General features: G+C 45.8%; 1 pseudogene; it reads left to right on the forward strand.

The window, feature by feature from the left end:
* The first annotated feature begins 14,635 nt into the window (after positions 1-14,635).
* On the forward strand, positions 14,636-109,688 carry LOC146188404 (luciferin 4-monooxygenase-like; annotated as a pseudogene).
* The last annotated feature ends 34,491 nt before the right edge of the window (positions 109,689-144,179 follow it).

Raw genomic sequence — 144,179 nt, forward strand, 5'->3', positions numbered from 1 at the left:
CATAGTTTTGCTAATTTTTCGCTTAAGAACCGCTCACTGCCTTACACTTGCCCCGAGCACTGTCGTAAAGGTTTAGAGGGCACAAAATTAAACTCCCCTACTATAAGATTAGGCCTTTCAGAATTCAATGCTAGATTTATAATTTTGCAAGAACGAATTTACTTAAGAAATGGCTACGCTGCCAGGGCGGTGATTCGCGTACTGGATGAACTCCGCTTTTGTCACGAATGTATATTACATTAGTGGAATGAAAAGATATGAAGACACTTCTTCCTCCCTAACACAGAGCAGATTGCATTTCTAGCTTCACAACAGCTGCATACACTATGCACAAAACCGGCATCCTCTCCCTTTATGATACTGAGAGGCTTTCAGAGACATCTATTCACAAATAGATTGTATGCTGTTTAACATTATTGCAAAGAAAAAAAGACAGCGTGTCGTTGCTGCCAACAACTGTTTCTAGGTTGCCCGCAGCTGCAGCGTTTTACATTTCATTGTTACTCCTATCAAAAAAAACGTTCTAGGCAGGTGGGTTGACGTCATTGCGATGACTTTGATGGAGCTGTCAGTTCGTTCACTCGTGAAACATGTGGCCGGCGTTAACTGTCCACGTAGCAGCTTTCGAAAATTATTTTCCTGTGAAGAGAAAAGCATTCAGGATGTCCTTTCTATGTTTCCTAAACCACACATCACTACGTACCTGCCTGCATACTCTGCGACCAACAAGAAACCTTAAAACTACTATCCAGAAAGAGAATTCTCGGTATAGCAAACTTCGTGTATTATACTGGCATCTGCCCCGAAAGAAACGCGACAGATAATAGCCGCAAATGTACTGGCTTCACCCCTTCCCCGGCATGTGAACGCATTTGGTTTTCCTGCCAAGCTCAAGATAGCCCATTCTATTTTCACTAAATTGGCTGTGCTGCACATTACGACAAGCATTAGTGGTAATTATTGACAAACATTTTAAAAATGTGTTTTTACCGCTGCTAGGCAGCTACATGGTGTGTTAGAATGGTGTGTTATATTGGGAGCTATTTAATGTGTGAAACCCTACCAACCAATTCTCGAACTTTCCACTTTCCTAGAGTTGTCTTCTGCAGATATATATTATTATATTATTAGCACAGTTTGTGCAAAGCATTACCATACTTTAAGAAATATAATAAAAGCTACACACTCCGACCATAAAAATACATATCATTCAAAGGAATACAGGAAGCAGGGCACCCAATGTGAGCATCCGATTATTCTCAGCCCCGCCGGGGTGGTGCAGTGGTGAGACGCCCGACTACTGTGCCGAAGTTCCCGGGTTCGAACCCGACCTCGGCGGCTGCGTTTCGATGGAGGCGCAACGAAGTGGCGTCCGTGTGCTGTGCGATGTCAGCGCACGTTAAAGCCCCCAGGTGGTCGAAATTACTCCGTAGCCATCCACTACGTCTCCCCTTTCTCTATTTCCCCTTTCACTCCCACCTTCCACCCTTCCCTTCAGCGCGGTTCAGGTGTCCACAGAGCAAGTGTGACAGATACTGCGCCTTTCCCTTCCTCTGAACCAACCAACCAACCAACCAACCAACCAACCAACCAACCGATTATTCTCTCTCGCGTGTTTTCCGACTACACCGGTTTGAAATACCGACGAATTGTTTTTTTCCCAGAAACAAGGTGTCTTATTTATTATGCGCTAGTAGCGACGTCGAATGAGGGAATTCCTTCCTGACGCTTCTGTAGAAAAGGGTCCCTCTCTTTTCGGCAATGGTGGAAATGATATTGCGCTCAAAGGGGCGCTCATTTGTGCCCTCGTACTAAAGCAAGATAGAAGCAGTCGCAGGGACGTACATTCAGTCAGTTACCTCGATGCCACAAACCGTGCTTTTGCTTGCGTATCTTTAATTTACACTTATATTAACAACGCAGACGCGCGCTGTAATGAGCCAAAATGGTGCCGAAAACAATGAAACCATTTAGGCGCAGTCTTACCTCTAAATAAACAAACTTATTGACTTGGCACTAAGTTCTATAGTGCAACAGAAGTGCACAATAAAAATGTTTCATTTTGGTTAGCACGGCTTTCATACAATCATCGAAAAAAATGTGAACAGAGATTTGGCGGAGCAAAAGTGGTCAACTTAGAAATGAAACCACGCAAAAGACGGTACGCAGGCAAGTGGACAGGACGAGCGCGGACTTGCAACTGTTTATTGGGACACATCCTCCTTCCGTCAACGACATTGCACAGACGCGACGAGCATACGCTATCTAATCGAGTTCAGGAACTGCAGTTTCTTCTTATACAGATGGACGGAAGCCTCGCTGGCACATTTTTCGGGCCCATATCTATCAATCTGCCAGGCTTCGGAGATCTCACGCGCTTTCTGATCTTTTGCCCCTCCAATTAGCTTTGTACGCTCAGAGTGGCGTGCATTTCTTGTCACACGAAAGACAGTCTTTTCGCAAATGCATGCCGCTGTGAGACCACAACGAATTAATACGTGCTTGTAGACGCCTTTTAATGCAGAGTCCCGTTTGTCCCGCATAATATAAGCTAGTGCTGTCCACTTCCCTGTGTATCGTACTTTGTGCGTTCTGTTATAAGTTCATGCATCACAACAAGCGCCCCCCCCCCCCCCATTCGCACAATATTAGAGGTGGCCGAAGAGCTAAATACCGTACGCGGCAAAGTTCACAAATGCGCTGCTTATACAGTCTTGTGGCTTTTGATTACACAATTATTAGCGGTGGCAAGCTATTAGAGATTATTACTAAGGAATATTTGAATAACTTTAGCCAATAATGTTCATAATTGCTAAATGAATAAATCGCATGCGGAAAAAGGGGACGTTTTGTTGCTCCAAAGAGAGTAAAGTGCTGAATTTATTCATTACTTCGCTCAATTTTATACTTGTGTCTTGCGTCTCTATAGAATGATATATGTACCAAAAAGAACAGAAATGAATATGCTTTGCACAACAGTTCCATGAGTTTTCTATACAGATGAAAGCAGCATGGTTGGCTTAAATTTTAAAATGTTCCCAGTGCACGCTTGACAGAACAGTAAAGGAATTAAACGACAGAATGCAAAAGAAAAAGCGGCTTGAAAGGCTTAACAGTAATTAGCATTACACCTATGCTGACTGCACTGATGTCACAGTGTACATGACTAATTATAGGACAATACTTATATTATTCTCATTTTGATGTTTTCCACAAACACATTCAAAGCGTCGTTTAAACATGCTTGACACTGAATCGGATCGAGAGAGTTCTGTACAGCGCTATTCAAAAATTTCAAACCCATTTCAGCAAATCTGGAGAATTGCAACAGCTCTAAATTCAAAAAGGGTGCTCAAAAATGACGTTGAGCACCCTTTGAGCAACCTCGCCTGAATTCAATGCAAGAATTGAATGTAAAGCGTTTCTGGTAAGGAGTATTGTTTTCCCCAATGCATTGACTCGTTTTCTGTATAGAATACGGCAAAATGCTTAAAATATGTCTTACCATTTAGTGATTGAATCCATGGTCACACAGATAACTCGCGTACAGATAATTAGAAGTAGGAACCAAACAGACTAATACGTCGAAGTCTTCGCCCTCAGAACTTCTGCTTATGCCGATCTTCTTCGCCGCAGCGTGTCAGGTACAGGTGCGGACAGAAGTAAACGGAGCGCCCAGCCTAAGAAAAAACTGAAGTCACTGGAACTTTGAAAGTACCGCAATCAGCGGGCGGCGTCTGGGCAACATTGGGTTGTTGCCAGGAATGGTCCAGCGTGACGAACATGTCGTCTGCTAGACGAGCAAAACTCCGCTATAGCGCGCGGTGTATCCCCTGCAAAGGCGTCGTTGATTGATTTTGCGCGGAAAATTACAAATGGTGGTATTAAAGAATGAAATCTTACTGGGACGAGGGTTTATGAAAGCATTTAAAGCTTCGCACGACTGCTGCGCAGCCACGATCATGTACTACTTTACTCCTCGGGCGTGCGCCCACAGCAGGTTGCAAGCTTAAGCTTGTTCTATAGCGCTTCGTTTGTTGCAGCGCAGGTTATTCTGCTTTATATAGCCGAAAGGAGTAATTCTAAAAGGCTCGCAAACGCTTGTTTTTGAGACCAGGCAAACTGTTTATAGCAGTCAAATATGCCGCGTTCACGTGAGAGCTCGCCTGAAGTGTGATGTGTACAGAAAGGTGTCCTCTTAGCGATTCTGTTTCATTCCCGTCGCACTTCCCTTCGTCTTGTCGCGCACTAGTCGGAGTGGCATGTTATACGGCTCCAACCACACTGGGGCGTGAGGTCAACGCTCTGAATTCGCGGCTAAATGGCCGCCCAATGAAACCTTTTCGCGACTGCTTACAAGCGGTGGAGGAAATGAGGAAAGACGCCGCTAAGTAGACAAGAATTAAATCGCCAAATCAAGGAGATTATTTGGGTAAGCCTTGCCGTGCAGACAAGGTGTGCGAATGAAAGGGGAAAGCTAACGGAAGACTTCAGTAACCGCGAGGATATGATGCGCTCACGAAGTGACTGAAGAGACCAGTGCGGACCCATGCTCGCCAACATGCGTGCAAGGCATTAGTCGCACAGCGAGCTATCCGCGAAACCCAACGCTGATTGGTACCGCTCAAGCCATCGTACTCGAAAAGTAGTGTGATGCCCCCATCTCATGACCTTTCCTTGCTGTTGGCTCCTAATGTTAGCGCACGTTAATAAATTCAAGATTATTTAATTTAACACGGAACCCTCACGATTCGGCACCCTTCATGGTCCGTATAGATTTGGTGATTGTTTTGTACTTAAGAGAAAACAATTCAAATGGGCAACATATATTAGCAAAGCACAGATATAGTTGCGGGATTAATTACTCATTAGCCAATATGAATGACCTCCAGAAGAAGAAAGCGCGCGAAACGTCTTCGAAAACCTAACTATCATGGACAAAAAATCTACAGCGAAACATGCAATGGAGACTCGCTAGAGACGTCAGATTAGCTAGTAAATCTCAGGACAAACGTTTAGTGACTCCGGTAACAGCTGATGAGTTCACAAAATACTTAGCTCGCAAAGCCTGGACACCCTTTGTTGGGAAACATTTGTAATGCAAATGCGATGCAGTCTAACGGTTATGTTGTATTTGTCAGGGCCGGATCTTCAAAGACCCGGCTCATGCATACCTCCACCTCTTTTGAATCATAAAACGTTTTTCACCGCTGTTCTTTGATTATCAAACTTTCCGCTGGGGACCGTAAACAGCGCTTTGCCTCATTTTCGTTACCACATTCGAAGGCGCAACACCCCGGCATCCTCGGCGGCCCAGAGCGACCATGTTATGCGTGTTTTATGCACACAGAGCAAGATCGTACGAATTTAGTCATAAAATACGCTACCCGCGTACCGCCGAAGCCCTGCGATGTCTGCGTGTCTTCTGCTCGAGCGGACCATTTATGGCGAGGCTTGAGCACGTGATCGCAGCTGGCCAATGGACGGCGCCGCGGCAAAGAGAAAACAGCTGCGGTACTTTCAAAGCTTGAGTGACTTGAGAAAAAACTAAGGGTTAGCGCCGCCTAGACCAGCCAGCCGAAAGCAAACATCGTCACGGGCGTCTGCCTGCCGCCTGCCGGCCCCACCCTAACTTTGCACCGCATGCCTTGTCACTTAACCGGCCTCACGGTTGCGGTAATGATGATCATGATCGGATTGTCGCTCTCTTCAAGGCGAGCGGGCATTCTTGAAGCTTCTCTGGGTGCTCCGTTTACTTCTGTCCGCACCTTTACAAAACGCTCATCATCATCATCATCATCATCATCATCATCATCATCATCATCATCATCAGCCTGATTATACCCACTGCAGGGCGAAGGCCTCTCCTATATTTCTCCACTTAACCCGGTTCTCTGCTAGCTGCATCCACTTGACCCCTGCAAACTTCTTAATCTCATCCGCCCACCTAACTTTCTGCCGCCCCCTGCTACGCTTTCCTTCCCTTGGAATCCAGTTTGTTACCCTCAGAGACCATCGGTTATCCTCTCTTCACACTACATGTCCTGTCCATGTCCATTTCTTCTTCTTAATTTCCACTAGAATGTCGGTAACTTGAGTTATTTCTCTGACCCACTCTGCACGCATTCTATCTCTTAATGTTACCCCTACCATTTTTCGTTCCATAGCCCTCTGGGTTGTCCTCAACTTAAGTAGAACTCTCTTGGTTAGCCTCCACGTTTCAGCCCCATAGGTGAGTACAGGCAAGATGCAACTGTTGTATACTTTCCTCTTGAGCGATACCGGTAAGCTGCTAGTCATAATCTGTGAGTGCTTGCCAAATGCGCTCCATCCCAATCGTATTCTTCTTGTTATTTCCTTTTCATTGGTCCGGATCTGCGGTTACTACCTGTCCTAAGTAGACATATTCGCCTACTACTTCCAGTATTTCGCTACCTAATGTAAACTGCTGTTCCTTCCCGAGGCTGTTGAACATTACCTGAGTCTTCTGCATATTGATTGTCAAGCCTACCTTTCGACTTTTCCTGTCTAGGTCATCAATCATTATTTGCAGTTCATCCTCCGAGTTGCTTAGCAAGGCAATGTCATCAGCAAATCGCAGATTACTGAGGTATTCTCCATCTACCCTTATCCCTAACTGCTCCCATTCCAAGTCTCTGAATACTTCCTCTAAACAAGCTGTGAATAGTACTGGGGAGCTTGTGTCTCCTTGCCTAACACCTTTCTTTATGGGAATTTTGGTACTTTCTTTATGCAGAAATATGGTTGCTGTGCAGCCACTATAGATATATATATATATATATATATATATATCATCATCATCATCATCATCAGCCTGATTATACCCACTGCAGGGCGAAGGCCTCTCCCATATTTCTCCACTTAACCCGGTTCTGTGCTAGCTGCATCCACTTGACTCCTGCGAACTTCTTAATCTCATCCGCCCACCTAACTTTCTGCCGCCCCCTGCTGCGCTTTCCTTCCCTTGGAATCCAGTTTGTTACCCTCAGCGACCATCGGTTATCCTCTCTTCGCACTACATGTCCTGCCCATGTCCATTTCTTCTTCTTAATTTCCACTAGAATGTCGGTAACTTGAGTTATTTCTCTGACCCACTCTGCACGCTTTCTATCTCTTAATGTTACCCCTACCATTTTTCGTTCCATAGCCCTCTGGGTTGTCCTCAACTTAAGTAGAACTATATATATATATATATATATATATATATATATATATATCTTCCAGCACTTTCACGTACGGCTCGTCTACCCCCTGATTTCGCAATGCCTGCATCACCGCCGAGGTTTCAACTGAGTCAAATGCTTTTTCGTAATCAATGAATGCTATGTATAAGGGCTGGTTATATTCCGAGCATTTTTCTATCACCTGATTGATGGTATGGATATGATCGATAGTAGAGTACCGTTTCCGAAACCTTGCTTGATCCTTTGCTTGATTGCATTCTAAGGTTGTCCTGATTCTATTAGCGATTACCTTAGTAAATACCTTATACGTAACAGACAGTAAGCTAATTGGTCTGTAATTTTTAAGGTTCTTAGAGTCCCCTTTCTTGTGAAGGAGGATAATGTTTGCATTCTTCCATGGTTCCGGTATCGTTGGTGACACCAGGCACTGCGTATACAGGGTGGCCAGTTTTTCTAGCACGATATCCCCCCCGTCCTTCAGCAAATCTGTAGTTATCTGATCCTCTCCAGCTGATTTCCCCCTTTTCATAGTTTCTAGTGCTTTCTTTACCTCGTCCTTCGTCACTGGCGGAACGTCTGACTGTTTTCCCCTACCGCCAATCTCATTATGGTCCTGACTACTTTGGCTACTGTAGAGATCTGTATAGAACTCCTCGGCAACTTCAATATCTTTTCCATATTAGTGATGACGTTGCCCGCCTTGTCCTTTATCGCTTACATCTGGTTTTTTCCTATGCCCAATTTCTTCTTTACCACTTTAAGGCTTCCCCCGTTCTTTACAGCATGCTCAATTTTCTCCATGTTATACTTCCTTATATCGGCCACCTTGCGCTTATTGATTATCTTTGATATCTCGGCCAATTCGATCTGGTCTGTTGGATTAGAAGCTTTCATACTCTGGCGTTTCTTAATTAAATATTTCGTCTCCTTAGACAGCTTGCCGATATCCTCTCTAACTATCCTACCGCCTACTTCTACCGCGCACTCAGTAATGATATCTCTGAAATTATTGTTCCTTGCCTCTAGGGTAATGTCGCCATCCTCAGTTAGAGCTGAAAACCTATTCTGTAGCGAGATCCTGAACTCTTCTGCCCTCCCCCTCACCGCTAATTCGTTGATGGGTTTCTTTCTTACTAATCTGTTGCGTTTCTTCTTCAGATTTAGGCTAATTCGGGACCTCACCATCCTGTGGTCACTGCATCGCACTTTCCCGATTACCTCTACATCTTGCATAATGGCGGGGGTTGAACACATTATGAAGTCAATTTCATTTTTAGTCTCTCCGTTAGGACTTTTTCATGTCCATTTCCGGTTCTTCCGTTTGCTGAAGAAGGTATTCATGATTCGTAAGTTATAGCGCTCTGCAAACTCAACTAGTAACTCCCCCCTGCTATTCCTGGAACCAATGCCATAGTCACCTACTGCCTTGTCTCCTGCCTGTTTTTTCCCTACCTTGCCATTGAAATCGCCCATTAGTACAGTATACTGCGTCTTTACTTTTCGCATTGCCGATTCTACATCTTCATAGAAGCTTTCAACTGCCTGGTCATCATAACTACATGTAGGTGCATAAGGCTGTACAACCGTCAGTTTATACCGCTTATTAAGCCTAATTACGATGCCTGCAACCCTCTCATTAATACTATAGAATTCATCTATATTACCCGCTATATACTTATTGAGAAGGAAACCTACTCCTTGTTGTCGCCTCTCTGGTAAGCCTCGATAACACAGTACATGCCCATCCTTCAGTACAGTATATGCCTCATTCGGCCTCCTAACCTCACTAAGCCCTATGAAATCCCATTTCATGCCATCTAGTTCCTCTAACAGCGCTGCTAAGCTAGCTTCACTTGCTAGGGTTCTAGCATTAAACGTTGCCAGGGTCAGTTTCCAATGGCGGCCTGTCCAGCGGAGCCAGGCTCTCGATGCACCCCCTGCTGCGTCACAGGTCTGACCGCCGCCGTGGTCAGTTGTTCCGCAGCCGCTGGTGACTGAGGGCCGGGGTTTTATGGAGCTTATCATAGGAGGTTGCGGCCAATTACTGCACCAGGTTGGCCAACTCCTGTTCTGGTGAGGGAGTGCGTTGCCGGAGGTGTTCACAGGCATCAGGTTACAAAACACTGTCTGAGGATAAACTGTCTCCGCGGACAAACCCTACACTTTAAAGAAGGCTGCATATTCTTCTGTATCCACCTTCTTCATTGCTTTGGCCAAATTGATAGCAAGCGTTCGCCTAAGTGAATTATTTTATATAATGTTTCTCAAATTCTTTTACTCAATCATTGCATAAGTAAACGCTGCTTTTCCCTTAGCTGGCTGCGTGCCTCACTGGAGTTGCACTACATTAATGGCACGGCAAACAGTGTACCAGCTCCGCTGAAGCAAATCTATAGTAGCACAAGCCGCGCTTTGCGCAAAAAATTCAAATAGTTGATTTCGGCAACACTTGAATTTGTGGAAGACAACTCACGCCAGATTTCTCTCACACCGTATTCATTAGGGAAACTATCTATTCTAGATTCTCTGACGATACAGTTGTTCCAAATATAAACGTTAGAGGTAAATAATGCCTTCTTAAGGAATACGTGTTGCAAAAAATGCTTTTAGCACTCGTGCCGACTTAAGCAAGATAAACGGGTTGTGTATGTATGTCAGTCAGGAGGCTTATAGGGACCGGATAGCTGAACAGGGGGCGCCGCCTCTCGGCGCAGCGCTCATTGCAGGCATGCGCCGGTGCATTGCCAGTGCATTGGAGTGCGCTGTTTGTCGTTGGTTTCGGTGAAAACTGGAAATCCTAATGTTTTATGATGTTGTGAGTGAATATATCCTCAGGAGAGCAGAATCTTTGGTTAGTTGTGTGAATATTGCTGCCAGTGTGAAAAAGACAAGGAAGAGAAGCAGACGACGACGATGTTCTCGTTTCGCGCTCGGACCCTTCGTCCCTGGTCTTCGCCAACACCGGGCTCTCTGTGCTATCGGCTGTGCGGCCTCTCCACGCCTTTTGCCAACATGCCATCTTGAGAAGTGCTGGGCAGATCTTCCATGCACCGGACGCCCCTTTCAAGCTGCCATTGCAGCCAAGGACGCACTCTCAGGGTAGAAACGCCTGTTCACCAGCTTAGCCGCCGTCTACGTGGCCTATCTGCCGAATTCGGTCCGCTTCCTGATGTATGGTCTACGAGTACACAGACTATCACTATGAGCACACAAGCGATTTTTAATGTCCTGCTTCACCAGCGAGATCCCCCTTGCTTTCATGGTCTTCCCCAGGAAGACGCCGAGGCTAGCTGGACCAGTTCGACTGGGTGGCCATGTTTAACGCCTATTACGCGAACGCGAAAATTCGCCATGTGTACGTGGCCCTGGAGGACTCGGCGAGGACCTGGTACGTCTATCATGAATCTCGGGTGCAAACATGGGGCACGTTCAAAGCAGAATTTCTTCAGGCATTTATTAGCACAATCCTTAAATAAAAGGGAGATCTACTTCAGAATCGCATCCAGCTTCCGAACGAAAGTGTGATAGTATACGCGGAGGAGATGAATCTCTTGTTCCGCCGCGCAGATCCAAACATATCGAGAGAGCGCAAAGTGTGAATATTGATGAGAGGTGTGAAAGAGCAGCTCTTCGCCGGCGTCGTTCGCAGTCCGCAGTGACCGTTGATGCTTTTGTCACGGAAGCTACTTGACTCGAGAGAGCGCTTGACATGTGGGCACGGCACTACGAGCGCACGACTGTGTCAATGCTGTTCACGTGGGCTGAGAGATCCACTGTGTCATCAGGAGACTCACTGCGTGAGACCATTCCAGCCATTGTGCGCGAAGAGCTGGCTAAACGCATGCCTACGCAGGCGTAGCCGCAAATTGCATCGGTCACCGATGTTGTTCGCGAAGAAGTGCAACAAGCTTTGGGTGCCGCGTCGTTTCTTGGAAGCCTTTCACAGCCATCTATAATGAGTTACGCTGCCATCGCAAGCTGTTTTCTGCCGCCTTCAACACCACGTTACGAAGCGCCTGCGCTGGCCGCCCCCCAAATGCCACTGCCACTTCCCAGCTGACGTTCCTCCAGCGACCCAGGCGCCGCCGGACTGACAGCTGGCGAACCACGGACTACCGGCCGCTGTGCTACTATTGTGGCGAAGTTGGAGATGTCTGGCGTCGCTGCCCGCACAAAGAGATGTGTCTTCGTGGATTCCCCTTCGGTGCTCGCTGTCCGCAACCGAGAGAGCGCCCACGGTAGATTGCCGACTATCTTTCTAACCCAGACTCAGCCCAGCACCACCGATCACCTTTGCTCCGCCACTACAATTCCTCCGAGCAGCGGGAACAGTGTAGAAATCCCCGTAGGGGAAACTAGACGCAGCAGCCTCTGGAGGTGTGGCTGCTCGAAGACGAAATGTACTCCAACGACGCAGACCACTTCGCCGACGCCGAGCAACCCGGAGACAACGACGACGATTACCGAGCCGCCCAAGTTAATGACAAGCCGACAACCCGACCAACTGCGCAGCCGACTCCTTCTCTACGACACAGCACCTCTTCGAGGCACTGAAGCCTAGACCTGACACCTCGACATTACCGCAGCGAGACGTCACCGCCAGCCGACTTAGACCTTTCAGTTGACGGCATCGTTGTAACATCTTGGGTGGATACGGGGGCCGATTATTCCATTCTAAGTGGATCATTCACCGCGGCACTCAACAAGGTTATTACAGCTTGGGACGGCCCACAGATACGTACAGCTGGAGGACATTTGATTAAACCTAAAGGAACGGGCAGAGCGCGAGTCACAAGTTAAGCGCGAACCTTCCTGGCAACGTTTGTTGTGCTAGCAGATTTCTGCAGAGACGCTATACTCGGTATGAACTTCCTGAGCAAAAACGGCGCCATAATCGACCTGCAGTCTCAGTCGGTTCAGTTTTTGATACAGAATGCCCTAGACGTAAACTGTGTATAGCCGGCGCTGCTTCACATTCTGGACGAGCACGTGGCTTTTCCTCCCCGCTCCAGTGTAGTGGTGACCATCGGAGCGCACACCATCCGGGGAGGGGAAGTTGTAGTAGAGAGTAAACTACCTTCGCTTCTCGACCGCGGCATTTCTGTTCCTCGGGCTGTTGTCATCCTCGAAGATGGCAAAGTCGACTTCTCACCAATTTCACCAACGAACAGCGGCATCTCAATAAGGGAATAATGGTCGCTTATATTCATGCGATCGCTGAAACTAGGTGCGTGCATAGTTTAACTTGTGATTCTCGACCGGGACAAGAGGAAGTGGCCGACCTAAAGTACATCACCCTGGCACTACTGCAGACGGAGCAAAATAGCCTGGGGAATCTTCTCAATCGCTACAAAACTGTGTTCGCATCGATGCCGCGCGTCGTTCGCAAACACTTTGTAAAACATCGTATTATTGCGGACGACACAGTACAATCACTCCGACAGTCACCCTATCGTGTCTCATCTAAAAAATGTGCCGCAGTTACCACTCCAGTTAAGGAAATCCTTGATCACGATGTTATTTGACCATCTCAGAGCTCCTGGGCGGCACGTGCCGTCCTTGTCAAGAAAAAAGACGGCTCATTACGGTTCTGTGTAGAATACTGACGCTTGAACAATGTAACCAAAATGGTTGTTTGCTCCCTGTCCAGAATCGATGATGCTTTAGATTGTCTATGCAACATTCAGAATTGATCTTCCACTCACCTCAAATTATGGGTACTGGCAAATGGAGGTAGACAAGAGGGACGCGAGGATACTACATTTATCACTCCAGACGGGCTGTACGAGTTTTAAGTTATGCGGGTCGGCCTTTGCTTTGCGCCAGCAACTTTTCAAAAGCTTATGAACAGCGTCCTCGCGGATCTGAAATGGCAGATTTAACTCCTATACCTGGACGAAGACAGAAAAATGTCGCTTTGCCTACGAAGAATTGAAAATTTTAGGCCACATCGTCAACAAGGAAGGGGTACTTCCTGATTCCGAGAAAACTGTTGCCATCGTGAATTTCCCGCTGCCACGAGACCAGAAGGAACTTCGGCTCCTCCTCGGTTATGTGCGTACTACCGCCGCTTTGTGCCAAGTTTCTCCAAAATCGCGGCGCCCCTTACGTATCTCACCAAGGCAGATGTACTGTTCTAGTGGGAAACACCGCAGCAGTGGGCATTTCAAGACCTTCAACGCCTCCTTCAGTCACCACCCGTTCTGGCGCACTTTGATGAAAACTCTGATAAGGAGGTATACACCATTGGGAGTATTTTTGGTTTGGGCGCTATTCTAGTTCAGGTCCAAAAGGGCCAACAACGTGTACTGGCTTACGAAAGTCGTTCGTTGTCGAAGACCGAGGGCAAATATTCTGCCACTGAAAAAGAGTACCACACCATTGTGCGGGCAATTAGGAAGTTCAGGGTATACCAGTACGGGAGACATTTTAAAGTAGTGACGGATCATCACGCGCTTTACTGGTTAGCCAGTATCAAGGCTGCATCAAGGCGTCTTGCACGATGGAGTTTCCGCCTACAAGAATGCGACATCACAGTGACCTACAAATCCGGTCGAAAACATTTAGACGCAGATCGTCTTTCCCGGGCTCCCGTCGAGCCTTCCCCAACTGACGCAGGCTAAGACGACGCCTTCGTCAGCGCAGTAAACTCTACAGACTTCAGCGTGCAACAACGCACCGATCCTGATCTTGAGGCAATGCTTACCTGCAAACTACTAGCGGCAGAGTTCTTGTAGTTTACCGGCGCGCTTTACCTTCCCTCTTACTACGCGACGACGTCCTTTTCGAGAATTTTTCCCCCAGCAGTCGACACTACTTGCTTGTCGTTCCTACAAACATACGCAACGAAATTTTGCTTGCCTGCAATGACGAACCAGCTTCCGGCCACCTTGGAATCACTATAACGCAAGCTATGATTACAGAAAAATACTACTGGCCTCGTCTGAGACATGCCGTTACGAATTATGTTCGCACATGCCGTGACTGTCAGCGCCGAAAGATGCCTGCTGTCAAGCCAGCCGGCTTCCTAAAACCCATAAAGCCTCCTTCCCAGCCGTTTCAACCAATCTGGATGGATTTGTTAGGACCATTCTCTACCTCAAGCTCCGGACAAAGGTGGATAATAGTCGCCGCAGACTACATGACATGATACGCGGAGACAGCGGCTCTTCCGAGGAGAATCGCAATAGAAGTTGCAAAATTCTTTGTACTGAAAATGGTCCTGCGCCACGGTGCTCACCGGGTTGTGATAACGGACCGAGGTGTTGCTTTTTCTGCTAAGCTTATGCACTGAAAGTCCCACAAGTAAACCCCGCCCCCCTCCCCCCCCCCCCCCCCAGGAGTTAAGTCCCACAAGTCATCCCAGTACTATTTCATACTATCCCCATACAAATGGATTAACCGAAGGTTTGAACAGAACGCTTGCCGACATGCTTTCAGTATATGGGGACGTTCAGCACAAAATGTGGGATGCACTCCTAGTCTACGTAACGTTCGCGTACAACACAGCCATCCAAGAAACGACCAATGTGACGCCGTTTACCCTTGCTTATGGTCGCCAAGTCACTACAACACTCGACGCCATGCTGCCCCATGACGACGACCACCGCAATGATGACGCTGCGTATTTGTTGCAACGTGCCGAAGAAGCCCGCCAGCTCGCTAAGCTGCGCATCCGTGAGCAGCTGGTGCAGAATGCGCGACGTTAGAGCCTGCGGCACGGCGAGGTTGAATATCAGAAGAATGATCTTGCCGGGATTTGGTCTCAAGTTCGACGACGCGGACTTCGCGAAAAGCTCTTGCTAACAACTACGAAGTTGTTCCTCACGAGGCCCCACGATCAAGACGTGCCGCATGCCCAGAGATGGCCCACGTCGTTCGCCTCAAACCTTTACACGCGAGGACGCCCTACCTGTGAGTCCGTGACTTGTCTCGAGCTTCGGGTCGATGCTTCCTCACCGGGGGAGCTAATGCTGCCACTGCGAAGAAGACAATAAAGTGAAGCAGAAGAACATGAAGTTCCCGTTTCGCGCTTGGACCGCTCGCGCCTGGACTTCGCCAACACCGGGCTCTCTGTGTTACCGGCTCTGCCACCTTCACATGCCTTTTTGCCAACGTGAGCAACGTCAGAATATGTCCGGTAAAACGAAGCCCGTTCAAATAAGGCTGACGAAACGTGGTGTACTGCCAGCTACGCGAACTCGTTGGACGTTTATAAGTCTATTCATTTCTACAGGCTTCCACACAAGCATGAGTGGCGGGTGACCTAAGCACGGTTCTTTGAAAGGTAGAGGCACGCATCTGCGTATTTGGTTACTGTGTGGTCGTGGAAAGTGCCGGATGTTTAAATCCTTCCCCAGGAATGACGCACGAGAGACGAACCAGAATGAACTCGACAGCGTAAGTTGCAATGCTAGCATTTACCCACCTGTGTACAAGAAACCCTCAGCACGGAAACAGAAAAAGCGGCCACCGTCGTCTTTCGGGCTGCGTTACAATCTTCAGTGATTGGCAAAGACAATATTGGTGCAGCAGGAAGAGCAGATAGGAGACATGAACAATTCCCATTACCACAATCCTGTGCTTTTTCCTCTCTTCGCTTGTTAACCGATGAAAATGCGTTGAGAGCTCTGCTTTTATACTCGTAAAATTTGTTAACCATTTTTTTGTGTCATGTCCGTCTCGTCTAAGAAAATCACTTATTTCAGAGTTCGTTCAATACTGCATGGTCACAAAATCTGCTATCAGTTTCATATAAAAAGCGAACAAGAAAAAATATTTTAGTTGTTTGAAACGGAGCATGAACGTAGCATTTTTTTAATTTTAAAAGCATGCAGATTACCGTTTAGAGTGTTAATAGGTTCCGCTCATATTTCTTTCCAAGCAGATTTTTTTTTCGCATTCACGTTGTACTTGACACGAGTTTACATATTTTCGCAGCAGCGCCCATTCCCTGGCCCGCCTAAATCCAGTGTTTCTCATTGGCGTTTCAGTGAACACGAGATTTCCTAATTATGGTGCAGTAAGACAAGACCGTTTTACAGATCAAAAATTTCTTGTATGGCCAATGCTGTAAACAGATATAGCGGTAGTCCGCAAGCTGCAGTAACAAGGTATGTAAAAGCAATGACTCTCAGTGATGCGGAATCCTTGACGTGCAAAACGAAAACTGCCTATATGGTCATATTCCCTCCAGCTCATCAGGTATCGCGGTCAGGTATCGGCCCAAAAAGCTTGTGGTACGCTGAGTAAGTCGAACACCTTAGCGAACGAGCCATCAGAGGGATTTCTTTAAGAATATGAGGCCCTCTTACTTGTCAGTGGCTTATCTACAACACATCACACAGTCTGAAGTTTTTTAGAATGTATTCACCAGTTTAGCAGTATTGGACTACTGCGTTCAAATGCTCAAGGCTGCTGCGGTCAATCGCATTGAACTTCCTGCGCTGAGAGAATGCCTAAATAAGCAAAGGCGAAATACTCCCAAAATTCCTCTTTCCTAGCAGGTATGGGAAAAATAGGGCAACTCATAGCAGGGAAATTGTTTTTTTTTTCGCAACCTCCGCAGCATTTCGATAGAAATGTATTTATAGCATAACATTTTCTGTCAGTTATCTGCAGTATCTCCGACGGGTTCAACCAGAGCAGTTTCGTGTATGTTACAATAATGCTGAGGTGGTATTACTGATTTCGCGTATATTAGGATTAAGTTTGATAGTCTAAGGCCGGTTTCAGGGACCTATTGTAGCAAATTTTGCAGGAAGTCCTGAAAGTATGTTTGTTTGCTTTTCCTACTATAAAGGTAATCCTACTTTTGCCTTGCTTGTTTATTTTTATTCCTTTCCAGCTCTCGTTGCAAGGTTGAAGGCGGAAAAGTCATCTGCTTTTATGCTATTCTGAAATTTTTGAGCCTGTTATCAAAATAGACAGGTGCCACATCTTTTTCATTTTACATGAACGCTGACCATTAAGACTACCCTTACTACGGCCCCATGGCTACACGGCTCGGCAGTATTTGATCTTCAGGCGGGTTTCGACAAGAACACAATTAAGATGAACGCGCAGTGCAGGCGCCGATTCCGCCTCCGAGGTCCTTTTGACAAGCACCTAACGAAGGCGTTCCTAGCGCATGGTTAATCCGATCGCGCGGCGTTTTCGAGTTATACCAGAAATACCATGCTTCGAGCGCTTTTACAAACACACACACACAAAGACACGCACGCGCTGCCGAGGACGGCCCTTTACTTTTTCACGATTTCCCGGTAGAAAAATACTCCTTGCGTTTACTCAAAGTAGCTCAAAGCCGCACTGCAAAACGACTGGTAAGGACATCCCCGAGTACGCCTCGCAGAACGGAAACGACTGCGACTCTCAACTGCCTCGTCACTCCGCAGCGGGTGTCGCCGTTCCGCCGTGGCGACGGTGGCGCCATACAACGGGCGTTCGATCTCTATAGTCGCAAGTCTACGGAATCAAGTCAGCTGCAACCCTGCAACCTGTTTTTGAGGGCCTAAACAAGAAAAAAAAATGCTATGGCAATTTTTTGTTAATAGTGCGACAGCATGAATTCTTACTTTCTTACTGTGTTTAACTACTGTTTTGGCAATATTTACATAATAAAAGCTTTCGGTTGCGCCGACGTCAAATTGTGGAATTCTAATAGTAGTATCAGCGATCAACTCATGTGCAACGGCGCGGTCTATTACGGAGGACACTGGAATAACGTTGCTTTTGAGGCCATATGTGTGACATGGTTCTTCGCGATGGATCCAATTTTACGTTCTCGATAGCCAGTTGTTTTCTCTGCAGTATCTGTCATCTGTGACGTTTTCGTCAATTTGTATCCTAAAGGGCCTGATGAGCTCATCACTGAACTCTTGTTTATGGCATGGGGAGCATACTGCTTCATTTCCGCCAATAAATGAATTTTTTTGTGTTTATGATCCCAATTTACATGCATTTGCAGAATATTTTTTTTTCTGTCTGTTTCCTCTAAAAATTGAAGGTTTACAACAGAAACAACCACAAATATTACGAGAATACTATGGCAGAAAGCTAGACAGATTTACTCCTCTATAATGGTTTTCTGGCCTGCCAGCAGTTAGTAATGCAGTGCTAGCTCTATGCGTGTAGTTTCTAATCGATTTTTTTTTTAAATTTCGTTAAACCTTGAAAAAATCGTTTTATACTCAGTGTAATAATTAACTTTAAGAGTTGTGATTTTTTTGTACTCTCTCTTGCTCAGTGGTTTGTAATCAAAATGCGAATTGTTACACGTCATGCATAAACCAGCAAGCCTGAAGCTCTGAGATGGGGATACTGTCCTGTGCCTTTTGTTCTTATTTAGAGCCCGTGTTAGGCAGACGGCTAGATTGTTTTACGCCAATCATGAACCCATTCCATTTCGAGCGGAATGATGCATTCGCCACTGGGCAACGACCACACTGCGAGAGAGAGAGTATCGGAGTCGTTCAATGGCTGACTGAGTTAGGCCTAGCTGACACCTCCCGCGACTGCCTATGCAAACTGCATGTGCGTGTTATCTGTTTGGTATACTGGCCTTGTCATTCAGATGAGGGAATCGACCGCATGGGGGCTTCCTCGCTTCCTCTCCATTATCATTTATGTATGAGGTAGACTACAGTATCGTTGTGAGAGCTTCGTAAGACGCTATTGTATAGATCCTAAATGCAGGACTCTTTTTGAATTAGCGGGCTAAAAAGCGGGTTTAAATTTGTGCATGTTTTTTAAGGCGACCGAACAAACAAGAAAAATGATTTTACTCTGTTGTTTCAGCATTCTAGGTCGGGGAAATCATTGTCTCCTGCTGAGTGCGCGAATATGGTGAGTAGATTGCATTTTTTCTTGAATCAGGAATATGATATCTTAAATGAAATAAATTCAGAACGGCTCTATGGTATGGAATGAAGAAACTTTGCTGATTATCAAGAGCATCATGCTCTTCTTGAGTTCTTGCACTAGCCAGGAGGGCGCCATCAGTACTCTATTTATTTATTCTCAAATAAAAAATAAAAGACAAAAAGGTAGAAAAAAGCGCAGAACACTGCACTGGTTCACCTATCGTTAATGTGATGTACCAGCAAGCTAAGAGCCTCTACCTTAAGACAATTATTTTCTTGTTCTTTGGGCTTGTCTGAACTCTGCCCTTCAAGACCCTTCGTGTGCATCTCTTTCGGTCAGCGTATTGTGTGCATGGATTTTTGTTCGTCAAGTACTCTACGCTAGTGTGCCTGTCTTTATTACGATGTTTATCATTTGTTCTGTGAATTTCATGTAATTTAGATTTTTTCCTTATTTGCGTTCCTCAAAACCCTTCTTCGAGCAACCCGTTTGGTCAGCCTTGTACGTCACGAACAGCATCCTCTTCAAGGTACAAGCCCGTTTTGTCACAACTCTATCACGGCCATCAGTTGTGCGCTATGGGCTTATGGGGTACTCGGATACCTACGAGATACAGTTGGTGCTTATTAATTGTCATGCCAGCTTTACATGCACCACACAAACATTGGCACAGCTTTTTGTTCGATGACCTTGGAGCTGATTATCGGATTTGTTAGTAACGGCAGCTATGTGTACAGCAGTAAATACCAAATACACGTTTCTGTCTGAGCTCAGTATGAGCCGCTAATCTTCACAATTATATCCGGCTTGAAGCAGGAAAAAGGCCGCTCAACCTTCCTTTTAATATTATTATTTAGTGGTACGCGCAACATGCATCTTTAAATTGCAGCTCCGCCTCCTCAATAGAGCGCTTGGAGCTACGTGTGGTGTCAGGCTCAACAGTTAACGAGCTGAGCTGGTTTTAGCACCTGGGTGACGTTTCATACACACCCTCCTTTTTATGATGTTCTTTTTTTTTCTGCACGATACGAAAAATAAATTTTCTGACGCACAATTATTCGTATCGGCTTCGCTAATTTGCAACAAACTCACCACTGATTATGTAGCGTTAGCCCATATACGATTACAGTGAGCCACAATGTATTACTTATTTTTTCTTATCTTATGGCTGTTATAAGGCGCTAGCAAGCTGTAAGGAAACGCTAGCCTGGTAGCATAGAGCCCCAACCAGAAACTTGACGAGGTCCCGGCAAAAACAAACTTTGTCTAGAAAGAACAACATTTTAGTCTTGCATAGTGTAAAATGAACCATACAAGCAGGTCCAAGAGGTATGATTACGTGTTAACACATCGGGTTTGTCTCAACAGCCAATTTCTTTAGGCAGGGAATCCCCGTCATCTAACTGCTCTCGCATTCGAGATGGTAAAGAGTAAGTGATCAGAAGAGGCCCGTGTCGACCCAAGCATAATGTCTGGCCTTCCACTGCTGAGAAAGACATGAAGGTGCACCTAGCACTAGTCGTGGTTGACTCTTTACTTAATGCTAGACTTCTGACATGCACATAAACGAAGATGCATGGCAACGCGAAATGTCCGAGCTGACATGGGCATGTAAGCCATAGCTGGCATCGAGTGCAGGTCTACAGAACGCTTAAAACGGCCAAATTCTCACTGTGATTGCTTCCTGCGCGTCCGTTGGCAATCGCATGCAACCGTGGCAAAACGCAACCTGGGCCACGTAGCTACAAAACATTCGAGAGAGGAATGGGTGTTCTAAACTTGTAGCTAACAGAAATGTGCAAGACGTTATTTACAATAATAGAATATCTAACACGATTAGAAATGAAAATTGTCAGCATCATTATTAAACGTTTTGAGAAATACAGAATACATAATACTGCTGAAGTTGTAAAACTCATAAATGTTTTAGGTTGCACCCATTTATGCCAGCTCGTATAATAGCTCTGGATTGAAATTCTTAACAGAAGCTGCAATATGAATCAGTGAAAAAAAATAACCATTACAATGTTCAAATGAGAGCGAAATAGGTGGTACCATTTGAACAAAGCTATTCACCTAGTGCCATATTCATAGTTTGTAAGGGTGTTAGTTTTATCTATAAACAGGCTCAGAGAGCGTCACTACACATGGGAAAAGCATGAAGGGCAGAGAAAACAGCAAAACTAGGAAAGGAATATTTGATGTATTGGTAATTTTGCCATCGTTCTGTATCTGTATATGCGACTAAAATTGTGTAGTTATTTTGGACTCCAATAACATTAGCTTTTTAAGAGGTCTGCAAGGTGCTGTCTTGCCTTTTCGTTTCTTTAATGTTGCGCATAAAGCTTCGATGCGCAACATCTGAGCATCTTTATAGCCATAAAATTAGGAGACGTCTGCTTCTGGGAAACAGAGCCATGGCTATCCTTGACCGCCTAGTAAAGAGCAGAGAGATTAGACTGCCAACCAAGATTCGTATAATTCGTGCTATGGTCTTTCCAGTTGTGATGTATCGATGCGAGACTTGAACTGTGAAGAAGACTGACCACCGAATAATTGACGAGTTTGAATTGTGGTGCTGGCAGAGACTCTTGAGAGCTTCTTGGACTGCCAGAAGTTCAAATCAGTCGATATTGTCGACCGTAAACCCTGACTGCTCTTTGGAGGGTTCAATCCTTAAGTTAAAGCTCAGCTACTTTGGTCATTTGATGAGAAGAGAGGAGTCGCTGGAGAAAGATTTCATTTTGGGAAAGGTTGAGGGTCACCGGAGAAGGCCTAGGCAGCGAACGCGGTGGTGAGATGGCATCCTCGAGCGCTGCAGATGAAGTTATGTGATGTTAGGAAGATGGTGAGAGACCGGAAAGCGTGGCGTGATATGTTCCATATAGTCACGAAGCGTCGGACACAACTCAACGACTGAACTGAATTGAACTTATCAAGCTTCGAAATCTTCATCAGTGCTGCGACGGAGGAAAATTACGAGACTCAAAACAAGCGCTACTATCCACCAATATTTATTTAGGTAATATACTCATCCGCTGCCTACCATCAACAAAACACAAAAGAACAATTCGTTCTCAAAATTCTACAGGAATGTATAGTCACTGAAGCTATGCTTACGCACATGTTGCAGTTTTATGAATGTGATCGCCTTCGCGCAATGTTCTTGTGAATTGATCTTTATGTCTGAACATACGCTTTACCCTGTTTAGCAGCGCATGCATTTTTATTTGACATCTGGATTTTGTATCTGGATGCCTAACTTTTTGTTTCCTCATTTTTGTTGGGGTTTGGGCTCCTGGTAATCATTTGCGAGTAGATTTCCTCCGTAGTTTTTAAATAAGATTCAGTTTTTGTGCCCTTGTCTTTCCTTCTCTTTCCTGTCTCCTGTCACAGCACAGGTAAAGTTTTCGAACGTGTACCAACTCGCTCAAATGTCTTTGCTACATCATGTACCAGCTAACTTATTCACCTTTCTCATTTTAATAAAAAAGCTACTGTATTTTCTTTTAGGACACTGTAACTCAACCCGCTTGCTTCTGTGACATCACTATTGAAAATGGTATCGTGAAGTCTGCTCTGCGAGGAAGGAACATACCAAATATTGACTTTTCTACATTCATGAGGGACGCATGGCTGCAGCATGGAGACAAGCTCGCCCTGGTGAGTTCACAGCTTAGCTGTCTGACGTTGTGTGACTTCATAAACGCTCCTGACAAAGCGGCGCTTCTGGCAATGCCAACATACTAATGATTTCTAAGTAACGTTTTACGTGGTTGGAGCGAACCGTTTTTTCTTAATGTTGGAAAACAAACAACCTCATGCGTAGGAGAAATTTACTGAAGATTATACCGTCTTCAGTAGTGAACATTGTATTATCAGAACTTTCCAGTGTAGAAAATCAATCAACACGAAATAAGGGAAACGAGAAATTTATTACTATGTGATTGCTGATCCTTGGAAACTTAATAGGAACACCTCAATGTCACTCTTTTCATTTCTTTGCTTCAAACCATGCTTTTCATCCTCGCATACGTATACAGGCACTATTGTCTGTGTTCTGTAAAAAACATCTGAATAGCACTTAAAACCCGTGTCTAGAGCGGTTGTCGTTCCATCTTATCGTCCCATTGTGTTGAAAAAGCGAAGGTGAAAAGAGCCTTCGTCATAAGGTTGACTACGTGCCGCAGCTAGGACCATTGTGTAATAACTTTTCCGTTAGGTGTTTTTGTGTTGAATGTTTTCATGATCGAATATACTTTTACGTGTTCAACATAACACCATGTGCCCTGCTCACAAAATATTCCTTTGCCGAAAATATACTTCATAAGAACAAGGATCCCTTCATTGGCGTAATTTTGATCCGGATATTCTGTTCTTCACCCTCCGTATACGGTTTGGTCTCTGGCTCCAAGGTGAAAGTTTGTTCATAATTGTCGTCTCAAGCAAAAATTGAATTAATTCACAATATGTAATATGCACACAGTCCGAACGTTAGAAATTTTTACTATATGTGAGGTAATAATACGATCTTCAGAATATACGAAAACCCACTTTCCACAACATTTATTGATTCCGGGACTGTAGCTGACTCAGTCAAAACGTGAGCAGTCATAATGGAAATGCGCAAAATAGTATAGATAAGCAGTGAGTGAAACAACTGGAAGATATCTGTAACAACTGTACAGCAATAATTGTCCAACCGTAGAACTAAAATCACAATAAAGAATGTTGATAGGCGCGGAGAAAAGAAACACTCCAGGGACACTCAATGCTTGCATACAAGTATCGAGAGATCGTGATCTAAAAAATCATGGGTGGGCAGAACTGAAGGATGCCTCAAATTAGCCATTTTCTGACTTCAAAACTTTGCTGGGAAACCTAAAGGGTAAATTGCAATGCACAACCAATTGAGACAGAGAGGAAAATAGAAACTTGAGCAGTGGCTCTACCAAGTAATATAGAGAACTAACTTATTGTTCACAGACAATATAGGTAACGCAAGGAAATAATGCTACTGGATGGTGAGGTTTTGCATATTGTAAAGCGTTCTTTGATTAGTCCAGATATTTACAAGACATCGGATAAACGCGAGCGAAATACCAAGGATAAAAAGACCGGAATATAAAAAGTATAATCTCTTATCCAGCAGCCATAGTCAACAAGGAAATCGCAAGTTTTTTAATGCTCTAACCGTGAAAGATTAATGAAACCATGGAGATACTTCGGTACAGTGTCTACCGCTATCTCGCGCGAAACGCAGTCATCCTACTGCTATTTTGCTTCGAGGTTGATCGGAAAGCGTATGACAAAAGAAACTATAGCATGGAGAGAATTGAGCGTAGTATAAATAACAGTGGGAATTTGAAAATGCTGAAGACGAAATAATGCATAAAAGAAACCAGATGTAGGCGCTAGAGACAAGCCGTCAATGGTTTTTACCAATATGCACAGCGCAGATAAGTAGCTGAATAATTCTGTGCATATCTGTACAGTAACCAAAGTAACCAGGACAATATATCGGAACACGAGTACGCAGAGCCATAAAACATTCAGGAGGTAGCATATTATGTAGTAAATAAAGCATTAGCAGCTATGAAAAGGAGAAAGCTGCTGGAAAGCAGTAGGGAACTACCCATTTGTTGAAAGACTGTTGAGAGATTGGGCGAGAAAAACTGGCTAACGCATACACACCATGCCTCATTGACTCAAGAGCAGCATAATTATGCAATAACACTAATATTTTCTTAACGCATCAGAAAAGGATTGTCAATGATTTAAAAAACTGCACACAAATGAAGTAACTCAAGTAAAATGACATTCTATTGGAAAATAAGAAAAATGGGCACGGGTAAGACCTGTAATACGAATTGAGGATACCTGATGGACGCGAAGGGTAACAAAATGGATTGCAAGAGGATGCAAGCTGAGCAGGAGGCGGCAGAAAATTAGTTGATCGGTCGAGGTCTAAAGATTCTCAGGGGTCCTGTGTATGAGCTAGCACAGGACCATGTTATTTCGATGGTATGGGAGAAACCTTTCTCCTGCTGTGGTTATAGTCCGGCTGATGATGGTAATGATTATATTTGGAGGAGTTCAGAAGTATTAGGCTCGTAGTAGCAGAGAAACAGCAGAGAGATCGGAAACCGAAAAAAGAAAAGCTAGATAAGATAATGCGATGCATTGCCTAGTGGTTTCACAGGGTGTTTTTGCAATTTTTGTTTTGGAAACGTAACAGGAAAAAAAACAGGACTTAAGAAGGCAGAGAAACGATATGAGCGCTTCTAACGGCTGAATGTTTTCTGGAAGGTTTAACAGAATATACACTGAAGAAAAACTATCACGGGACACATAAAATAATAGAAAACCAGATCAAGGGACAAATGGCCTTGTTTAAAGCAAGTCTGAAAAGATACGTAGAACATTAACGGCATCTTAACGCCTGATTCTAGATACGTATTGTAATTTTGCTAGTTGATGGATGCGTCATTGAGTCACTTCCTCCCTCCTTTCAAGATATAAATTTCCCCCATAATTTCAATTCTTCGCTGAGTACGTGCTTTGCCAAGTCGATCAGTCTTATCGAAAATGGGGCGGAAGAAAGTATATTTCCTGCAATGTTTTGACAAATATTGTAGTGCCGTAAAACTTAAAAAATTCTGTAGTTCAAATAGGCGGACAGTTAAAGAAAAAACGGTCTGTCCAATATAGCATTTAGCACAAGACATAGAGAATTTTTCAGTGATTCATTCACCCCAACCACGGCCGGTCTCGAGGGAGAGCGCGTTTCTCTTTTCTTACGGCCTCTCCAATGGGGTCTGTTTCCACCGCCCGCCGCGCCTCAGTGGGATCGCCACCGCCCCACTGCTGCTCCTCCGCTACAGCCGTTCACGCGCAAGGGAAACGCGCGCTCGCTCTTCGTGGTACGCAACAGTACACCATCAGCGCGTCGAAGAGTCGGCGGTGAGAAGTCCACACCGCCACACAACACGCAATCAGAGCAAGCTTGGAACGGGTCGAAATCATCACCAAAACTCACGCCACAAAGCACAACGCTGGCTGCAGCGGCATAGTGCGATGAGTGCACGCGGCGTGTGCACCAAGTCCAAGGGAGCAAAACGCGAGTCTCGAGAAAAAGCCTGCAAAGCACGGGCTGCCGATAGCTTTGCGCTCAGGCGAATGGAAGGAAATGGAAGTTAGGTTGGCGCGCTTTAGCGCACGCGTTCATGACTTTAAAGCAGCGTCCCAGATGGTTCCTGTGAGTGCTTTCTTGATGGCACCCGCGTCCATCTGTGTGCACGGGCAAGAAGCGGGGGAAAAAAAGAAAAAAAGAAACGACCCAATCTGTCTACCACGTGTGCGGTACGCTTTCTGGACGTCGCTGCCCGTGCCCTCCTCAGGTGCCCCAGGGCACGGGTGGCCGGCACGACCCTGTAACAATCGTGTAGCGGCCTACCCGGCGCCACTCAAGTGGGTGTGTTTAAAAAAAAAAGAAAAGAGACAGACATCAATATTCCGCAAGACCGTGTACATATAGGTCAGAACGGAAATTTTTATTCGTGGTTCGTTATTACGGACAACTCGTTTTAAGGACAAATTTGCTCGGTAACAAAACTGTCCATATTAATGAGGCACGACTGTAATTAATTTTTCTTTTTTCTCCTCCATTTCGGCCCAGCTATCGCTCAAATATTACAGTAGTGTTCAATTTAAGTTTTGGTCAAATGTTATTTCGGTGTTCCTAATGTTCTTTTTTTTAACGTCCGATAGAGCTATAAATAAACGTTAGCATAACCTTTCTATAAACATTTTAACAACATATATCTAATATATATGCGGCATTATACTAGCGTTCTTGAAAATGATAAAACAACCCTGCACGAGCATGTAGCCTACCATTTTTGACGGTACACAACTACGCAATACAGCGCGACATACAACTCCTGTAGTCACCTCTGAATAAATAGCACAGAGAAAAGTTTTTAAATCCATTATTGAGGAGTGTCCCTTGAGTAATATTGGCGAATGTGTGATAAGCAAACATTCTACCAAAATAATGGGGCAGCGATTGCTCTCTAAGGCAGGCATTACTGTACAGATAGTTACAAGGAACTATTAGTTGAAAAACGTACTAGAAAAAGAAAGAAAATATTGCTAGGAATTAGTGCTTGAAATAGATTTCCTGTTTTTTTTTCATGAAATAATCATGATATCATGTAAACATTTCATTAAACCAACGTTTATTTGCAAAATTAAAATAACGTTTATAATACAAAATAAAATATTTGCTGGTCTATAAATTATAGCAAAATTGATAACAAAACTTAAAAGCGTTTACTCTGACTTTATACTAATACTTTATGTCATGTAAGCATTATGCAACTTACATTACATTTTTATAAAATTATTTTCATCATCGGCGTTACCTCGATGGTTTCTCACCTAGCGCTGAAAGACTGTTTTGCTATTGTTGCTGTTATGTTTGCCTTGAAGAAGCTTCTTCGTTTACAGGCTTGGGAAAAAATTCAGATTAAAATGAACAAAAGTAGATACCATGCCGCAATACATGTCATATGCTTGTCGAACGTTTGCTGAGCGACAGTATTTTTTTTATTATAACGACTCCATTCACGTGTATAGCACGTTGACAGGATGCTGCTGCCGCATCTACCTTCTGTAATCTTTCATTTAGGGGCTGCACTCACCACGAAACCCGCGGGCGACAGCTCGAAACCAGGCAAAAGCCACCCGCCGCCACTGAAGCAGATGCGGAGCGAACAGTGAGCAGGTCGCGACCCTTGTGGCGGCGGAGAGCGTGACTCAAGGAGAAAAATTTCCATTGTTCACGCGGCGACTGAGAAGGCCGTAAGAAAGAGCGCGCGCTCTCTCCCTCGAGACCGGCCGTGGCCCAACATCACTAAAAAATGTGTCGAAACATTACAGAGAATGTAAATGCTGCCCCCTATTCGATAATTACGTTTTACTTAGCAAAGCACATAATCAGCGAACAAATTAAATTATTGAGGCAATGTATATTTTCAAACGGAAGGAGAAGTGCGTCAGGTGCGTATTCTCTAACTAGACATAGCGTTTATGTACCTTAGCAGTGCTTCACTTGCTTTGTTTTTCAGACTCGCTTTTATCCGAGAACATTTGTAACTTCTTCGTGTTAATATCCCCTCGTTTCTACAGCCGATAGTAGCTTACCCCTTCAAATTCAAAATCAGTGATAAAAAGCGCTTGGGTCGCGTCTCTGCCTTCTCTCCTCTAAAAATAAAAAATGCTCCAGCACGCACAATTTAGCACCATTGTTTCAGAGGGTAAGGGGATAGTAGTAGAATATGCAGGCTGAAGGTGGCAGTACAATAAAATTGCACAGGCAGCTTTGTCAAGCATTGCTATACTTTTCTCTTATGCCTGCGGCGAAGCGTGAAGCCCTCCTACCAGAAGACATCTGAGCCATGGCGAGAGTGAGCAACAAAGCGTCCTCTGAAGCTTGCTCTCCACTACCGCTAGAGTAACGGCTACTTCGTCTGCTGCTGTTACCATGAAGTATCGCACAGACGCGTTAGTCACTTCGCGTAAAGACGAATTGATCACCGTGGTAACAGGAGGTAAAGTGCTTTATCTCTCCCAGTCGTTATGGACACATGTGAACCACACCGTAAATGAAGGGAGGAATAAGAGAGTGAAAAGTCAAAGAGAGAAAGGGGTACCGTGGAGGGCTCCAGAGTAACTTCTACCTCTTGGATATTATACTATGCACTGACATCAAACAGAACACGGATGCCTGTTTGAGGAATCATAGATGCACACATGGTAGACCAGGTGGTGGGCTCCATGTAATGAATGGTCACCTGGAAGCTATGAAAATATTTTCGATGCTATAGATATGATCAGGTAACTTGGCCACCATCTTGAATATAACTACGAAGAAACAGAGGAGAAGCCGGCAAGGGCAAGTCTAAGTAGTAAAAGTTGCGACCTTAAAAACGCATTCCGCCACTAAGATAGGCATCTGCAACCTTCGACTTTCCCGTCAGGTGTTAGGTGAACTGAGCAACGGTGACAGTTGTTTAATATGCTCTATTGATGGGTGAATACGTTCCATGTAACATAGTTTCGATGGTTTTGAATAGCGCCACACTCCTCCATACCGGTGGTGCTCAAATGTTCTGCAATACCGTGATTGTCACTTTGAACGTTATTAAAATGGAAGAATTAGAACTATGCAATAACTCCTTTACACGGCTGGGATGTATAGGGGTCGCCTTCCGAAGATTAAGACGCATGGTTCGGCCCGACGGAGAAACATTTTTGGGCAGTCTTTATATTGAAAGGAGAGAGATGATATATTTACAAAATATATGCATGCAAAAACTGAAGTCACACTGGTGGCGTCATAAATCTGCATTCGTCCCAGTAAATGCAGTAAATGAGTACGTAACGTGCACAAAACGTATATCACACAGAGACCACTTCTTAAATCACGCACAGAAAAGCTTATGTACAGAGCACGGAGTCGCCAGTTGTGCTCGGCTGGACAGAAGAGATCAACGGGGTTTGGTAGCCATTTTTTATAGCAACGGTCACTTCACATCATCCACCCCAACATTAAGCATCCATAAGGCCCTTTCAATAAGCAGCCCCAGCCTCGGTGGTTTGTCAATAATCTCGAACCAAGATCCTTAATTGTTTGGAAATAAAAGTGCACCGTCCACGTTGCACACTGTCTCCACCCAGGGCTCTCAACCTCTCCCAACTGGCGCTCGTCCTTCTTTCTCTATCCACCGGTCTTCTAGAGAAGCCCGGCCATGCCGTTTCTCTCTGCCCTAAACAAGCGCCGCACGGGGTTTATGGGACGAGAACGCCATCCAGCTTGCCACAGGAAGCCACTGTGACATTTCAGTCAGTGGCCACTAGCAGACGGGTGTGTCCTCGTCGCTTCTGCAAGCATCGGCACAGGCGCCGAGAAAGGGGTTGGCAAGGCTGGATCGCGCTTGCCATTAAGGGAAAAGAGCATCTTTACTGCATCAGAAGCGCAGCGGGAGTACATCGAGCAAGATCTCCTGGGAATCGGTTTGCGACGTGCTTCCAATTTTTCGGGAAGGGAACGCAGTTGAGACGTCTTCCTGACCCCGTGCTTCAAACAATTCCGGTATCAGCAGCTTTCTTTCGTTAGCCGCGCCCTTGGTTGACCGCCCAAAAGCCGTACTGCAAAGCGTTTCTGACCAACGGATCCTATCGGGCAGAGGGAAGCGCAGTTATTGTCGTCTCTTCAAAACGCCGGTTAGATGAGAAAAAAATGAATATGCGCCTGCATTCCAAAGCGACTCGAGATGCAGCCAGAAACGAAGAAAAGGAGTGAAAAAATAAATCAAAACGCTGTAGTCCTGGCTCTGACGAGCAGGGTCCGACCACCCTGTCGACGCAGCGCGGGCTACGTCTGGAAGCCGAATAAACAAAACGAATGGCACCGTTGATTACGGCTGCTCACGTCCCCTTAAAAGGGTGATAAGCTTGAAGTCCGCTCATTCTAGTCTAGTATAACAAAGTTCTAACAACATCGAAGAGAACGGGAAAAGAATGACATGCCGAATATAGATGTAACGAAAACTACTCTCTCGACACAAGGTGGGACAAAAACAAATTCAACAGAACGTTGAATCCAAATTTGGACAGAATGAGCGAGCCTCGTCCATGCTAGTGGAGAGCATATAAGAGCGAGCTTAAACTGCTTAAACACAGAGTTCACGCACATTGCGAAATTCACGTCTGTTATGCAAATGTCTTCACACTATTATTTGGTGCCGCCAAAGAGTCTCGTGTACGCCACCCGCTGGATGAGCAGCAGCCTTCATGCCTGTTTAGGCCAGCTTTGGTATGGCGAACAATCTGCTCCATAATTGGATCGTCAGGCTCTCTCTGGCCCAGTACTTTTAGTAAGGTTTGTACGGTGGCTTGCCTGACGGTCCTAGCCCGTGGCGTTGTCGGCACTGAAGAAACGGGTTTGGTAGGCACTTGCCAAGGAAAGGTCCCCCCTCGAGTTCTAGCATGCTGCTCGCCGTCCGCTGTATCGTGCTCTAGTGGCCGTTAGCAGCTGCAGTACACCAAATCGACTCTCACAACCCAGGCACCAGAGGTCTTCGCACTGACTGTTGATGGAACAGGGTTTGCCAAAACTGGCATGTCGTCCCGCCTTATACCGCTCCGGCTTCGACTTTCTGGGGCTCTTTATTGCTGTCATGCCCGCGCGAATTTTGAGAGATTAGCGGACTAGCTTTCTTGACCGCAAATAATAAACATACCAGAATCCACTAGCTGGCGCCCTCCGTCTCTGATGAAACGCGCGCCTTCTCTGAAAGCTTCTCTTCGACGCCTGTCGCGCTTAGTTCGGCACACGGCGTGCCTCCGGTTTCCATCAGCTGATTTTACAGCTTATATTGTTACGTGGTGACAAGCAAACAGACGGAACAACAGGGTGACAGGATGAACGATGATTTAATTTCTGGTCTAGCGCAAGGGGTGCAGCGGTGGCTTAGCGGTAGAACATCCGCCTCGCATGCAAGAGGACCGCGGCTCAAATCCCAGTGCCACGCAATTCCCCACCGGAAAAAAAATCCACGTGTCGATGTAATTGCATAAACAGGTTTGGGGTGCTACCTGATGCCGGTGAACACCTCCGACAACACACTCCCTCACCAGAAGAGAATTTGGCCACCCTGGTGTTGTAGTTGGCCGCAATCTCTCATGATAAGCTCCATAAATCTCCGGCCCTCAGTCACCAGCGGCTGCAGACCAAGTGACAACGGCGGCGGTCAGACCTCTGACGCAGCAGGAGGTGCTAAGAATTCCTGGCTCCGCTGGACAGGCCGCCATTGGAAACTGACCCTGGCAACGTTTACCGTTAGAACCATTGCTAATGAAGCTAGTTTACCAGTGCTGTTCGAGGAACTAGAGGGTATAAAATGGGATGTCATACGGTTTATTGAGGCTAAGAGGCCGAATGAGGCATATACTGTACTGAAGGAGGGACATGTACTATTTTATCGAGGTTTACCAGAGAGGCGACAACTAGGAGTCAGATTCCTTGTCAATAAGTATATAGCGAGTAATATAGATTAATTCTATAGTATTAATGAGAGGGTGGCAGGCATCGTAATTAGGCTTAATAAGCGGTATAAACTGAAGGTTGTGCAGGCCTATGCACCTACGTGTAGTTATGATGACCAGGCAGTTAAAAGCTTCCACGAAGATGTACAATCGGCAATGCGAAAACTAATGACGCAGTATACTGTACTAATGAGCGCCTTCAATGCCAAGGTAGGGAAACAGCAGGCAGGAGATCAGGCATTAGGTGACTATGGAATTGGTTGTAGGAAATGCAGTGGGAAGTTACTGGTTGAATTTGCAGAGCGCAATAACTGAAGAATCAAGCATACCTTCTTCAGCAAACGGAATATCCGGAAATGGACATGGAAAAGCTCTAACGAAGAGACTAAAAATGCAATTGACTACATACTGTATTCAACCCCCGCCATTATGTAAGATGTAAAGGTAATCGGGAATGTGCGATGCAGTGACCACAGGATGGTGAGGTCTCAAATTACCCTGATCTGAAGAAACGCAAAAGATTAGTAAGTAGGAAACCCATTAACGAATTAGCTTAGAGGGTGAGGGCAAACGAGTTCAGGATCTCGCTACAGAATAGATATTCAGCTCTAACCGAGGATGACGACATTACCCTAGAAGCAATGAACAATAATTTCAGAGATATGATTACTGAGTTCGCGGTAGAAGTAGGCGGTAGGATAGTTCGAGAGGATACCGGTAAGCTGTCTAAGGGGACGAAAGATTTCATTAGGAAGCGCCAGAGTATAAAAGCTTCCAATCCAACAGACCAGTTAGAATTGGACGAGATATCAAAGCTAATCAATAAGTGAAGGAGGTTGATATAAGGAAGTATAACATGGAGAACATTGAGCATGCTGTAAAGAACGGGGGAAGCCTTAAAGCGGTAAAGGAAATATTGGGTATAGGCAAAAACCAGATCTATGCGACAAGGGACAAGGCGGGCAACGTTATCACGAATATGGACAAGATAGTCGAAGTAGAAGAGGTGTTCTATACAGACCTCTACATTAGCTAATGTAGTCAGGACCGTAATGAGATTGGCGGTGGAAAAACAGTCAGACGTTCCACCTGCGACGAAGGACGAGGTCAAGGAAGCATTAGGAACTATGAAAAAGGGGAAATCAGCTGGAGAGGATAACATAACTACAGATTTGCTGAAGGACGGAGGGATATTATGCTAGAAAGATTGGCCACATTGTATACGCAGTGCCTGGTGTCATCGATGGTACCGGAACCATGAAAGAATGCAAACATTATCCTCATTCAAAAGAAAGGGGACTCTGAGGACTTTAAAAGTACAGACCAATCAGCTTACTGTCTGTTACGTATAAGGTATGTACTAAGGTAAGCGCTAATAGAACCAGGACCACCTTAGACTGCAATCAAGCAAAGGATCAAACAAGATTTCGGAAACGGTATTCTACTATCGATCAATCAGGTGATAAAAAAACCATCAATCAGGTGATAAAAAAATTCTCGGAATACAACCAGCCCTTATACACAGAATTCATTATACGAAAAAGCCTTTGCCTCAGTTGAAACCTCGGCGGTGATGCAGGCATTGCGAAATCAGGGGGTAGACGAGCCGTACGTGAAAGTGGTGGAATATATATATATAGTGGATGCACAGAAACCGTAGTTCTGCATTATGAAAGTAACAAAATTCCCATAAAGAAAGGTGTTAGGCAAGGAGACACTATCTCCCCAGTACTATTCACAGCTTACTTAGAGGAAGTATTCAGAGGCATGGAATGGGAGCATTTAGGGATCAGGGTAGATGAAAAATGCCTAAGTAATCTGCGATTTGCTGATAACATTGCCTTGCTAAGCCACTCGGGGTATAAACTGCAAAAATAATAAATGATGACCTAGACATTAAAAGTAGAAAGGTAGGCTTGGAAATCGATATGCAGAATACTAAGGTAATGTTCAACAGCCTCGGGAAGGAACAGCAGTTTACATTAGGTAACGAAGTACAGGAAGTAGTAGGCGAATATGTCTACTTAGGACAGGTAGTAACCGCAGATCCGGACGATGAAGAGGAAATGAAAAGAAGAATAAGATTTGGATGGAGCGCATTTTTCAAGCACTCGCAGATTATGACTATCAGCTACCGGTATCGCTCAAGAGGAAAGTATAAAACAGTTGCATTTTACCGATGCTCACCTATGGGGCTGAAGTATGGAGGCTAACGAAGAGAGTTCTACTTAAGTTGAGGATAACCGAGAGGGCTATGGAGCGAAAAATGATAGGGGTAACATTAAGATATAGAAAGCGTGCAGAGTGGGTCAGAGAAATAACTCAAGTTAATGGCATTCTAGTGCAAATAAGAAGAAATGGGTATGGGCAGGACATGTAGTGCGAAGAGAGGATAACCGCTGGTCGCTTAGGGTAACAAACTGGATTCCAAGGGAAGAAAAGCGTAGCAGGGGGCGGCAGAAAGTTAGGTGGGCGGATGAGGTTAAGAACTTCAGTTCAGTCGTTCAGTCGTCTTCGACACTTCGTGGCCCTATGGACCATGTCACGCCACGCTTTCCGGTCTCTCACTATCTTCCTAATATCACATAACTTCATCTTCAGTGCCTCGAGGATGCCATCTAACCACCACGTTCACTGCCTACCCCTTCTCCAGTGAACTTCAACCTTTCCCAACATCAAATCTTTCTCCAGCGACTCCTCTCTTCTCATCAGATGACCAAAGTAGCTGAGCTTTAACTTTAGAATTTGACCCTCCAATGAGCAGTCAGGGTTTATGGTCGAGAATATCGACTGATTTGATCTTCTGGCAGTCCAAGGAACTCTCAAGAGTCTTCACCAGCAGCCCAATTCAAACGCGTTAATTCTTCGGCGGGCAGCCTTTTTCACAGTCCAACTCTCTCATCAATACATCATAACTGGAAAGACCACAGCACGAGTTATACGGGTCTTGGTTGGCCGACAAATGTCTCTACTCTTTACTAGGCGGTCAAGGCTAACCGTTGCTCTCTTTCCTAAAAGCAGGCGTCTTCTAATTTCATTGCTGCAGTATCCTTCCGAGGTAATCTTGTAGCACAAGAAGAGAAAATCTGTCACAGTTTCCACTTCTTGTCCCTTGATGCTCCAGTACTTGATAGGGCAAGACGCCAAGATCTTAGTCTTTTTAATGTTCAGTTTAAGCCCAAACTTCTCACTCTCTTCTTGCACGCGCATCAGAAGTCTCTTGAGTTTCACTTCACTTTCTGCCATTAATGTGGTATCATTCGCATATCTAAGGTTGTTGATACGTTTTCCAGCAATCTTCACTCCAGCTGAAGACTCGTCCAGACCGGCCTTCCTCATGATGCACTCTGCATATAGTTTAAATAGGCAGGGCGACGGTATGCAGCCTTGCCTCACTCCTTTCTCAATCGGAAACCAATCAGTAAAACCATGCCCAGTTCTTACTGTGGCTCATTGCCCTTCATACAGGTTCTTGAGGAGACCGATGAGGTGAATTGGAACTCCCATCTCTTGGAGAGCTTGCCATATTCTGCTGTGATCTACGCAGTCAAACGCTTTTGCATAATCAATAAAGCAGGAGTAGATGGGTTTCTGGTAGCCAAATTGCCAACCTTCGCTGGATGATCCAGCGAAGGTTGGCAATTTGGTCTCTAGTTTCTCTGCTCTTGCGAAACCCAGCTTGCACGTCCGGAAGCTCCCGATCCACATACTGCTGCAGCCTACTTTGGAGGATGTAAACTGACCTCCTCCAATCCTGTGCCCACTGCATGGTTGTCCAAATCATCATATATAATGTATGCAGAATGTTAACAGCGTCATGGTTTTAGTTCTGAAGTAACTCAGCTGGAATGTCATCAATTCCGCTAGCTCTGTTCTTAGCAAGGGTGGCTAAGGCCCATTCAACTTCACTCTTCAGAATGCCCGGCTCGAGATCAGTAATCATAACCGTCTTATGTTGGGTTTGCACATTCGGGTCCTTCTTGTACAGTTCTGTGTATTCCTGCCACCTCTTCTTTATCTCTGAGGCTTCAGTGAGGTCCTTGCCTCATTTGTCCTTTATCACGCCCAGCTTAGCACAGAAGCTTCCTTTGATATCTTTGACTGTCTTATACAGAGCTCTTGTGTTCCTTAATTGGCTGTTATCCTCAACTGCGTGACACTGTATGTTCAGGAAGGAATCCTTATCTCTCCTTGCTATTTTCTGAAAATCCGCATTGAGAACCTTGTATCTTTCTCTTTCTCCCATAACTTTTGCCATCCTCCTTTCCTCAGCTATTTTCAAAGCCTCTTCAGATAACAAGTTTGCTTTCTAGCATTTATTTTGCTTTGGAACTACCTTAGTAGCTAACTTCTTGTATTATATCACGAAGATCAGTCCACATCTCTTCGGGCTCTGTCTTCTGGATCTAATTCTTGAAATCGATTCCTCACTTCCACAGCATATTCCAATGGTATTTGCTCCAGATCATACCTTTAAGGCTTTCTAGTTTTCTTCGTTTTCCTCAATCGAAGCGTAATTTTGGCAACAAGGAGCTGATGATCGGTGCCACAATCGGCCCCAGGCCTTGTTCTTACGCCTTGTATAGCGCTTCTCCATCTCTGCAGCTAACACAGAACCGGGTTAATTAGAGAATATGGGAAAGGCCTCTGCCCTGCAGTGGGTATAATCAGGCTGATGATGATGATGATTGATGTCATGCCCGCGCGACTTTTGAGAGGCTTGCCTATGTACTCCTAACCTCTACTCTGATCTAGATTAGTGGACTAGCTTTCTTGACCGCGAATAATAAACATACGAGAATACATTAGCTGGCGTCATCCGTCCCTGAAGAAACGCGCGCCTTGTCTCAAAACTCATCTTCGACGCCTGTTGCTCTTAGTTCGGCACACGGGGTGCCTCCGGTTTCCATTAGCTGATTTTACAGTTTATATTGTTATGTGGTCCAAGCAAAGAGACGGCACAACATGGTGACAGGATGAACAATGATTTAATGTCTTGTCTAGTGCGAGGGGTCCTCTCGCGCCACTGCCGACCTTCTTCGCAACATTTCCCGGGGCCACCGAGCGATTTTCCCGATCGTTTCGTTGAAGTCGTTGGTGCGGGATTGTGTAGACGTTCAATAAAAGATAGAAGAGAATGATGCGCTTGCCACCACGATGACGATCCGTCACCTGAGCCCATGGGACCGACGGCTTAGGTCGCCACGAGCGGCTGGGCGGGGGTTGCCTGTACATGTCCGGTTTCTTTGGGTCCTTCAGGTCTTTCGGATCCTTTGTCTCGGATTTGGTCTGTTTGCATTGTCTTCAGAGCCGGGCTGGAGTCTGGGGCTGGGTGGTGGTAGTTGGGCGGGTCTGGGCAATACGGGCTGGGGCGAAGCTGCTCGGCTATGTCCCAGAGCTATCGGTCGATAATCCGGCTTACAGATAGCGTCGATGATCCAAGGCGAGGATGGGGATTACATACCTCGCACCTCCACCAAAATGTAACTTTGTGACAAGCAAAGAGACGGCACTAGATGGTGACAAGATGAACGGTGATTTACTGTATGGCCTAGCGCGAGGGCTCCTATCGCGCCACTGCCGATCTTCTTCGCAAAAATATACAAGCAACAACTGAGGCCACACTTGATGCGTCACACAAAGCTGCCACGGCCATAGCAAAAAATGCGCCCATGCAAAAAGCCTGTCTCAAGCAGAGAACACTACTTAATTCACACTGAGGAATACATACGCACCGAGAACGGAGTCACCAGTTGCGCTCGGCTGGACAGAACTCATCGATCGGATCTGATGGCCATTTCTTCATGTCAAAAGTAAATAAGAATATGAGGGTGGTCGCTTCACATGATCCGCCCCAACCTTAAACAGGAAATCAGACCTTTTTATTAAGAAGCCCGGCCCCGGTGCGTTGACAATAACCTCGAATTGGGTCCCTAATTGTTTACACAAAAAATGCAGCATACAAATTCAACGCTCACTCCACGCGAGGATGTCCACCTTCCCCAATCGGCGCCCGTCCTCGTCTCTCTTTCCCATGGTCTTCCTTATGAATCCGGCCCTACCATCGCCCTCTGCCCCAAAGATGCGCTGCAATGGGTTTGTGGGACGAGGACGCCATCCTGTTAGCCACAGAGGGTCACTATTCAATTCAGTCAGTGGCCACTAGCGGAGCCCCGCCGGGATGGTGCAGTGGTAAGACGCCCGACTACTGTGCTGGAGTTAAATAAGTTAAATTGGTTCACAGGAAGGGAAAGGCGCAGTAACTGTCACACTTGCTCTGTGGACACCCGAACCGCGCCGTAAGGGAAGGGAGGAAGGTGGGAATGAAAGTGGAAAGAGAGAAAGAGGAGCAGTAGTGGAGGGCTACGGAGTAATTTCGACCACCTGGGGATCTTTAACGTGCGCTGACATCGCACAGCACACGGACGCCACTTCATTTCGCCTCCATCGAAACGCATGTGCTGGAGTTCCCGGGATCGAATCCCGGCCTCGGCGGCTGCGTTTCGATGGAGGCGAAACGAAGTGGCGTCCGTGTGCTGTGCGATGTCAGCGCACGTTAAAGATCCCCAAGTGGTCGGCGGCTGCGTTTCGATGGAGGCGAAACGAAGGGCGTCCGTGTGCTGTGCGATGTCAGCGCACGTTAAAGATCCCCAAGTGGTCGAAATTACTCCGTAGCCCTCCACTATGGCTCTTCTTTCTCTCTTTACACTTTAACTCCCACTTTCATCCCTTCCTTTACGGCGCGGTTCAGGTGTCCACAGAGCAAGTGTGACAGATACTGCGGCTTTCCCTTCCTATGAACCAACCAACCAACCAACCAACTAGCGGACAGGCGCATCGCCATCGCCGCTGCCCGTATCGCGAGAGGCGCAACGTGGGGGTGGGCTGGGGAGGGGGGGAGGGGAGAGGCAAGACCGGATTGCGCTTGCCTTTAAAGGAAAAGAGCATATGGTCCCTCCGTTGGCTACGCAGCGGCAGACCATCGATCAAGATCTACAGGAAAGTGTTCATGGACGAGATACAAGTTTTTTGGGCTGACACGATGCCTTGTGTCAAACAGTTCCTTAGCAGTCGTGCTCTTTCATTAGCGGCGCGCCGCGGATGTCCGTCAAGGAAGACGTACAACTGGGTGTTTCTTAAAAAGGGGTCCTCCCGGGCCGAGGGGAACGCAGGTATTAGATACTTTTAGTATAGCGTACACAGACACACACAGAGGAATAGCGCACGCCAAAAATATCGTGACATGCGCTGCGCATGCACTATATGATACCCGAGACCAAGCTCTTTCGTACGATCGGCCAGCGTAAAGGGGAAACTTGAGTTTATCGTACTCAGCCCTCACGTACGATGGGAGATCAGCGTTGACAATATGGCGGCGTCCAGGCCGCCCACTTCAGAGTGAATTTGTCTTCGTTACTGCGTTTTTGGGCACGCTGCCGCCTATAAATGGCGCACGGGGTCTTCGCTTTGCCTCGTGTAGCATTCAGTTCAAATATTTAGTGAATAATTGTCTTTGTTTTTTATTTTGAACGCCGACAGCGCAGTCCCTAAGCCTCACAAGTAGGGTTGCTTTGTTGGCATGACAACGCCATGAAGCGGATCGCCTTAGCTTGACTGCTTACACATGTGTATCCGTAAACATATGCTTGGCAGTACGGGGATGAAAGGAGGCCGGTACTCACCATGACTACAATACTAGGTAAAAGTATTCAACATGGGAATACCAACGTTGGGAAGTACAACGAAGCTGCCGCAGCACAGAAACTGGCTAAAATCCCGATGCGACTCGGCTAGTTTTGGCTTGGGAGTAAAACAAAATCCTGAATGTGTTTTTAATTTTAAATATAGATGTCGCCACCATAGTGTGCGTTCGCGCTTTCGTACAGCCAACTAAAAGCGCCGATGCAACGCACGGAGTAGCGTCTCATAATTTGCTGGCGTTAGTTGTACGAACCGTCCGTACGCTATACTAAATGTCTCTATTGTCCCGTCATCAAAACGCCAAGGAGGTGAGAAAAAACAAATAGACGCTTGCCTTCCAAACGGACTCGGAACGCTGCCGGCAGCGGAGGAAAGGACCGTAAAAAAAGTAGTTTTCTAAACCTAATTGAATTGCGATAGCAAAGGCAGAAGTTTCTTTCGCGAGCTGCATTATTCATCTATCACGCCCTATTAGTGTAGGGCGTTTTTTATTAGCGACACTTAAGCTCATCCTTTAAGAGTATGACGCGAGTGCATAAGGTACGAACCCACATATAAACAAAAAAAGTTCGGTGCTGCTGAACGAAACATTAGATGCCGAAGCGAAAGCATTAGCTGCCGGTGACCGAACGTTCTTCGTGTACCTCTTCTTGTGGAGCGCGGCTCAAGCGGTTACTAGGCAACGGCATAGGCGGTGGCTACGGCCAGTGCTACGCGACGAGGCGAAATCTGGAGTAGTATTGCTAACGCAATAAAACAAAGTATGGCAGTCCTTGCTCTGAGGAGCAGGGTCCGACCGGCCTGGCGACGCAGCGCTAGTTAAGCGTGGAAGCGCAATAAACAAAACACTGCTGCTGTTTATCGTGGCTTTGCAACTATCTATGACAAAAAGGCTGCCAGAGTCGACGCCATTTCTGGAATAATGAGCAAAACTTAGCAAAAATGAAACTATTAAGGATATACATAAGAGGCCAGCAGCCACATAGACCAAAAATCATAAGGTAGCTTTTTGATATGCAACAATATGAAAAGTAACTTTACTAAATGTATAATTGATTAGAAGTAAGAACAAATAACGACATGACGCTTGTACGACAGTGGGATTCGAGCCCAGGAAAGCAAAGAGCGGGTCTGGCTGTTCGTTTCTGATCCTGAACAGCATTCCAGCATTATCGTTTTAAATAAAATCGTACGAAAATTGCACTTTCTCAGGACTTATGTATATAGCAGAAATGCCGAGGCAATCAAAACGGTAACGAGAAGCTCAAACGAGTAAGGTTAATAGGTCCGCAAAGGAAAAGAAGTTGCTGTAGCAAAGAAAAGACATTGGCTTGTTGGTTATAAAGAAATCGATGGTAAAAGTCCAAGCCATTAATCACTACATTTACCCTAGTTCATATTATACTACCGTCTAAAAAACCTTCCAAAAGGTATTTTCAATCTTTAAAACCTCACCATTATGTGTAATCAACATCTACTTATTGCTGCTGCGATATTCTGTATTCAGCACATCATATCCTTCACACTGAAGTCGCCGGCCAAATAAGAAAACCTGAAGAGAAAAGTCAGTTTTTGTCAATAACTTTGATGTCCAAACGCGTTGCAAGAAAACTTTTGCAGTGTTTTAAGACCGATTTGACTCTCGCTCAATCTATTTCCTGATGCCTCGTTCATACATGCGGAATTATTAATGCTGGCTTGCCACTCTGTGCAGGTGGATGACATGTCCGGTGAGAGATGCACTTTCTCCGAACTGGATCTCCAGTGCCGCAGAGTTGCGGCGAGCATGCTGCACTTGGGATTTAAGCCGGGCGATGTGGCTGCCTTCATATCTGCAAACACGCTAGACTTTGTGGTGGCGCTTTTTGGAGCAGTATTCGCTGGAGCGACGGTGGCATTCATTAAGTCAAACCTCACTGGAAGTAAGTCGCTAGCGGTTAAAATTGCAATCGATCGTACCTTCTCAAGACAACAGGGTCACATTACATTGGCCTCTGCGCAACAGGCTTTCAAAAGCATCTCATAAATACCAAAGACTACTTTTCGCCTGATTGCAAGCTGTGTTCCGGAGATTTAGTACGTCTTGAAGTTCTTAAGAATTAATGTTTCGTTTGAAAAATGTTTAAAAACATCTGGCATCCCTACTAAAAAATTCAGCATCACGTTATTACCAGATACGGTACACCTGTTTATTACAGAGGCTCACCTGCAATGAAATTGCATAGCGCTGGGATTCCGGAAGTTCCTGTTTGGTCGCTGGCATTTGCTTCTAGAAACAAAGACCACTGGCGGGAAAAGCAAACATTTAGAGTTTTAAGACAACATGACTAAATCTAAAAAAATTAACAAAAACGGCAAAAGAAACAATCGCGCCTAAAGCTGGAAATTCAACTTGGGCACTGATGCTCCATAGACATGAATTTTAAACACTGCTCCGCGTTTTTTTTCGCACGCCTTAACATACATCAATATATAAAAAAACGGGACATTGTTGACGTGGACCAAAACGTTCATAGTTGCAACAGTCATATTTTTTTATGTATAAAATTGTGCCCTTTCGCACTTTATATGTTGCCCGTGTGTAAAAGCGGTGGTCGGAATTCACCAGCTTCCTTTTCAACGCACTGAATCTTTTTCTTGGCTACCTCGAGCGGCGACCAAGGTCGCGCACTTTATATGCATTGTTTTCTTGCAGGCAAAGTCTGAAAAATGTAATTTACTAGTGATGATGCTTTTTGTCATTGTCATCAAACGCATGTAATTTTTGCTACATGCAGAGAGATCCAGTGCAATATTAGTTGTAATACTGCACGTTTTAGCTTCACGTACATCCAGTGGAGCAGCGAAGTCAATGAATGCACTTCCAACTATGTGTTTTGCATACGTAAACATTCAAAGGAGCAAGGCATGATATGCGGCTATCTGTGCATATTTGGATGGTCAGGGATGTGTTTTATTTGTTCTCGAGCATGTATTTGTCATCGGTAACGAAACGCGACGTTCGTCCACTTTCGCAATCAAGACAGCAGATCTTCAGTTGCCGCTACGAAGATGCACCGCACGATCGGACGAGCTGCAGAAAATATTGCACGCGCAAAAGCGATGATGCCTGTATTTACTTGCTAGCACACACTTCGATGGCTTCTAATATTCTATTCATTGTGAGACAACACGTACTCCACATATACAGAAATGTTGTAACGTATATGTATGGCTTAATGCTTTTTAGCGCACTACCATGCTCAGGCAGGTCATTCTATTTGAGCTTCATCGATCGGCTCAGCTTGAGTTGAGAATTAGAAAGGTTCTGTTTGTTGATCACATTCATTAATGACAGGTCCGTCCAATTTCCTGTAAACCGGATACGTTCTAACTGTATATGAGCTCAATACTGGACTGGACTCATGCCGAACCGGTGTGTCGAGCCTGAAATGCGTACCGTAAATAGTCTGTCTGTTATCAGCTCAATACCGGACAGATCCATCCTGATTGAGATTTATATTCTACTTTCAGGTATACGCCTCAGAATACCTAATTATACTGGCACTTCCATCATCATGTTACATAGACATTGACAGAACTAGTTTGGTTGCTTCATCAGGATACACCGGTATGATATTTATACGGGAAACAGGGCTGACAAAAATCAGTTCGACGCGATACGAGATTTTAACCTGCGATGGCTTTAAGAAGCCTGTGCGACGTAACTTATTCGCACTCGTTGAAATGAAGTTGACCGACCGAGCGGCACAAGGTTCCAGAAAAGGCATTGTTCACTTACCGAATGTGTCATGGGGTGGCGTAGGTATCTTCGCTCGTGTAAAAACATTGCTGCAAACCAGGCTTCAAAGTTTGCGCAAACTCTTTAGCATTAATTGAGCGAGAACTCGTAATGCAGTCGCGTTTCAGAGGATTTAAAAATCGATGTGGTTCCAATCCAGTTTTTCAAGCACGATATCCCCCCCCGTCCTTCAGCAAATCTGTAGTTATCTGATCCTCTCCAGCTGATTTCCCCCTTTTCATAGTTTCTAGTGCTTTCTTGACCTCGTCCTTCGTCATTGGTGGAGCTTCTGACTGTTTTTCCCTACCGCCAATCTCATTGCGGTCCTGACTACTTTGGCTACTGTAGAGATCTGTATAGAACTCCTCGGCTACATTGACTATCTTGTCCATATTAGTGATGAGGTTGCCCGCCTTGTCCCTTATCGCATACATCTGGTTTTTGCCTATGCCCAATTTCTTCTTTACCGCTTTAAGGCTTCCCCCGTTTTTTACAGCATGCTCAATTTTGTCGATGTTATACTTCCTTATATCGGCCACCTTGCGCTTTGATATCTCCGCCAATTCGATCTGGTCTGTTGGATTGGAAGCTTTCATACTCTGGCGTTTCTTAATCAAATCTTTCGTCTCCTTAGACAGCTTACCGGTACCCTCTCTAACTATCCAACCGCCTACCTCTACCGCGCACTCAGTAATGATATTTCTGAAATTATTGATTCTTGCCTCTAGGGTAATGTCGCCATCCTCAGTTAGAGCTGAATACCTATTCTCTAGCGAGATCCTGAACTCTTCTGCCCTCCCCCTCACCGCTAATTCGTTGATGGGTTTCTTTCTTACTACTCTATTCCTTCTTCAGATTTAGGCTAATTCGGGACCTCACCATCCTGTGGTCACTGCATCGCACTTTCCCGATTACCTCTACATCCTGCACAATGGCGGGGGTTGAACACATTATGAAGTCGATTTCATTTTTAGTCTCTCCGTTATAACTTTTCCATGTCCATTTCCGGTTCTTCCGTTTGCTGAAGAAGGTATTCATGATTCGTAAGTTATTGCTCTCTGCAAACTCAACTAGTAACTCCCCCCTGCTATTCCTAGAACCAATGCCATAGTCACCTACTGCCTTGTCTCCGGCCTGTTTTTTCCCTACCTTGGCATAGAAGTCGCCCAATAGTGCAGTATATTGCGTTTTTACTTTTCGCATTGCCGATTCTACATCCTCATAGAAGCTTTCAACTGCCTGGTCATCATAACTACATGTAGGTGCATAGGCCTGTACAACCTTCAGTTTATACCACTTATTAGGCCTAATTACGATGCCTGCAACCCTCTCATTAATACTATAGAATTCATCTATGTTACCCGCTGTATACTTATTGGCAAGGACACCTACTCCTAGTTGTCGCCTTTCCGGTAGACCTCGATAACACAGTACATGCCCATCCTGCAGTACAGTATATGCCTCATTCGGCCTCCTAACCTCACTAAGCCCTATTACATCCCATTTCATGACCTCTAGTTCCTCTAACAGCACTGCTAAACTAGCTTCACTAGCTAGGGTTCTAGCAATAAACGTTGCCAGGGTCAGTTTCCAATGGCGGCCTGTCCAGCGAAGCCAGGCTTTCTTAGCACCCCCTGCTGCGTCACAGGTCTGACCGCCGCCGTGGTCAGTTGTTCGGCAGCCGCCGGTGACTGAGGGCCGGGGTTTTATGGAGCTTATCATAGGAGGTTGTGGCCAATTACTGCACCAGGGTGGCCAACTCCTGTTCTGGTGAGGGAGTGCGTTGCCGGAGGTGTTCACCGGCATCAGGTCGCACCCCTGTATACGCAGTGCCTGGTGTCATCGACGGTACCGGAACCATGGAAGAACGCAAACATTATCCTCATTCACAAGAAAGGGGACTCTAAGGACCTTAAAAATTACAGACCAATCAGCTTACTGTCTGTTACGAATAAGGTATTTACTAAGGTAATCACTAATAGAATCAGGACAACCTTTGACTGCAATCAAGCAAAGGATCAAGCAGGGTTTCGGAAACGGTACTCTACTATCTATAATATCCATATTATCAATCAGGTTATAGAAAAATGCTCGGAATATAACCAGCCCTTGGAATGGGAGCAGTTAGGGATAAGGGTAGATGGAGAATACCTCAGTAATCTGCGATTTGCTGATGACATTGCCTTGCTAAGCAACTCGGGAGATGAACTCCAAATAATAATTGATGACCTAGACTGGAAAAGTAGAAAGGTAGGCTTGAAAATCAATATGCAGAAGACTAAGGTAATGTTCAACAGCCTCGGGAAGGAACAGGAGTTTACATTAGGTAGCGAAATACTGGAAGTAGTAGGCGAATATATCTACTTAGGACAGGTAGTAACCGCAGATCCGGACCATGAAAAGGAAATAACAAGAAGAATAATATTGGGATGGAGCGCATTTGGCAAGCACTCGCAGATTATGACTAGCAGCTTACCGGTATCGCTCAAGAGGAAAGTATAGAACAGTTGCATCTTACCTTTACTCACCTATGGGGCTGAAACGTGGAGGCTAACCAAGAGAGTTCTACTTAAGTTGAGGACAACCCAGAGAGCTATGGAACGAAAAATGGTAGGGGTAACATTAAGAGATAGAAATCGTGCAGAGTGGGTCAGAGAAATAAGTCAAGTTACCGACATTCTAGTGGAAATTAAGAAGAAGAAATGGACATGGGCAGGACATGTAGTGCGAAGAGAGGATAACCGATGGTCGCTGAGAGTAACAAACTGGATTCCAAGGGAAGGAAAGCGTAGCAGGGGGCGGCAGAAAGTTAGGTGGGCGGATGATATTAAGAAGTTCGCAGGGGTCAAGTGGATGCAGCTAGCACAGAACCGGGATAAGTGGAGAAATATGGGAGTGGCCTTCGCCCTGCAGTGGGTATAATCAGGCTGATGATGATGATGATAACCAGCCCTTATACATAGCATTCATTGATTACGAAAAAGCGTTTGAATCAGTTGAAACTTCGGCGGTGATGCAGGCATTGCGAAATCAGGGGGTAGACGAGCCGTACGTGAAGGTGCTGGAAGATATATATAGTAGCTGCACAGCAACCATAGTTCTGCATAAAGAAAGTAACAAAATTCCCATAAAGAAAGGTGTTAGGCAAGCAGACACAATCTCCCCAGTACTATTCACAGCTTGTTTAGAGGAAGTATTCAGAGACTTGGAATGGGAGCAGTTAGGAATAAGGGTGGATGGTGAATACCTGAGTAATCTGCGATTTGCTGATGACATTGCCTTTCTAAGCAACTCGGGGGCTGAACTGCAAATAATGATTGATGACCTAGACAGAAAAAGTAGAAAGGTAGACTTGAAAATCAATATGCAGAATACTAAGGTAATGTTCAACAGCCTCGGGAAGGAACAGCAGTTTACATTAGGTAGCGAAATACTGGAAGTAGTAGGCGCATATGTCTACTTAGGACAGGTAGTAACTGCAGATCCGGACCATGAAAAGGAAATAACAAGAAGAATAAGATTGAAATGGAGCGCATTTGGCAAGCACTCGCAGATTATGACTAGCAGCTTACCGGTATCGCTCAAGAGGAAAGTATACAACAGTTGCATCTTGCCTGTACTCACCTATGGGGCTGAAACGTGGAGGCTAACCAAGAGAGTTCTACTTAAGTTGAGGACAAACCAGAGGGCTATGGAACGAAAAATGGTAGGGGTAACATTAAGAGATAGAAAGCGTGCAGACTGGGTCAGAGAAATAACTCAAGTTACCGACATTCTAGAGGAAATTAAGATGAAGAAATGGACATGGGCAGGACATGTAGTGCGAAGAGAGGATAACCGATGGTCGCTGAGGGTAACAAACTGGATTCCAATGAAGGATAGCGTAGCAGGGGGCGGCAGAAAGTTAGGTGGGCGGATGAGATTAAGAAGTTCGCAGGGGTCAAGTGGATGCAGCTAGCACAGAACCGGGTTAGGTGGAGAAATATGGGAGAAGCCTTCGCCCTGCAGTGGGTATAATCAGGCTGCTGCTGCTGATGATGATGATGATGATGTGGTTCCAATCCTTCTCTGTTATCAGGCGGTTATATGTAATTTTTAATAGTAATGTACAAACGATAAGATCGAGTTCAGTTAAACTCCTTCCGCACCACTAATGAATCGCGGGTAGAGAAAGATGTGCCAATTGGCGACATAAATGGACAGGTCCTTTGGACACTTGTTTTGGTTAGAAGTTAATACATAAAAGGTAAATACTACTCAGCGATCCACAGCTGAGAAAGCGGGCCAGGGGAGAAGCCACGTATCTTCCCTGAGATGCAGCGGAAGGGATAGGATATAGGGAAGAGGAAGTAGGAATGAGGATAGGGTTACGTAAATTACGTGGAGAATGTGGACAGCGTAGGAGTTTCACTGATCGATTCGAGTCGAGCTTTTTTTCGGTTCTCCTTATAGGGCGAGTACTCGCAGTTAGCCGAATGTGCGGCCCTAGGCCTCAAGATCGTTCCACCACTACAAGGCATTTTCCGGGTTTCCGGCGTCTGAGATAGATTCCCTTCATGAAGCCACTTTTGAGGTTCCCTGTCCCCCAAGCCCGGTCCACCCACCTCGGCTCTACTTGAGGTAATATAGAGGTAGATTTCGCTCCGCGTTCATTCCTACTCCATGGTACTAACTAGGCAGGTGGCCAGATTTTGGTCTCTGACGCACACTGATAGATACTTTTCCCTGGTGTTCGCCCGACATTGCATGTAGGATGGGTAGCATGCAGAGTGGACAGTCCTGGAGTCCAATGCGTTGCTATATACTCCTGTCCGCTCAAGTGCTTTAGGGCGCATCCTACAGAGGATGCTTCCAGCGTTAGCACTTAGCAAATTGTTCATCGGGCTACTACCCGTTGCCTAAGTTGGTGCTCTGACGCCGTTTGCGCACCCATACGTGTGCAGGTCGGTTAAAGAGCATTAGTAAGTACCTTAACACCTTTGTGTATCCCTAATCCCTCGCGGCCCCCTTTTGGAGTGGTAATCGGTCTTTAGACTTTTCCGTACTAGGCATTTCCACACGTCTGTTCCAGCTGCCTGTTCCCAAGTGTCCCTTTTACTAGCTTTTAGCTATTCTCCACAGTCTTTTTCGATCTTTCAATCCAAGTGCAAGTTCCTCAGAATCTAAGCTTGGTTCGTCCGAGCCGCCAGGCTTCCGTCGAGGTACCGTTATCTTCGGCAATAGAAACTATTGCGTTTGCGAATGATTAATGCCTCTCAACACGAGAATTTTCATTCAACATACAGAATCAACCTTACTACGAAGCTACGCCACCGCTCTGTAGGCAGCGGGCAGGGCGTTCCCTTTGCCCGCCGACCGCCCCGTATGTTGGTTGTGGTTAGAGACCCGAGGTTAGTGAACTGCATTTCCTTACCGAACTCGGCTGCTACGCCACCGTTCACTTGACAGCGGGCATGACATTCTCTTGGCCTGCCGACCAACCTGAATACTGAAAAAGCACTCAGCATCAGAAATCAGCAAGCCGCGTTTCCTTAAGTACTCCGCACCAATGCGCTGTTGCCTTGGAAGCGGGCAGGGCGTTCCCTTGGACTCACTTTTTCGGGTTATACGTGCCCCGCCCAGACCTGCTCTGGACCTGTCACCGCAACCGGCAAGGGACTAACGTGTGCATGACAAACTCGCAATGCCAGAGGAGTACTCCAAAAACTCACTGGGGATTCGTAACCCCTCAGTATGGGCCCCGGCTGAACCCATACCCCATACCGACCGCTGGCTGCCACTAATTGAGGAAAGCTAGCCAGCCGAAACCTCCTTGGCCTACACATCGTGTAGGGGGACCACAAGCAGGTCGCTTCTGCTATCTCAGAAGCTCGGCTGGGCCCCTGTTGCCAGCCGCATACACAAGAGTTTGTTTTTAATCGGTGCAATTTTCGGCTGATGTGGGGCTCGGCTTTCAAGTGTCTTTGTTTTGGGAATGGCGTATAGGTGTTTATATCATGAAACTATGTGATTTCAACAATGTCACTGAGGGGAGAGGTTGATAGTAAAATCTTTACGCAAGCATTCCCCCTAAAACATCTTTAGCAGTGCAGGATGAAATGTTGTACAATCTATGAATTTCATGTTACGTGGCGGTAGCGAGGATAGACCTCGCAAATCATGAAAACTAGTCAGATGCTCTAGCCGAAGGCTGCAATGTAGTCTTGAAATGACAAAGAAGGGCCTCAATGAATTTTTCTACCAAAGGGTATTTTCGGTACGACATGGCGAGGTTTTGCATCGGGAAGAGAAACTTGGTTCGCTTGACTTGCCCAACTATACCCAAGAGGATTTGGGCATCAGGTCTTGAGAAATCATGTGCCCATTGGCAAGCCGACGTACATCGCCCAATAATAAAGATAAAATCGATCATTTTCAGAGTGCGAGAAGGATGATCAGCCACAAGATCATCGATTCCGGTTTTGAAAATGCCACAATTGGTTCTAGTTTGCAAAATTGAACTCGATCGCTGTAGGTAGATTTCGATCTGCAGAAATATTTCCTCGAGGAACCTTTTCTGAAGCAATATATTAAAACATAACCTATAGTGTCATGCTGGCGAAAATCTCTTACCTATTCGAAAATGAATGGATACCCCGCCGTACTTGGTGTCGAACCGATGACATCCCGAATGCGAAACGGAACCTCGATATAATGCCAGTGCTTCTGTGCATTTGTGGTAGAGCGGATCCGTATTGATCTACAAGAAAGGGAATGACAATAACTCATAAAATAAGAGGTAGTTGAGCTTGTTATAGATATAAATAAGAATTGTACTAGGGAAAACTTTAATAGTGTCACGAAATCGGCGCCCATTTTCATCAAGCCGGTACGGCGCGAGGCCCGCGCGGCGTCGCGTGGAAAGCATGTGGAGAAAAGCCCGCTTCCCCGCGCGGGAGAGCGCGTAGCTTTGTACGCGTTGCCGTCACCCTCTTTCCCATTGCCCGGGGAGGACGGTGATTCATCGGACTGGAATCAGCCAGAAAATTCTAGCATCTTCTATGGGACCTAGGCAATGACGACGCGCGGCTCGACGGGAGGAGAAGAGGGAGCTATAACCAGCGAAGCTACGTGTGTGTGCGCGCTAGCTTTGGCGCATGTTAACAAACAGACGCGGCGCGCCGTATTTAAAGCGACCGCGCAGCTTGTTGAGTCAGTCAGTCAGTCAGTCAGTTCGTCACTGCTTTGCGACGTGTTCGCCTGTGCTTCGGCTGGACTCCCGGGGATCACCCGCTGCTGGCAAGCCCACGGACTTTCAAGGGAGCGGCGCTCGTCTCGTATGGCGGCCACATCGTGACTCTTGAGGCGTCGGACTGCAACAGTGCCCGGTGAACAATTTGGTGTTTGTTTGTGTAACTCTCTCGTGTTTGATCTATTGTAAAGCCTCTGAGTTATTGAATCATTCTGTGGTTGCATGCTTAGCGTTTGTATTCTGTGAACCTCTCGTCTGTTGTATTTCAAGTGATCTTGTGTATTCCTTTGTATCGTCTCTTGCTGTGCATAAATTGTGTTTTGTTTGTTACTTCTGACTCCGATCCTTACTCTGGTTTGAACCGGCGACCGCTGGGCACCAAACGACCACCCCCTTCTGTCACTACAAGGTAGCTGAATCCCGGCTGAGCTTGCCACGCAGGTCGAGGGCATCTCCTTTGCGACCGGAACAGCTACCCCCACTCACTCTAAGGGTGTCTGGGAGTGTGCGGACCGTTAAGGGCGCATCGTTAATAATATCCCCCTAATTATTAACGGGTGACAAATTAATCTGGCGTCCGCGACAGGACGTTTGGTGCACTCAAACTCAGAGGACGGAGAAAGAGTTGGAAGAGTTTACGAAGAGGTCGTAAACAGAGTGGCAGCAGAGCGTAGCTAGAGGTACCGCACTGAAGCGGTTGTGTAAGGTCCATTGAGAGTGCTAGGTATTAGCATTAAGCAGTTCAGATCGAAGATGAATCTCAAGGAGATTATTGCGTTGGGCCTAGAGAAAGGTCTTAAAGGAGCTGAACTGCGAGAATGGGTGGACCGAAAAGAAAGGGAGGTTCTAGAACAGGCTAAGAAGGAAAAAGAAGAGGCTGAGAAAGAAAGAGAGAGGCAAAGGGAAGAAAGAGAGAAAGAATGGCTCAGGAAACAAGCAGAGGCAAAGAGACAAGAAGAAGAAAGAGAAAAAGAATGGCTGAGGAAGCAGGCAGAAAAAGAAAAAGAATTCTTAAAAGAGAGAGACATCCTTCTCAAAAAGCTGGCTGAAGTTCGGCGTTTGAAAGGTATTACCGAGCCTCCGGAGGTTACCTTTCCTTATATTAGAAAGTACATTGAACCAAGCGATACATTGACAGCCACAGGTACTGTAGAAACTGACTCCAGCAGCCAGAATGAGGTTGTGGATCAGCGTGTTCTTGCAACAGAAACGTCAGATGACCTAACTGGAGCTCAGAATTCTCAGAAAAATGAGATTGTGCCCTCCGAGACGACAGGTTGCAGAGAAGCTGCAACGGCAGATGTCGAGCCAGAAACCTCGGTGTTTTCAAAGCTTGAAGATGAAGAAGGGCAGGATTGTAGCGTCTTATTAAATGACATTATGGCTGAGTACATGAGTGACCGGGATAAGGAGCTTTCAAATAGCAGTGAGCACGAAAGCTTGGATGAAGGTGGCAGTACAGATAATAACCTTGAGGATTCAGATATGGAAGAAAGCGAAGACTGCACTGCAATGAAAGGATTCAAGAAACATTTGAAGGAAAATTTTAAGGAACGGGATGTAACTGAAAGTGGGGAGGATGAGTCTCCAGTTGCAACTGAGCTCTGCTTCAAGAAGGTACGACTGAAGATCGTAAAGAAAGGAAAGAACATGAAAAGGATTAAGGGAGAACAAAGTTCTCAAAAAGACGCTCCTTTCAGACAACAATGTTCTGATTATGCGGGTAAAACTGGATCAAACGTTCCTCGGCCAAAGGTGCGAATAAAAGTGGAAACGAAAAGAAACAAATTCAAACCTGCCAAGTCAGGCAAAGTCGACAGGGAAATGTCTCATAGAAAAAGAAGGAAGAAGCGACTGAACGACTGGATGCGCAAGCGCATGGAGAGCCGCCCAGACCGAGAAAGAATGAGACGGCCTGCTCGAAGCGCCGCTAGGCTAGGTAGAGTTAGTTCTGGCCAAGCTTCCGATCGGAAAGCAGAACTCAAGAGTAGAGGGAGGAGCGAGACAAAATCGCAGATGAGAAATATCATTAGAACCAGAAAAAGAGTCAGGACACGCGAAAGAAATAAAACCAGTGCTTTGTGAGAATGAAAACTGGCGTATCTGAAAGATGGAGAGGAACTGATACGTTCCAAGGAGGAAGTGCAACACGAGTTTGGAAATATAGGCGAAAGCATGCCTTACGTTGTGCGCTACATATTTGAGTAACTTTGTGGTTCTGTGTTGTTGATTCTTACGTGTATCCGACAACAGTGTGGTGCTATGTTTGTGAATTTCATAGCATGGATGTGTGAATTTTGTAATGGGTTATTACAGGTTGTGAAATTTGTGCAATCTGTGTGTTGTGGACATTTGCCCATATACTTGTGAGCGCCTGCATGTGCGCGCGATGTTCGTGGTTGTGAATATTGTGGGACAATATTCTTTAAGGGAGGGGCAGTGTCACGAAATCGGCACCCATTTTCATCAAGCCGGTACGGCGCGAGGCCCGCGCGGCGTCGCGTGGAAAGCATGTAGAGAAAAACCCCCTTCCCCGCGCGGGAGAGCGCGTAGCTTTGTACGCGTTGCCGTCACCCTCTTTCCCATTGCCCGGGGAGGACGGTGATTCATCGGACTGGAATCAGCCAGAAAATTCTAGCATCTTCTATGGGACCTAGCCAATGACGACGCGCGGCTCGACGGGAGGAGAAGAGGGAGCTATAACCAGCGAAGCTACGTGTGTGTGCGCGCTAGCTTTGGCGCATGTTAACAAACAGAAGCGGCGCGCCCTATTTAAAGCGACCGCGACGCTTGTTGAGTCAGTCATTCAGTCAGTCAGTTCGTCAGTGCTTTGCGACGTGTTCGCCTGTGCTTCGGCTGGACTCCCGGGGATCACCCGCTGCTGGCAAGCCCACGGACTTTCAAGGGAGCGGCGCTCGTCTCGTATGGCGGCCACATCGTGACTCTTGAGTCGTCGGACTGCAACAGTGCCCGGTGAACAATTTGGTGTTTGTTTGTGTAACTCTCTCGTGTTTGATCTATTGTAAAGCCTCTGAGTTATTGAATCATTCTGTGGTTGCATGCTTAGCGTTTGTATTCTGTGAACCTCTTGTCTGTTGTATTTCACTTGTGTATTCCTTTGTATCTTCTCTTGCTGTGCATAAATTGTGTTTTGTTTGTTACTTCTGACTCCGATCTTTACTCTGGTTTGAACCGGCGACCGCTGGGCACCAAACGACCACCCCCTTCTGTCACTACAAGGTAGCTGAATTCCGGCTGAGCTTGCCACGCAGGTCGAGCGCATCTCCTTTGCGACCGGAACAGCTACCCCCACTCACTCTAAGGGTGTCTGGGAGTGTGCGCACCGTTAAGGGCGCATCGTTAATAATATCCCCCTAATTATTAACGGGTGACAAATAGAACCAGGACATTACATTTCAATTGTGAGAAACGGCCAGGCAGGCTGTCGAAAGGGCTATTCTAAAAGAGGGGGTACCAACCGTATCAACACTTTAATAAAAAAACGCACTTGGGGTATAAAGAAGCTCTATAACTGCACTCATGGAATTTGAGATGTGTAAGTATATGCCAAAGAACCTTAGCAGTGCATAAAGGAAATATATTTTTCTATAATCAATGACATCAGGCAAGGCGACACAACCTTTCCTCTAGTATTCACTGCCTTCTTAAATGATGTAGTCAGAAAGCTGGATTACGAACATATTGTTACGTGGAAGATTTACAGTCCCAAAGCTGTCCGCACAACTAACTTTGATGAGGGCACCGATTTCACAACACTCAGTCTGTTCCACTTCTTTATCCTCATCACGAACAGCGAATACAGCTAAGTAACACTACACCCCCCCCCCCCCCCCACGGGAAGAGCACAGTACCGGTGCGGTCTATATTAGCGAAATAGAACTTTGATGATAGGGCTTTAGACGGGACACATGCACTATTTCGGAGGTTGGAGCTGTGGACGTGGACTTCGGAACCACAGATTCAACTTCGTAGGTGACGTCGGTCACGGGGCGCAAAACACGGTAAGGCCCATTGTAACGGGGCAAAAGTTGTTCACACAAGCCCACTCTACGGCACGGGAGCCACAGCAAAACGAGAGATCCAGGAGTGTAGTGGACGTCACGGTGGCGGCTGTCGTACCGGATCTTTTGAGAGTCTTAGGATGCAGAGAGCCTGGCATGAGCTATCCGGCGGGCATCATGAGCACGGGTGACGGCATCACTGGTATAAGTACTGGTGGCGTCTGCCGCGGGTAGAGAGGGGTCGAAGGGTAGTAACAGGTGCCGGCCAAATAATAAATAAAATGGGGAGTATCCAGAGGTAGAATGGACAGATGAATTGTAGGCGAATGTGATAAAGGGGAGATGAACGTCCCAATCTCGATGGTCGCCAGACACATACATGGCCAGCATGTCTGTGAGGGTACGGTTTATACGTTCTGTGAGGCCGTTGGTCTGGGGGTGATATGCGGTGGTGAATTTGTGGCGGACGGAGCACGAACGGAGAATTTCGTCAACCACTCGCGACAGGAAACAGCGGCCACGGTCAGTTAGTAGTTCACGAGGAGCACCATGATGAAGAATTACGTTTTCTAGAAGAAAGTCAGCGACGTCTGTGGCGCAACTGGTTGGGATGGCTCGGGTAATAGCGTACCGAGTAGCGTAATCGGTGGCGACGGCGATCCATTTGTTCCCCAAGGCGGAAACTGGAAAGGGGCCAAGGAGGTCAACGCCTGTACGGGAAAATGTGTCAGTTGGTATAGGTATTGGCTGCATATGACCTGAAGGCAAAATTGTGGGCTTCTTCCGACGCTGACACAGTTCACACGCGGCAATGTACTGCTGGACAGAGCGGTAGAGCCCCAGCCAGTAGAAACGTCGGCGCAGGCTGTCGTATGTGCGAGAGACACCCAAGCGGCCAGCCGTGGGAGCATCATGGAACTGTTCAAGAAGGGTGGAACGCAGGTGTTGTGGAACGACGAGCGAAAGGTCTGTGCCATCTGGTCGCATATTACGTCGGTATAGGGTGTTCTCGTGGAGCACAAATAAGGCGAGAGATGGGTCAGGGCAGTCGGAGGTAAGACGGAGGGTAATGTAATGCAGAGAAGGATCTAGGTGCTGTTCCTTGGCAATGTTGGCAAAGGCGGAGACAGATAAGACATATGCATCATCGTCAGAGTCTGTAAGACTAGGGGAGTTGACGGGATGACGTGACAAACAGTCGGCATCTTGGTGAAGCCGGCCGGACGTATAGACGACGGAAAAGGTGTATTCTTGCAATCGTAGCGCCCAGCGCCCCAAACGGCCAGTAGGATCTTTGAGAGAGGAAAGCCAGCCAAGGCATGATGGTCTGTTATCACAGTAAAATGGCGGCCAAACAAATAAGGGCGGAATTTCGTAATAGCCCAGACAAGAACCAGGCCCTGTCGCTCTGTAATAGAATAATTTTGTTCGGGTGTTGGGAGGAGGCGGCTGGCATACGCAATCACCCTTGTACGGCCGTGTTGTTGCTGAGCGAGAATAGCTCCTATTCAATGGCCACTTGCGTCGGTACGGAGTTCAGTATTGGCGGAAGGGTTGAAGTGGGCCAAGACTGGTGGAGTAGTAAGAGCAGCAATAAGCTCCGAGAAAGCTGCAACTTGTTCAAGCCCCCAATAGAATGAAACGTCTTTCTTGAGGAGTTGGGTGAGCGGACGAGGAAGGACTGCGAAGTTCGGGACGAATCGTCGGAAATGGGAGCATAGTCCAATAAAGCTTCAGACATCGCTGGATGAACGCGGAGTGGGAAAATCTCTGACGGCTCGTATCTTGTCAGGGTCAGGCTGAACACCGGAAGCATTAACCAAGTGACCAAGCACTTTGATTTCCCGATGGCCGAAACTGCATTTCTTTGAGTTTAGTTGAAGGCTGGCGCGGCGAAATAGCTCGAGAATGGTAGAAAGGCGAAAGAGGTGGCTGTCAAAAGTGGACGAGAAAACAATGACGTCGTCTAAGTAACAAAGACAAGTCGGCCACTTGAAGCCGCGCAGCAATGAGTCCATCATCCGTTCGAAAGTTGCAAGGGCGTTACATAGGCCAAAAGGCATGACTTTAAATTGATAGAGACCGTCAGGGGTTATGAGCGCTGTCTTTTCACGGTCTCTCTTGTCGACAGAAATCTGCCAGTAGCCGGAACGAAGGCCGATGGATGAAAAGTAGCTGGCTCCGTGCAAACTATCAAGCGCGTCGTCAATGCGCGGAAGAGGATATACATCTTTTTTGGTTATCTTATTCAAATGATGGTAGTCAACGCAGAATCTCCAACTGTTATCCTTCTTCTTGACCAGCACGACAGGGGATGCCCAGGGGCTACTGGAAGGCTCGATTATGTCGTTCGTTAACATCTTTTCGACCTCCGTTTGAATGAGGCGTCGCTCGGCAAGCGAAACACGATAGGGCCGCCTGTGGATAGGACTGGCGTCCCCGGTGTCAATCGGTGAGTTACAACTGTCGTTTGACCCAATGGCCGGGTGCCGAAGTCAAAAAGGTCACTGTAGGTAAACAAAAGCTCGTGTAAATCAGCGGCGAATTCAGGTTGCAGATCAGCTGATATCATGCTGTTAAGCGGATCAGGGCGCGATGTGGACGACGAGGGGGTGTTGGCAGGGACGGCAGTTGTATGATCTGTAGACAGAGCTGAAATGGCACAATCGGTCATTGGTGACAGCGAAGCTGATGAAATTCCCTCGGGCAGAACTTGAGTTGAAAAGCTGAAGTTAAGGACTGGGACAGTGGTGCGGTTCTGGGGGATGTGCACAATTAGATGAGGAAGGGTGACGTGCCGCTGCGGCATGACATCAGTACTGGGACAAGCGAGATAGTCGCCATCTGGGAAGGGTGGAAATGGCGACATAGGGATGTAAACGGCAGTTTCAGGAGGAAGACGGCTAAACTGTGCTGATCGAAGTTGGGGTGAGCAGGAGGGGTCTTCAGAGCAGAGCGGAAGGTTCAAGTGAAGTAGGCCGGTAGAGCAGTCAATAAGGGCAGAGTGGGCTGCTAAGAAGTCAATGCCAAGGATAACGTCGTGGGGGCATTCATGTAGGACGGTGAACAACACTGGGGCATGAAGGTCAGCAATTGTAACTCGCGCCGTGCACATGCCAACTACGGCAGCAGGGCTGCCATTGGCGACGCGAACTGTGGACGAGACAGCTGGCGTAAGGACTTTCTTGAGGCGACGGCGAAATGAGGAGCTGAGAACGGACAGTTGGGCGCCTGTATCAATTAGAGCAGAAACGGGAACTCCATCCACAAGGACGTCGATACGGTTATTTTGTAGGGCAGGGGTCAACAGAGGTTTTTCAGTCCGAGTCATAAATGCAGCGTCGCTTCCGGGAGCTGCATTGGCTAGTTTTCCGGTACGTGGCCAGAATATGACGGTGGCGAATTGCGGCGAGGAAGAGGAGAACGCGAACGGCATGCTTGCAGGGATGGTGGCAGCACGCACAGTGGAACTGGGGTCAGCAAGGGTCTGTTCGGGGCGAGGTGGGGAATAGCGAGGGGCATAGTCTCCGCCGCGGTCAACGTATGTGTACTGACGAGATGGCGTGTACCAGCGACTACGGCAGTGGCGGGAAATGTGGCCAACGCGAGAACAAGTAAAACAGATGGGGCGATTGTCGTGGGTGCGCCATTCATTTGGGTTGCGGTAACGATATCGGGGCGAGGAACCGGCGTTGGTTGAGGTGGCAGCAATTACTGGAGGGGCAGGTCCTGAATCCGTGGTGTCGGTGGTGCTGGTAGAAGGGAGGCCCATATTCGCAACCTCTTGGCGAACAACAGCCTTAATAAGTGATATGGTAGCCAGGGTGTTGTCGGGTGTATGCGACAGCGAGGCCGCGGGAGTCATTGCCTCAAGCTCTTGGCGGACAATGCGTGTCAAAGTGCTGTCGTTCGCAGGCGGTCGAGGAGTCAGGATATCGATACAGGACGAGCTAACAGCCGTGTTCGGCAGCCGGTCGAAACGGTGATATGTGCGCCTCTGTTTCGCCTGCTCGAAACGTCGGCACACCTGTAGCACAGAGTCCACGGTGGAGCAATTACTGCCCAACAGGAGGTTGACGGCATCGTCGGCAATGCCTTTTACTATATGGCAGACTTTATCCTCCTCTTTGCGGCATAGACAGGACGTCTTGGATATAAGTGAGATATGACTCCGTAGACGTTTGGGCCAGAGCCGCGAGCGCTTTTTTGGCAGCAATGTGGCGGCCAATAGGCTTTTCGAATAGGTCGTGCAGCTTCTGCTTGCAAATATCCCAAGATGTTAGCTCGTTTTCGTGGGTTTCAAGCCACGCCCGCGCGGTCCCAGCTAAGTCAAATATTACATTCGCGAGCATGAGTGTGGCATCCTACCAGTTGTGCTTGCTCACGCGCTCGTATAGGGCTTACCAGTCGTCCACGTCGACGTCGTCGGTCCCGCAGACGGTCCCGGGGTCACGGGGGTGGGCCATTACAACAGCAGGGGCGGCGGCTGTAGAGGTAGTGGCGTCGGTAGTCATCGTGGTGGTTCCGATGTGGCGGCCGCTGCGGAGATCCAGCTTGTTACAGGGGATCGAATAGATTCACCTCCACCAAGATATGTTACGTGGAAGATTTACAGTCCCAAAGCTGTCCGCACAACTAACGTTGACGAGGGCGCCGATTTCACAACACTCAGCGTCGTCGTCTTCTCGGAGTCTGTTCCACTTCTTCATCCTCATCACGAACAGCGAATACAGCTAAGTAACAATATAAAGTTAAGGGCAGGTAGGAGGAGGAGGAAAACCGTTTAATTAACTAACCCAAGGCAGACACGTCCATGAAGGCCCCGTAGTCCAGGAGACATTGAAGGGAATGTAGACAAGAGTTGAAAATTCTGCAATTCACTGATGTCATTGCCTTCATAAAAATATGAATGGCGAATTTTGAAGGATTATCAGGGGCTTTGAGAGGCAAAGAAAACGCATGCTTAAAACTTAACATGAAACGGTTAAATTATTGTTCAATAGCATCTGAAAGAACCAACAGGTAACGATAGGTGTAAATGTGTTGAAAGATGGAGGAGAATATGTCTGCTCAGGGCAGGTAGCGGCTGGGTGCTCGGAACAGAAAAAGCAAATGTCTAGAATAATCAGACTGCAACGGCGAGCATTAATTAAATCCTCTCCAATACAGCTAGATCGCTTATTTCCGTTCTTACATGCGTTGTCCGTAATTTAGTGGAAAATGTTTTCATTAGCCACAATACTGATGCGCCATTGGAAGTAGGTGCGAGACTTCGTTTGGATATATGCCCTACTATATGACACAGGAAGCATTCAAAGTTGGTGAAGGAAAAATCCAGTTAAAGAACTATTGAAATTAAGAAGAAATGGACGTAGGTAGGGTATGTATGCGAATGCAAGGTTACCGATATTCCATAAGGATGACAAGCTGTATTTCAAGGAAAAGCAATCATAGAAGTGGAAGGCAGAAAGGCGCACGGATGGATCTGTCCTGTCTGGAGCTAATATACTGAACAGACCATGTGCAGTTTAAGTGAAACTGGACGAACCCGTTATGCATGTAACTGATACGGGACAGAGTATTTCCGCTTCTGAACTCATGCCAGGCCGAACGATAATACTCAACCAGAATAACCATCCTAGAGCATGACGTCACTCTAAATAAGCATGAACGCATACATAATACACTATAAAACTTCTCTGTATATGAAGTACGCGTTGTTTCACCAATACCTCGAAGATATGAAGCCGTCGGGGTGGGAACATATGCGCATCTCGTCGCTTCTGCCCGTGCAACAGTCAATGCCGCTCGTACGATTTTGCGGTGCATCTTCATATCTGCGACTGAAGATCTGCAGCCTTCCGCGCAAACGCGCAAGGAAGAATGTAGCTTTTCTTTAGCGACGAAAAAAAGAATGTTGTCAATAAATGAAGCACGTCGCTGACCACCGAAATATGAACAGATAGTCGTATATCAGACAACGCTTCTTCAAGCGTTCACACATGCAAAACACTTAATCGGAAGTGAATTCATTTACGCCGCTACTCCGCAGGCTGCAAGTGAAGCTAAAAAATAGAAGTATTACGAGTATTAGTGCATCAGATATATCTATATGTAAAAACAATTACCTTCGTTCGAAGACGATGACTTCACGTATCAGCACTATTAATGATTGATGCTCGTTAGTCTAGTCGGTTAATCATGACTTCAATAACAGCGCAGCTGGAAAGAAGGTACGAGAAGGCACAAGAGATTAGAACGCTGACTTCCAGCTGTTTATTTCACCAAACGTGCTATGTATATATACACCAGCAAGGTTTAAATCATAGAAATGGAAAGGGAAACGATACTCGTCATGACGCTGCAGTATGGCACCAGGAGCCCAATCTCATCCATGCAAAAATCTGCGTTCGTTCTGGCTCAAAAAGGACTTATGGCATGCTCGCACGCGCAGTCTTCATCGCTTCGATAATTTCCCTAACTGCCTGATCCTGATGTTCACATTCAATCGTGCATTGATTAAAAGCTGGTACGCGTGGGTATTTCCGATGCTCAGGTTCACATTTATTGTCCCTGGTTTCCTTCTTCTACGTTGTTATTGTCCTCGCTTAATCCCTTTTCCTTTCTATGATTTTGCACTTGCTGGTGTATATACACATGGCACGCTTGGTGAAATAAACAGTTTATTTATTTATTTATTTCAAATACCCTCAGGGCTGTTGGCATTAAAGAGGGGAGTGGTTACAGGCATAAATAGAAATCAAATAAACAAAATGAACCAATTGTCGAAAGGTTACAGATGTGGTTAATCATACAATGTTAGCTAAGGCGTCCTTGAAAAGCTGATGATTGATGGTTGCTGTTGGTGCCGGAAGGTGATTCCACTCTGCTGCGGTGCGAGGTAAAAAGGACTGAAAGAAAGCGTTAGTTCTGAAAAATGGTACACCTACTTTGTAGGCGTGATCTAGTCTTTATGATACGAGATGCGGGGGAGGGATAAGTTCAGTACGTAAGTGCGGATGATGAAACATTTTATGGAACAGACAGATACGAAACATTTTACGACGTGTAGCTAAGGGTGGCAGATTAAGGCTTGATTACATTGAAGTCAGCGCTCTATTCTCTTGTGCTTTCTCATCCCTTCTTTCTACCTGCGCTGTTATTGGAGTCAGGCACTAATAAATTACGATATTCTGAGGTTTACCTGACAGAAAGCGATGCATTATAAAAATGCGGGACATTGGTGACCACTCGTGATAACCAGCAAAACAATTCAGCGTGTTCGAAGGGCTATCGGTGAATTATGACCCTTAATTCTACTCACGAGAAAAGTACAAAAGAGCGAAGTAAACCTCATAAACAGAAATATAGCTTCACTATAACAATAACCAGCCGTGGAGTCGAGAGCGTTTTAATAATTGTAATCTAAGCATAACCATGAAATCTCACCAGACGTATTACGATTAAGTGTTCTGTACTACAAGAATGCCCACTTTCCTCTATTGTTTTTGCTGTATGTCCGGACCCCTGCTGTCTGCAAGTTATTCAAAATGAAAGGATTGAAAGTCTCAGTTTACTGTGCAGTGAAGTAAAAATACTATCTTACCCAGAAGATGTCGTATTTTGGCGCAACAAAGAAAGTGTCAGAGAAGGCGTGCAAATTTGGCTACTTTATTGTAAGATGGCAGGCAGTGCCATATATTGAGATAAGTGTCCAGACTTTTGGCATGACATCTAGCCTAACGCGTCAGTTTTTTTTTAAAAACAAATCGTTGTCACTTAGACAGATATATATTACCTTGATGGTGCAGTTCATCATTACCATAACCCCGCACACTACTGGGATAAGGAGATAGAAAGAATACGTGAGAAAACATTAAAATGGGGTGGCAATATTGCTTTTGTGTTTGCTCGTGCAACTGTTTGTAACATGCTTCTCGCTGCCAAAGTGTGGTACCTACTTCATGCGTTACGCATAGCTAGAATCATCATCATCATCATTTATTATACCCTTAAAGACCCCGGGTGGGGTATTACATAAGGGGGGGGGGGGGAGGTACCACATAACGATAACAATCGTTCATGGTCTAAACATAGGTACAAAAAGTCAAAATGCTCAAATACAGCAATTCAAATGAAGGAGGCACTGCAAAAAAAAAAAAAAAAAAAAAGAGAAAAAAGGAAGAGGAAACAATCGGTTATGAAGCGAAATGACATGTCAAGCGTTCTTTAAATCTAGTAGGGTCACGTTCGGTTACAATGTGTTTGGGAAGCTGGTTCCATTCTTGAATTGCGGCTGGTAGAAAAGACTTATTAAAGGCGTTAGTAGATCCTTGTAAGCGCTGGATGCTCATGAAGTTGAACAGACGAGATGATGCGCGCAATGGTGGAACTAACAGAGAATCACGGAGATGGTGGAAGTTGTGGTACAGGTTATGAAACAGGCATAGGCGAGAAATGTTGCGTCTTAGGGCTAAAGGGCTGATACCGAGAGATATCTTAATACTGCTGATGCTGAAACGAAAGTCATAATTTGAAGATATAAAAGGGGCAGCGCGATTCTGGATGGATTCAATTTCGTTAATTAAGTACATTTGATGAGGGGACAAAATCGCAGATGCGTATTCGAGCTTCGGGCGAATGAAAGTTTCGTATGCAAGTTTGCGAATGGATGGAGGTGATAGTGAAAGTGACCTTCTAATAAAGCCTAGAGTTCTCGAAGTGTCAGCAGCTAGTTTGGTGATGTGCTCATTCCATGTTAGTTTACTGCTGATTAGGACGCCGAGATACCTGTAAGTTTCAACCTGCGATATGATAGTTGCCTTTAGTGAATATGTATAGGAAATATTAGAACGTTTACGTAACACCTGCATGAATTTGCATTTGGTTACATTCAGTTTCATCATCCAGTCTGAGCACCAGGTATCAATTTTACGTAAGTCGTTTTGAAGGGTTGCTTGGTCACCGTGAGAAGAAATGCGACGGTATAAGACGCAGTCGTCGGCGCATGGATGGTGCTATGAGAATGAATGGAAAAAAATTACACAGGGTTTTCACTGTCTTTGTGTTGGGGTCAGGATTGGAGCGAACGAGCCGCACAAAACTATTTCGGCTGATAAAGACTTGCGGTCTCGCCCTCGCCTATTTATGTTTGAGGCAGAATGTATCACATTGTTTTTCATTTAAAGACAGCAGAATGCATTCCTGCGTACAGTGTAACAGGTCAAGCACTATGAATACCTGTAATATTTTGTCGGCTCATCATACAGCATTAAAAGGACACAACTGAGGGGTTACCTCCGTGAAGTGGTCGACTCCTTTAGTATACCAAAAGTGGGCTTTTCATGCGATAGTCTGTGTACTTTTACCAGAGGGAAGCTCTACAGGGATCTTCTTGAAAGCATATTGCCAGTGCCTATCAAGTATTCAAAATACTGTTTCTACCGCACCTAATGACGTTTTGAAAGCAGTAAATGATGCCTGTCGGCCCCTCTGTCAAATAATTTTTACTTGAACTTCATAGCGACACGCTCCCCGTCAAACCGTGGCTCCAGGTTAAATAGATTTGCGTTCCTTGGACGGTAAACTGTTTCCTTTGTCGACAGGCAGAAACATGCGATCATAGATTTCTCGAATGTTGGAATGTCGTTTTGCACTAGCACATACGAAAACGTACGTTGAAGAAAAACAAAACGCCCATAACGCCATATGGTATCCGTTTCCTGCCTGTAAATTACGATAGGAGCATCCGATACGGCATGTTTATGGCCGTGAGTTTACATGCCATGTGGAAATCGCGTATGGCTGTGCATCACGCTGATGTTGATATTCGATCTGTAAGAGTTAGCTTTATTGCGAGTGTCAAATATGTTTTAGAAGTTTTCAAGGCTCAAAAAGAGTCACCACTATGGTGTTCTGTGTTAGATGCAGTCGCTAATTTCAAGCGCTTTTAGTACCTAACAACAGCCAAAGTGGGGTTGTTTTGTTTAGAAACTGTGTTTTTCCTGCAATAAAGAAAAAAAATATGCATAAAACCGTACAGTGGAGAGGGCAAGCTAAAGAGATAAAGCACAAAGACGAAAAGTGGAAAGGGACTAACCTATCTAATTTTGCTAGGGCCACTGTTTGCAACTTGTTCTTAGTGCAAGTGTTGCACTGTTCACAGTTAAATATTGATAAGCTGCACAGGCCTTCCGCCGTATTTGTCTGGGCGTCTTAATGGGAGCGCTGTAGCCGGACAAACTTGTTCCGAAGATTAAAAGACGGTGGGCTAGGATTCGGCCACCTGTATTTGCGATGGTTGGTCAGTCGTCTTTTCTTTTTTAGTGTTCTTTGAAGACACAACTGACCCTTTCTTACGCACTGTACGGCAAGTCAGGCTGAGGTGGCTGCTTCCAGGGCACGTTGTTTCAACTGAAGATTTTTTTACAGAGGTTGGGTGCTTTTACAGAGAAGTCGTAGCAAGTATGCGGTTTTTTTCAGTGCGGTTTTCAAGCGATTATTTGCCAGCAGTGAAACGAAAGAAATTGTGCTATGGCTTGTGCGACATTGTGTTCTCAGTGCCTTTGTACATTGCCTTGTACAGTGGAGGCCCAGGCGCAGATGTTTTAAAAAAGGTATAAAACATGCAGGTGACGCCAGGAGACAAAAAAACTTCTCTATTAAATTGCACACCGGAACATTGACGGTAAACATTTTTGGAGGAAGAGGAATTATTTATACCTTGGAGATCACATTGATTAAATGCAGAAAGCCAGAAACAATAAACTATGTTTTTTTACACTGTTAGAAAGATGATTATTTCTGGGATATATTACAAAGAACGATAATGAAAGATTTTCCTCTAGACCCGTACGGTATCCGCTGCCTAAGCGCATGAATTGAGGATGGGCACCATTTGATTTAATCCTGCTAATGGGAGTCCATTAGCAGGATTAAATCAAATGGTGCCCATTCTCATCATCAGACGTCGTTTTTCTCATAGGAGACTGGAATGCTAAGGTAGGGAGTGAAGAAATATCGGGAATTGCTAGGGTACAACCCTAGCAAGCTGTGCTAGGGTACAACCCCAAAAACGACCGAATGATTTCGCTTTGGGTCCAAGGTCACCCTTTCAACATAACAGTTATTCAAGTCTATGCACCGACCACTACTGCCGAAGAAGCTGACGTTGAGAGATTTTATGCGGACCTACAATGCCTTTTAGACCGCACCCCATCATCAGACGTCGTTTTTCTCATAGGAGACTGGAATGCTAAGGTCGGGAGTGAAGAAATATTCAGAATTATAGGCAAGTTCGGTCTTGGTGAGACAAATGGAGCTGGGCAGAGGCTAGTAGAGTTTTGTCAAGAAAACAACCTGACCATAGCGAATACTCATGTTCAACAGGACAAGAGGCGTCTGTACATATGGACTTCACCGGACGGTCTGTACAGGAATCGGATCGAATATATTCTTTGCTGGCAAAGATGGAGAAGCGCTATACAAGCAGTAAAAACAAGGCCTGGGGCCGATTGTGGTACCGATCATCAGCTTCTTGTTGCCAAAATTAAGCTTCGATTGAGGAAAACACAGAAAACTAGAAGGCCTTTCAGGTGTGATCAGGATCAAATTCCATTAGAATATAATGTGGAAGTCAGGAATCGATTTCAAGAATTAGATCGAGAACACAGAGAGCCCGAAGACATGTGGACTGATGTTCGTGATATAATACAAGAAGTTGCTATTAAGGTAGTTCCAAAGCAAAAGAAATTCAAGAAAGCAAACTGGTTATCTGAAGAGGCTTTGCAAATAGCTTAGGAAAGGAGTATGGCAAAAGTTATGGGGGAAAGAAAAAGATACAAGGTTCTCAATGCGGATTTTCAGAAAATAGCAAGAAGAGATAAGAATGCCTTCCTGGACATACTGTGCCAAGCAGTTCATGACAACAGCCAATTAAGGAACACAAGATCTTTGTATAAGACAATCAAAGATATAAAGGGAAACTTCTATGCTAAGCTGGGCGTGATAAAGGACAAACGAGGCAAGGACCTCATGGAAGCCTCAGAGATAAAGAAGAGGTGGCAGGAATACACAGAAGAACTGTACAAGAAGGACCCGAATGTGCAAACCCAACATAAGACGGTTGTGATTACTGATCTCGATCCGGGCATCCTGAAGATTGAAGTTGAATGGGCCTTAGCCAGCCTTGCTAAGAATAATGCTAGCGGAATTGATAGCATTCCAGCTGAGTTGCTTCAAAACCTCAACCATGACGCTGTTAACATTCTGCATACATTATGTCAGAAGATTTGGACAACCCTGCAGTGGCCACAGAATTGGAGGAGGTCAGCTTACACCCCCATTCCAAAGAAAGGCAGTGCCAAAGATTGTTCCAACTACCGCACGATCGCGCTTATTTCGCATGCTAGCAAGGTGATGTTGAAAATCCTCCAAAGAAGGCTGCAGCAGTATGTGGATCGGGAGCTTCCGAACGTGCAAGTTGGGTTTCGCAAGGGCAGAGGAACTAGAGACCAAATTGCCAACCTTCGCTGGATCATTGAAAAAGCAAGAGAGTTCCAGAAACCCATCAACTTCTGCTTTACTGATTATGCGAAAGCGTTTGACTGCGTAGATCACAGCAGATTGTGGCAAGCCCTCCAAGAGATGGGAGTTCCAATTCACCTCATCTGTCTCCTCAGGAACCTGTATGAAGGACAAGAGGCCACAGTCAGAACTGGGCATGGTCTTACTGATTGATTTCCGATTGAGAAAGGAGTCAGGCAAGGCTGCATACTGTCTCCCTGCCTATTTAACCTATATGCAGAATGCATCATGAGAAAGGCCGGTCTGGTCGAGTCTTCAGCTGGAGTGAAGATTGTTGGAAAACGTATCAACAACCTTAGATATGCGGATGATACCACTTTAATGGCAGAAAGTGAAGTGGAATTCATGAGACTTCTGATGTGCGTACAAGAAGACAGTGAGAAGTTTGGGCTTAAACTGAACATTAAAAAGACAAAGATCATGGTGTCTTGCCCTATCAAGTCCTGGAGCATCAATGGACAAGAAGTGGAAGCTGTGACAGATTTTCTCTTCTTGGGCTCCAAGATTACCTTGGAAGGAGACTGCAGCCATGAAATTAGAAGACGCCTGCTTCTGGGAAAGAGAGCAATGGTTAGCCTTGACCGCCTAGTAAAGAGCAGAGACATTAGTCTGCCAACCAAGATCCGTATAACTCGTGCTATGGTCTTTCCAGTTGTGATGCATGGATGAGAGAGTTGGACTGTGAAAAAGGCTGAACGCCGAAGAATTGACGCGTTTGAATTGTGGTGCTGGCGAAGACTCTTAAGAGTTCCTTGGACTGCCAGAAGATCACATCAGTCAATATTGTCGACCATAAACCCTGACTGCTCATTGGAGGGTCAAATTCTAAAGTTAAAGCTCAGCTACTCTGGTCATTTGATGAGAAGAGAGCAGTCTCTGGAGAAAGATTTGATGTTGGGAAAGGTTGAAGGTCGCCGGAGAAGGGATAGGCAGTGAACGCGATGGTTAGATGGCATCCTTGAGGCACTGCTGATGAAGTTATGTGATGTTAGGAAGATAGTGAGAGACCGGAAAGCGTGGCGTTACATGGTCCATAGGGTCACGAAGAGTCGGACACGACTGAACGACTGAAGAGAGAATGGGCTCCCACTGTATATGGCGCTCAATAATGGATGGTTACTTGTGATAAAGTTCCACGATGGGCCCGAGTTTGTTTTCGGAAAGCGTGGACAATTTTTGGCAATTCAAAAAGCTGCGGCAGAACCTCCCAAGTGGCTTTTGAGACTTCAGCCCTTGTTCTGTATGCCTTAATTTCAGTGTGTCATATGCAAAAACGTTTTGTGTGATTTTTGTAAATTTTCTTTTCGTGAAACGCAATATGTCAAGACCAGGCAATAAAGAAAAAATAAAAACCTTGGACCAGTAGCTGAACTACTTGTCACTGAAGCATGAGGACCAAACGTCAAGTCACGGCTTTCTGTGGAACTGCTTTTTTTTCTTTTTTTTTTACAAGTAGCTCTACATGTTTTTGCGAGCCTGGAGTCCCGCATTTTGTTTAAAAAAAAAACGAGGGCCACCGACCATACAGGAAATTCCAGAATCAGAGTTCCGCGCTATTTTATTACGATTCAACCTTAACAGTAAACCGGTATAGGAAATGTGATACAAAACTGATACATTTTTTAGTAGGGTTCGAAAGGTTTAGTTTAAACTTCTCACGTTAATGCCCCTAATACTTTAGGTACAACTAATGTTGTAGGTATTTATTTTGCTTTGATGTAGATGCTTTTTACATCGAAAGTAAATGTTCAGGAATCTCAGCCGTGAAAGCTACCACGAATGTTACAAAAGAAATACTCTTCAGTTAGGTGGATTAAAATGGAAGCCTCCTTACCGTAAAAAAAACTATTTACCGTATCTTTGCAAAATCGTTTTCTTGCAGGGGAAGTAGGCAACCTGATCGGAAAACTTGACCCAATCATGATTTTTTGCGACGGCCAAAACGCCTCGAAAAAAAAGAGACGCACGTGAGATATTCACATCAGTGAAGGTAATATGTTTCATGACAATTTTCTGGAACCGTAACACAAAAGTAAATGCGTTCAAACTATTGTTTACCCCTTTATTGAGGCTGTATTAGTTTTATTCTAGGCTAATGAGCCTACAGCTAGTTTCAGGTGTTTCGGAACACGAAGAGTTTTTTCATGCATCTTGAAAATTCAAAGCATGGTTTACTCAGAAATATCCACACACTACAAGAAGCTGCCGACTCTATAAAGAATTGCAAAGGGTGAAACTTCATATGGTCGGCCAGCACGTGGCACGCAACTATAACATTACTTTCATTACCACTATGCTTTATCTTATTATGATTGGAAGGTAAATTTTAGTCTAAAAAAAGAGGTAATACTCAATACATTTTCATGATGGCCGAGCCGAACTTTGGCTATGGACTATGACGGTAGAGGTCTATAAGTTGTCCAACCTAAGATGTACAAAGAATTTAAAAAAAATGCCCAAATTTTCTGCAAAGTTGTATGATGTTACTGTTTTTAGGAGTGATATAAAGTACCACTGTCTTTTTTTTGTTCCGCCTATTCGGATAATGAATCGCCATTAACCAATTAACTTTTTGAATAATCCTTTAAATGCTCTAGCGTGGATAGGAAAGGTGACAAGCGCCCGAAAATAGTCTGGTCCACGTGTTCCCAACGATGTAGCAACAGCGAAGCCCATTTAATTCATTGAAAATGTAAGCTGGAGAGGTTTAAAAATACCATATGACAGTGCTTTTCGTGCAACCGGATGCTCTGCAAATATAGAGCTCGCATATGCCATTGAGTAAAGTACTGCCAAATGTTTCTCTTGCGCAATACCCACAACAAAGCTTTGCTTTGCCGCTGGCTCCACTAAGAGCGCCCAGCGGTTGCAGCTGACGCGTCGGATAAGCCAGCTGTAAGCAGTCCTTGGTATTTATCTCGCGACGAGCGGCGTAACTAAGCTCTGTTTTGAGCAGCACACAATGGGCGAATATTCACTGCATTACGGTCGCGCTTGGGAGGGCTGCAGACGGAATGCATGCTACTCTGAAGTGATAATTCATCATTTTCATGGGCTCTTTGTTTTTGCAAAAACATGGGCTGCGCTACGTCTACGTCGTCGCAAACACCTTGCGGAACTATTTTTGCGGACGCGAGGACTTTCCCCAGTCAGGTCAGAGCGTTAAGAGTGACATTTAAGCTATAAAATATTATCGACCAATTGATCATATAGGCGCGGAGCGAAAAATTAGCACTGGGTACTTTGCATGCCTCTTTAAACACTCATTTTGTTATGAAGTAACCTTTAGACTTTCTTTTTATTTTCGGTAATTCTTTCTCGGACACAGTGTCTAAATCTTTCATTTGTGATTTTAATATTTTCACTCTTTTCATGATTATTCTAACTTTCTAGTGTGCACCTGGCATGATTTTTTTTAATAGTTACTTATTTAATAATACACCACTGGTGCGGATAAAGTATTCTTCTTGTACTCCACTTCAAAGTTCTCAAAATAGACAGTCGGGAAGCAAATAGAAAAAGGTAGAAGCACCCATCGGACCTCACGTTCGCCATTAGCATTTCATTCCCGCCTCAGTAATTACAACTAAAGCCTGATGATTACTCTACTAGAGCGTTGTGCACAGTCTATATCCGGTTTAGTTGAGTTTAGCACCGACAAGGCTTGTCACAAGTATCGAGCCTTTTGCAAGCTCTATTCCTTGCCTAGGTTGGTACCCTCCGCGCGATATGTATATGCATGATGGTCGTGTTTTCGAGGCAACATTCGATATGTGTTGCGCCGCTCACTACTTTTCTGCGAGGATCATATGGTAATTGGAAACTCGCAAGTTAGACTACACATATGTGCCGCAATCCTTTTCAACGTATGTGCCGGCTATGGATGTTGGGACCTTGCCTCAGACGCCCATTCATATTTCTGACCACCGGCCAGTCATGCTCAGGCTTTCCTTCCCTAGCGCTGGCACATTTCGTTCATGGTGCTTTGATGTGCGCGTACTCCCCGATTAGCGTTCGCATGAGAGCTTATCACGAGATTTACGCGTCACGCTTTCTGACAGTGGTGAAAATGAATGGGACACACTGATATCAATTTGGCGCATGCACAGTTCGGTAGAGGGTCGCGCACTACGTCATCGCCACGTCTGAGGAGTTCGTAGACACGGCTGCGAAGATCCACATCGTACACAGAGTGGCTGGGCAATCTTCCTCTGATGAGCGCTGGTGAGACGAGGTACATAGCCGGTATCTGTGCCTTATTACAGCCTCGCCCCTTGCGATGGTGGCCTGGCGTGGAATACGTAGTCCATCTGTACATCCTGAGGTGCTTCAATTTGCGCAGCAAACTTACATCCACAGCTCAGCGTTGAGCTTAGCGCCCCACTCTGCGTCCCGTCAAATTAGGGATTGTATGCGTTTCTTGACGTACTTTAAAGGCATGGCGTGTTCAGATACCTCGATTGATGTAGGAGTTATGGAGACGCATCCAATGTTAGCTGGGATGCCGCTGGTCAGCCTGGAGATGCATGATATGCTTTGTGCACTTCCCCTATGTAGAAAAGGTAAAGTCAGCTTTAGAGTCAATGAAGCGCCAGTCAGCGCCTGTGGAATTTTATTTGGATTTCTGGGACGTTCTCAGTCTAGCACTGGCCAATGTTCTTCAACAGTGCTTTGAGCATTTAGATTTTCCTGCCAGTTTTCGAAGAGGGCGAATACTTTTGATCACAAAACGTGATCCTGGGTCACCTCGTCCAGAAGAGTAGAAGTCTATCACCTTCTAAACGTAGACTACAAGGTTCTTGAGGCCATCGTGGCTCGGCGGTTGAGGGGTGTGACGGCCTCCTTTATTGGTTGTCATCAGGTGTGCTCTTTTCATGGCAGGGAAATATATAGGTTATCATATGCCACTCGATGCATTATTGATTACAAACAGGACGCCTAACTAGTGTCATCCTTGTTTCTTAGATCAAGAAAGCTTTTGACCGGCTATAACGTGGCAACATATTAGGCGTTCTGAATGAAACCTCCACGAAATTTCATACGTTTAATTAATAGCATGTATGATGGCATTCAAAGCACACTGGTAATGGATATCTGGAAAAGTAACCCTTTCCCCCAGTGACCCGTGGTGTCCGGCAAGGTTGTCCCCTCTCGCCTCTAAGCTTAAGCCTTATTTGAGGGCGATAATTACAGACCAAAGTATCCTTGGCCTCACCCTCTCAGTGCGTCAGGCGCGGCGTGTGACTGCTTACGTGGATGACATCACCTTGTATCTGCGTAATGAAGCGAGCCTGCTGCGCGGCCTTAATCTCTTTTACAGATACGGTTAGGTATCTGGGGCTGCTCTCAATTTTCAACAAAATTTAATATCTTCCTTTGGCAGGCCAGAAGCGCACCTTAAGTGTGCCCTACCAACTATACGTACAGCGACACCATCCGCATACTTGTCATTCATTATAAGGCACATGAATAACAGCCTCGGTGTGAACTTCCGTCTTAAAAGAGGTGCGCAGCAAAGTGAATACAGTTAGTGATTTGAACTACCTGCATTTTTGAAATGCTACCTTGTCCACACTGTCTGCTGCGGGTGAATATGATACCTGGCACATGTAACGCATCCAGCTCTCAGATGTTGCATTCATCTAGTCTCTTGTAAGTTCATTTTTGTGGGCAGGTCGCACGGAACTAGTAAGCTGTGCGGCACTCGGCCAGCCACGTTCGGAGGTGTGTTCGCCTTACCTTCTTTGTCTGCTGTCGACTGCTGGATCTGCGCTACCTTCTTCGTTTGGTGCAGGGTGATGAGTGCCCAGCGCGGGTGCTTGCCTTCTATTTTATAAGCACAATAATTAGGGAGCTTGTTCCTGACATACCACTCAACAGGGGACCTCTGGCTTTCCGGATGCCTGTTTTTTACTCGTGTATAGTGGCACATCGTCGCCGCGGCCGCCATGTGAATCCGGACTTAGACATCTCGGCGAAAATAGTAGTAAAGTCAATGGAAACATTACTATTTCCGCTGGTGCCTGCGGACCGTAGGCGAAGCGCGGATTCTATTTGCTGGTTACCACTCATAGCGTCGTTTCTGCAAGAGCAGTGAGTGACTTTATGTGGCGCTTAGAGGGGGGAGGTTGCCTACCCGAGATCAGCTGCAACGTTGGGGCATTGCGCAGGCAGCGAAGTGCCCCAACTCTCCACTTCAAGAATCCAATCGTCACATGGCACAGCAGTACATCTTTGCCCGTGTTTTTTGGAGTGCAGTTCATGCCGGTTTTGGAAATCTAGGCATAAACCAATTTCAGATAAATGGCAGATCTTCTCCGGTTGCTTTGCGCGACTGCTGATTGTAGCTGGTGCTTTGGCGTAATGGCGCAATCGTTGTGAGGCTGTCGCATCGAGCCGGCGCCGACGTGCGCCTTTTCCTGTCCCGGCGCGTCAACGAAAGGAGATCGTAAGCTTACTGATTGAGGAATATTTCTACCTTGGAAAGCGAGAGTTCCTACGCCAATGGTCTTGCCCTTTTGTTTTGTGTCGGATGGACTTGTTCAGTTGGTTTTTGAACCCACCTGGTGCCTGTAATGTAATGTAAATATTTATGTCAACTCACTACTGTATATATCGCAACACATGTGTTCACTCAAACATGCCTAATGAATGTGTCTTGAGTGGTTTGTAACACACCTTGCTACCTGCAATATAATGCAAACGATACTTGTAATGTATAAATATTTGGACCGCTCTCTGCCTGAGTATTCATCCGTGGTCTGAATCTCGAACATGGCGTCTGAATTTAAGAAACTTGAGGCTGTGGAGAGGCTAGAATTTCATTTCAGTCTACGACGATGTGTCGCTGAGTAAAGCGCCGTTGAGATTATTTTTAATAGTTTAGATTACAATATCAATTCTTACTATTGCTTATCGCATAATATTTACCTTATTTTCGCCCAACCATTGTCATCAAGCCCTGTCCACTAAATAGTACACCTTGCTACGCACGGAATAACTTATTTAAACCGAGTTGTTTGCCTTAAATAGCTTATTTAAACTCGCTTACTGGTTGAACAGTGCAACTCCCACTTAAAGAATTTCTCATAAATGTATTGTACGATCGTCAATTTGCGTTTTCGGTTCTAGATTCGCTTGTGCGCGTGTGTACGATATTTAAGGTTTGTGTTATTTTATATTTTTGCTGTAGTGTTGCCTTCCATATGTGTGGAATTTTGTTCATTTTGTAGTAAACCCGATCGCCATCAGCTCGCGCGCCAACCCGAAGAGGTAGACGAAGTGGAGCCGGAGCCTTGTTCGCGCTGCACTGTTGATTCGAACGCTACCCCCGTCGCTTTGGTTTGCGGACGTTGCTTACGGTCTTGGTACCCCAATAAACACCTTACACTTGGTGGAGGTATCTCGGTACTCGCACCAGTCCTCCTCGCAAATTTCACCATGGAACTTCGGAACCGCACGCTACTGCCTTCGGTCACAACCATGCAGGACGCTCCCAGCCAACCGTCGGCGCCCATCCCTACCACTCCTGCCACCATCTTCTGTCCCGGGTCACAACGCCCCCGTGACCCCCCTTTCTTCAGCAGTACCGACGACCATGACGTTGACGACTGGCTGGTCTCTTTCGAGCGCGTCAGCACTTAAACCGCTGGGACGATTCCATAAAACTGAGCAACGTCCTCTTCTACCTCACGGACGTGGCAAATCTGTGGTTTCGAAACCACGAAGCCGATCTTCCGACGTGGTCTATCTACAAGAAGAACTTCGCGGATGTCTTCGGCCGTCCTGCGGTACGTAAACTCCGCGCCGAACAACGCCTCCATGCACGGCTTCAACTTCCCGAGGAAACGTTTACCAGCTACATTGAGGTTGTGGTTGACCTCAGCAAGCGGGTCAATCCGTCTATGCCCGAGCCCGAAAGAGTCACCCATGTTCTAAAAGGTCTCAATGATGATGCGTACTATATGATGTCGGCCAGGGACCCTACTTCCGCATCCGACATTATAACCCTGTGCCAGAGGTTTGACGAGCTACGAAAGCAACGCGCTTCTACGCGGCAGGCTGCCGCACCTGCCGCCATTGCTGGCTTGGCACAGGCTACGCCGTCTGCGGAACAGTATCAATTTATGCAGAATATCCAAGACTTCATCCGCGAAGAAGTTTCACGCCAGCTGTTTCTCCTCCATCTAGTTCAGCCGACCGTCTGCACTTCGCAATTAGCGCCGGCCAACGCGCCATCAATCTCGCCGGCTATCCGCCAAGTTATCGAGGAGAACGTCGCCGAAGCGCTGCCTTCTAGTGTTCTCATCGCTCCTGTGCAAGACCCACTCACTTACGCTCAAGTAACCGCTGGAACGCGCGGTCCGCTTCCTACATCGTCTTACCAGAACGGCCCTACATTTTATGCTCGACCTCGTTTCATGGCCCCTCAGTCTCCAATCCCTCGACAGCGACGCCGCATTACGAACCCATGGCGAACCGCCGACAGTCGCCCAATTTGCTATGCTTGCGGGCTACCGGGTCACGTCGCTCGCCTTTGCCGTCAGCGCCCGCTTCATCCTGAGAACACAGTCCGTCAGTACCACTACGATCCCGAGCCGCCCTTGAGCAACGTCTCTTCTGGATCCTCTCCGCCTCGGGCTCAGTACTCAACACGCCGTTCGCCTTCGCCTCGCCGATGTTCCATTTCGCCAGTGCTCCGGCGACAGGGCCCTAAGCAAGGGGAAAACTAAATGCCGCAGTTCCGGAGGCAAGAACTGCGCGTTTGACGAACTCGTTAAGTCCTCCGCTTCCTCCCGCCAACGTCATTGAAGTGTTCGTAGAAGGTTTTCCCGTTCTTGCGCTGGTGGATACAGGTGCTGCCGTTTCCATAATTAGTGATGCCCTTCGTCGCAAAATTCGCAAGGTCACGACGCCGCCTTCTGCCTTTTCGCTTCGTACGGCCAGTTCAGAGCGCATCACCCCTATGGCAGCGTGCACGGTACGAGTTTGCATCAAAGACATTACGTATCTCGTCGAGATGGTGGTGCTTTACGCCTGCTCCCAAGACATCATCTTCGGCTACGACTTTCTGTCGACTCACAGTGCTGTGATTGATCGTGCCCGTGCTGAAGTTGAGCTTTCCCCTGTGTGTAATGTTTCCCTGTGTGACCCGCCTGTGTGCCCTGCTAAACTCCTTGTAGCTGCAGACACCGACATTCCTCCCTTTTCTTCTGTTCTCGTTCCCCTTATTTCGACATTTGCCCTCCCTAGTCCTGTTCTCTTTACGCCCAATCTCGCCTCCGCCCACCATAACCGCCTGCTTCTTTCTTTCGCCGTTCTAACGATTTCTGATGGCAGCTGTGTCATCTATGCTTCCAACGCTTTTACCTGCCCAACGGCTGTTCTTCGCGGGGAGTGCCTCGGCTACATTGAAGAGCTGGACCCCGATCTCACTTACATGCTCTCCGAACCTGAAGTTTTTCCTCACGTCGCTGCCCTGACGTCTTGTGCTGCTACGAGTGATGAACTTCCTGTCGACGCCCTTCATCGAGCTATCGCGACCTACCTTCCGTCCGCCCAACGGGGACCAAATAGTCGCCCTCCTTCAGCGCTTCAGTGCATCTTTTGACGTGTCCTAGCCTTCCTTGGGCCGCGCCTTGACCGTTTCTCATGCAATTGACACTGGTCCTCATGCTCCCCTGCGGCAGCGACCATATCGCGTGTCGCCCACTGAGCGCCGCGTCATTCGTGACAATGTCGCCGATATGCTTCAACGGGGCATCATACGACCATCTCATAGCCCTTGGGCCTCTCCCGTAGTGTTGGTGAGAAAGAAAGATGGCACGATCCGCTTCTGTGTGGACTACCGGCGTCTGAATAAGATAACCCGCAAAGATGTTTACCCACTACCACGAATTGATGACCCGCTAGGTTGTTTGCATGGGGCGGAGTTCCTTTCATCGCTAGATTTGCGCTCTGGCTATTGGCAAGTACCGATGGCTTCCGCTGACCGCCCGAAAACAGCCTTCATCACTCCCGATGGCTTGTATGAATTCAATGTGATGCCGTTTCGACTGTGCAACGCCCCCGCCACCTTCGACAGAATGATGGATAACATTCTCAGTGGGCTCAAATGGGAAACGTGGCTTTGTTATCTAGATGGCATTGTCGTTTTCTCGAAAGATTTCCCTTCCCACCCTCTCCGCCTTTAGCGTGTCCTTACGCGCCTTACTGAAGCCGGCCTACAGCTCAACTTGAAGAAATGTCACTTTGCCGCTACCAAACTCACAATACTTGGTCATGTCATATCCAAGGATGGCGTTCTACCGGATCCTACCAAACTTCGTGCAATCGCAGACTTCCCCAAGCTAACAACCTTGAAAAAACTTCGCAGTTTTATCGGTCTATGTTCGTATTTCCGCCGTTTTATCCGCAACTTCGCCAGTATCATCGCCCCTTTAACGCAACCTCTCCACTTGGTCACCAGCTTGTGATGCTGCGTTCAGTGCACTACGCCGTCTACTGGTCTCTCCCCCTATACTTCGCCATTTTGACCCTGCCTGCTCGACCGAAATACACACTGATGCAAGCGGCGTAGGTCTTGGCGCTGTTCTTGCTCAACGGAAACCTGGATATACCGAGTATGTCATCGCGTACGCTAGTCGTACACTCACGAAAGTGGAATCGAACTATTCTGTGACCGAAAAGGAGTGTCTGGCCATCATATGGGCCATTACCAAGTTTCGTCCTTATATTTACGGTCGCCCATTCTACGTTGCTACCGACCACCACGCACTCTGTTGGCTATCCTCTCTCAAAGACCCCACCGGCCGCCTCGCCCGCTGGGCGTTACGTCTTCAGGAGTACGATATCCACGTCATCTATCGATCTGGACGCAAGCACATCGACGCTGATGCCCTTTCCCGCTCACCGCTTCCTAACGACTCGACGGCTGGCTTCGTTTGTGCCTACGATATGTCGCCGCTCAACGTTACCAACATGAAATCTGAGCAGCAGAAGGATCCATGGATATCCTCCCTCTTAACATTCCTGTCTACGCCCGCAGAGCTGTCTCCGTCACGTGCACTTCGTCGTCAGGCCCACCACTTCGACGCTCGTGACGGACTTTTATACCGCTGCAATTACCATCCTACATGGCGAAAGTGGCTTCTCGTGATTCCGCGACATCTCCGTGCTGAAATCTGCTTCTCTTTTCACGCCGGGCCCCAATGCGGCCATGCAGGTGTCATGAAAACCTATTCTCGACTGCGTATGAGATATTACTGGCGCGGCATGTACCGCTTCATTCGTCAGTACATCCTATCCTGTACCGCCTGCCAGCGTCGCAAGATTCCATCCCCTCAGCCAGCCGCTCCGTTGCAGCCATTGCCTTGCCCCAGCAGCCTTTTGACCTTGTCGGTATCGATCTGTATGGCCCGCTTCCGACCACGTTGGCTAACAACCGCTGGGTCATCGTAGCCGTTGAACACCTAACCCGTTACGTGGAAACATCGGCCTTGCAGTCTGCCACCACACGGGATGTTGCTTCGTTCATTCTGCATCGCCTCTTTCTTCGTCACGGCGCACCGAAGGAATTGATCAGTGACCGCGGACGTTCGTTTCTTTCCGACAGTGTCGAAGCCCTTCTCAAACAGTGCCAGATCATTCACCGGAGCACAACAGCGTATCACCCCCAAACTAACGGCATGACTGAGCGATTTAATCGCACTCTTAGTGACATGCTAGCCATGTACATTGATAGCTCTCACTCTAATTGGGACCAAGTGCTGCCTTTCGTAACGTACGCCTACAATACGGCTACGCAGACTACGTCTGGGTTCTCCCCCTTCTTTCTTTTATATGGTCGTAAACCCACGTCCACCATGGATACTATCCTGCCCTACCACCCCGACGCTTCAAAGGCCACTCCACTGTCTGAAGCGCACACATTTGCCGAAGAATGCCGACAATTGGCACGCTCCTTCACAACGGAGAACCAGGCTCAACAAACGCATAACCGGGACTCTACAAATCCAGTGCCTTCATATCCCTCAGGTGCCCTCGTTTGGCTCTGGGTGCCTTCCTCTGCACCCGGCCTCTCATCCAAACTCTTATCGCGCTATCATGGACCTTACCGCATTCTCGAACAATCTTCTGCCGTCAATTACGTAGTAGAGCCCTTGAACCCATCTCGAGACCATCGCCGCCGCGGCCGAGAAACTGTGCATGTCGACCGCCTCAAGCCGTATTATGATCCCCCTACCCTTTCCTCACCATGAGTCGCCAGGATGGCTGCTTTTCCGCCGGGGGGTATTTCAGTAATCCCGATCGCCATCAGCTCGCGGGCCATCCCGAAGAGGGAGACGAAGTGGAGCCGGAGCCTTGTTGGCACTGCACTGTTGATTGGAACGCTACCCCTGTCGCTTTAGTTTGCGGACGTTGCTTACGGTCTTGGTACCCCAATAAACACCTTACAATTTCATAATGTCCATACTACTTCAACAGCTCAGGGAAGAAAGACCTGCAGTATGTGTCAATAAAAGAATAAGTTAACTTTACACTTTAGTAAAAGAAGCAGCTCTTATACGTAGCATTTATTGATTACGAAAAAGTATTTTACTCAGTAGAAACCTGGCCGGTAATGCAGGCATTGCGAAATCAGGCGGTAGACGAGCTGTACATGAAAATGCTGGAATATGTCTATATAGTGGCTGCACAGCAACCATGGTTCTGCGTAAAGAAATTAACAAAATTTCTACAAAGAAAGATGTTAGGCAAGGACACACGATCTCCCCGGTACAATCACAGCTTGTTTAGAAATATTAGAGACTTGGAATGGGAGCAGTTAGGGATAAGGGTAGATGGAGAAAGCCTCAGTAATCGGCAATTTGCTGACGACATTGCCCTGCTAAGCAACTCGGCGGATGAACTGCAAATAATGATTGATGACCACGACAGAAAAAGTAGAAAGGTAGGCTTGAAAATCAATATGCAGAAGACTGAGGTAATGTTCAACAGCCTCGGGAAGGTACAGCAGTTTACGTTAGGTAGCGAAGCACTGGAAGTAGTAGGCGAATATGTCTACTTAGGACAGGTAGTAACCGCAGATCGGGACCATGAAAAGTAAATTAGAAGAAGAATAAGATTGGGATGGAGCGCATATTGCAAGCACTCGCAAATTATAGCTAGCAGCTTACCGGTATCGCTCAAGAAGAAAGTATACAACAGTTGCATCTTACCTGTACTCACGTATGGGGCTGAAACGTGGAGCAAGAGGGTTCTACTTAAGTGTAGGATAACGCGGAGGGCTATGGAAAGAAAAATGGTAGGGGAAACATTAAGAGATAGGAAGCGTGCAGAGTAGGTCAGAGAAATGACTCAAATTACTGACATTCTAGAGGAAATCAAGAAGGAGAAATTGGCATTGGCAGGACATGTAGTGCGAAGAGAGAATAACTGATGATCGCTTAGGATAGCAAAGTGGATTCCAAGGGAAGGAAACCGTAGCAGGGGGCGGCAGAAAGTTAGGTTGGCGGAAGAGGTTAAGATGTTCGCAGGGGTCAGGTGGATGCAGCTAACACAGGACAGGGTTAATTGGAGAAATATGGGAGAGGCCTTCGCCCTGCAGTGGGTATAATCAGCTGATGATGACGATGAAAGGAAGCATGCCTGTCCGTACGTTTGCACTGGTTTAAGCAGAATGTGTTCCAAGGCTCAACACAAGTGTGTGCATTTTGTTTTAATATTTAGCTGCGCTTTACATAAAAAAAAACATGAATAAGAGCTAGAAGAGAGTATGACACGGCCTTTTATTTGTGTTCTTGAATATTCTTTTTTGTGTGGAAAGCGGTATGTTTATTATTGTTTTGGATGCAAGGTGATTCTAGAGACAAAAATAGCAATTGTACACTAAATGAAGAGAGAATTTCATCTTCTCGGTAATGTTTCTCTGATCACATTGATATGTCTTAAAACGCAATGTGCTTCACTTACCAAGGACACGTAACTTCATACAAGCTGTCAGTTGTTTCCAGAATGCTTTTGCGATGCGACTACATTCGGGAATCAGGTTGTTCAATTAAATGCTCGCTTTAACTACGCATGCAGAATATGTGAAATTAAAACTCCTTATACTTGTTCTCCCTAGGCTTTTGTGTCCTTTGGGGAGTGCGACGAAATGATCTCTTTTGCTACGCTGAAAAATGGTGCCGACTCAATACAGCGGCCGGAACCTAGGGACCCAGAAGATGTGCTCTATCTTCTACACAAGTGGAACTACCGGACATCCTAAGGCGGCACTCATCACCCGCCGCAACTATGTTGCCATGATGTTCGGATTTAGGTGAGTTGACTGACGGCCGAAAATGAAGCGCAATTCCCCACAAATCGCAAAGCAAGACGGATATACTGGCGTGACAGTCAATGACTGCTTGTCGCATTTCGTTATGATTTTGTTTAATTTACAAGCTAGAGAGCTTGATAAACAACGGTTAGATATTCAGGGCTTGCAGAACATAAGCATTCATGATCTAGGTAGAACGAAAGAAATAAGATGGTTTACATTGTATGAAGGAGCACTGAACAAGAGTTAAGGGGACGTCTTTTGTCTTCGTCTGGGCCCAGCCGAAGACAAGTCCACTTGTCGAAACTGGAAGCCTTCATAGTTAGAAAAAAGCTGGTATGAAGACTTATAAAGGTTGTGAATCGCCGTTTGCTGCGATGCTGCGATGTAAGGCGCGTAACCGAGCAATGTTTTAGTCATGCTGATTTCCTGCTGGACAAAATTTAACACGTGAAGAATGATTATTAGGAAACAACTGCTGGAGTTTGATAACGGTGACTTGTTGAATACTATTGCACCATATGCACAAGGCATATTATACACCAAGTAGCCCACAACATAAAAAAGTGGCAAACAGGCATGACGTCTATGTGATCGTTTTTAGCATAATCAAAGCTCGCCGGGTACTGCCCAAGAATCAGTGGGGAAGGCGTTCGACGAAGAGCATGGGGTATCGAACAGGCCGGCACATTTGTGAAATGTACCACGGAAATTTTGTACTAGATCCCGCTCAAGTGTGGACGCGTGCATGTGGGACAGAAACGACGCTGCATGAATGAACGCGCAGTGGAGAATCAGTGGTCATTTAGTAAAAGAGAAGGAGGAATTTGCCTGCTCATTGCATTGCATGCTTCGGTTGTGAACCAATGATTGAAAGAATTAGGATTTTAGGCTTGAGTAACGACAAAGTAGCCCATGAGCTTTTAGGAATGTACCATATCAAGACAAAAGGCGATAACAGTTAGTGATACTTCTGTTTCATTTTACAATGCGTAAAGACCTGTTGTAGCTGCTTTGGCTGACTGTTGCGCAGGTTATGATTTGTCCTCTCAATATTTCCGCCCCTACCTTTTGTAGGGGCGTGTGCTCACTGCTGATAAAAGAGGCGCTGTAGCGAATAAATAAACCTGTTGATAATTTGCGCTCTTTCTGTCTACCTTGTATTGTTTTCCCGTATGTGTCTTTCTGTACACAGCTGGTTCTTGCAGGGAATCATAGGCAACAATCATTCTCTTCGAATTCTCTTGTTGTCACAGCACGTGCACACAAAAAGAAAGGATATTGTATATTCACAGTAATTTTTATGGGTAAAGTGTTTCGCGTTTGTTTAGATCTCGTGCATTCTTCTGGCACGCACAAAATCCTTATGAGCGGTACTTTTGTAGGGCACATCTTGAAAATGGCAACATGTTCATACAACACTTAAAATAATTTTGAGCGGCGTTTTGTCAGTAGTTACATGGACTTCTATATTTGAACGTAATCATTGTAACAATTGCGGTTAGAAGCTGCAGGTACGTTGAACACTGAGAGGTTCATTCTTTCATTTTTTTTAATTTTATGTAAGAGATGCAGGTCCCAACAAATTTTATTTTAGAATGGCGAGAACTAGATTATCCAACAAGTTAAGGTCTTCTGAAAGATTTATTTCGACATTTAGGGGGAGAAATATGAGCAGTTTGAGACACTAATGAGGCACAAGAATGACATATATTGCCTGACAATCTTTTTGTTTTACCCCAGTGGCACCAGTGAAATTTCTCATGCTAGTTATTTTATTTTCGTATGTGAAGTAAGTTCTGCGTGAAAGGGACACAGAACGGTGAAGACATAGATGCGACACACACAGGGGCGCAATCTCTTATGTGTTTCTGTGTCTTCCTTATATTTTCGATCATGTACACTTCAGAATAAAGTGTCATTGATTTATTAAGTTTTTTCCGCTTGGTAGTTTAGACGCAATGATATTTTCTCCTCTCGCATCTGTTCATTGTAAAGACTAAACCTGCGCCGCAAATTCTCTTTTTGGTAGTAGCCAGCAATCATTAGGGCTTGGCTTTTAACATATTGCCATTTTCTTCAAGGTGACTGACATAAGAAGCAATTCAAGCTTCGTCTACAATTTACCACAGATGGGTTTCAAAAAAATAAGATAAAATCGCAAAATTGTGCCCCTTCATTTTTGTGAAAAGATAATGAGGGTTCAAAACTTTAGCTCAAATCTTTTCGTTAGGCCCATCATGATAATTAAAAATGGCGAAATACCTCACGACGTAAAGACTGATATCGCTTATTCCTCCTGCATACTTGTGATTACTATCCTTTCATTCTTGCACCTTTTAATACACAGGTTCGAAGATTCCTTGGTCAACGAGATTGCCGTATTGTTAGCTGTGTTGCCCCTGGCGCATCCCCTGGGTCTGCTTCTAAGCTGCACTGTTCTGGTATTCGGTTCAATAGGAGTTATGGTTCGGACCATGGCTGTCGACCGACTACTGGCGGTAGCACAAAAATACAAGGTTAGGACGAAGTAAACGATTTTACACGTTTCTATTAGCAGGGCCACTCTGAAACACCTCCAATGAAATTTTATCGTTTCATTAGACCTTCGTGTCTCTTACTCATATTTGAAACCATGAAATGGTAGGAGCGTGCAGAATGCCCAATGCATTACTCAAGAAGAAGCTTTCTATTCTAGACGATGTTATTGTATTCTATATAAATTTTCACACCTGGTGATGCTCTTTGATAGCGCAATCAAAAACGTTACAAAGCTGAAAACAAGAAATATATTTCAAAATAAAATCCTGCTTGGCTGTTAATGTTTCAAAGCGCTAAAATATCGGCTCAAATTCTTAGAGAAAAAGCTCTTTATTGCCTAATTAACTACTCAGCGTGAATATAAAATTATACAAAATGTGTAAGAATGACCGGCGCAGTTTCAGTTATGAAGATTGGCCATTTCTTTCTCTTACCGGTTTAAGATAAATAAACTGCTCAAGAGCAGAAAAGAGACGCATCATACGTTCGGCAAAATTACTTCCATCTTCTCGGAAATACAAACGATATATACAAATTAGATTTGCCTCGAAAACATTGGCGATCATACTAGTCACCCAAACTGTTACATTCTCTGGCTGAAGCAGAGCGGTTTGTGGTAGTTTGTCAAATCAACCTGTTCAAACGTAGAAAAATCGAAAAAAAAAATGAAAACGGTTTTGCATAGCTAAGCGGTTAATATGTTTCAATAGCACCTATGGCCCAATTATTTCACTTCTTGTGTCTAGTGAGCAATAAATGTAAGACCCGTTGACTCACACTCTCACCGTCTCCTTGACCACTGGTGTTCTGTGTGTGAATCACGGCAATACTCTTCGTCTACAATTCGAATACTCGTGGAATAGTATTCGCCGTAAAGGACGAAAGCAGCCACAAAGTGCTCTGGAACTTGTACGCTTCGCTATAATCCGGGTTTGTTCACGATAGCTATCGTTACGGCAGTAAAACTGGAACAAATGCGCGAGCGAGATGCCAGTGTAGTCCTCTCCATGTGCCACTTGGATCCTTTGTGTCACAATACAGCCAATATTTCAAATTAAAAAATACCAAAATAATGGCATGCACTAATTCGGCTGTTTAGAGCAAATTGTTCCTTAAAGCGACTGTACAGAGCGAAGACGAAGACATTCGGGGCGAGTGTCTGATTTGCTGAAAATTTCTCACCTCATTTCTCCAGTATGGAATATAAGAAAGTGTATTTACCTCCTACTCATGAACATGTACCTTGTGTCTATTCGCCATTTTTATGAAGTCAACAATAACTAGAAAGGCTGGCAGTTCAGTGTGTGAAAAAATTGGTTACCGACAGGGTTGCTGAAGCGCAAAAAATTGGCCGTTGGTGCTCATCAGCTTGGCTTGGATCATAACCCAATAAATCTTTTTCTCCCATTTGGCCATTAGATACGTTCTAGTGATGATGATGAGACCGGCGCAGATTCAAGGGGACGACTGCTCAGGGCCGGAAATTTTACACTAGAGGCATGCATTTGGAAGAATGTCAAGATTGTTTCGGTTCTGTCAAATAAAGCTTTATAGACTTGTGTCTCATTTCCCACCCTTCACCTGCGATACATGTCAATTGGCGATATAGAGAATCATTTTCTCATGTACAGTAGGGGGGACAGACTACAGAAAGAGAGTGCCGACAGAAAAACGTCAAAACTTTGGCTAGAAAGTACGGTTGTAACTTTTCAATTAATACGAATGACACAGCAAAAATAAAATGACTAATATTTCAGTTAAACGTGCATGAATAATACTTACGTAAGAAATAAGACGTTTGCAAAGGTTGCTGTTGCCAGTGACACAAATATGGATCTAACTAAGCGTGGCTTAGAAGGCAGCACATCAGTGCTGCTACGCAACTGGCTGGAAAACTTTTGGGATAAAAGCATTTTATTAGCACGGGTTAGTGAGGTAGTTAAAAAAGGCGAAAATGAAATACGAATTGTAAAAGAGAGGAGAGGAAATATCTCGCACAGTGACAAATTTAAACCCGATACCTTTCAAATAAAGCTCTCCAGGACATGACCCACAATACCCGGACGAATACCTAAGACTAATTACCTCGATTCAATCTGCTGAGGCTAGAGTAGCAGCAATTTCTCTTAAATGAAAGTTTAGTGTAGTGTACCCATGTCTCGACGTGAGTTTTAACCCGGTAGTTGCATCAGTGCTGGGGCTCTAGCAAATTGGGTAACCGAGTTTTACGCTGACGAATGTATTGGCATAGGGGCTGCAGCAAAGCTAAACCATACTAACTAGATTTCGCACGCCAATTTGTTGTTAACGACCTTGACTTCCTCTAATCAATGTTTCCACTATAGCTATAATATTACTGACTTGGGTTTTGTCTGCAAACTTGGAACGGAAACATGCGATTCATTAGGAGAAGTTTGCAGTCGATTCCTTACGTTCTGCCCGAAATGCTAAAGCTTTCGACATTAACCAGATGATAGCGGTAACTCGATTCATCCAGCCGCTGAATTTCTGCCTTCTTTATTGCTGAGCATAGTTTCTTCTACTTAGTATTAAGTTTTGAGCAGACCTTTGGGTATTCGTCTTCCTTTTCATTATGTGCAGTATATCAGGGGAGTTACAAATGGAAACTGTAGATACGTGTTGTCACTTTTCGTACTTCGACGTATTGCGGCAAGCCCATACTTCTTAAAATGACCGGAGACGCAGTCAATTGGACGTTGAAGAAACGTTAGCCGAAGGAACTATGTTTTTTTTCTTGAAGATTTCGAGGCTGCCATTACGTAAACATCAAGAAAGCCTCATGTTTAGTGTTCACAACTTGGTACCTTACTTCTACGTGGTGAAACCTCTGGAAAAAATACGTAATCGAACCTCTGACTAAATTTTAAGGTTAAAGCCTTATAAGCTAATTAGTGCGGACGTGATTTGTAAGTCAATGGAGATTTTCAAGAAAGAAAGTTATTGATGCATAACAAATGGCTATATTTGGTGTCTATGGCTAAAAAGGTGTCTGTGTGCAAAGTTTGGTTGATGTCGAGTGATTGGTTAGTTTATTAGGGGCAAACAAGTAAATTAGCATAAAAATAGCCAAGGACGTAGATGGAATGTGCAGACATCAAAACAAATATGGCTTTGAAATTGTGCAGAAAGCGTGGAACTTTGACAACAAAGGAAAGCGGGTTAAGAGAAAAAGGAAAGCTACGAAGAAGAAAGTGAGTAAAATTGCGACCAACAAGTGCAAGGATTTGCAGGAACGGCTTTAGCCTTGCCAGACTTAGGAGCTTCGAATTGCCTCCAATGAGCTTTCAGCAAATGTTTTCGTAAATGAAGTTATGTCAGTCCAACGACATTTGCCTGACAAGGCCATTCAAGCGATGTGCGGCGGTAATTAAATTTTGCCGTGTCATTGCAGAGGCCATGTGTAGCCAAGATGTATTTGCATGTCACGTACTTCTGATGAGCTCCAAATCATGATCTTCATGCTAGAATTTCAGAATGTCATGTTGCTCCTGTATCGAACGTACATCCGCTATCTCATTGAGAGTCCCGTGTCAACAAGTATGGATTTGAGTGAAGTGCGGCTGATTCTTATTGGAGGGAGCACAACTCCGACAAAGCACTTACAAGAGCTCAAGACGATGTTTCCTCTTGCTAACGTAGTGTGCGGTAAGGAAAATCAGCTTACACTGTCTCAGTATCTCGTACAAAGCAAATATGGTTATTCATAAGACAGTGGTAATTGTTCTGAGGCAGCAAGCTATTTATCACCTTTGATAAGGATATATTAAAGTAAAATTTCAGTTTTCTGTTGGTTTCACATTATATGCTGCACCAATTTTCAAAGAAATAAATTATATGGCCATTAGGCATTGGAAAGAACCTCGAAAACCTTAAACACTGGGTAAAATCCATTCAAAGAGCTTGGTATTTAAGGATAATATTTTTTAAAGGTTATTTTAGTATTCTGAGATTCGCTGTTGCTATTACCGTGGTAAGTAGCGTCTCAGAGTACCAGTTACAAAGCATGAATTTAATATAGGCAGGCGAAAACGATAGGCCTAAATTATTATGCAGTAGACTAAAATAATGTTCTAGATTTTCGGAAAACATCATTGTTTACAATATATAGTGAAGCAGTGGTTCTGGTAATTTATTATTTCTATTTAGGACAGGCAAGAGCGGTAGACCAAGACCACGAAATGAAAATAAATAGAAGAATAGGATTCGGACAGACCGCATTTGGCACGTATTTGCCGGCAGCCAATAGTAGGTTCATAGTATTCCTAAAGGGCAAGTATATAACAGCGTATCGTACTAGTAATAATATAGGGGCAGGAACGCATACGCGCAATAGATCTACTTAAATTATGGACTACGTAGTCCTACGGAAAAAAATAATCGGAGGTATAACGTTAAGAGAAACGAACTGTGAATTTCAGCCAGGTAACAAGCGCGAGTTAATGAATTTCTAATAGAAAGCAAGAAGAAGAACTCGGCATGTGCAGGATATCCAGTGTGAAGGCAAGAAATCCGGTGGCCAATGAGGGTCGCTGAGGGGATTCCAAAATAAGTTGAGCATAGCAATGGGCGGCAGAACATTAAGCTGGCGAATTAGGTTACGAAGTTTGCGGGGATCAAATAGATACAGCTGGCAAGGATCGTTTCATTTGGAGGAAAGGAGAAAGCCATTGAGGGGAGGTATTCAGGTTGAGATTAAAAAATGAAAACTGAAATTATTGGATATCCTAAATTTTTGCTGATGTTAAAATACTAAGAGTGCTCTGCTCCACATTTTGACTGCTACTTAAAACGAAGAGCCCAGTCCATGCGTGTATAGTTGGCATTTTACATTTGTTGCCTTCTTTTCCGTTCTGATTTTCTAATGCTGCGTCATGCGCCCATCATTTTCGGCTGAGAGTTATTGACGTTAAAATTTCAGTATTGTACCTTTGCATCATTTTCGGCTGCGAATTAGTAACGTTAAAATTTCGTTAAAACGTTAAAGTATTGTACCTTTGCATCACTCATCTTTAATGTGACTCAAAAATGAAAAGGTGACGGAGGAAAACGATATCGCTTGAGGTATAGGATTCTGAACCTATCAGTTTATATAAACTACCTGACAAATGAGTTCTAGCGAGTAAAAAAATAAAATCTTAGTTATAAGAGGAGCTTAAAAAGAAGAGCGCGGTGCGCATACACAAGCTGCTTCCCTGTTGCCACATTGTTTAGCACGGAATGTTTATATTTCAAAATTCTGCTTTTAAGCTCCTCGGAAAAAAAAAAAACAAAAAAAAAAAACGGACGTTTCTTGACTATTGCCTCAACAGCAAATTAATGTCTGGCGCGAAACTCCCCGCAACTCTTCACAAGGCTGTTACAAATGCTCATTTGCGGCAATTAATCACGCCATTTCTTGATGAGAGCCTCGGCTGAACTTGTCTGCCCATTGGGCTAAGCAAAAACAAATAGCTTAGCGTAATTGTAAATGAACGCAATTTAGGTAGGCTCTTGCTCAGGGCGCGAGATGGTGGACTATTAAATACCGCAATCGGTGATGGCCCGTTCACGCTCGGACCTGTGGAGCTAATTATGAGTTGGCAGTCGTTATTGACGACCTCTAGCTCTTAAATGTGAGTTTTAGAGTTTTGTGGCGGAAGCGAACATCGATGAGGTGCGTAATTACATCAGTGCACAATTCTCAAGTCCTAGCACAGGCTTTCATAGGCGCGACATAAATTTAGCGTGTACCGTGATAGCCGGCAAAAACAGGTTATGGGTGTGGTTTCTGGTTAGCTAGCTTTCATGTAAGGCTGCTTGCGATAAATTTGGCCAATAACGTGAAAGTATTTCAGCCGCACTATTCGAACAAAACTAAGTGGTTAATGTTATTTTTTATTTATCAGTTTGGTTTGGTTTGGTGGGCTTAACGTCCCACAGCAACTCAGGCTATGAGAGACGCGGTAGTGGAGGACTCCGGAAATTTTGACCACCTGGGGATCTTTAATGTGCACTGACATCGCACAGCACACGGATGCCTTGCTTTTAGCCTCCATCGAAAAGCTGCCGCCGAGGCCGAGATTCGATCCCATATCCTTGGGCACAGTAGTCGAGCGCCGTAAATACTGCGCCACCCCGGCAGGAGCTTTATCGCTTAGACTTTTAAGATGGACCCAATTAGCAATTTTGTTTTTATTCCAAAGCGAATAAAGTTTTGTATTGTGGACACCTCCTAATTGTGAAGCCACGGTGACATGAGATTCCTTCATGCTCTTATTCTTGTAAATGGCCTAAGCTTCCGCGGGGAGTATTGAAAATGGCAAAGTTTTGCTTCGAGGTGAAAAGGTTGGTTTAAAGCATTTAGTTTGGCAAAAAGTTGAAATGTCGGAATTGAGCATTCTAGCCTAAACAATAGCCTGGATTTTTAATATAATTTCAGGCAGCTATGATATAGTGTAAGATATACTTTAGAGAATTTGGAGAGCACTGCTGAACCTGCACTAGATAAATTCGAAAGCCTGAGTGACAGTGGAAATTTGCTTTTCTGATGGCGCGTTCGTAGTAATTTATATATAATTATAATTGATTTCTAGGAAAGCAAAGACGCAGTATTTGTCACACTTTATCCGGCAAGTGCGAGTTCTGATGGTACACCGTCGCTCCTGTCTCGTGGCGTTCCCTGGCGCACGTTCAAGTGTGGGATTCTAGACAGCAGGAATGCTAGACAAGAAGAACAAATCTCGCCAAATCTCGCGAACAGATCTCGAGCACGCGAAGTTTTAACTATGAGCCAAGAAAGGCTTTCGGCTTAAAATATTTTGATAAAAATGACGTAATCTTTAGATGCCTAGCGAAAATTTGTTTTTGAACGCATACCGTGCACTCAAGACAAAATATTGTCACTTTGTGACATATGTAAGTCAACATCCCACAGAAAAAAAATGTGGTGCGTTTTTGAAATTAACAGCAAAAAGCTAGTAGCCAGACGAGAGATCTGCGCACTTTACTTAGTATTATGAAGTTCAACAATATATGAATAAGTATATTCAGAATGTCATTCCCAAAAGATGTCCAAAAATTGTTTGTAATAATAAAAATTTCCCAACATGGTAGTGACCAACGACCACGTATTTCGTTTTATGTCACAAACCAGCATCGTGAGTGCTTATGCAGGTTTTCATAGTACAGGTTACGGCCTCACGGAAGTCACGGCAGCGGCCACATACTGCAGACGTCCTTGCAAAGACGGCGGTTGCGTCGGTCCTCCTGTTCCTTACTTAGAGATAAAGGTAAGAACTCCTTACTGGCTTTAAATAGGAAGGAAGGGTGTCCGACTGGGCACGCAAGGACACTGAAGGGTGGAATATTACTTCACATTTGCAGCTCAGGAATGAGCAACTGGTGTTCGCAGCTGCTCCCAACATTCTGATATTAACATCATCATCATCATCATCATCATCAGCCTGAATATACCCACTGCAGGGCGAAGGCCTCTCCCATATTTCTGCACTTAACCCGGTTCTGTGCTAGCTGCATCCACTTGACCCCTGCGAGCTTCTTAATCTCATCCGCCCACCTAACTTTCTGCCGCCCCCTGCTACGCTTTCCTTCCCTTGGAATCCAGTTTGTTACCCTCAGCGACCATCGGTTATCCTCTCTTCGCACTACATGTCCTGCCCATGTCCATTTCTTCTTCTTAATTTCCACTAGAATGTCGGTAACTTGAGTTATTTCTCTGACCCACTCTGCACGCTTTCTATCTCTTAATGTTACCCCTACCATTATTCGTTCCATAGCTCTCTGGGTTGTCCTCAACTTAAGTAGAACTTTCTTGGTTAGCCTCCACGTTTCAGCGAGTACAGGTAAGATGCAACTGTTATATACTTTCCTCTTGAGCGATACCGGTAAGCTGCTAGTCATAATCTGCGAGTGCTTGCCAAATGCGCTCCATCCCAATCTTATTCTTCTTGTTATTTCTTTTTCATGGTCCGGATCTGCGGTTACTACCTGTCCTAAGTAGATATATTCTTCTACTACTTCCAGTATTTCGGTACCAAATGTAAACTCCTGTTCCTTCCCGAGGCTGTTGAACATTACCTTAGTCTTCTGCATATTGATTTTCAAGCCTACCTTTCTACTTTTCCTGTCTAGGTCATCAATCATTATTTGCAGTTCATCCCCCGATTTGTTTAGCAAGGCAATGTCATCAGCAAATCGCAGATTACTGAGGTATTCTCCATCTACCCTTATCCCTAACTGCTCCCATTCCAAGTCTCTGAATACTTCCTCTAAACAAGCTGTGAATAGTACTGGGGAGATTGTGTCTCCTTGCTTAACACCTTTCTTTATGGGAATTTTGTTGCTTTCTTTATGTAGAACTATGGTTGCTGTGCAGCCACTATATATATCTTCCAGCACTTTCACATACGGCTCGTCTACCCCCTGATTTCGCAATGCCTGCATCACCGCCGACGTTTCAACTGAGTCAAATGCTTTTTCGTAATCAATGAATGCTATGTATAAGGGCTGGTTATATTCCGAGCATTTTTCTATCACCTGATTGATGGTATGGATACGATCGATAGTAGAGTACCGTTTCCGAAACCCTGCTTCATCCTTTGCTTGATTGCAGTCTAAGGTTGTCCTGATTCTATTAGCGATTACATTAGTAAATACCTTATACGTAACAGACAGTAAGCTGATTGGTCTGTAATTTTTAAGGTCCTTAGAGTCCCCTTTCTTGTGAATGAGGATAATGTTTGCATTCTTCCATGCTTCCGGTACCGCCGATGACACCAGGCACTGCGTATACAGGGTGGCCAGTTTTTCTAGCACAATATCCCCCCCGTCCTTCAGCAAATCTGTAGTTATCTGATCCTCCCCAGCTGATTTCCCCCTTTTCATAGTTTCTAGTGCTTTCTTGACCTCGTCCTTCGTCACTGGTGGAACGTCTGACTGTTTTTCCCTACCGCCAATCTCACTACGGTCCTGACTACTTTGGCTACTGTAGAGATCCGTATAGAACTCCTCGGCTACTTTGACTATCTTTTCTATATCAGTGATGACGTTGCCCGCCTTGTCCCTTATCGCATACATCTGGTTTTTGCCTATACCCAATTTCTTCTTTACCGCTTTAAGGCTTCGCCCGTTCTTTACAGCATGCTCAATTTTCTCCATGTTAAACTTCCTTATATCGACCACCTTGCGCTTATTGATTAGCTTTGATATCTCGGCCAATTCGATCCGGTCTGTTGGATTGGAAGCTTTCATACTCTGCCGTTTCTTAATCAAATCTTTCGTCTCCTTAGACAGCTTACCAGTATCCTCTCCAACTATCCTACCGCATACTTCTACCGCGCACTCAGTAATGATATCTCGGAAATTATTGTTCCTTGCCTCTAGGGTAATGTCGCCATCCTCAGTTAGAGCTGAATACCTATTCTGTAGCGAGATCCTGAACTCTTCTGCCCTCCCCCTCACCACTAATTCGTTGATGGGATTCTTTCTTACTAATCTATTGCGTTCCTTCTTCAGATTTAGGCTAATTCGGGACCTCACCATCCTGTGGTCACTACATCGAACTTTCCCGATTACCTCTACATCCTGCACAATGGCGGGGGTTGAACACATTATGAAGTCGATTTCATTTTTAGTCTCTCCGTTAGGACTTTTCCATGTCCATTTTCGGTTCTTCCGTTTGCTGAAGAAGGTATTCATAATTCGTAAGTTATTGCGCTCTGCAAACTCAACTAGTAACTCCCCCCTGCTATTCCTAGAACCAATGCCATAGTCACCTACTGCCTTGTCTCCTGCCTGTTTTTTCCCTACCTTGGCATTGAAGTGGCCCATTAGTACAGTATACTGCGTCTTTACTTTTCGCATTGCCGATTCCACATCTTTATAGAAGCTTTCAACTGCCTGGTCATCATAACTACATGTAGGTGCATAGGCCTGTACAACCATCAGTTTATACCGCTTATTAAGCCTAATTACGATGCCTGCAACCCTCTCATTAATACTATAGAATTCATCTATATTGCCCGCTATATACTTATTGACAAGGAAACCTACTCCTAGTTGTCGCCTCTCTGGTAAACCTCGATAACACAGTACATGCCCATCCTTCAGTACAGTATATGCCTCATTCGGCCTCCTAACCTCACTAAGCCCTATGACATCCCATTTCATGCCCTCTAGTTCCTCTAACAGCACTGCTTAACTAGCTTCACTAGCTAGGGTTCTTGCATTAAACGTTGCCAGGGTCAGTTTCCAATGGCGGCCTGTCCAGCAGAACCAGGCTTTCTTAGCACCCCCTGCTGCGTCACAGGTCTGACCGCCGCCGTGTCAGTTGTTCCGCAGCCGCTGGTGACTGAGGGCCGGGGTTTTATGGAGCTTATCATAGGAGGTTGTGGCCAATTACTGCACCAGGGTGGCCAACTCCTGTTCTGGTGAGGGAATGCGTTGCCGGAGGTGTTCACCGGCATCAGGTCGCACCCCAAACCTGTATATGCAAATTCCATCGACACGCGGATATTTTTTTTTGTCATGCGGTGGAGAATTGCGCGGCACCGGGATTTGAGCCCCGGTCCTCTTGCGTGCGAGGTGGATGTTCTACCTCTACGCCACCGCTGCAAGGTGCGGTGGCGTAGAGGTAGGCGTAGGTCTGATATTATGCGGTCGCCTTAACTAGCACAAGGCGTCTATAAATCATTGTTCGGCCATGTCATCTGCCAACTACCATCTGCCACGTGGTAGGTGCCACCTTCGCTATAGTCTAGGCACGGTTTTCGTTATATATGAAGTAAAGAAAGGAAGGGGACTAGGAATTAGGCGGCACTCGGAAATGAAAGCACTAGAGCTAGCACTGTGATAAGTCAATTGTTTCGCCAAAACCGCTGTTTTTTGTAGCGCAACCACCACATGCCAATAACGGTGGAGCCGCTACCAGTAAGTTGCGGTAGATACTACTGCTGAGTGTGATCGGCTGCGATTGCCATGTGATGAAAACAGTGTGCGCTCACGTGAATCTCATCACATACACCTATAAAGCTTTGTTCCCGATTGCATCACAACTTTTTTGTATTTTTTTTTTTGAAGTGAACATCCTGACCGCTGAAACGTGTCATCATGTGGACTGTGACTGCAAGAATATTACTCGAATAAAAACTGATCTCAAATTTTACCAGCGAGCTACCAGCGTTTGATGGCCTCTGGGGGCAGGCTTCACACAAGAAAATACTTATCAGTGATTGGTAGCACTTAATATTTTAAGTTTTTTTTCCTGCAATTGCAAAACACCAACGCATTGTAGTTACCTCCACCGTGACGTCAATATAGCTTTTGGTATGCATGTTTCTCGGTTGTCAGCTTTCCTTCTATTGTGTCACTGAACTGAATCACATTTTATCTTTGTTTCTTTCACAAGGTTGTGGACATAAACACGAAAGAAAGCCTGGGAGCCGGTGAGTGTGGTGAAATATGTATGCGGGGACCAACTGTCTTCAAAGCTTACATGGATATGCCTGAAGCGACTGCGAAGTGTTTTGACAAGGACTACTTTTTTGGCACTGGTAATAGTAGTGGCAGCATTACTTCACTCGCTGTTGTTGTTGTAGCGGTTATTTATTGTATGTACAAAAGGAAAGAAAAGATGTTTGCTAGCCCCGGTATCAGCTATCTTTTATCTGAAGCACCTGAACTGGGGCTGCGGAAATAAAGGGATAGCGAGGAGAAGGTAGAGGAAATCAAAGAGGTGATTGATAGGGAGAAAGAAAAGGGTAGGTAAAAATAAAAGAAATATATACACTATGGTACAGTATACAGTAGTTTGCTTCAGGCCCACCCGCAAATGTCTTTAGTCACTGAGCACCCTCGGCACATTGGACGGGCCTCCGCAATAGCTCTGCGTCCAGGCAACTGTTCACAACGCACGCACTGGCCCACTGTACAAAACACTGACGGCTGTCGTGGGCGATCGGCCGTTATTGTGGGAAATAGCACCCGTGGAGCGTTCAGTCACAGCGCGCACTAACTGGCGAGGTGAAATAGGCGGGTCATCAAGCCCGCCTGTTCGATGTACTCACACAGGCTCACGTGAGCTCGCTCGCGGACGCGCGCACAGCCCGGCGGCCACAGGAGCACAGCTACGCTGTCCGGGATTACCCCCTGCGCTCTGTAAGCCGCCAGCAACTCACGTCGTGGTTCGGCTAGCGTGGTGCAGCGCAGTAAAGATGTTCGAGTGTTTCTACCGCGCCACAGCCGTCACACACGTCACTAGTGGCAAGTCCGTGGCGCATCCGTCGTTCCCCAGGCCACACACATCCAATGCGCCTTTTTCCAGTCGGGATCAAATCGCATCCTTTGCAGACGCGTTTCGGTGGAGGTGGAAAGCAAGGCGTCCGTATGCTGAGCGATGTCAGTGTACGTTAAAGAACTTCAGGTGCTCAAAATTTCTCGAGCATCAGTATGGCGTCTTTCACAGACTGAGTCGCTTTTTGACATTAAGTCCCAGAAACAAAAAAAAAAAAAATATTTCATAATTACGTTTCACACTGATAGGCCTGTTCGGCATACATTTTTCTAATTGTCACGTTTACCTCGCTCAGTGTGTATAGGCTGATCACGAAAAATGCCCATAGTAGGATGGACACGCAGGAAGCCTAAAGGGCTGATTATGGATGGAGAAAGTTTAAATGTTACTGAGTGTTGAAATTAGGAAGAATTTGTAGTTCCTTCTATAGCAGCGGTGCATTGCTTGAGCATAAACGGTCTTGTATTTTTAGCTGGCGTACAATGCCCTGGTGTACACGTTTGGAAAGCTGTGATCATCCATCTACCACACCATTAAAAGACAAAAGTTCTTTATAAACAACCCACTGTAACAGGAGTGTGTAATGATTGGAGAACTTCATGAGTCCGAGGGATACCAATGTTTTCCGTAAATGGTGATCCCGTAATGAGGACAACTTGATCAACAGTCCCTTCATATAATTGATGATGCATGAAATATAGATTACAATTTTGAAACCCGTCTGCGATTTGAATGAGGGTACTGAGTTTTTCTTCCTGTCTAAAGCACATTGTGCTGATTATGTGAGCCGCCTAAAATGCGGAGGATTTGAGTTAGATCGAATTTATTTGCCCGCTAGCAATGTTCATAGCGTTACTTGCACATTTTCTATTGATTAACAAAGGAACAAGACACGAAAGCTTTTGTTATGCCTATTCGTTTGTTGCGCTACGTAACATGGAGTCATGTATTAATCGCGCATTGCCAACATGGAGCAGTTACTTTGGAGAAAAGGGGACATTTTGGGCCCCTTGTATATTGTGCAATGATAGACGCAGATTAAAAAGAAATGGCGAGTTCAGCTGAAATCTATTTTATTGTTAGTTTGATCCTAGTTGGATTGCCCTAGTTGAAAACCTATGCTTCGCTGTGTTAGAACACAAAAGAAATCTTGTGATGCTCGCTGCTTAAACGGCACACGGAATAAAAACAAAAACTTTGCTCCGAGATTTGCAGCGCAGATAGTAGCTATCGCATTGGGAGTGACCAAAACAATCCACTTTATGAACAGAATGAGCAGAAAGTAAGTATTTTAATGAATATTTCTCAAATCGCCATACCTAGTGGGCTCCTGTGAAAGCTCTGACAAAGCTGGATATCACGTCATGTCTACCTACCTTCCTCATGTCCTCCCTAGCCACCCCCGTTGCGAGCGGTCGCACCTGTTCATTTTTCCGTTCCTCCGCGGCATCACAAAGCAATAAAACTTGTTACTGGGCTAGTTGGTGATACATTCTAAGAATAAAAGGTAGCGCAAAAGGACGAGGACAGAAGAAGGGACACAAACACGAACGCTACTAACCACTGGTTTTATTTTTGCACTAGTTTACAATATATAGGCCTACACATCGCATGCCCACATGACAATCGGGCAACCGCAGCCTTTTTAACAGAAAAAGAAAATCTATTGACATATCTAATAATCGCTAAAAGACCGATAAAAAGACCATCAGCCGAGAAAGGGTATCAAAAGAAACCACCTAAAAAAAAAACCTAAAGAAAAAAAGAAAAACGAGCACACGCGCAAAGAACGGTACCTTTTTTGCAGATAGCTCTCCAGGAAAGCGCGCTCGGAAGAGTGTAAATTAATTGAAGCTTCGCTAATACAGTGATTCTCGTTTTTGTGAATGTGAAAAGCCTTCAGCAAAACTCTGGCATTTGTGCATAAGCTTCCGCCCAGAATCTTTGCCTCTATAAAGCGAGGCTCGAACTTGCACGCTAGGACGTGCGAAACCAAATTGGCGAATGTATCTTTTTGTGCTACGTTTATGGCATGCTCCCTTAAACGGTCATTCACCGTTTAACCGTCTGCCCTATAAAACTTCTTCCACAGGACAGGAGAATTAAGTAAACCCCTCCCAAACACATCTCACGAATTTTCCATCATGTCGCTTCTTGCAACCACGCTCAACATCCCCGCTTATGCGGGAGCACAGTTGGCCAACAAGCGGCACATTGTGCCTGCTGAACACTTTCTTGAGGTTATTAGAAACCTTGTGAACGTAAGGCATCACCTCATGTTTGGCCCCAGCGCGTTGAGTATCAGCCATCATTCGTCGAGGTTCAACTTTCTTTATTAGGGTTTCTCCGACTGCCGTTCTGACCAAACAAGGAAACCAAAAGCCAAAAGCCTGCAGACCTGGTTATCGAAACTAATTTGCATTTAGTGCGAATATGAGCCATTTATGAAGCGCCGATTCTAAGCAGAGCGAAGCAATGGATCTTTTTACAGTTTTACAAGTCTTGTAGTTTTACAGTTTTACAGTCTTACAAAGCGCACGGACGAACGTGCTTTTATTTTTTTTTTTGGCTGCCCGTGTTCATGCGCACCATTCATCGATCCCTCCCAGTGCGCACACAATTGTCCAAAATACGCGCCCTCTGTTTGCGTCCCCCTCGGCCTCCTTCGTATGCAGCATTCCACAGTTCGCAGCATTGTGCACGGTGCGACGTGGGGGAAACGACACTGTGTGTAGCCGGTCAAACAACTTCAGATGGGGGGGGCGGCGGCAGCTGAATTGAGGGGCCATGACGTTGCCGAGGGTAGATGGGATGTCACACCTGCCGGCTCACAGTCGGCAGCGCGCTGCCTCTAACCCGGCGGCCGCTCAGAAAACATGAAAATTCAGCCCTCCGCTCAAAACTAACCCCAAGTATGTGTCTGCACTAGCGTAATCGTGTCTTAAGCATACATTTGTGGTACTTTTTTAATATTCTTATATATTTGTTGAGTATACATTTAGGGATCCATAGGTAATGTGTCATCCTAGAAGTGTTCATCTTCTGGCTGCTAGAATAACAGGTAATGCTCTAGCATGTCGTTCAGAGGAAAAGTTGGTTCCAGAGAAAAAATTGACAAAGTGCCTGCATGTATTGCAGCGTGCGAGTGTTGTATCAGAGAGCACCAGCCTGATGCAGTCGTGCTGTTGAAATAACGTGTGTCCTATTGCCACTTTTGTGCCGCGCTGGGATCATTAAAGCACAGTGATATTTGTTCTCGGGCAGATGGAATCGAAGTACAACTTTAGCACCTTAGAAGGAAAATTTCGTCCTATGTGCCTATCATTTTATTTATTTTATTTATTTAGTACATACTGCAGGCCGTGAGGCCCAAGCAGGAGTGGATTACAAACAAGTTATTACGAGTGAGCAATAATACCAAGATGCGAACAAAACAAAGCACAAACAGCGGTAAATGAAAAAGATAATGGCACAGCATAACCAAAGCTAAACATGGTCATAAATCAGGTCAAGAGACTGTAGGCAGGTAGCTGGCAAGTTATTCCAATCACTGATGGTCTGCGGAAAGAAAGAGTGTTGAAATAACCTAGTCTTAGCAAAGTACGGGGTAAGAGAAAGGGGGTGAGAGTGTCGGGTTTGTCTGGTGTTCGATACTAGCAGGTACGGTGAAGAATCTATTCCAAGTTTATGGTTAAACAATAAGTATAAAAATTTCAGTCGAAGGAATTTTCGCCGGGATTGAAGGGTAGGTATTGAATTCGATTGCATCAGTGTAGAGACAGAGATTGTTCGACAGTACTGCGAAAACATGAAACGGACGGCTTTCCTTTGGATCCGCTCTAGAGCGTTTATGTTGGTGACAGTATACGGGTCCCATACAATACAGGCATACTCTAATTTAGTCCTTATAAAAGTTTCGTATGCTAATCTTTTAACTTTGAGAGGGGCATCCTTTAGCTTATGGCGCAACAAGCAAAGTTTTCGAAATGCAGACGAGCAAGTGTTAGAGATATGAGTGTTCCAGTTTAAGTTGCTTGTTAATGTCACACCAAGATATTTAAATTCGTTAACTTCAGCTATTAGACCGGAATCCAAAGAAAAAGAGTATTTTAACGGATTATGTTTTCTTGTAACACGTAGTAACACCGTCTTTTCCGAGTTTAGTTTCATTCCCCATTTACAACACCATGTGAATATGTTGTTAAGGGTCATGTTTAGTGCTACCTGGTCGTCAACTGACCGGATCTCATTAAAAGTAATGCAGTCATCAGCATACATGCGGATCTGCACAGGCTCATTAACTATATTGACAATATCATTGCAATATATCAAAAACAGCAGCGGCCCAAGAACACTGCCCTGAGGGATACCAGATGTAACCGGAAGAGCACAAGAACTTTCTCCGTTAATTGTAACATACTGTTTGCGTTGCAATAAATACATAGAAACCCAGGCAACTAGGAAATCGGGCAATCCTATCATTTGAAGTTTCTCTATTAGTTTGTTATGCGGTACTAGGTCGAACGCCTTGCTGTAATCCAAAAAAATTAAGTCTACCTGGCTGGTCCTATCCACGACGGAAGCAAGAAAGTGAAATAAAGTGACTAACTGTGTGACCGTAGAAAACCCTTTCCTGAAGCCATGCTGGTGTTCCGACAAAATGTTATTATCTTGGAGAAATTTAGAAATGAGGTCGGCTACGATATGCTCCATGAATTTACAAGAAGAGCATAATATAGATATGGGTCGGTAGTTAGATAATAAAAGTGGGTCCCCCTTCTTCAGGACGGGCACCACACGCGCAGTCTTCCAGTCTTCAGGTATGGATGCAGTTCTAATAGAAGCTCGAAATATCAAAACGAGAAACTTGCACAGTGTTTCAGCAAAACGGCGAAGGAATGCGCCTGGTATACCATCAGGTCCTGGAGAAGATTTAACTTTTAGTCTAAGCAGCATGTTCAATACCCCTTCGTTTGAAATCAAGTCGGTAACATTAAGGAAATGCGAGGGGAAAGTAGAAAGTGAAGGTCCAGCTGAAGTAGAGAAGACACTGTGGAAGTATTGGTTAAAGTTTTGTGTAATAATCTTAGGATTAGTTAAAACTGCACCGTTATGAGATATTTGTTGTACACTCCTTTTGTTTTCCTTCATAAAGTTCCAGAACCTTTGAGGATCCTCAGAAATAAAGTTCGGGGGGGTTACACATTATTGCTCGTAGCAGTCGGGACCAACCAATACAGAAATACGCCATCGCAATTCTATTGACTAAAGTATTAAAGGTGGTAGATTTTGAGTTGTGTGAAATTGTCTTTAGGCATGAAGGTTAATTCAGACTTTCGCTCTTATAGAATGCTGTGTGATGGGCTTACAAAACGCACCGCGTATCTGCAGCGCGTACCAGTAAAGTATATACAGATAAAATACAAAGACATCTTGGCGATTGCATATTTAATTGTAGTAGAGATAAATGTTATGGCTATATAGTCAAACATTAGGCAATGACAGGTAACATTTAAAACTTCATTTTTAATGTAGAAAACCAAGGATGCCGACGTAGCGGGGAAATGGTCGGCGTTCTTATTAACGTGTCTCCGTTTTCTACATTTTCTGCAATACAATTGAGCTAGGGTGCGCGAGAGATAGCAGGAAGTGGATGTCATGTCCAACCACATTTGCTTTAAGCTTAATTCACTTTATAGATAAAGAACATCGGGAATTCCACGGTTAATCTATATCGAGGCAACCTTTTGTACCCCAAAATGATAAATCCGTCAACATTTCACTTAACCATAGACACGTTACAAAGGTGTAGTGTCAATATCAGAAACTCGCTTATCGCAGGTGACACCGGCTACTACACAGAAGCAGGCCACATCTATGTGGCGGGTCGCATCAAGGACATCATCAAATGTATGGACCAACAGGTGGCACCAGCGGAGCTCGAAACGCTGCTCCTCTCACACCAGGACATTGCAGAAGTGGTTGTGGCCGGTGTGCCCCACCCCTTATTCGGAGAGGCTGCCAGAGCTTTTGTGGTGCTTAGAGACGGTCGCAGCCAGGATGAAGAGACTAAGAAGAATTTGAAGAGATATTTAGAAGGTGAGGGAAACCTGCTTGAACAATGCGAGACGCATGTCCTCTATTTCGCCCAATCGTATGGTGTCACCACCTCAGAGCAGAATGGCTTATTGAACTATGTACTAAACAAATGTGTTCAACATAAACAATATTGCATGGTACACCCTGTGCACAAACAAAAATAACAATTACGCTGCGCGCGGGAAATGAAGTATGCACAGGTTGTGGGGAAACGTTTGGTGTGCAAACATTTTATGTAAAAGAAAGGTCACCAATGTGCGCCCAAAGGTCCCAAATTCCCGAGAGTATGCTACGAATACGAAAATATTACCGATTTACTGCAAACATTTTATGTCCTTACGTTCTACCATGACAGCTTTATACTATAAACCCCCACCAGCACAGAAATCGCATCAAATTATCCGTCGTTGCGAAGTCTCCACTTCTGAAGTATTTGAGTGCTCCGTGTAAGTCGGTTTGAACCCTGCTGCAGAAGCTGTGTTTCGATAACGGGGAGAAATGAAGGATGTTCGCAAAGCGGCTGTGAACGACCTAATGGATGTGAGCGCAAAAGGAAGCTACGTCGTCTAAATTACCGGTCGTCTACTGCTGTGTTTCTCTTAGCCGATGTTGGTTAGAGGTGTCAAAACCTGTATCCGATACCGTGCCATAAACGTGTTCACGTGCACCCTTAAAAAAGAATAGATTATTCATATGCACCTGTCCAAAAAGCAAACAGTTCGAAAATAATTCTTAAACAACTGAATGAAATATAAGAATAGGATAACCAAAGTTTGGTTTAGTTTGGTTTGTGGGGTGTAACGTGCTTAAGTAACTCAGGCTATCAGAGACGACGCAGTGGAGGACTCCGGAAATTTCGGCCACCTGAGGGTCTTTAACGTGCACTTACATCGCACAGCTAATGGGCGCTTGCTTTTCGCCTCCATCGAAAAGCAGTCACTGCGGCCGGGATTCGATTACGTATCCTTTGGAACAGTGGTCGAGCGCCGTAACCATGGCGCCACCCCGAATTAGTAGTTAGGATAATTTTTCTAATTTACCAAATATTGCCTTTAGACAATAAATGTGATTTGCAGAGTTGCAGAGCTCCTTCTAAAACCCCCATTACATTTATTTCTGATAAAGAAAACATCACTTGTGTCGTTTTCCATGCTCTAAAGAAAGCTCGCGAAATGACAAAAATATCTCATAATATTCTAGCGTTTATCGTACGAAAGGGTCCATACGCTATACTAAAGGTCTCTATTCACTGAAGCCCAGGTTCGGAGCAGCACATTCGTGGCTCACGAATGCGTCAGTCACGTGATATTTTTGCATTTCGCGGCCTCTTTTTAGAGCATAGAAAAACGACACACGTGAATTTTCTTTACCGGAAATAAATGAAATGGGGGTCTTAGAAGGACGTCTCCAACCTTGCAAATCACATTTGTTATTTAAAGGCAGTAGTTAGTAAATTAGAAAAATTATTTTAGCTACCTGATAGTTAATTGCAAAACAAAACATTGCCTGTGGTGCGCCAGATGGCTTGAAGCTGTATACAGGTGGTTTCTCTGGCCTATCTACAATGTTTCATTTTTTACCCCTTGGCTAAAGATAGCTTGGACACCCTATATATATATATATATATATATATATATATATATATATTTATTTATATTTATATACCCTATAAATATATATATATTTATTACTACCTTGAAGAAGAACGGTCCACCGTCCTAAGCTGTAGTTAGAATAAAAATTGATAATCGGGAAAGTTGTGTGGCATCCTGTTTGAATTTAATTTTGGCCCATTAAACACAAGCAAAACATGTCTCTCTCTCTCTATATATATATATATATACATATATATATATATATACATATATATATAGCAGGGGGGACAGCGGCCGATGTAGCTCAGTTGGAAGAGCACCGGACGCGTTATTCGGAGGTCGTGGGTTCGGATCCCACCATCGGCACGTTGTTCTTTCTTCTACTTTGTGTTGAATTATCTTTCCTCTAAACACATTACATTTACTAATTTCTGTGATTATCCAAGTAAACATTATAAAAAAAAAAAAAGACCTAAAGTACCATCCCCAACCCCAACGCTTTCCTTGGCCTCGCCGACTGTTGGCTTCTTTCCTTCATTATTATAACGAGCACCCTCATTTCCCCTTGACTGATCTGCTTGTAGCTTACGGGGGTCTCGGTTCTGGCAGTCTTGAAGCCATAGGTAGCGTAAGAGGGTTCTAGCAGAGCTTTCGCCCTCGTTCTTGATCACGTTCTACGTGACGCTGGCGGTAACAAAGGACGTCCCACGTCCGCCGCTATGGCTGAGGGTGGCGCTGGTGAACACTCTCAAGGTTCGTATACAGACAACATAAATACCCAAGAAAGTAGCAGGGGGGACAGCGGCCGATGTAGCTCAGTTGGAAGAGCACCGGACGCGTTATTCGGAGGTCGTGGGTTCGGATCCCACCATCGGCACGTTGTTCTTTCTTCTACTTTGTGTTGAATTATCTTTCCTCTAAACACATTACATTTACTAATTTCTGTGATTATCCAAGTAAACATTATAAAAAAAAAAAGACCTAAAGTACCATCCCCAACCCCAACGCTTTCCTTGGCCTCGCCGACTGTTGGCTTCTTTCCTTCTTTATTATAACGAGCACCCTCATTTCCCCTTGACTGATCTGCTTGTAGCTTACGGGGGTCTCGGTTCTGGCAGTCTTGAAGCCATAGGTAGCGTAAGAGGGTTCTAGCAGAGCTTTCGCCCTCGTTCTTGATCACGTTCTACGTGACGCTGGCGGTAACAAAGGACGTCCCACGTCCGCCGCTATGGCTGAGGGTGGCGCTGGTGAACACTCTCAAGGTTCGTATACAGACAACATAAATACCCAAGAAAGTAGCAGGGGGGACAGCGGCCGATGTAGCTCAGTTGGAAGAGCACCGGACGCGTTATTCGGAGGTCGTGGGTTCGGATCCCACCATCGGCACGTTGTTCTTTCTTCTACTTTGTGTTGAATTATCTTTCCTCTAAACACATTACATTTACTAATTTCTGTGATTATCCAAGTAAACATTATAAAAAAAAAAAAAGACCTAAAGTACCATCCCCAACCCCAACGCTTTCCTTGGCCTCGCCGACTGTTGGCTTCTTTCCTTCATTATTATAACGAGCACCCTCATTTCCCCTTGACTGATCTGCTTGTAGCTTACGGGGGTCTCGGTTCTGGCAGTCTTGAAGCCATAGGTAGCGTAAGAGGGTTCTAGCAGAGCTTTCGCCCTCGTTCTTGATCAAGTTCTACGTGACGCTGGCGGTAACAAAGGACGTCCCACGTCCGCCGCTATGGCTGAGGGTGGCGCTGGTGAACACTCTCAAGGTTCGTATACAGACAACATAAATACCCAAGAAAGTAGCAGGGGGGACAGCGGCCGATGTAGCTCAGTTGGAAGAGCACCGGACGCGTTATTCGGAGATCGTGGGTTCGGATCCCACCATCGGCACGTTGTTCTTTCTTCTACTTTGTGTTGAATTATCTTTCCTCTAAACACATTACATTTACTAATTTCTGTGATTATCCAAGTAAACATTATAAAAAAAAAAAAAGACCTAAAGTACCATCCCCAACCCCAACGCTTTCCTTGGCCTCGCCGACTGTTGGCTTCTTTCCTTCATTATATATATATATATATATACTAAGAAAGTTGAAAAATGCTGACCGAGCTTACGTGTCAAGGCAGTATTGACGTAATCATCATCATCATTAACAACCTACTATACCCAAAACATGCCGAAGGCCTCTCCCATTTTCCTCCAATTAACCCGTTCCTGTGCTCCTTAACCTCATCCACCCACCTAATTTTCTGCCGTCCCTACAGCCCTTTCCTTCCCTTGGACTCCAACTCGTTAGTCATAGATTCCATCGTTTGTCTTCTGTTTGCGCTACATGTCATTTCCATGCCCATTTATTGTTTAATTTCAACTAGAATATCAGTATTTTGGGGTATTTTTCTGACCCACTGTGCAAACTTACTATCTCTTAACTTTACACCTACCATTTTTCGTTCCGTAGTACTCTGCTTTATCCTGATCTTAATTAAATCCTTTAAATTATTCTCAAAGTTTCAGTCCCATAGAGACTATCCTACAATTTACTCTTGAGCTATACCGGTAAGCTGCTGGCCATATTGTTAGAGTACTTTCAAAATGAAGTTCATTCCTATCTTATTTTCCTAGTTATTTCCCTTTCGTGGTCCAGATTTGCACTCACTACCAGTCCGAAGTAGACATATTCGTCTACCACTTCCAGCGCACGCTATCTAACGTAAACTGCTGTTCCTTCTCTTGGCTCTTCAACCTCATCTTAGTTTTCTGCATAATAATTTTCAAGCCTGCCTTTTTACTTTTCCTGTCTAGGTTTTTAATTATTCTCTGCAGTTTGTTCCCAGAGTTGCATAAAAAGGCGATGTCTTCAGCAAATTGCAGATTACCTAGATATTTACCCCGACCCTGATGCCTACCTGCTCTCATTCCAAATCTTTAAATACACCATCTAGCCAAGCTGTAATAACATTGGGGAGATGTGTCTCCTCGCCTGTACCTTTCTAATAGGAACTTCATTACGTTCATATTTGGCTCTACCTGCACCCTGATCTCGCAATGCCTGCATGACCTGCGAGGTTCGACCTAGTCAACTGCTTTTTCGTATTCAATCATTGCTATGTAACAGGGGCTGGTTATATTCTGAACACGTTTCTATTATCTGGTTGATAGTGTGAATGGGAGCGATGGTAGAGTACCGCTTGCGAAATTCTGCTTGATTATTTGGTTGATTAAATGTAAGGTTCCAAGAGACAGTAAGTTTAAAGGATATTAAGATTATTGGCCTTCAGTTTTTCACGTCGTTAGCATCCCCTTTCTTCTGAATTAAGATAATTTTAGCATTCTTCCATGACTGTGGTATTTTCAATATCATTAAGCATTGCATATACATAGTGATCAGTGTTTCAAGCCCGATATCCCCTCCGTCCTACAACAAAGCTGAAGCTCACCTGCTGCTTTCCCCCTTTTCACGGCATGTAAGGCTTTCTTAACCTCGTTTATCGTTAGTTGCCGAACGTCTGATGCTCTTCAGTTCTGCTAATTTGATTATGTCCCGACTACTTCGGCTACTACAGAGGTCCGTATTGAACTCCTCGGGTACTTTGAATATCTTCTCCATGTTAGCAATGGCATTGCCCGCCCTGTCCCTCAGTGATGCTTCTGATTTTTGACTATGGGTAATTTCCTCTTAGTTGCTATCATGCTACGACCATTCTTTAGTGCGTGCTCAGTTTTTCATGTTATACTTCCTCATGTTATCCACCTTGTCGTTTTTGATTAGCTTTGATATTTATGCCAGTTCTATCCGGTCTGTTGGGTTGGATCATTTGATACTTTGGCGTTTCTTAATCAAGACTTTAGTCTCCTGAGATAAATTACGGGTATCATTTGTAGTAATTCTACATCCTACTTCTACCGTCTGCTCCGCAATTATATCTCCGGAAATGTTCATTGCTTCTAGGCTCTGGTCGGCAACCTCGATTAGCAGCGAATATTTGTTCTGCTACAAGGTCCTGAATTCTTCTGCTTTTCCTTTTACCGCTAGTTCACTGATGGACTTCTACCTCACTAGTCTGTTCTGCTCCCTCTTCAAATCCAGATTATTTCAAAACCTTACCATCTGTTGTTGAGTGCATCGAAGCTTTCTGCTTACCGCAACATCCTGCATAATTCAAGGGATATAGCAGAATATACATCCAATTTCATTCTTATTCTCCTATGTAGTGCTCTCAATGTGCACTTCTGGTTCTTCCATTTGGTCCAGAAGGTATTCGTGATTCGCTAGTTATTTCGTTCAGCAAACTCAACTAATACTTCCACTTGCTAATCCTCAACCCAGTACCACTGTTGCCCACTTACCTGTCTCCAGCTTGCTTTTTGCCTACTTTTGCATTGAAGTCGCCCATCAGAACCCTATACTGCTTTTGTAATTTTTCTATTGCAATTCTATATCCTCACTGAAGCTTTCGTCTGCTGGTCATCATGACTTATAACGGCTTATTTGGCTTAATTGCGCTGCCTGCCATCCTCTCAATAATGCTATAGAATTCACCAATATTGTCAGCCAAATCCTTGTTAACAAGGAAACCTACTTCTACTTCTCGTCTCTACGGCAAATCTTGATAACACAGTACATGCCGGGCTACAGTACAGTATATGCCCCATTCAACTTCCTAACTTCCCTAGTCTTATGATATCTCATTTCATACCCAGTAGTTCTATTAACAGTAATGCTAAACTAGCCTCATTGGCTACAGTTTCGAGCGTTAAACGTTGCCAGGGTCAGTTTCCTTGAAGCCTTGAAGTACTTCTCTGATATTAGCGCAGACACTGCAAAAAAGTAGGACAGAATTGCGCATATCTAAATAGTTATATCAAGCGCGTATGGCACCAGGAGATATGCCATCGCAAAGCGATATGCTAAATGTTGATTTTTAACAACATGCTACTAATATCCGACCCAAATCCGCGGCATCCAAAACAAATGACAAAAAGCGGTGAAAATCTTGTTACGCAGAACTTTAGGACCAGGAGCCTTTACTAATCTGCTACAAGCTGTTAAATTATTCTAAGAAAAACAGTCTTATAAGCTGTTATTGGTATATGGTTGATTTTCCTTAGAAAAAGTGTTTTATCGTTTTAAACTGATTGCAAGGCGACCACTACACAATGCAAATCTAAATTTTACAGGACTGGTTGCTCACTACAAACAACTTCACGGAGGAATCGAATTCTTGGACAAGCTCCCAGCTACCGACACAGGCAAGCCTCTGCGCCGAAAACTATGCGAGGCATACCTGAAGAGGACTATGGAAGCTGCGTGAAAGTGAAATAGTTCTGAAATAAATGCACGAGCACAGATATCCCCTGCGTTTCATCCCTTAAGTGTCGTTTCGCTTTAGTCCGAAGTCCTTGGAGTCAAAAGCGAAATATTTCCGCGAACTGTTCAGATGGTTATTTGTTCTCTGTCGACACCGCAAGCATGCGGCCTTATCATTGTGAATATAGAGCACGAATTCCTTCTGTATATTTTGTTATTTATGCTCGCTGTCACGAGATGCGGCTTTATTACTTAATTTGTGACGGCAGATGATTCGAAATGTATCTCGAACGATTCCAGCCACGCTCTAGCATTTCTACAATGTTCTCGGTTATGCTAGTTACAGTACGCTGTTTTATATAGACGTTTCAATGCCGCTTCTAAATTGAGCGTTGACGAGTGAAAGTGGCAATGTTTGATCGACGGCCGCTGAGCACTATTGTTGCTACCGCCGATGCTGATTGGTTAGTTTTTTGGGGCGCACGTCAGCCAAATAAAGAGTTACATTAAGTGCTTCTACACCTGCTTGCTCAGTCTTGATCGCGGCATTGTCACCCCGCGTGACATATCGTGGAGGTGTTCAATCCCGACACGGTGACGTATACCGAAGATGGCACACGTCGAGCAGAAAGCACCCTTGGTTTTCGTCCAACCCCGTGAGCCCCCCTGCTTCCAAGGAAAACCGGACGATGGTGCAGAAGACTGGCTCGGTCTGCTCGAACGCGCGGCAAAGTTGAACGCCTGGAACGACGGCAAATCTACTTTGCTCTTGAAGGATCTACCCGTATATGGTTCGAAAATCACAAACAGCTTTGAAAGATTGGAATATTTTCAAGACTGAGTTTTTGAAGGCTTTTGCGAGTATCATTCGCAAAGAACGAGCCCAGGCCCCTCTTAATTCAAGACTTCAATTTCCAAATGAGCCTATCCTGATTTACACTGAGTAGATGAAGCGCCTCCTTCACCGCGGCGCGCCGACCCTAAGATGACCGAAGATGAGAGAGGGCAATTTTGTAATGCAAGGCATTAAAAGTCCATTTTTTGAGCGCTTTTCAAACATAGACAAAAAATCGAGGCCGGATTTGAAATCAAAGTCTATCGGCATCTCGAAGCCGATAGACACCTGGATGCGCCACTGCGAATGGCCACTCGAGCCGGCCTGCTCAAGTCACTACAGCAACGCGAGGGAAGACAGATTTCGCGACCTTAGCCGAGAGATCATCCGAGAAGAACTCCACCGGTTGCTGCTGCCCTCCCAACAACCGCAGGTGACGACGCTCGAGGACGTCGGCCGTGAAGACGTCAAGCAGGCACTTGGTGTTCCTCAAGTGATGGCTCCGACTGCTCCAGTGCAAAAAGCAGAGCCATGAACTATGCTCCTGCATTTCTGCACCCCTACATGACTTTTCAGGCGCTCGTCGTTGCCGTACTGTTCCCGGAAGCCGCCCCTGGGCCCCCACTATGTAATCTACCATCGACCTGCAAGCGCCAAGAAATGCGATGCCTGAGGACGTCTAATAACCGACAACGTTGCTTCTACTGAGGTGGGGCCGGCCACATCCTACGCCAATGCCCTTACAGACGCATTGACCCGCGCGGCTTCGCCATCGACGCCCTATAAACCCATTCTGGCGGCCGACCGGAATAAATCGAGAACTACTGGATTCCAATCCAGAAGGGTAGAGTCATCAAGCCGTCGACACCGGAGCTGACTATTCAGTCATCAGTGGACGATTAGCCTCCCAGCTGAGGCAAGTTACGACCGCTTTGGGATGGTCCGCTTATTCACACTGGTGATGGTAACCTCATTACTCAATCGCTGCGAGGCACTGCAAGAATAAATGTAAATGGACATACTTGAACAACAAGCTTAGCGGTTCTAGAGCAGTTGTCGCGCGACGGGATTTTGGGCATAGACTTCCTAAATGCCCATAGAGCGATTGTCTACCCCCGGTCCAAGCTCATCAAGCATGGCCAGGCAAAGCTATACCTACGACGACTAAGGCGCAAAGCTTTTCTCTAAACGTGCTTGGCGGAGACTTGACCGTGCCGTCCCGGACAAGTGCCATCACCAGTGTGGGCAACGCAGACATCGAAAGCGCCGAAGGCGTTGTCGAAGGAAACGTACAGTCGCTCTTGGAGCGTGGATAGGAATCTCAAGAGGCATCGCCTATTTCCGTCATGGACAAGCCGAAGTCCTGGTGACAAACTTCACTGAAAAAAACAGGCACCTGGACAAGGTCATGGCGATCGCATTTCTCGACGAATTAGTGGAAATCCGAGAAGTCTTCGCGCTCCCTGATCAGTCCGGGGCTGCTTTTGAATCTTGCAGGGCTGCTTTTGAATCTGTGCAAATAGACCACCACTGGAGGCTCTGCTGACTGATATGTCTAATTGCGAAACAAAGAGCGGTTAGCACTGCAGCTGTTGAAGAAGTCTGGTGAATTATCCTAACTTTTATTTCTGTAATAATCCAGGGTATGACCATGGAGCCTCAAGAACTCACAAATTCACTGATCCATCGCTGTAGACGTGCAGACGATTTGCATGGTACTCATGGAAGTATTCAAGAATGGTTTGTTTCGGTTCTGTCGTCGATAGCTCGACCTTCTTCCTGATGCTGGGTATTGAAAAAGCACGTGTGGTTTAAGCAGGCTCCATAGTGGAGAGGACGGTCTAGATGCGGGTATAAACTGGAACGGCAATACAGCGCGACGCGCATCAACGGTCTTTGTAAACAATGTACGCGGCCTGGTGATAGGAAGACTGGCCAAATGATGACAGGGAACCCGAGAGATGTGTCGGAAATGTGCTCTCAGGCAGTGAACTGTTAGGTAGGTAGATATGCGATGCTCCTGTGAAATTAAAATGGTAGCAGCCGTGAAGACACATTTCGGCAATCCCAGGCAGGTTCGCAGAGCTTGAGCTTGAACGCTCAGTAGAATTCCTAAGTTGGTTTTCTTGATAATTCCAAGTGCAGGTAAGCTGTACCGAAAAAATCCCATAAATAATGAACGGTATAGCTTGAGCATCGACCGCACGGACGATCCCCATGACATTCCCCCAATAAAGGCAAGTACGTGAGTGAGTGCTGTCAGCCTCTTTTTCATAAATGAAATATGGGGAGTCCACGAAAGATTTCGGTGGATGATAACTCCCAGGAAGCGATGGCTGCTTTCGTAGGGTATTATTTTTCTATCAATGTGTACGGTGTAAGGTAACATGTTCTTTCGTGTAAATGCAACTAGCGAACACTTTTCAGTTGATATTTGTAGACCAGGCAGGTGGAGATAGGTCGCAACTATACTTGCCGCCTTTTGAAGCCTCGCTCTAACCTGTGGGCGCGTACTTTCTGATGCCCAGATACAGATGTCGTCTGCATATATTAAAAGTTGCGCCGATTGTGGTATTAAGTCGACAAGCCTGACAAGGGTAAGATTGAAAAGCGTTCGGCTTAGTACTCCGCCCTGTGGGGCTCCACGGGAAGTGAATGAGAAGATGTTGGGCCATCCTCAGTCTGCATAAAGTGAGATCTGTGGGTCAATAACTGCGTATCCAGCAAAAAACGCGACCACCAAGCTCGGCAGCTTCCAGAGCGTTCAAAATGGCCTGGTGAGTGACGTTGTGATATGCGCTTTTTATATCCAGAAGCAATACCGCGGGTAAGCACTTCAAAATATTTTGGCGTTGTACAGATGATACCAGGTCCACCACGTTGTCAACCGAAGAGCGTCCACGTCGAAACCTTGACATAATATCCGGAAAAATGCGGTAGCGCTCCAAGAACCATACAATACGTGTAAACAGCATTCTTTCAAGTATTTTATCAACGCAACTAGCCAGTGCAATTGGACGGTATGATGTCAAGTCCCGAGGCGATTTGCCAGGTTTCAGGAACAGAACTAAACCACTGCACTTCCACTCGTCTGGAACTGTACGCTCACTGCATGATTTGTTGTAATATTCCAAAAGAGCGTGCCCGGCTTCTTGTCTAAGATTTGCAAGCGCAGTGTATGTTACACCGTCGGGACCCGGCGATGATGACCGTCTGCAAGAAGCCAGCGCAGCGTCATGTGCTTCCACGGAGAAGGGAAGGTCCATTCGTGAATCGTGTGAAGCATGGAACATCGTTGAAATGTAGCGTTGCCGTTGGAGTCAGTTGGCCTGCTACCCTAGCGCAGAAATTTTCTGCTACCTCGACCTCACTACGTCTTTGATAGAGTGCGAGAGATTTGAATGGGTAGAGCTGTTATCATGGGTAGGCCCTGATAAACGCAACGTCTTTCTTCACTTCATTGCCTACCTACAAAGAGTTTAATCCAGAATTACAGCGCCTGCGAGCTTTGCGACGGAGGGCAGAGCGTAGATACCGACGCACGAAGTCGCGCCTCGACCTCAGAGATGCGAGGCGCCTCTAAAAGATAATTCAGCGCTGAATCCAAGCCCTCCCAGGCAAAACGTTGGCGGTCATTCTGTGAAACGCTTGATCCCCGCAAGCCTTTATCACGCATCTGGAATGCCGATCGTGGTCTCTGAACATCCCCTAAAGAGAACAGGCGAGCTGGGTTACTAAATCCCATCAGTTCAGTTCAGTTCAGTTGTGTCCGACTCTTCGTGACCCTATGGACCATGTCACGCCACGCTTTCAGGTCTCTCACTATCTCTCAAAGGGCAGGGGAATTGTCTTGAGAAACATTGAGAAAGATGTACAATTTTCATTCTACCCATAATGATCCCATCGGTTGGGCGGCAGTAATAATTTCTTTATTACAGATATGCTTCACCTTGTGCAATACCACTAAAACATTTGCAGAAAGCACGAGACAATGGTCTATTACTTTATATAATCGGCAAACGGTGACCATACGATGGTATGGCGCTGCCGAAGGTATTCCAACGGAGGTTTTGTCGGCACACAGCACATCCAAAGATGAACCAATCTTGAGGGGTTCTTCCAATTTTTGTACCGCCGTACTGAAACAATGGTCACATTGGACCAGTTTTTGTGTCCAACCTATATTTAACTAGCCTCTTCTAAAACCTGGCAACGTTGGATCATATTGTCATGTGTCCTCCCGATATTGTGTTAGCTGCTTTAGAAACTGCCATCATTGTACCAGTTTGTCCAGTGCCCGCCCGATATTGGACTAGCGATATTTTATACTGGCAACATTGAACAAAATCGGCCTGCGTCCTCCCGTTAAAGGAAGAGCCGTGTTTAGAAACTGGTGATACTGGGCCAACTCCTGAACTTCTGTCATATTCTCGCGATCGAGGCTTTGCCGTTTCTAAAAACTGGCTTCATTTAAACAGTTCGTCTTGCGTTCTTCTGATAGAGGTTATGCAGTTTAAGAAAGCGCCGACGATGAACAATCTTGCCCTGTGATCTCCCGATGCTACAAGTGCCACATTAGAAACCTGGCTCTTACTGATTATGGAATAAATATGTGCGATTATTGAAATCAAAGGAGGGTTGCACATTTCTGCACTTTAAAGAGTATTTAAATTAATTTCACGGCATATATGACAGTGGCATTTGAGGCGAATAACATTCAAAAGTGATAGCAGGATAACTGCAGCGTACGATTCTTCGGTTCTGCCGTCCACTAATTTCTTGTATAGTCGCCATCAATGTTCTTTTTTAATAAATTGTGCATGGTTTTGAGTAAACTGCGCGAGCCGGGCGTATACTGACTTGGGCAGACATAATTTTGAACGTGCTTTGATTAAGGTGTTTGTTTGCATAATGGTGGCCACCAAAATAGATATTACAACTTATAGACGTATGAAACCAAACACGGAGTGAAATACATATTAAACTGCTACTTAGCACCTCTATATAGTGTTCGATTTATCACGTTAATGGCATACCATTGATAAATGATCTGAAATTTGGAATAACGTGTATTGCTCACGCAATATATGACACCAGCAGTCAGTCGGGTTATAACTACTAGTTTTGGCATTAAACTTTGCTCAATCTACAGAGGGAGTTTGTTGCAAGGCCACCATTCATGCAATACGCCTATAGACACAAAAAAGGGTGCATCGAATCAGTTACGTGACAAATTTAAAGACTACGCAGTAAGTCACAAGTCTTAACAACGCATATTCCTGCGTTCTTTCATGAGCTATTTCCTCCCTTTCCTGCCGACAGTGATGTAGTAACTCTTTTCTGACTAAATCATTGCATTCGTACCGAATTTTTAATAGGCCCTTGTAATATTCTTGCGTTTTTGTGACGCTTTTGACTTGAAGCATGGTATTTACTTACCAAAGAATGTAAAGTGTTTATTTTTTGTAATCTTAATTATTTGCTTCATTTTGGCTTATTCTTGCGTCATTTTTCAGCATGTTTGGAGTCAGTGACTTGCACTTAACTATTCCTTATTTCAAGCTCTCCTAGTCGCAACCAGACAGGCCACATAGGCACAGGTTAGACCGAGCTGCGAAACTTCTTAAATAAAAAGGGTTGGATTTCTTCGACCTGCAAGAATTTGGGGTTTCAGGATAAGGTTTTTCTATTGTGTGACATCTTAGTTTACCAAAGAGGCTGCATCTGAATTATTTAGTCACTGTTTTGATCTGTTATGTCAGAGTAGTTTTTTGTTCCGCCATGAACCAATTCACAGGCAACAACATGTCACCACACATACTAATTGACTGTTTGGAGCTGTTTTGTTGAAACATGTGGCTGAGCATCGCGTTCTTTGGTTGAATGAAATAGCAGCAAGAGGTTATATAATTAAAAGGAATACACAGTGTGAAAGGGAAAGATTGTGCGAACCACGGCCTGAAACCACAAGATCAGCGGCTTTGAGAAACGGAGAGTGAGTGGAGAGTAAGAGGAAATATGAGCAAGAGTGATATAGAGATTGTGTAAGGGGTAAAGATTAAGGTAAAATTAATAATAATAAAGTTTGTACATGGTCGCTACCCCCGCCTTTGATTGTCTTAATGCTGTAGCGCTTGTCATGTGAGCATGCCCAAGATCGCGGCATCGTAGCTCTCACGTTATCGCAATTAAGATACCTGGAGTGGAAGCGATGATGGGGGAGAGGCGCCCGCCGCGTACGCGTTGCCTCTGACATCACAATGCCGTGTCTGCCCTGATAATTCTACCCGAGCTGCTTACACGAGAGTCATAGCTTCCACCTTACAAGTAGCGTTATTTTCTTCGTGAGTTTACATGCTAACGTACCAGAATAAGTTTTCTCTCTCGCCTAACTGCCTGTCGTGCCGCGCATTCACCCTCCTGCGTGCATCTGATTCAATGTTTGATTTTTTTTTATTCTCGTTCCATTCATTGGAGAGGGTGGGAGGAGAAGAACGTGGCGTTGTGAATCCTGGGTCATCAGTCTGGCGCTTCCCATGGGCCGCTTCTTCGTCGCCACTTTATCACCGCCGTCCTCATCCTTTTTCCGCAACGTGTGCGACTTGAAGAGCGTTCGGATACTGAAAGGGGCATCGGGACCCATGCCTCTGTTCCTACTGCTCACCCGAAGTTGGGTTTGTTTCTCAATGCCTGCATGAGTAGAGAGAAAGGTAAATGCATTTGCCGGTTGAAATGCCGACGCCCTCATTCGCTCCTCGAAAAGTCTTGTTTTAGACAGCATTAAGAAGCTCGTGTGCGTTCCGGCCAACCACCCCTTCTGCAATCCAGAACTTAGATTTCTTTGTTTGCCTTAACGAGTGCATCCCCTTGTCGTCATTGCAACTTCTAGAGGTTCACGGTCGCACGATTCAGCTCATCGTGTATGGAGCTGGTTTTACTCTGAGAAAGTGAAAACCTCTCTGAGACGTCTTGACTGCTCCAGCGCACCACAGAAATCAGCCTGCAAATCACTTTTCTTGACACCTTACATTCGTCTTTTTGTGTTGTAAAACGTTCTGAAAATATTTTAAGCACTCTATTTGCCAGGTATTTTATGCTAAGCAGGAATAGAAAAAAAAGCAGAAATGCTGTTAATGAGAACTGTTTGCAAAATGTCTAGCTTGCGATTGCTTGCAATGCAACGCTGACCGAGTGTAAGCATTTCATCTTTCGTCTTCGGTTATATTAATCTTCCACAGTTTGACTAACATTTTCATTTCATCTGTCATGTGTTGCGTTAGAGAAGATATTGCCAACTACAGATCGTTCTCGAGAGAAATCTCACGCGCTTCTCTTCCATTGGAGCAAGCCATTAAAATGTTATTTCACACGCAGTTGAGCAAATTTCGCCATAACCGGCAACAACACCGTGAAATTATTCAGACTTGTTAGAATGCCTTCGTTTTTCCTGCTCGACCCACTGCATTCACTAGGAATACTTTTTGTGACGTAGCGGCAGAAATGGCAAGGGTGTTCATTGCGTGTAAAATAGCTTTAAAAAACTGTGTGATGCTTTCATGTGCTGCCTCTTTATCATGCCGACATTTTGGCGCAGATAAATTATTTCATTTGTGCAATTTCTGGTTCCAGGCTATTCAGCAGATGCTTTCTTAATTTATTACCTTATGATACAGCATGCGCATGGACGCATTTATCTTTAAATAAGCAAAGTGCTCCAAAATTAATGTGTACATATATAGTGAGTAGAAACCTGTATGAGTGTGTTTGCAAGAAGTTACAAAAATGTTCAAAGAAGTTAAAAAATGCCATATCTATTTGTGACAAAAATTAGAGCAGCATAATGTAGAAAAAATTAGATATGGCATTTGGTTTTGAATATATCTATTTGGGCGTGTGACACTGCACACTGAGATTTCAAATCGGACTAACTACGTACCGCCTTTGCCAAAAGTAACCAGGCTGCAGGGTTTGCTTCTCTACCGTGTTTGGAGCCCTTAATCTGTTTTAAAAGGCAAAACATGATTTTAACAGATAAGAGTGATGGGTTTTTTTTCCGCTCACGTGATAATTATTCTGCCATGTCCTGCAAAACGCTTACCTGCAAGGCTGAGGAGCAAATCGGGCAGCCTGGTTACTTTTCGCAATGACGCTGGTAGGCAAACATGTATCTTGTTTGTATTTGCCTTAGGTTTGTCTTCCAGAATTGCAAAGAAATATTCATTTCGTAACATTTCTGATATTTTGCTGCAATCAGTTTTTCTGTTCCTTAGTTTGTCAAAACACTGCCTTCATTTTGTGTAAGGAGTGATAAATGTGGCCTTGGTGTAGTTATATGTTAGTATATGCCGTTATGTATTATGTAGTTATTGTAGTTATCAGCAGTTATGTAGTATGTAGTTATATGTCGTTAGTTAGTTATGCAGTTATATGACATTTTATGACTGTATCCAACTTAACGTTGAATGAGCATGTACCCTTCAAACAGAGCAGACGTCCTCAAACAATTTGTGTAGATCTGTGGTCAAGGCTCTGTACCCGATTGGCGAGCACCTACTAGGCATCTACAATGTCACCTCAAAGTCAGTAAAACAGCATATGCAACTAGCGCAACAATTTATATTATTGATTGTAACCTTTACACTATTTTAATAGCTCAACGCAGCCATTTATAAGGTGATCTTTGTCTCTTTTAAAATTTGTATTTGATTACCGTACGATGGTCACAATGCTGGATTATGTGAAAATGCACGTATTATTTTCGTTTTTTGCTTTCTATTCTTATCTGTTTAAATAATCAACCTAATTTCTACTTGGTACGGCAAGACCTGTGCTTCCATTGTGTTTATTGATTTTTTACAGATACCGCGCATAAAAGCAGGATCGGCAGCATACATTCCCGGAAAATCATGATCAAATGGCTAAAGACTTCATTACAGACGATAAGGCGGCAGGAATAAGCGGCTAGCTGAGCTCGTCCAGCCACACCAACCAGGCACTGCTCCCATCGCAGCGCAACCTTCGAACGCCTGGTGCCTGATAGAACATAGCCCAGCCATCTGGGCAAACCAAGCCCCCATTCCAAGCACTATTCTCCACTTCATGCGTATGCAAGGGTGACTCATCATTATAAGGCTAATTTAAAATCAGGTAGCTAAATAAATGGTACAAGTGGTATTTATTGAGCGATTATGCATTGCCTATTCAGTTTGTTTCTTTCCGACTAAATAGCCGATAGTTGAACACTCTATTCCTCTACATATTCATGGAGTAGGCGCTGAAGTTGTGTATCTAAAGGTCAAATAGATATTTTTTCTTATCCCTTTGGCTATCTCATTTCATAAATATGGTCTAGTTGTTTACAGGCACAGTTTCATTGAATTGTCTGACACAGAAACCTTAATTATATATCGCTCCTTACAAGCTAACATAGGAAAATCAAGTCGCATAACTATGCAGGATAATCTGCTGCACGGCTCGACAATGCTTATCGAATGCGCGTTTATAATGGGACATGAATAGAAAAGCCCGTGGTATGACCATGTAGGGAAAGCCACAAGCTCGCCAACTATCAAAATTTCACTGGATTAGGGATGTTTCCCTACAACAGTTATGAATAGAAAATCCAACAGGATAATACTGGTAGTGCCAAACTGGTTGTGCGATGGACTAATATTGGCGTGAATGATGATCCAGCAATGGAAAGCGTAGTAAAGTTTCCAAAAGCCAATGTGGGTCCGATATTGAGGCCACAGTTTTCCAACATTGAGCCATCTTCGGTCAACTGGTGGTGCACTACTTGGGTTTAAGAGGGCCACTAAGCACATTTAGCATATGAGATTAGCTTCCCTCTACAGCGGTCAAAAAGTCAAATTATTGTTACTGTTGATTCGTTCCGAAGTATCGTCCGGTTTCACTTTAATGCAAAACTGACCAGGAATAGCAGCGACTAGGGCTGGCAGGAAGTAGCACTGTTCGTCACCCTTCAGCCCCGCTGTAGGCCCGTTACGAAAGGCCCGCACATGTACAGGTATGCTGTTGCTGCAGGGAGTTGTGTTAGAATTCCTGCTATGTCTTAAGGCGTCTGTGGTCTGTGCGATGTCATTGCGTGTATAAGTTCTCCAGGTAGTCTAAACTAATAAAGATGCCTCCACATAGGTTCTCAAACCTTCAGTAAACTACGAAGTGGTCTCTCAATGCCAAAGTGGTCTCAAAACGAAGCTAGACAATGCTTCCGCCCTTCTTATCAGTTTAAACGAAGTTAAATCTCATCTAACTTCAATGTCATCAGAAGTCGGACGAGAAACAGACGCTATCTTGTGTGATAGAGTAGTGCGTTAAAAGAAATGCCAGCAGCCAGCTAAGCTTCCTGTTTGCCGCAATCTTCGCCAAAACTTACTCGGTGTTAGTCGGTTAGTATAAGCAGTCGAGGAGTCCGAAGGGGCAGCCTGTTCGGTAATTTCGCATGCGATAGATTGTAGGCGAGTCTTGCAACCCCGCCTTGGTGTCTCGGAATTCTCGTGCATTGTTGGCTTCATATTTCGGTATTTGTCCTCTCCGTGCAATATACAACCTATTGCTATACTCAACAACCCAGCTGTACTCAACCCAGCTGTACTCGCTGTCGCATGTAGAAGACCGACATTTTGAGGTGCGGCTTTATTTTAAGCAGCCTGCCTTGCGTTGACGCCTGACTCTTGGAGATATTGGTCGCGCTATAATTTACTCTTCCGTAGCCAGCCACAACAGATTGTCTTCGTCGTCTCGATATTACACAACGTAACAATGTATTCAGGGCAGCGTTCCGAAGCAGTGACATTAGTCCCGTTACTGTCGCAAAGCGAACGGCAACATCATGGAGTTTAGCTTAGATATAATACAGACAAAAACCGACACAGTCTAGCGACCTACCTTCCAAGTGTCTATCTGATGCTGCAGCCCTGTTTCGGTTCGGGCTCTTACTCTCCTATAGTAATTTTTAAATTGCAAATTTCGTCCAACTGGGCTTTTCCTATTGCAACAAACGCACAAGAAGGGGAAATCGGTGGCATGTAAATTGATTCCGGAGCGCAGCAGAGTCTACAGCGTAAAGTTCACAAAATATTTTGTATTGCGAAAGCAATACTACGCCACTTATAACCGCTCATGGATGTTTGCCGTGTCTGTGTCTGTGTGCGTTTAGAGAACAGGCGAGAATTATTTTCAAGTATTCCGACCGGTAAAAAAACGTTGCGACACAAAAACACAACAATTGATTGATTTAGATGCTCAATAATAATATCGCTCATGTGTTTCATGGGGAGGTCAAGGCCGCCCATAAGAAGTGGGACTAGACAGTACCTTACTGAACATTCACCTTTAAAATTTTTCTTCAATATACGATGTACTTTTGCCAGTTACTTTGGTGCATGGCCCCGAAGCTACTTCTATGCGCTGAGCGGAGTGATGCCATGAGTTTCTGAGCAATCGATTTCTGACTTTGAGTATTGCTTTGAAAGAGAACCAGTGCACTGACTTAGCCGTGAACCAGTGCACAGCAAGGGACCTGCGATGCTTAGCAATACAGCATTTGTTATAGGTAATTTACAATCTGCTTTCGCAGTTGCTTGGACAACACCGCCAGATCAGTAAGTTACCTCGCTATGACGAGTGTTGTATTGCTCAGCATCGCAGTCCCTTGCTATGGACAGTTTCGCCGTCAAGACAAAAGTTCCTCTATACATGTGGTCTTTGTCCCTTACGCCTTGTTTTTTATGATAAAAATAATTTCTCTCAAAGGTTTACGCAAGAGCAGGAAGTTAGAAATTATTCGTTATCTATTTGGTTTCAAGATTTTGCACATTACGCAATGTTGATGCTTTGAAATAGCGAACCAATCGAAGTTATAACAGCCGCAATAAAAGCAATATGCGTGCTTTCTCTTGAGGTGACAAGGAGTATGTGAGGCAGACTTAGGCCAATAGTAAATGTTTTCCAAACAGCAGAAGGTGTAAATGAGTCTACCATTATATTTTTCCACTCCCTCGAAGGTGGCGCACCATCCTGAAATTTTTAATGATATAGGACAGGTTGATAAATTTCGTATCTCTTTGCCTTCAATATTCTACAGCACAAAGAATACGCAACTCTGGCATTTGTCCTCGAAAAGACTATTAAAGAAGTGGCAAAATGTTCCTTATCTTTTTGGCATTTGGCATGGACCTCTTTAATATGTCGATAAATATCAAAAATACTATTTCGCACTATAACATTTTCTCATCTTTATACAAAGCTTGAATGTCTGGCTTCTGAAATGGCGACATCGGCGCAGAAATGAAATATTAAACATTGCAAATAGAACTTCTGCTGCTTATATTCCATTTTAATGCAACCTCTGACAATTATTTCTTGCAGATAGAGTATGTCTAATTACGTTTTTTAAAGCAGAGATCGATAATGATATATATTCTACACCTGCTCAATCAATGCTATGTTAAGCGGGGATCCAGGCACTGGTAGCGGGCACTGGTAGCGAGCAGGACCGGAGCAGGGGTGGCTTAACTTGCAGTCAGCTAGTCCGCAAAATCACTTTCTCTTCCTCCTTCTCGGTGATCTGCCCAATTAATGGGAACCTCTTCTTTGCAATCTTGCCCCGCAGAAAAGAGGAGCCATCCTGGCGACTCAAGGAGACGAAATGAATGCGGGATCGTAGTAAGGCTTCAAACGGTCGACGTGAACAATCTCACGCCCATGGCGGCGAAGGTCGGTGGATGCGGCGAGCGGTTCAATTAGGTAATTCACTGGAGAAGTCTGTTGAAGCACTAGGTAGGGTCCCTGGTACTTGGAAATAAACTTGCTGCTCAGGCCGAGTGGTGTCGATGGGACCCAGAGCCATACGTGAGCACCGGGAGAGAATTGATGCACAGGGTGGCTGCTGTCGCTGTGCGCTTTCTTCTGGGCTTGCTCGTCCGAAGTTAGCGAGCGAGCCAGCTTGCGACATTCTTCAGCGTGCCTGGCAGCTGCTGAAAGTGATGTGTACTCTGACATATCAGGACGGTAGAGGAGGATGGTGTCGAGTGGAGATGAAGGTTCACGCCCGTACAGCAGAAAAAATGGTGAGAATCCGGTAGTTGCTTGAACGGCGGTGTTATAGGCATAGGTTACAAATGGGAGAATCTTGTCCCAATCGGAGTGGTCGGAGGCGACGTACTTGGACATCATGTCACCTAGTGTGCGATTGAAGCGCTCTGTCAGTCCGTTGGTTTGAGGGTGGTACGCGCTGGATGTCCGGTGGGTGGTTTGGCATTAGCGTAGGAGCGCTTCGACAACCTCGGATAGGAAAGGTTTGCCTCGATCACTTAGAAGTTCTGGGGGGGCACTGTGCCGCAGAATGCGATGATGAAGAAGAAAGGACGCGATAGTGGGTCCCGTGGCATCCTGAAGTGCTGCTGTCTCCGCATAGCGAGTAAGGTGATCGACGGCCACGATTACCCAACGATTTCCTGCAGGTGTGTAAGGTAGAGGTCCATAAAAATCGATGCCAACACGATCGAATGGTCGATATGGGCACGGAAGGTGCTGTAGTGGAGCCGGCTGATGGAGAGGAGGCGGCTTGCGACGTTGGCAATCAATGCACGAACGCACATACTTACTGACGAAGGTATACATACCACGCCAGTAAAAGCGCTGTCGCAAACGTTCATAAGTCTTAAATACACCCACATGGCCACACTGCGGATCGTTGTGGTCAGATGCGCAGATATCACTTCGGAGGTGGCGAGGTACGACGAGCAGCCACTTACGGCCATCTGGCATATAGCTGCGTCGATAGAGAAGATGGTCACGAAGGGCAAAATGCTGCGCTTGACGACGAAGGGCGCGGGGAGCCGGTGAAAGTGACGAGTTCGTAAGAAGATCGATTAGTGATGTAAGCCACGGATCCTTGCGCTGTTCTGATGGCATGTCGTTGATGGACAAAGAAGACAAGGCGGAGCTGGAGGCAGGGGACAACGGAGCGTCAGGCGGCACTGGCGAGCGGGATAAAGCGTCTGCGTCGGAGTGCTTACGCCCTGTGCGATAGATGACTCGAATATCATACTCTTGTAGTCTAAGCGACCAGCGGGCGAGACGGCCGGTGGGGTCTTTTAGTGAAGACAACCAACATAAAGCGTGGTGGTCCGTAACAACATCAAATGGGCGCCCATACAAGTATGGCCGAAATTTCTGAAGCACCCAAACAATTGCCAAACATTCCTTTTCTGTCACCGAGTAGTTGGTCTCGGCCTTGGTCAGCGTTCGACTTGCGTACGCCACAACGTATTCATCAACACCGGGTTTTCGTTAGGCAAGAACAGCGCCGAGGCCGGCGTCGCTGGCATCGGTGTGCACTTCGGTAGGAGCAGCCGGATCGAAATGGCGCAATACGGGGGGCGAGGTAAGTATCTTGCGCAATTTCGTAAACGCAGCATCGCAAGCCGGCGACCAGGCAGAAAGATCTTTGTGAGCGCTGAGAAGTCGCGTCAGAGGGGCAATGATGGTTGCAAAGTTCCGAACGAAACGCCTAAAATAGGAGCATAAGCCTATAAAGCTGCGTAATTGCTTGATAGATGTTGGCTTCGGGAACTCAGCGACAGCTCGAAGTTTAGATGGATCAGGGAGGATGCCATCTTTGGACACTAAATGCCCTAAAATAGTGAGTTGGCGAGCGGCGAAATGGCATTTTTTCAGATTGAGCTGTAGACCGGCGTTGCTAAGGCTTTGCAAGACGGTTTCAAGGCGAGTTAGGTGGGTCGCGAAGTCGGATGAAAATACAACAATATCATCCAAGTAGCAGAGACATGTGTGCCACTTCAAACCGCGGAGAATATTGTCCATCATGCGTTCAAATGTGGCGGACGCATTACACAGGCCAAATGGCATCACGTTGAAATCATAGAGCCCGTCGGGGGTGACAAAAGCTGTCTTGGGGCGATCGTACGTCCTCAGCCATCGGAACTTGCCAGTAGCCAGAACGTAAATCGATTGAAGAGAAAAATTCCGCTCCATGCAAAGTGTCCAGCGCGTCGTCTATGCGTGGTAGTGGATAGACGTCCTTTCGTGTGATTGCATTAAGGCGTCGGTAGTCCACACAGAACCGAATAGACCAGTCTTTCTTCTTGACTAAAACGACCGGGGACGCCCAAGGGCTACTGGAAGGCTGAATTACACCCCTACTGAGCATCTCGTCGACTTGCTCATCAATAATGCGGCGCTCCGAGGCTGATACACGATAAGGGCGTTGGCGTAATGGGGCGTGCGTACCAGTATAGATGTGGTGAGAAACAGTTGACGTACGACCCAAGGATAGCTGCTGGATGTCAAAGGAAGCTTGGAATCGGTTCAGTAAGTCGAGGAGCTTGGCGCGTTGATCTGGAGCGAGAGCACTGTCGATGGCTTTGTCGAAGGTAGCCAGAGGCGGTGAAGGAGACGAGGAACGAGGTGGGCTAAGGGCACTGACGTTGTGGGATATTGTGTCGGCACAGGTGGAGAAAACCGGTGGGACGGTAACAAAATTTTCTGATCGAACAGGCTCAGCATACCCAACGCACTCGCCACGTTGCAACGTGAGTGGATAGAACGAATCGTTAGTAATGGTTAGTTCGGTGCGTCCGCTTCGTACACTAAGGACGGCGCAGGGCAGGGGAAGACAGCGTCGCGAGACGAAGAGGGAAGATGGGGTGAAGAGCACTGTACAGTCTTGAAGAGAGGGACAGTGTATAGGCACAATCGCAGCAGATGAAGGCGGGATATCAATAGCATCCGCAACGTGGCATTTGGCTTCCCGAAGAACGTTAGCGGCAGTCGGTGCGGTGCACAGCGGAAAAAACTCTACTTCGGCACGAGCGCAATGAATTACGGCGCGATTGCGACACAAGAAGTCCCATCCTAAAATAATGTCATGAGAGCAGTCACGGAGAACGATATAACTGATGACGTAGAGAACGTTCTGAATGGTGACTCGAGCCGTGCAGGTACCGATCGGTTCGATGTGCTGAGCAGTGGCGGTGTGCAATGAAACCCCAGAATATGGCAGAACAACTTTTCGTAACAAGCGGCACAGTCTAACGTCAATAACCGAAACAGCAGCACCAGTATCTACAAGCGCAAGAGTACACACATTTTCAATGGTAACTTCTATTAAATTGTTCGGTGGCGAAGCAGGACTTTCATTGTTCGACGAAAGCGCAGTTCTTGCCTGCGGAACTGCGTCTAGTGGTTTTCCGGCATTGGCGAGGTAGAACGGCGGCGCATCGGCGACGGAGAGCGACGGCGCGGAGAGTTTGAGCGGTTGTCATAGGTTGAGCGGTTGTCATGCGAGAAGTGGTCAAAGTGAGAGGAGGGCTGAGGTGGCGCACGGGGTGGGGACGGCGGCTGTGCATAGGCAGCCGGGCTCTGATCGAAAGCGTACGGTGTCGGACGACGGCGGCACAGGCGTGCAACATGGCCAGGGAGACCACTTGCAATGCAAATTGGCCGATTGTAAGATGTGCGCCAAGGGCGTAGAATAGGTGGCGCACGACGCTGAGTGAAAAATGCGCGCTGAGGCGGACCATACGATGGCAAAGGCGTAGGAGGGGGTAGTCTTGCGGCAACCTCAGCATAGGACAGTGGTGTAGGTCCGGACGTCGGAACAGCGTCGGCATGAATGAGCGGAGCTGTCAGTGGTGTGGAATGAGGAGTAGGTTGTCGATGGGGCGGAAGTGCGTCGGCAACCTGTTCCTGGATAACCTGGCGTATGGTCGGCCAGGTATGAGCTGGAATGCGGAACGTTTGAAATTAGCGATAAGTGACGTGCAACTTCTTCCCGTACGAAGTCTTTAATTTCTTAAATTAGTGTGGAGCTGACAGGGGCGTCAGACATAGCCGCGATCGTGGCTTCAGGTTGTCGAGGGACGATGCGTTGCCGACGAAATTCGTCGTAGCTTTGACACATCGTGAAAACTTCACTTACAGTACGGGGCTCTTTTGCCATCAGAATGTTGAATACGCCTTCTTGGATGCCCATCATGATGTGGCGAATCTTCTCAGCTTCAGTCACTGATGCGCTTACACGATGACACAAATCTAAAACGTCTTCGATGTAGCTGGTAAAGGTTTCTCCTGTCTGCTGCCTTCACTCGCGCAAACGGTGTTCGGCGCGAAGCTTGCGGACCGCAGGTCGACCGAAGACATCAACAAATTGGGATTGGAACGAGGCCCAAGTTGGAATGTCAGCCTCGTGATTTGTGAACCATAACTTTGCTGTCATCCCACTTACTGTGGGTGCTTACGCGTTCATACGAAGAAAGCCAGTCCTCGACGTCCTGATCGTCGGTACCGCTGAAGACCGGCGTGTCCCGCTGGCGAAGCACCCCGGAACATGGAATAGAAGGGGCCGAGGTAGCGGGGCCGGTGGTGTTAGAGCTGGAGTCGGTCATTGAGGTAGGAATTCGGCGGCTGCGGAGCTCCAGAGCGAATAAATGGAAGAGAAATCCCGCGACCTCCACCAAGTGTTAAGCGGCGATCCAGGCACTGGTAGCGGGCACTGGTAGCGAGCAGGACCGGAGCAGGGGTGGCTTAACTTGCAGTCAGCTAGTCCGCAAAATCACTTTCTCTTCCTCCTTCTCGGTGATCTGCCCAATTAATGGGAACCTCTTCTTTACAGCTATTACAACTACATGGTTTTTCTTAACAAAGGACGACTTTGTGGTATGTTGTGCAGCTTTGTGTGGTGAGACATTTCATTTTGATTTCATTTATTAATACTGTCAGCAACCAAAAGGGGGCTGTAACAGGAGTGGAAAATACAAAATGAAAAATGAGCAATATAGAACACGATGAAAGTCAATAGTCGATCAAAAATTGTCTCTGAATGCACACAGAAACAAAACAAAAATGAATTACACAGAAATCGGAACAACAGCCATCCTACACAATTGCAATAGAACCTCATCACCCTGTGGTAGTGCCATAGATGAAATTTTCTAAATGGCGTACAAATTCAGATAATCAATATCAGACAAGGCCATCCGGCAAATACACTGCCAAAAACATGGCTGCAGTTTGTTGCTCACGGCGTCTCCGCCTAGAACGCTGGAATTTACAAAGAACGCGGCTTTATGATTATCCCGAATATAAAAAGAGCATAATATATACTACATGTAAATGCTCAATATTAATACCACAAAATGCAGGTTTCCAAGGCATGTCCTCTTAACAGGCGGAATTAGGAGGACCTCAAGTTTACTCCGCAAGGCTTTAAATGCAAACCATTCCTTTCTCAAAGTAAATTGACCAGTTTTTAAAGAAAACCAGGAATAATAATGATTTCAAGGCAGGCATCCTTCACCTAACGTATTCTTATTTTCAATATCGTGTGTGAAATAATGTGAAGACAAGAACCAGGATTTAAAAAAAAAGCACTGCTGTGAATACTTGCCTCTAACAAGTATTCGGTGGTCCTTATTATTTCTCATTGTAAGGTTACAGTAAAAATACGTTTAAACATAAAATATATATGGAGTCCCAACTGAATGAACTAAAATTTCGTAAATTCTCTGTTTCCAGCGTAACAAAACTAGTCTATCACTTCTGTAATTGACTGGAACAGTCTAGCGTACAAAGCTTACGCTTTTTAGAGGCACATTTCTTGACTTTTTATTATGGCGTTGAGATACAAAAGGTAAAACGTAATGTATATATATATTGAACTTTTTCAAAACAGGCTGACGCATTTGTTGCGCAAAGTTGTTATTTGTATAGGAATATTTATCGGCTTTAAAAGACCGCTTTCGCGTTCCACTCTGAATACGCAAAGCCTCATCGCAGAAAGCGGTACGAAGCATAGAAATCATTTTCACAATGCCGCATTTTTTTATGCTATAGCAGCCCAACTGTCCCATGATGGTTTTTATTCCTTGTGTTATTTGGAAATGAACTTAGTGAAATTTTGCTCAGCATTCTTTTTTTCGAGGCAACCTACGGTTTCCGCATTTATGCTTGCTTGCTGAGTCGTATCATAAAATAATTTGTAATTGGACTGAAGTACCTTTATTACCTCGGCAAAGAAAAAAATATGCCTGTAAAACACCATCTAAGTCCGAACATCCAGCTAGGCTTGCGATAGTGCGCTTTCATATTGAATCTGTAGAGAAGAAGTTATAGTAATTAAAAAACATTTTTGCGTCGTAATAACACGCATTCAGCATTTCTTTGGGGCATGGATGTACGCTTACCTAAACAAAAGCCATGCGATTTCTTCTTCAGGCTGTTACAAATATATTCAATAACCCGCTAATTTAACCTTGTTTTATGAAACATCATCGAAAATAATATATTTTGCATTTCATTTCAGAAATATATGTACGGAAATAAACAAATAAAATTACATTACTTTAAGTAAACATAAGAAGCATATTTAGAGCGGGTTTGCGGTACCCGAAATCGAGGAATATGTCTACAAATCGTTGTTCATGTTCCTAAAAATATGTCTTCTTAAGTAAAATTACACACGCAGAAACACACAAATAAATGCCTCATGCGCACTCTAGAAGAAATGCTCTCCGCCGTAAAATGCGAGAGGCTAGAACGCTGATTCTAGGAAGCTCCTTTAAAGTTTCATCGCGTTTTCCGTGTATATTTTCTACAATTTAGCAGTGCTCCACAAACTGCACCGGAGTGCATAAAACTGAACACCCTGACTCCAAAAAGACTACAAAAATACACATGATGAAATATATGTCACGCCACTGACCAAGAGGAAGGATAGTGTGCTGGTCTGGGAGAAGAAGAGGAGAAAGCGTTGGTGCCTGGTGATAGTAGGCTTCACCTTATCCCACTGCCATATCACGGTAAATAAACACACCCTTGCTATTTCACCGTAACAACTTGGTGGAAGGTGCTCCGCTCGATCCCTAAGTACGCTGCAGCAAGTCCAACCTGAGTTTCGACGCAGTCGCCGCCTTGCTGGACTGCCACCGCTTCCCACCATCACGGACCACACCGAATCTAACCGTGCCAGCCGCTATGCTGCAAGCCAGGCTGGTGACAGGCCTGCCCCCTCCAGCTCTATTCGGTGCCAGCCTTACCGGGAACCCCGAACGTTTTCAGCAGAAAAAGGTGAGGACATTGAGAAGTGGCTACTTCATTATGAACCATGTTCGTCCCTGTGTCCGCTCCAATTCTTGACGAGGTTTCATTTCAGGCCGTGGTGCACCCAGTTCACTCAGCATGCCTGAAGAAAAATGTTATTATCCCTGACAGTATAATCTCCGTGCATCACGGTAGTGCCTCGTTATGGACAATCAATCCATCGTCCAGCTTTACCAACCGGATTGAAGCTTGCCTCCTGTGGACCCGGTGCGCCCCACGTCGTTGCTTTGGTCACGGAGGCTACGAGTGCCACCATACCTCTGCTTGCTGATGAAACTTCGATCTTCCGTATGATCAGCGCTGCTCTCAGCTCACCTCAACATCGTACGCTTGTGGATATTCTTCTACCCTTTTCGCCTATGTTTGACTTTTCTCAAACAGATAGACCGACCTCTCGCCCTGAACATCGGACCCATCATACTATCGACACTGGTTCGGCACGTCCCATTCGTCAAAAGCCATATCGCGTGTCGCCAACTGAGCGCAAAGTCATTCATGAGCAAGTGGAGGACATGCTATGGAAGAAGGTGATACTCGAAGAAGGTGATACAGGAGTCATCTAGCCCCTGGGCTGCCCCTGTTATTCTTGTACGCAAGAAAGACGGTTCGTGGCGATTCTGCGTCGATTATCGGCGTCTAAATTCTGTTACGAAAAAGGACGTATATTGCCTTCTTCGCATAAACGATGCCCTTGACTGCGTCTCTGGTGCGTCCTATTTTTCTTGTCTTGATCTCAGATCTGGCTACTGGCAAATTCCAATGGACCCTGCGGATAAGAAAAAATCAGCCTTCATAACGCCAGATGCTCTTTATGAGTTTAATGTTATGCCATTCGGGCTGTGTAATGCGCCAGCCATATTTGGACGCTTTATGAATACAGTTTTGCGCGGCTTAAAATGGGACATTTGCTTTGCTATCTGGACGATGTCGTCATATTTGGGAGATTCTTCCAAGAACACAATGACCCTCTAGTACGCGTCTTGAATTGTCTGCACAACACCGCCCTAATTCTGAACTCGAAAAAGTGCCGCTTTGGAGAGCGCCAAGCGCTGGTGCTAGGACACCTTGTCAGTGGTGATGGTGCAATGCTGCATCCACAGAAAACTGCCGCTGTTGGGGCTTTTAAACCCCCGCAGGCAGTGAAGGAGTTGCGCAGTTTTTTAGGCTTGTGTTCTTATTTTAGACGCTTTATACATTACTTTGCTGACATCGCTTACCCATTGACGTGCCTTCTCAACAAAAACTCTACTTTTGACTGGACACCAGACTGCGACGCGTCATTTCGTCAACTGAAGTTTCTTTTGATATATAAACCCATCCTGCGTCACTTCGATCCTGCAGCAGTGACAGAAGTTCACACGGACGCTAGTGGAATCGGTCTTAGGGCAGTCCTTGTCCAAAGGCAAGATGAACGAGAGCATGTTATCGCGTACGCAAGTCGTACCCTGAGCAAGCCGGAGCGAAACTACACAGTCACTGAACAGGAATGCCTGGCTATAGTTTACGCTGCGCAGCGTTTCCGTTCATATTTGTACGGACGGTCGTTTACTATCGTAACTGACCATCATTCACTCTGTTGGCTGCGGAACCTTCGAGACCCGTGCGGTCGCCTCGCACGCTGCGCCCTTCGGTTACAGGAATATGCCTTTGCCGTGGTGTACAAAAGCGGGAGGCGTCATGCACACGCAGATTGTCTTAACTAGGATGCCGGTGGCCACGACTGAAGCTGACAGCGAAAATTTCGACAATTATATATCGACCCTCGAACCAGCATTCCCCGACACGAATGTTTTTAAAACGGAACAGCAAAACGATAGCAGCCTGCAGCCTCTCTTTGCCGCCGCCCAAACCAGCGTACCTACAAGCCGTGTCTGTGTGCGTGATGGCCTCCTGTGGAAAAAGAGTTATTCGCCTGTCAGCCAAAGATACCTACTCGTAGTTTTCAAAACGCTGTGCAGGGACGTATTGCGTGTTATGCATTATGGTCCAACTTCTGGGCATTTGGGATCGGTTCGAACATTCCACCGTGCTCCAGAAAGATTTTACTGGCCCAGAATGTGCTCGATGATTGAAATTTTCGTAACCGCCGACAGCTGTGATGTGACCGCAATCGTGGATACCGGCGCAGATTTTTCCGTCATGAGCAGCCAGCTAGCCACAGTACTCCGCAAGGTTCCGAGGCCTTGGTCTGGGCCAATGATGCGAATTACCGGTGGCCATGTGATGATGCCGATTGGCATGTGCACTTGCCGCATAGAGATCTGCGGTTTTACTTTTACCGGCACCTTTGTCGTATTACAAGAGTGCTGCAGAGATGTGATTCTGGGAATAGATTGTCTTCAAGAGTATGGTGCTGTTATAGACCTTCGGGAGCAGCTCATGGTATCGTTTTCAACCAAGCGAGCCGTTGATCACAACACGGACTTCCGGAAAACAATGTTGCGAATCTGTGACGATCACATAACGATCCCTCCGCGTGCGAGCAAGTTCGTCACAGTCGAATGTCATCAAAGCACCAGCACGCGTGGTATTGCTGAAGGTGACATGTCACTGCTTCTCACTAGACAAGTTTGCATAGCTCGGGGCCTTGTCGAACTTGTCCGCTGGCAAGCCGAAGTCCTAGGGACGAACTTCACGTGTGAACCCCAACATTTGACGGCGAACATGACGTTGGCTTATTTTGAAGAACTTGGAGATTGTACAGGCCAGCGCGCTTTATCCAACACGTCAAACCTCAACAATGCGACGCTTACAGCCATTTAAACCGATGTGAACAGCACCTCATGCCTAGTCGGAAACGCTGCATGGAGAATCTCGTCAATTCGTTCCGTGATTGTTTCGCATCAACCTCCAAAGTCTGACAGACACCACTAACGAAGCACCAAATTATAGTTGCCGATGACCAACGTCCACTGTGCCAGCGTCCTTACCGGGTATCTTCAAAAGAACGTGACGCCATCCGCCGCCAAGTAACAGAAATGCTCCAGGACGACGTTATCCAGCCGTCAACAAGCCCCTGGGCTTCACCTGTTGTCCTCGTCGCGAAGAAGGGTGGAACCTTGAGGTTCTGCGTGGATTACAGACGCGTCAACAACGTCTGTCACGAAAAAGGATGTGTACCCCCTGCCGCGCATAGACAACTCCCTCGATCGCCTTCGCTATGCCCCTTACTTTTCGTCACTTGACCTGCACAGTGGATATTGGCTAAGAGAGGTCGATGAGCGAGACCGTGAGAAGACAGCGTTTATTACGCCGGACAGTTTGCGTGAGTTTAAAGTGCTCCCGTTTGGTCTGTGCTCGGTCCCTGCCACATTTCAGAGAATGACGGATACCTACCCTCAGGCCTGAAGTGGCAATCATGTCTCGTATATCTTGACAACGTTGTGAGTTTCTCGGACAGGTTCGACGAGCACCTGAAACGTTTGCGCGCTGTTTTCGAGCCATTCGATTTGCCGGTCTCTCTCTAAAAACCGAAAAATGCCACTTTGCTTTTAATGAGCTGAAATTTCTCGGCCATATTGCCAGCGCTCGAAGCGTTAGCCCAGATCCAGAAAAGACGGCCGCTGTCGCTTCATTCCCCAAAGAGAAGATAAACGAAGCTTGCGTCGCTTTCTCGGCCTCTGCGCGTACTATCGTCGCTTTGTTCACAATTTCTCCAAGATCGTTGATCCTCTGAACCGCTTGACAAATGACGCCGAACCGTTCGTTTGGAGCCCCGACCAGGAAAACGCCTTCACGGAACTCAAGTCCTGCCTCCAATGTCCGCGCTATACTTGGCCACTTCGACGAAGAGGCCGACACGGAACTGCACACGAATGCCAGTAGCGTTGGCCTCGGTGCCGTCCTTGTTCAACGGCAGGACGGTGTGGAACGCGTCATTGCTTACGCCAGTCGCACTTTGTCCCGTTTTGAAGCTAATTATTCAACTACGGAAGAGGAGTGCCTCGCTGTTGTGTGGGCAGTCATGAAATGTTCGTACTTGTACGGCCGCCCGTTTGTTGTCGTGAGCGGCCATCACTCGCTGCGTTGGCTGGCAAACCTGAATGATCAATCGGGTCGGCTTGCTCGATGAAGCCTCCGGTTGCAAGAGTTTGACGTTACTATCGGTCACAAGTCCGACCAGAAACACAGTGATGCTGACTGTCAGTCCCGCGCCCCTATTACCTGCCACACAGATGGCGCTGACGATGATTCCGCTTTTTTCAGTGTTATCACGACGCCCACCTTCGCCCGAAAGTACTGGGCCGACTCTGAACTTCTGCCCCTCATCGAATACCTCGAAGGAACCGTGCCATCTCCTCCTCAGCTCTTCAGGCGCGGACTGTCATCATTTTGCTTGCGCAATAGTGTGCTCTACACGAAGAACTACGGTCCTACAGAAACTGCTTATCTGCTTGTAGTACTCTCAATGCTTCATGACGAAGTTGTTAGTGCGTGCCACGACGACCTTTCTTCCAGCCATCTGTTTTTCTCGCACATTGGCACGGATACGCCAAAAGTATTATTGGTGCAGACTAGCTGCCGTTGTGCACCGCTACGGCCATACCTGCCGTGAATGCCAGCGGCGGAAGACAGCGCCCATTCAACCAGCTGGGCTCCTACAGCCTATCGATCCCCCGACATTCCCATTTCAACAGGTCGGCATGAACTTACTGGGCCCATTCCCGGAATTCTCCATGGGTAACAGGTATATAGCGGTTGCCACTGACTACCTGAGCCGCTACTGTGAGACAAAGGCGATTCCCCGTGGTACCGCAGAAGTTGCCCATTTATTCATCCAAAACACTGTTCTTCGTCACGGTGCACCAACAGTCGTCCTAACTGACAGAGGAACCTTGTTTATGTCGGCACTCACGAGCGAGGTCCTTCGACTCAGTGGCACCACCCACCGCAAGACAACAGCCTACCATCCTCTCACTAATGGACTGACTGAGCGGCTTAACAAGACAATTGCTGATATGATTTCAGTGTATGTAGACGACGATTATCGGAACTGGGACCGTATCCTGCCGTACATCACGTTCGCATACAACACTGCGATTCAAGAAACTACACGCTTCACTCCGTTTCATTTGGTTCATGGATGCGAACCCTTAACTATGCTGGATGCCATACTTCTTGCGGATTCCTCTCCTTCCACTGTAATGGGGGCTGACATATTTATTCGTGACGCAGAAGCCGCGCGCCAGCTTGCCCGACAGGGAATTCGGCACTAGCAAGAGCACGACGTCCAGAGCTACAACCTGCATAAGGTTGTAGCATAAGGTGCCGACTGCATAAGGTTTTGATTTTGTATACAACCTGTCCGTAACAACCTGTCACCCGAAGAGCGCCAAGCCCTCGACGCTTTGAGTCAGCGGTCCGACATCATCATCAAACCTGCGGACAAAGGCGGCGCTGTTATTGTTATGGACAAGGCAGAATATTTAACAGAAGGTTTCCGACAATTGGAAGATAAACGTTTCTACACTAAATTGAATAGCGATCCCACAAGAGATTTTGAAGCCAAAATCAACAATCAATTAGAATCTCTGTTTCAAAAGCAAAATATATCCCAGGATATTCTACCTCCTCCTGAGAATTCACAAACCAAACCGCCCCGCCCGGCCGCCCAATTGTGTCAAGTAACAGTACACTCACCTAAAATATTTCCGCAGTCCTTGACGTCCTCTTTAGGGACATTATACCAACTATCCCTGCCTACATTAAGGACACAAATCATTTCCTCAGGTCGTGTTCAACCTCGAAATTCCGACGAAAAGCTTTTTAGTCACAATAGACGTAACATCCCAGTGCACGAATATCCCCCATTCAGACGGCATACGCGCGGCAGTGGATGCATACCTTAAGACGGACCCCTCGGTGAACCTAGATGAGGAAACCCTCTCCACTATTCTGAGCCTGGGGCTCAATCACAATAGCTTCAAATTTGAGGGAAGGCACTACCTTCAGGTTAATGGTACGACGATGGGAACTAAGGTGGTGCCGGCCTATGCCAATATATTCATGGCGGCCCTCGAGAAGCAATGCCTGGACACTCAGTCTCTGAAACCCCTCCTCTATAAACGTTTTCGTGACGAAATTTTCCTCATTTGGCCCCACGAAGAAGCCAGCCTGTTAACATTTATACAAAATTACAATTCATTTCACCCATCCATATCGTTCACTCACAGCTTTTCTAAATCCTTAATTAACTTCTTGGAATTTACAATACAGAGAAAAGACAACGTTCTTACCACTACCCTATACCGGAAACCTACCGACCGTCAGCATACCTACATTTCAAAAGCAGCCACCCACACCACTGTAAAACCTGCATATTCTACTCACAGGCCCGTAGATTCCGACGGATTTGATCTGAGCTAGAGGACTTTGACCACCATGCGGAGCAACTAAAAACAAACATTGTGCAAAAGGAATACCCCCCCTCCTTCATTGTTGATGATGCTATTGGGAAAGCTCGAGGCGTAGACAGAAATGAAAAAATCAACTTTGAAAAATCACACCAGAACGACAGGCCAACAAACGTCATTCTTACGCATTTCTCTAACATGCCACGGGTTAATAATATCATCTCGAAACATTTCAATACAATCCAGCAAAGCAGTCACTTGTCTTCCATTTTCAAACAGCCACCGAGAGCAGTGTATCAGCGCTCTAGAAACCTACAGGACATGCTAGTTAAATCTAAAACGACCGCCAATGCTAACCCTGACACCGGATGTAAACCGTGCGGAAAACCACGCTGTAAAGTTTGCAATCATGTGAAGGCGACAAATATTGTAAAAGGCAGCTTCACCTTTAAGATCAAAGAATCCTTGAACTGCGACAGTGCCAATGTGGTATACATGCTAAGCTGCGGTGTGTGCTGCATGGCATACGTCAGCCAGACCGAAACACCATTCAGGTTTCGTTTCAATCACCACAAGGCCCACGTCCAAACACTGCCAAATCTCCCTTTTTCTAAGCACCTGTGCCTTCCAAACCACACTTTCGAAAACATTCGGATCATTCTCCTTCAATCAGGCTTCCAAACAAGTCGACAAAGAGAACAAAGGGAATCGTACTTCATACACGAATTTCAGACTCTAACACATGAAATTAATGAAACATTGGACAACTTTGCCTTTTTGAAAAGCCTACATAACTAATAGACGAGGCCTTTATCTCCATTTTCCCACTCCTAAGAATTTCTTTCTTCTCACGAAAACTATACTCTTCGTTATTTAGCTCCTAGGCCTCCCCCCTCTGGTCGGTTTTCTATCCCGCAACAAACATCTTCACTTAGGACACGCTCGCGGGAACGACTTGACGCGAATGCGCGGCTGCGGCATCGGGTTTCGGGAGAGCACGTCTGGCCGACGGCTCCTTCGTCGCCGCGGCGGCGCGCTGCCCTGGCTCCGGTCGCGGGGTGGAACAACTTCGTCTTGAAAACATAACTCTTATCCCAACGGTTTTTTGAACACCTGCACCGCTGGGGAGCGGGCCGCCCTGGTATGCATGCTCGCGTTGTCTGTTTTTCAATTGTTTTTTTAGTGTTATTCTAAACCTTTGCTTAATTTCTAGCTTCCTTCGAGGAAGACATGTCTTGCTTTTAGTGTCGTCTTCGGGGAAGCACGGCGCGTATGTAACAATCGTCGGCTCTCCTCTTTTTGCCCCTCTCCCCCCCCTCTCTTTTTTTTTCTATCTCCCCTTCTTTGTTGCATTACTACCCAATAATCAACGGGACCTTTTCGCCCTTTCTATATATTCAGTAATGTTTGCTTCTCCAAAGACGGAGAGCGAGAATTCCTTCTCCCTCTCCTAACAGTGGCGTAATGTGCGGACTTTTCTCAATTCTACCTTTAAGAAGGACGGTCCACCGTCCGAAACTGTTGGAATAAAATAGATAATCGGGAAAGTTGTGTGACATCCTGTTTGAATATCATTATATTGTAAGGTAACGGAAAGGTCGGACTTGGGGAATCAGGCTTTATTGCAGACCTGAAGCCTTTGTCGCACCCTGCAGCCAAACACACTCCGAGATGACGATGGGTATCTACAAGAGGGAGCAGGATGAAGATGAAGCAGCACGTTCAGCCGTGTGGAAGATGAAGCGCCACACAGTGCTCACCCTATTTCGCCCGCGCAGTTGAAGCGGCCAGCCTGGCCGCAATTAGTCCACAGGATTGCGCCGAGTAAAAGGTTTCATACGTGAAACGTGGACAACTTCAGTGCCACGGTAACGACAGTCTCGAGGAGGGTAAACAGGGGAGACGCGATAGTTGACCGGGGAGGTTTTTGCAAGAACTGTGTAAGGACCAATATAACGGTGCTGTGACTTGTCACAAAGGCCAGGAGTGTGTAATGGGGTCCAAAGTAACACCTCGTCGCCGGGACGAAACGAAACTTTGCGATGGGTTGCATCATAGCGGCACTTGCGGTCTTCCTGGCTAGCTTCCGTGTTGACGCGAGCAAGCCGGCGAGATTTGGCCACTCGGGAAAGGAACTGATCAGGAAGAGAGGATAAGGAACTGGCATGTGTAGAAAGGAAAGAGGCATCAAGAAAAGTAGCGGGAGAACAGCCGTAAACGAGGAAAAACGGGGTGTAACCTGTGGTCCGCTGTACAGCCTTAGTTTAGGCGAACGTCACAAAAGGAAATATTACGTCCCACTTCCGGTGGTCCTGGTCGACGTACATAGACAACATGTCAGAAAGCGTGCGGTGGAACCGCTCAGTCAACCTATTGGTCTGCGGGTGATAGCTGGAGGTCAATTTGTGATGTGTGGTTGAGGCCTCAATAACTTCGGCTACAATTGTCGACAGAAATGTCCGACCACGATCGCTGAGAAGCACTTGACGGCCTTCATGACGCAGAACGAGCGATTCCAAAAAGAAGGTCGCGACCTCATGTGCTGAGCCATTAGGCAGGGCAGCGGTCTCAGCGTAGCGTACGTTAGGTGGTCGACGGCGGTGACGATCCAGCGATTACCTCGTGCGGACAATGGGAGTGGCCCGTATAGGTCTATACCAACAACGGCGAAAGGAGTAGCAGGGCAAGGTAGTGCCTGTAGTAGGCCAGCAGGAGGAGAAGTGGGTCGTTTGCGGCGCTGACATGGCAGACAAGAGGCGATGTACTTTGCCACACTTGAGGCGAGGCCTGGCCAGAAGAAACGGGTTTTCACGCGGTGGTAAGTTTTATGAAGGCCTAAGTGACCGACTGTAGCATCATCGTGGAATGCCGCCAGCATACGGGTGCGAAGCGCTCTCGGAATAACGAGGACCCAACGGGTGCCTTCAGGGCAATAAATATAACGGGAGAGCACGCCGTTGTCAAGTTTGAACTTTTGGAGTTGCCTGCGCATCCTAGCGGTAGGAGGGTGAGAAGCACCGGTGAGAAGGTTGATTAGGGAAAGACAGTAGGGATCTGCTCGCTGGTGTGAAATAATGGCGTAGCGATCTGAAGCAGCGGCAGGAGTAGCATAGGTAATGTTGGGAGCTCTGGACGACATTGGGACGTCGAGGGTGCACGCAGGAAGGCGCGAAGAAGCACTAGGTGGTGGCTCTGGGAGCGGGCAGCGGGAAAGAGCATCAGCATCTCGATGTTTGTGACCCGATTTGAATATGACATCGAAGTGGTATTCCCGCAAACGCAGAGTCCAATGACCCAGGCTTCCAGTCAAATTTTTGAGGGTTGATAACCAGCACAGATCGTTGTCATCAGTAACGATCGTGAAATGGCGGCCGTAGAGGTAGGGGCGGAATTTCTGAACTGTCCAAACGACGGCGAGGCACTCTTCCTCAGTGATGGTGTAGTTGCGTTCGGATGGTGTTAGTGTTCGACTGGCAAACGCAATTACCATTTCCCGAGAAGCGGTGTCACGTTGCAGAAGTACGGCGGTGATACCGAGGCTGCTGGCATCGGTGTGGAGAATGGTGGCAGCAGTGTCGTCGAAGTGAGCCAGAACAGGGTCCGAAGTGAGGGCATTCTTTAGGGTTTGGAAAGCTTTTTCGCATTCTTCGGATCAATTGAAAGTAGTACAGTCGGTAAGGAGGCGGTAGAGCGGTGCTGCAATGGTAGCGAAATTGCGAATGAAACGGCGAAAGTACGAAGAGAGGCCAAGGAAACTGCGTAGTTCTTTAGTCCGCTGAGGGCGTGCAAAGTTAAAAACTGCAGCAAGCTTGTCAGGGTTGGGTCGAATGCCATCGTGGCTGACGAGGTGGCCCAGCATCTTGATTTCTTTTTTGGCGAAATTACACTTTTTTGTGTTCAGCTAGAGACCGGCGGATGCCAAGCACGTAAAATACTTGATGAAGGCGGCATAAATGATCAGAAAAAGTCGCAGAGAAAATAACTATGTCATCCAGGTAGCACAAGCATGTTTTCCACTTAAGTCCTCTAAGAACAGTGTCAGTCATGCGCTCAAACGTAGCGGGGGTATCACAAAGTCCAAAAGGCATGACATTGAAATCGTAAAGCCCATCGGAAGTAGCGAAGGCGGTTTTTTCTTTGTCGGCTTCGTGTATCGGTATCTGCCAGTAACCGGAACGCAAATCGAAAGTGGAGAAACATTCTGCGCCCTGAAGGCAGTCGAGGGAGTCGTCAATTCGTGGCATAGGTAAACATCTTTGCGAGTGACTTTGTTAAGTGCGCAGTAATCAACGCAAAAACGCACGGACCCATCCTTTTTTTTGACCAAGACGACCGGAGATGACCAGGGGCTAGCTGAGGGCCGAATAATGTCTCGTCGGAGCATATCATTCACATTACCTTCTATGATTTTATGTTCCGATAAGCAAACATGGTAAGGGCGGCGGCTAACAATAGAAGTACCTTTTTTAATAATGCGGTGCTGTGCAGAAGATGTTCGGCCCAAGGTCGGAGAAGTGACATCAAAGGAGGCTTGGTGTTTTCGAAGTAATTCCTGCAAAGCTTGGCTGTGAGTCGCAGGAAGGTCAGGATTGATGGTGCCAAAGAGAACAAAGAGTGAAGCATCGGAAGAAGCTGCTGGTAAGGAAGAGGGGGTGGTAAGGGTGGTGAGGGACACCGGGTAATTGTCCAGGGCACAAGGAAAGCATGTCCTTTTAGTCAGCACAATGGGGTCTGGGGGAAGTGTTCCAAGCAGCGACAAGCGCTGTGCCATGCTCAAACCGAACAAGACTTGGTGGTAGTGCGATTCCACGGGTTAGATGGCGATCAGAAGGCACGATTAGCACATCTCCGTTATCAATGTCAGTAGAAGTAAGCGCGACAAGTTGTTCGCATCCAGGGGGCAACACTGAGTTAGTAGCGGCAAGCAGGCGATGACGGGGCTCGGGAGGTTCAGAAGACGGATCGCTCTCGTTCATGTAAATGACCCTGTCCCGACACGAAATGCTGGCTGATGCGGCAGATAGAAAATCCCAGCCTAAAATATTTGGCTGAGCGCACGGTGACATCACGGCAAATTGTACATGGTGGCGGACACCATCAACAAAAACTCGCACAGTGCACTTAGAAAAAGGCCGAATTTTTGCACCATTAGCTCCACGGAGTTCAGGTCCATCATAAGGAGTTTTCATTTTTCGCAAGCGGGAGCACAAGTCAGTGTGTATCACAGAAACAGCGTCGCCCGTGTCAACCAAAAGCCTCAACAGATACACCTTCAACCCACACTAAAGTAATATTCCAGGGACGTTCCGGAGGATTTTTGGGATGGCCGAAGAGTGCAGTTTTCCCTCCTAAAACTGCAGTGGTCAGTTTTCCGACAGGCGGGGGGTCGTCAGAGAAGCTTGATGAAGAGGCGAGGTTGAGCGGCGAAAAGGCGAAGGAGAACGGCGTCTTGAAGGCCTGTAACCAGCAGGCGGAGCGGGACTTTCTGGCGGGGGTGATGAACGTCGGGGATAATCAGAGAATGAACGGTGATTAGAGCCGGAAAAGCGAGGAGGGTAGTCTGCTTCAAATGAGTCGTAGCCGCGGCGTTAATTTTGGAGCCTGCGACGACAGGAGCGGGAAATATGGCCTCGGTACCCGCAGTAATAACAAACAGGGCGGGCTGGGCGCCAGTTGGGGTAGTATGTCGACGCCGCGGCCGGTGGTGCCAATGCAGCGACATGAGCAGTGGTAGGTGCCGGTGGCGTACGCACTCCAACTGCAGGCGGCAAGGACGTGACCTGGGCGTACGTTGGCACATGACAGATAGTAGGAGCAACCGATCTTCTTTGACAATGCTACGCAGACAGGCACTTGAAGGATGTGGCTCAGATGCAGGGCGGCACAATTTACCTTGAGCCGAGAGCTCTTCACGAATTAATCCGCGAATAAGCGCACGGAGGTCAGCGCCGGCAGTGAAACCAAATGCAGTGGGATCAGGCTGCAGGCGTATTGACTGTAGTTCGTCAAGGCGTTCACATGTCGATATGATGGCATCGATTGTGGTAGGGTTCTGCACGGCCAGGGCGTTATAGGCGAGTGGCCCAATACCTTTAAGGACGTGCCGAACCCGCTCGACCTCTGGCATGGTGTCATTTATGCGCCGACAAAGTGCCAGAACATCTTTTATATAAGAGGTATAGGTCTCATTTTACCGGTTCATTCGGGCTTCTAGCTTCTTCTTGGCGGACTCCGTGCAAACAGTAGGAGCGCAGAAAATCTGGCGTAACTTTTGTTTAAAGGTAGCCCAGTCCGGAATCGTCGACTCATGATTTAGGAACCACATTTTGGCCACATTCGTCATATAAAAGGACACGTTAATTAGTTTAAGAGAATCGTCCCACCGGTTGAAAGCACTGCCCGGTCGTAGCTGTCGAGCCAGTCATCAGCGTCGTCACCGCGGAGACCGGCGAACATCTGCGGGTCGCGCTGACGGCTAATGACAGATCAAGTAGCAAGGGGAGCTGGAGTCGAGTTGGTAGAAGCCGGAATAGCGGAGTGGCCCTCTTGAGTCATGACGATGGTGGTCGGGTCAAACGGCGGCCAGAGCGAAGCTCCAGGTGGATGCAGGTGACGAAGCAGCGGGGAAATCAAGGCGCACCTCCACCACGTGTAAGGTAACGCAGAGGTCGGACTTGGGGAATTAGGCTTTATTGCGGACCTTAAGCCTTGGTCGCACACTGCAGCCAAACACACTCCGCGATGACGATAGGTAGAGCAGGATGAAGATGAAGCAGCACGTTCAGCCGTGTCGAAGATGAAGCGCCACACAGTGCTCACAATATATATATATATATATATATATATATATATATATATATATATATATATATATATATATATATATATATATATATATAGACGTACTTGGTTGCTAGAGGTTACACCTGTTTTCGTCTTATTTTTTTTCTTTTTTTTTCCCTTCCAAGGTTGTTCCGCGGTTGCCTGTATTGTGTCTTGTACTGTATACAGATGACTCGTGGCGGCCGGTGCCTTGGGTTGATGGCCCATTGGGCCTAGCCTGCTCTCCGCAGCTGTGTGTGTATGTGTGTGTTGTGCGTGTCCAGCTGACTCACCTGTGTGTGCCCATATTGTTTGTATCACCTCTGGCCAACCCTATAAG

This window comes from Amblyomma maculatum, chromosome 5, assembly GCF_055883805.1.
Source record: "Amblyomma maculatum isolate TAMU_Amacu chromosome 5, ASM5588380v1, whole genome shotgun sequence".
In the NCBI taxonomy this organism is placed as follows: Eukaryota; Metazoa; Arthropoda; class Arachnida; order Ixodida; family Ixodidae; genus Amblyomma; species Amblyomma maculatum.